General features: G+C 42.4%; 5 protein-coding genes across 11 annotated transcripts in view; 4 read left to right on the top strand and 1 right to left on the bottom strand.

Moving 5' to 3' along the window:
* sars1 (seryl-tRNA synthetase 1) overlaps window positions 1-7,652 on the top strand; it is a 10,231-nt gene extending 2,579 nt beyond the window's left edge. The window contains exons 3-11 of the mRNA XM_030733198.1: window positions 1-6; window positions 132-290; window positions 2,113-2,256; window positions 2,367-2,522; window positions 3,318-3,539; window positions 3,780-3,909; window positions 5,264-5,421; window positions 5,789-5,918; window positions 6,671-7,652. The exon at window positions 1-6 is cut by the window's left edge and continues 75 nt beyond it. Coding sequence (XP_030589058.1) covers window positions 1-6; window positions 132-290; window positions 2,113-2,256; window positions 2,367-2,522; window positions 3,318-3,539; window positions 3,780-3,909; window positions 5,264-5,421; window positions 5,789-5,918; window positions 6,671-6,837 — 1,272 coding nt within the window. The 3' untranslated portion in view covers window positions 6,838-7,652. The remainder of the gene's footprint in view (window positions 7-131; window positions 291-2,112; window positions 2,257-2,366; window positions 2,523-3,317; window positions 3,540-3,779; window positions 3,910-5,263; window positions 5,422-5,788; window positions 5,919-6,670) is intronic.
* A 23,489-nt stretch (window positions 7,653-31,141) lies between these two features.
* LOC115782523 (uncharacterized) lies at window positions 31,142-38,630 on the top strand. 2 transcript variants are annotated; one of them, XR_004020158.1, is made up of 2 exons: window positions 31,142-33,402; window positions 37,877-38,626. XR_004020158.1 is itself a non-coding variant. In XM_030732726.1 (2 exons), exons 1-2 carry the CDS (start codon window positions 33,294-33,296, stop codon window positions 38,458-38,460), a joined length of 693 nt encoding a protein of 230 aa, XP_030588586.1. In that variant the 5' UTR covers window positions 31,142-33,293; the 3' UTR covers window positions 38,461-38,630. The 2 variants fall into 2 exon arrangements, 1 of the variants encoding a protein (XP_030588586.1); XM_030732726.1 differs by having other exon boundaries at window positions 37,877-38,630.
* A 16,747-nt stretch (window positions 38,631-55,377) lies between these two features.
* LOC115783816 (PTB domain-containing engulfment adapter protein 1) lies at window positions 55,378-57,635 on the top strand. Its single transcript, XM_030734824.1, has 7 exons — window positions 55,378-55,413; window positions 55,494-55,572; window positions 55,809-55,880; window positions 56,740-56,838; window positions 56,925-57,062; window positions 57,242-57,346; window positions 57,547-57,635. Exons 2-7 carry the CDS (start codon window positions 55,528-55,530, stop codon window positions 57,610-57,612), a joined length of 525 nt encoding a protein of 174 aa, XP_030590684.1. The 5' UTR covers window positions 55,378-55,413; window positions 55,494-55,527; the 3' UTR covers window positions 57,613-57,635.
* A 587-nt stretch (window positions 57,636-58,222) lies between these two features.
* LOC115783117 (transmembrane protein 106C-like) lies at window positions 58,223-66,730 on the top strand. 4 transcript variants are annotated; one of them, XR_004020190.1, is made up of 8 exons: window positions 58,223-58,797; window positions 60,719-60,782; window positions 60,907-61,066; window positions 62,468-62,597; window positions 63,814-63,863; window positions 63,982-64,035; window positions 64,907-65,675; window positions 66,056-66,730. XR_004020190.1 is itself a non-coding variant. In XM_030733773.1 (7 exons), exons 1-7 carry the CDS (start codon window positions 58,584-58,586, stop codon window positions 65,168-65,170), a joined length of 936 nt encoding a protein of 311 aa, XP_030589633.1. In that variant the 5' UTR covers window positions 58,223-58,583; the 3' UTR covers window positions 65,171-66,730. The 4 variants fall into 4 exon arrangements, 3 of the variants coding, with proteins under 3 accessions (XP_030589633.1, XP_030589634.1, XP_030589635.1); XM_030733773.1 differs by having other exon boundaries at window positions 64,907-66,730; XM_030733774.1 differs by having other exon boundaries at window positions 62,468-62,608; window positions 64,907-66,730.
* Window positions 66,731-66,885: 155 nt separating this feature from the next.
* On the bottom strand, window positions 66,886-123,450 carry tns2a (tensin 2a). 3 transcript variants are annotated; one of them, XM_030732737.1, is made up of 28 exons: window positions 123,202-123,450; window positions 105,254-105,359; window positions 105,081-105,118; window positions 90,177-90,215; window positions 89,741-89,782; window positions 88,424-88,473; window positions 87,920-88,103; window positions 87,586-87,636; window positions 87,376-87,498; window positions 85,851-85,915; window positions 84,729-84,812; window positions 83,126-83,238; window positions 82,106-82,166; window positions 81,678-81,753; window positions 81,220-81,349; window positions 79,086-79,151; window positions 78,525-78,641; window positions 74,618-76,192; window positions 74,202-74,367; window positions 71,537-72,651; window positions 71,302-71,433; window positions 71,100-71,195; window positions 70,913-70,990; window positions 70,739-70,816; window positions 70,432-70,600; window positions 70,008-70,076; window positions 69,656-69,685; window positions 66,886-69,363 (listed from the first exon to the last, which is right to left on the bottom strand). In XM_030732737.1, the coding sequence occupies exons 1-28, from the start codon at window positions 123,325-123,327 to the stop codon at window positions 69,225-69,227; spliced, it is 5,118 nt and encodes a 1,705-aa protein (XP_030588597.1). In that variant the 5' UTR covers window positions 123,328-123,450; the 3' UTR covers window positions 66,886-69,224. The 3 variants fall into 3 exon arrangements, with proteins under 3 accessions (XP_030588597.1, XP_030588599.1, XP_030588598.1); XM_030732739.1 differs by lacking the exon at window positions 123,202-123,450 and adding an exon at window positions 115,110-115,247; XM_030732738.1 differs by lacking the exon at window positions 69,656-69,685 and having other exon boundaries at window positions 123,202-123,449.
* Window positions 123,451-127,125: the final 3,675 nt, after the last annotated feature.

The raw sequence follows: 127,125 nt of genomic DNA, 5'->3' as shown, positions 1-127,125 counted from the left end.
CTGTCGGTATGACTGACTATTTTTTTTTTTTTTTTTTTTTTTTTTTTTTTTTTTTTTTTTTTTTTAAGAAAATGGCAAACAGATCTAATGAATGACCTCTCACTTGTTTACATTTTCTTTCCCTGTGGCAGGCCCTGACAGTAACCCAGATCAAAAAGGTGCGTTTGTTGGTGGACGAAGCGATAGAGAAGACCGACAGTGAGAGGGTAAAGCTGGAGGCGGAACGTTTCGAGTACTTGAGAGAGATCGGCAACCTTTTGGACCCATCTGTACCCATCAGCAATGATGAGGTGTGTGATTTGAACTAATTCTAAACTGATTCTGAATGCTTGAAAAGAAGGTAGCTTTGTGAGACTTTGTCAGACTTCTTTGTGGCTCACAAATCAAAAAGAAGTCCAGTTGCCTTCTTTTGAAGCACCCCAGAGTACTATGACCTGGATAAGTGCAAAGGTACAATTGACCTAAGCCTAAAATTGATATCTATCAATAATAGCACATAAAGTAAGAAAATTTGTTTTTGGTCGATTTATTCCTTTTTTTTTTTTTTTTAATAACAATACTTCTTGGCAGTAAATCTTATACTGTTGGAAAGCCTGTGTATTTCCCCTTAAATGGAGCCACATGACAAACAAATCTTCTCTGTCAATGCCAAACAGCTTATTCTGCTATTGACTCTTGTTTGGTGTTGTTTATTGGACTGGATGATTGAAGTGTGAAGAAACCAGCCATACTGGCAGTTTATCAATTCATTAATTTAACATGCAGGGCCTCAGTAGCATGTGGAAGAACCTTATAGAGCCACAGCATCTCCTTGTCATGGTGGTCATGCACTCTCATAGGGTCCTCTAACGAGAATCTATGGAAGATGATGTCGGCCTTTTAGTAGGGCACCGAATCCTCGAGTAACACGAATAATTCGATTATAAAAAAATTCTCGAAGCAAATTTTTTGCTTTGTTTAAACTCTGCAGCACTCATGTATCTCTGTGTAAGTGGAGTGTTTCACCCATATTAGCAACATTTAAGGTCTCCTTCGTTGTTGTTGTTGTTGTCTTCTTTTGGTTTTACTGGTAGTTGACAAACCAGTTTAGAGCTGCATTACACCACCTACTGGACTAGAATGTGGATCAGGAGCTGTTAACTCCCAGGACGGATCGCTGTAACAACAGTTTGCTAGCGAGCATCAGCACTAGCGATTGTTCTGTACTACTCCCTGATTAGTGATTAAAAATAGACCTGCAATAGAAACATACTTAGGAGAATGCTTGCATTAAACATTACAACATTACGCTCATGCAGACCCCAGTTTATCAACAAAAACACTGATAACACGACAGCAGCATGCAGCTGTTATACGTGCAGTCTGTCGGTGCAAGCGCGTGGTGCGGAGCCGGTATAGAGACGGTGAGCTCAGGTGGAGCGGAAGTTAAACATTTTTCTAGCGTCCAAAAGACTAGTTTAGCAAAGTTGCTAGCAGGGGGAGGAAAGTGAAATTGTTTGTTCAGCTAATTGCTCAAATCCCATTTCACCAGAATCTGTTGCCAGCTGCTCCGCCTAATGAAATGAGAAGTAAAACTTGATGACACATTTTCCAGTAAATGGCACGGTTACTGACCTTTCCTGAAAATTGTAATTAACTTAAGTATAAGTAACTTAAACTGGGTGTGTTCTGTAGGTCTTGATTTAATGGATTGTGCTGTGGGGGAGCATTTGCTGGCATAATCCAGGTCCACTTGTCACCCAAGTGGGAAAGGTCACTCGCTGAGTATGAAAGTAGCCTTCCCAGTGAAACAACTCTCTCCAAAAAAAAACAAATTAAAGATGAAGATTGGTGTTACAGTATTCCAGAGGTTTGGAGAGTGAGTGCCAGTGTGCTCTGAAGCTGTTCTGGCAGCATTTACTGCACCAACACCTCACTAAAACATTCTGTAAAAGTTTAATTGAGCTTCTTGTGAAATTCTGAGAATAAGAGCACATTTCACGTTTCCCTTATTAGTAATTCCCAAACTTTAAGTATAATTAATGGCAGTTAGTTTTCTGTCCGTTGAGCTTCTTCTGAACATAATTATGAATCTTTTGAATCTTTTTGAATCTTTGAATTTGCTTCTGCCAGGATGCAGACAACAAGGTAGAGCGTACCTGGGGTGACTGCACTGTCCAGAAGAAGTACTCCCATGTAGACCTGGTGGTCATGATCGACGGTTTTGATGGAGAGAGGGGAGCCATCGTGGCTGGCAGCAGAGGTTATTTTCTGAAGGTAAGTTTGTGTATGAGAAACCCAAACAGGGAAACAAAATAACACAAGTAGCACAAGCAACTTTCCTTCTTAATCTAGGGACCATCTGTTTTTCTCTTTGTTGTGTTCAGGGTCCCCTGGTGTTCCTGGAGCAGGCTCTGATCAGTTATGCTTTAAGGATCCTCTACAGCAAGAACTACACCATGCTCTACACACCGTTCTTCATGAGGAAAGAGGTCATGCAAGAAGTCGCCCAGCTCAGCCAGTTTGATGAAGAGCTATACAAGGTATGGACAATTTCAGTGTTCCTCAGCTTTTTCTGTTAGCCCTGTTGGTGGTGGTGGTGGTGGTGGTGTTCTGTACGGTGTTGTGTATTGTAACGTCAGGCAGCGTGACAATGATTATTTTCCATGAAATAAAGTCAACCGTGTTAAAGGGATCTGATTCGAATGAGATGCTCATGTGTTGCTACTTTGAGCCACGCAGTGTAGTTGCTCCAGTGCCCTCTGGAGGCCTTAAGAGGTTCACACTGTAGATGCAGAAGTTGTATATTTGTAGATATTGTGTGGATAGTGCCCATTGTTAGAATTACAATCACCAAAGAATATGCTGTACATCACAATCTTGACATGAAGGTTGCAAAGCTGCATTGCGTGCCTGCTGCATGTAAATGAAGTCCTTTTGTTTAAGCCAAAAACAGGTTCATACAATGCTGATTAGGTCCATCAGCACCTGGTGTCTCTGCATTTTTACAATACCAGTGTTTTAAATCCAGTGACTGGGCACGGCAGTGAAAAGCTTGCACTGCTGCACTGGTGGTGATGTGTTTTAAGCAAACCAGCAATGATGTGTTTGCCCAAGAGTGAAGCAGCTACAGCGTCAGCTTCAGATAGAAGTGTGGTTGAAAAACCAAGGAAATCACCCAAGAGAAATTTCAAGTACTTATCAGCTGATTTCAGTAACTTAAAAAGCAGTTACTTCAGCGCATTTTCCATGACTGCATGTGTCACTATGTGGATTTCTGTCATCCCACCCCCTCACTGAAAACCCAACCAACCCACCCCTGTACATGTTTCTGTCAGGTGATCGGGAAGGGGAGTGAGAAGTCAGATGACAGTTCCATAGATGAGAAGTACCTCATTGCCACCTCGGAGCAGCCCATTGCTGCTTTCCTGAGGGAAGAATGGCTCAAACCTGAGGACCTGCCCATCCGCTATGCTGGCATCTCCACCTGCTTCAGACAGGAAGTGGGCTCCCATGGCCGAGACACCCGTGGGATCTTCAGAGTGCACCAGTTTGAGAAGGTCAGTTTTGTGGAAATGGTAATCATGTATAATTTTAAAAAAAAATTATTTCTTTTTATTTAATCCAAAAACTGTATGTCAGACTAACACTAATGTAGGTTCAGAAACATTAAGAGGAGTATTTTTGCTGTTGGTAATTGGTGCATGTGCTGATTTTAAAAAATGAGTTTTTTTGTTTTGCGTATTCATCATATTTTAATAAGCAAAGTCTGAAATCAATCTTGAAATGTCTCCTTATAGATTGAGCAGTTTGTCTATGCCTCCCCGCATGATGGCAAATCATGGGAGATGTTCGATGAGATGATAGGGACAGCAGAAGAGTTCTACCAGTCACTAGGAATTCCTTATCGCATTGTCAACATTGTCTCTGGTAGGTCTAACACACACGCTCCTCATACTACACCGAGCTTTGAGTTTTAGTTGCTGGACAGTCCCCAAAAACAACAGAAAGCTCTGTCTTTGAATCCTTTCCACATAATAACAGAACCTTTAACTCCAATCAGTCCTGGATTGATGTATTTTCCAGGTGTGTGAAAATTCACACTCCTCACCCACTGGGTGTGTAGTGTAATGCGAAGCCCTGGGGTCTAGGGGCTGCTGAGGCTGACTACTGACCTAACAAGCTCTTTCCCTGCCTCTTTGACACCGATTGTGTTGTCCACCTTCCAGGTCAAAAACATGTCACACCTGATAATTCGCCTACTTATCCACAGGATCCATTTTCAGTTGTCAATTAAATGTCAGATTGTCTGAGGCCACTTTTTCCAGGAGAAAGGGTACTTGTCTGAATGCACTGTGCCAAGTGTGAATTTTTAAATGAGTATGGAAAGGGAAAAAAAAAAGTGATAGATGGACTGACCTGCACCTCTTGTTAAACCAGCATCATTATGCATGTTTAACACATGCATAATGATGCTGGTTATAGGGGCTTCGACTATCTACAGAAGTCCACTTCAGTAATCACTTTGAGGGCACTGAGCAGAAAAAAAAACAAAGCAGTGTTTGTTTTGCACATTTAGGCCTACAGAATGTAGAAAAACAGATTACAAATGGGATGTGCATTTTACACTATTTTATATTTAACCCTTTAACCCTGAATGCATCATCCCTGGTACAATGTACTTCAAAAGTGCCACCGTTTGTGGACTTCTGGCAACAAATACTGTAATACCCCTATGTGGTGGTGAAGTGGAATTTCTGGTCTCACAGGAACCGTTTGAATTTTTCCGATAAGACAAACTGTCGCGGAGTTACAGTAAAAAGGCAGCTGATCAAAGGAACTTTGATCAGCCGACTCGGCAGTGATCCGCTAAGTGATGCGCAAACAGCTGATCTTAATCAGTGGTTTGCGGCTTGTAAGGGCAGGGAACCGGCACTTTAGCCGCGATCACCCAAAGTTAAAGGGTTAAGGAAACATTTCAATTCAGATTAACTCCCACGAGGGGCAATTTGCTTGAAGCTGCCTGTAAATAAACCAAAAAACAGAGTTGTAATAGTTAAACGTACACAACAGATGACCGTTCAGGACGACACAGTCAAGCTGCTTCTAGACCGTCCCCACTTACATGTATCTGATGCAACTGAAACATTAAAACCTGAATTCCTTCTTAAGATTAGCACTAATATCTAGCACTGCCAGCATTTACCTAATTGTACCCTAAAGAAGCAAAGAGGATTTTTGACTCATTTGTAACATCAGCTAACTGCCTCCTTTTGTACTGTAGGTGCGCTAAATCATGCAGCCAGTAAGAAGCTGGATCTGGAGGCCTGGTTCCCCGGCTCAGGTGCCTTCAGAGAGCTGGTCTCCTGCTCAAACTGCACTGACTACCAGGCCAGACGGCTCCGCATCCGCTACGGACAGACCAAAAAAATGATGGACAAGGTGAGCGCTCCGCTCCAACACAGCTTACAGGAGCTAATGCAGTTTCAGACACTGAAGTGAGATTTAGCTTGCATCCACTTTTATTTTTTTCCTTCAGAAGAAAAACCTGTACTTTTTAAAAAGTGATTTTGTCAACACTGTTTTAGGTAGTGAGACATAATTAATTGTGCTCTGATTGTGTCTCTTATTGCTGTTCAGCAAAGGTTTAACACCTTTATACAAAAATAAAATCTTATCTTTTCCACCATCACTTTGCTTTAAAGATTAAAGGGCTTGCCTGGCAGCATACAGCACACAGGTTTCAGTTTCTCTGTAGCTGCACACTCTGAATTCACTTTATATCTCCTTCTGTCTTTGTGTTGTGTAGGCAGAGTTTGTGCACATGTTGAACGCAACCATGTGTGCCACCACACGTGTTATGTGTGCCATCCTGGAGAATTACCAGACTGAAGAAGGAATCATTGTCCCAGAGATGCTCAGGGATTTCATGCCTCCTGGTAAGCTGTGCTGGCTTTCACGCCTACTTATTGCACTCAAATACTTTCTTAAATTAAAAAGAAAATGTTAATTTACTTATTTGCTAATGCATACTCAACTACATTAGCCTCTTTTGAAAACTCTTTAATAGAACAAATGGCAAATGCTTTGCTTTTTTTAAAAATATTTTTGGAAATGTGCTGTCTTGCTGAGAGCTACACGTGAACATTCATACCACTGTCATATTTGTAGGCATCACTGGGAAATTTTCAGGTTTTATTTTTTTTTTGTCAGTCATAGGTTATTAGCCATTGGAGACCCTGTGTTTATCCTCCTTTGTAACTCAGGAGCATCCCCCTGCTGGCCATAAAAAATAATGCAAGTTTAAGAAATTTATCACACCCAGAAGCTACATCTTTTATATATGTCTGTGTGTAGCTATTGATGTTGTTTAGTGGTGGTCAGCAAATGGCTTGTAGGCGGTGCATTATATCCTACCAGGAACTTGTAAAAACAAGGGAAAATAAATTGTTTTAAAACAAGAAATAGTCATGTAAACTAGTTTTCTATGCTCAAACTTGAGAAAATGAGAAGATATTTCCAGAGTTTAAGAAGCTTTCCTGTAAGCAGTGTCAGTATATACGTCGTCCTTCTGCTCAGTATTCTAACTACAGATGTAGGTTTTTCAGACATTTAGCAGTGTGGAGACTGTTTGCGCCTGAATTCACATGGAATACTTTAAATGGATTTTTTTTATTTTGTTCTCCTCCAGGTTTAACAGAGATCATTAAGTTTGTCAAGCCGGCTCCCATTGATCAGGAGATGTCCAAGAAAGCGAAGAAACAGCACGAGGGAGCAAAGAAGAAGCAACAGGGAGAAGGCGGTAAAGACGAGAACCTGCCCAGTGCCATGGAGAACATGTCTGTGAACAACTCATAGACCCCGGCACACAGCAGCACCACCTCACCGACCTCACAGATACACAGTAATGGAACAGAGCCTTGTCTGAATTATAATGATCTGGGATCAGTTTGTTGCTTCTCCTAAACTAAAACAGTCCATATGAGATAAAGTGAGAAATAAATGAGTTGTAATTAGCACTTAATCCCCTTAAGGGGAATGTTAACCATAATGTGAAGGCTTGGCTTTATTCCATCTTTATCTGTCTGCCTCTGTCTGCATGGGTGGCATCTATCACTTCTCCTCATTCATATAAAGGATCTTTCAGTTGGTCACCCCCAGTCCTCTTCACCCTTCACCGTATGACGTCTGCAGCAACACAGAGCCTAAAACCAAGAGATAAATACCTGATGGTGTTATTCAGAGTCAGCAGCTATGCTTACTGTCTGGCTTCTTCATCACTGTTTCTGTGATCAGTTAGATAAAAGTACATGTTAGTTTTTCTGTCTTTTGGAGATCTGTTCTAAAAGTGTGTTTTTGGGATGTTGGGTATTTCTGATAATCAGCTCAGAAATTGTCTGAAATCATTTATTGACACTGAGACTAAACCTGCAACTGTTCTGTAATTACAACATGAGAAATACACGATCAGAGATTTTAACTGTCTGTTTTAGGCTTTGCTTTGTCTTTGCCCACAATCATCATCTTCATCTGCTGCTTAATGTGATGCTCTTCTCCACCTCATCATTGAGACATAGACATTTCCTGTATGTACTTGCTAATATATAAATATATATAACTGTGCAATGATGAAGTGGGACTCACTGGCAACAATAAATACAGTTGATAATGAAGTGCTTCTAATGTGTCTGTTTAAGTCTTTTAAACTCTGCTGTGTGTATAGACTTGGGGAGCTTGAAGTGACTGATCTGGATGAGAGGGTGGAACATTATCAGCTAAAGCTAGCAAAAAAACATGGCTAACTAGCCTTATTGCATCAAACTGCACAGCAAGCTGTGCTATTTATTGGCTCCTTACTTTCAAAGTGCTCCAAAAGGCCATGATCATAAAGTGGAGAGATCAAGTTCAGTGACTCAGATCCATAGCAGACACCTGTCAGCTATAGGTACCTGTGATGAGTACTGAGCACAAGACAGAAGTGACCCCATAATGAAACAATTCTGAGCTTTTTATTTTAAACAATAAAAAGCTCAGAATTGTTTCAATAAAAAAACTGCCTCATTTCAGAAAAGTTCCCACCAGCACCAAAATTAGGTTATTAGGAAGATGGCATGCTAGCATGTATATTTTCATTCAGATTCCCTTTTTCTAACGTATACTTGAGTACATATTGTTTTTTATACAAAAATCCAAAAGCTCTGTCAGTGTCAGAGGGTTCAAGTTTTTCCTTTAATTTGTCACCTTTTTTATTTTTGTATTTTTTCCCCCTGAGTGGTTAGAGTGCGCACGAGCCAAATCCCCAGTTTCACTCCCAGCCAGCGAGGGCTGTGTTACACGTTTACATTCTCACTGTCTGTGTCACTATTCAATAAAATGCCAAAATTAAAATCTTTAAGAAATGCTCAGCTAAGCAAAGAGAAGCATCGGTCCATCTTTACTTTAAAATAGTCAGAGGTGGCAAAAGTACTGACATTCTGTACTTAAGTAGAAGTACAGAAGTACTTGTGTTAAAAAAAGTACTTTGCTAAAAGTAGAAGTACTGGGTCAACTTCTCTACTTAAGTAAAAGTAAAAAAGTACAGGCTCTGAAATGTACTCAAAGTAAGAAAGTAAAAGTAGCTCTTTGGAGGACGTTTCTACCTGATATTTTTGTGTAAAGCTAACCAAACATCATTATATATTACATGAGAATAGAAACGTTATTTCAATCTAAATTTTAATTCTAATGAATGCACTCAGCTTGAATCTGTTATGTAGGACACAAACTGTGAAAGGGAATTTAAACACAGCTCTAGTCTCTGTGTCCTCCATAGTAGAGGGTGACTGTGCCTCCACCTAAACACAAACATGAGGATACTCAGGGGTTACAGTGGGATTCAGAAGGTGGAGGAACCCTAAGATCAGCTGTAGTGGCTCTGCATGGGGAGAAGAATCACAACTTTCTATTGTGAGCTGCAGTAAATGATGTTGGTGTGCAGGCTGTGATCAGCTGACCTGCTGCTGCTGCTGCTCTGAGGTTTACTGCTCTGTGTGGATGAACTGAATTCACAAAGATGTAACCCAGTATTTCACAGCTACCTGAGCTGATCTCCATCCCCTACACTGACAGCATACAGGCTGCATAAATGTTGGACTCAGTGAATGAATCTCATTCAGACTCATCTCTGCTGCACTGATGTAACCTGTAACTCTGACCATCAACACAGCCTCTGTGCACCAACAAAGAGCTTTACTGTAAATACAGTACAACAAGCTGACCTGTTTATTACACGCTAAACTGCAGTATTTTCATACAATCTTTGAATTACACAAAGTCAGCATACTTCAGTTTATTTTCCAGTCCTTACCTTTAATTCTAACCTCTCTTCTTCCTCTCCTGTCCTCTTTCTCCATCTCTGACTGAACTTCTCCCTCTTTGCTCTCCCTGAAATACAGCAGCTCTTCTTTTGGCTAGCAGACACACTGTGTGACAAACTGCACACACTTTGTGTGTTTGCTGATATTTATTCAGCATTTAGAAACGTTGCATTTACCTGCCACACGTTACTCCCTTTATTTACTCCTCTTCAGTAGCGCTAGCTAAACTGTCTCGCGAGCGCACTGTAACCCCTGATTATAGCGCTATAAATGAGACATAAATTATATGGGTTTGCGTATTTAATCCCTTTGTAAGCCCCGGTGATGGAGGATAAGCTAGAACGATTGTCTCTTATATGTGTTATTATCCCTCCGTTTAGGCTCAGATCGTTCGATGTTTGACGGCGCACTGACCGGAAATAAAAACTTCTCTCTGAAGTGTTAAAAAGTAACGAGTCTGTTTGGAAATGTAAGAAGTAGAAAGTACAGATACTTGTGTAAAATTGTAGGGAGTAAAAGTAAAAAGTATTCAGAAAAATAAATGCTCAAGTTAAAGTACAGATACCTGAAAAATCTACTTAAGTACAGTAACGAAGTATTTGTACTTCGTTACTTCCCACCTCTGTTTGAGTCACACCTTTTGTATATGTCTGGTAGGTCTTTATTGTTTTGTTTTTATTTTCATTTTATTCCATTGGGGTAACACATGTACGCATAAGCCATTTAGGATACTAGGATGTCTAATTATAGACTGGTGCGAGCTTTAGCATGTTTTTCCTTTCCCATCAGTGCTGACTTAAAGTCTGTATCAAATATTGATTTTCGAGCATTACTTTGTTTTTATTTTTATCTGATTAGTTTGAATCAACTCTAAAGACGAATCTGCTGAAATAGATTTTTGTTACATGCAGGAGCTCCAAACACACATGCAACACACACATCATTACTGTTCTGCTTAAAGGCATAACTGGGTGCATGAAAACAGGTTCACTTTTGGTGGATTGAACCTAACTTAGTAAAACTAGTGGTATATTAAAACTGTAAGATAATTTATCAACATGATAAACAAACAAGATATTTACAATGAAAAGCCATTGAATAAATAGATCTCTGAAATATATTTGTGGGCACCTTAGTGTCCTGTTTAACTATATAGTCCTGGTTGTTTGTGTAAATGTAATTATTGACCCATAAGGCCTGCAGTTCAAGACTCAATTTGTTTAATTGATGGGGAAAAAATGGAACTTTATTTCACTGGACTTTATCCACAGGTGCCTGAGACCACACCTGAGACATTATTCTCCTTTCACAGGAAACTAACCAGGATGACGGCCATATGTGAACAGCTTTTGTCTAAAGAGGTGTAGGAATGCATCTCCAGTGATAAGTTGCTGACTACTGTGGTTTGAACATCTATGGGTTCAGTAAATATAAGCTGCACTGTCAGAACTGATGTGCTGGAGGCCGAAGGCTGCATATTTAACTGCTACCTGTGCATTGGTCCAGTTGATAATTTATTGTTATGTTTGGACCAAAAATGAGATAATAACTGGATCAGAGTCACGGTTTGCCGTGTGGGCCAATTTATATGAAGAATCTAGATTGGACCGACTGAGTTTAAAAGCTAATACACTTCACAAGAGCATCATTGACACACAGAAGACAAGATCAATTGTTGATATCAATAATCATGGGTCACTAGCTTATGGGGATGTAAAATACCTAGGTGTGTTCTGATTTATGTGTGTAATGGTGATCTTATATCTCATGCTTAAATCCACTAATGTTTGTTTTATTTTTTGGTTTTTATGCCTTAATAAATTATGCAAAGTGGGGAAATATGTTAGAAATATGACATTATTAAACCCTGTCTAAAACTTGCTGCCAAAGATTAACAACCACAATATTGTAACAGACTGAGTTATAAGTTCTTGATGTGTTAACGTTATAGTGTTCAGAATTCCTATTTAGTTAAGGCAGAGGCACTCTTACACTGCAGCAATAGGATTAACTGAGTGTCCTTAAATGTGTAATGACTTAGAGGCTGCAAAGCTTGTCAATCATTCTAGTTACCTATAATAGAGAGTCTACAAGAGAACATGCTGGTGATTGGCTGAGTGCATGGGGGGTGGGAGTGTGGGCTGGGGCCCGCGTGCGAGAGAGGGAGAGAGACGGCTGATGAGCATTGCAGTAGTTCCTAGGAACAGTTCTGTTGTTTTGGCGTTGGCTACGGCCTACAGTAGCCTGTGTTTGGTTCCAAATAAACAGCAAGTAAACTGGCACAAGCTTTCGCTGTGGTCTGTTTGAGGGACGCTACAACTGGTGTCAGAAGTAAACGGAAAGCTCGCCTTTGGATTTTTTTTTCCCTTTTCCCGCCTTTTTCTTACTGTGTGGGCTGCAGAGCTTGGTGGCTAGTAACAACAATGCTTCCAGTAGACTGCTCCAAGATTAAGCGGGAAACTGACACAGATGCACGCAGACATTCCAGCTCAGCTGGGGACTGGATGTTTGCAGAGCACAGAGAGCAGGTGAGGCAAATGACTGCCAATATGGCTAATGAAGCTGGCTTTTCATGCTCTAATCGCTCGGGTGTCCACCGTGCCGCCTGTGGGACAGCTGTTGGGAGTACTGAGAGTGACATGCATGCGCATGGGAACCCCTTCTGCGCCTCTATGAAGACCCCTAGGTATGATGGCAAGGCCGACTGGGAAGCCTTTCATGCACAGTTTGAATTGTTGGCACGGGCTGGGAGGTGGTCCACTGAAGAGAAAGCCCTCCAGTTAGCTATGTGCCTTACTGGTGATGCCCTGTCAAGCCTGTTGCTGTTGAGCCCAGAGGATAGGAGTGATTACGAGGCTCTGGTCGGGGCTTTGAAGAGGCGGTTTGGTTCGTGCTCCACTCCAAGCTTGCTCCGCTCTGAACTGTGCAGCCGGCGACGGCGGCCAGGAGAGCAAATTCGAGACCTGGCTAATGATATCGAGGGACTGGTTCACCGGACCTATGCCCATATGCCCCCTGCCATTCAGTGCGAACTAGCCCGGGACCACTTCCTCCAAGCTCTGCAGCCGGACCACCTGCGAACCCAGACACTGTTGGCTCATCCCAGGTCTCTCCAAGAGGCCCTGGAACTAGCCATGGAGAGGGAGCTGTTGTGTGCTGGGAGCAATAATTCCCTAACCGAACTGGGAAGACCATCACCTGCGGGAACCACGAGCGGGATGGGGCCAGGCACTGCTAAACCTGCGTGGGCAGAGGAACTGACCCAGCTGGTGAGGGCTGTCACACTACAGAAAGAACAACGGTCGAGGAGGCGGCCTGGGGTCTGCTGGGGATGCGGACAGCCGGGCCACCTAGCCCGAGACTGCCCCCGCACCCCCAGGGACCAGGGAAATGGGGAAGGGTCCGCATAACCGGGACAATGCGGGACCCTGGAGCTGTGTCCCGGTCCTCCGTGCATGGAGGAACAGCTCAGTATGTGGACTACGGGCGACAATCCGCTGGGGCTAGCGATGGGCTGTCAGAGCAGCTTGTTTCATTAGGCCGGACTTGGGTTGGGAACTGCTGGTATGCCCCAGTTGAGGTTGATGGACTATGCTGCTCAGCCCTAGTGGACACAGGGTCTTCAGCGACCCTGGTGAGACCTGATGTTGTCAGAAATGGAACAACTGTCCTTCCTACTACAGTGAAGCTCCAGACAGTAACAGGGGAGCGGGCCCCCATGTTGGGGGAGGCATTGTTAACCCTGGGTGTTGGGAGGAAGTCAGTCCGCTGCTTGGTGTGGGTAGCAAACCTTGAGGACTGTATTCTGGGACTGGACATTCTTGGGGCACTGGACTGTGTTATTGATACCAATAGAGGAACGCTCTCCTTCCCGGACGGACACATTATCCAGATGTCACGGCGGCCACCTCAACCAGACTGCCCAGCAGCCCATACCATTACTGTGCTGACAGCCAAATCATCACCGGACGCGACCCCCAGCCTTGCCTTCCCCAGTGATCCAGCTGCTCCGACTTCACCTGTAGCCGACATTAATCTCTGCTCATTTTTCCCCCCTGCTAAACAACCTGATCAGGAAGTGAGAGTTTCAGTTGTGAGGGAGGTGTGGAGGAAGAACTGTGATGGACTGACTGCCAGTGAACAGGGCGCTCTATGGCAGCTTTCACCTCACTGCAGAAAGCTCTGGTTGAGGCCCCGGTGCTTTCTCCCCCTGACCCCACACTGCCTTTTGTCCTCGATACTGATGCCAGCAGTGTTGGATTAGGTGCTGTGCTGGCCCAGGTGACACCAGATGGAGAGAGAGTGGTTGCCTACCACAGCAGGATTTTCAGTAAGGCTGAACGCCGCTACTGCGTCACCAGGAGGGAGTTGCTTGCAGTTGTCTGCGTCATACGGCACTTTAAGTACTACCTCGGGGGCCTCAATTTCACCATCAGGACCGACCATGCTGCCTTGCAGTGGCTTATGTCTTTTAAAGAGCCAGAAGGACAGCTAGCACGCTGGATCGAGGAACTGCAGGCTTATGATTTCGAGGTGGTACACAGACCTGGGGGCCGCCACGGAAATGCAGATGCACTATCCCGCAGACCCTGTGACCCAGATGGATGCCACTACTGTGAGAGAAAGGAGGTTCAGGAGAGGGACCAATCGCAGCCTGACGTAAGGTGTGCAGTGGCAGGTTTGGGGGAACAGTCTTACAGTTGGGGGCTGGTTGCTGTGGATGCAGAAGAGTGGAAGCGCCAACAGGAGGAGGATGCTGACATCAGCCCGGTACTCCAGTGGGTTGAGGAGCAGAAAAAACCCCAGTGGGAGAAGATTGCCATGTTATCACGGGCCACAAAAGGACTCTGGTCCATGTTTGATGCTTTACGGCGGAACGATGGGATGCTGCAAAGGGGCTGGATAGAGCCGGCCACAGGAGAAACGAGGTGGCAATTGGTAGTGCCACGAACACTGCGGGGGACAGTGCTTCAGGCGATGCATGGGGCCCCAGGGTCTGGCCACTTTGGGGTCACCAAGACGCTTCGCCGCCTCCAGCAGGGTTTCTATTGGGGCCAGCATAGGCGTGATGTGGAGGACTACTGCCGCCGCTGCGACAGCTGTACAGCACGAAAAGGCCCAGTGGCCAGGTCTCATGCCCAACTCCAGCAGTTTCCGGCGGGATACCCCATGGAGAGGGTGGGAATTGATGTCCTGGGTCCTTTTCCCCGTACAGAGAGTGGAAACCGCTATGTCCTCACAGCCATGGACTACTTCACAAAGTGGCCAGAGGCATACAGCCTGCCTGACCAGGAAGCTGAGACCATTGTGGATGCACTGGTGGAGGGGATGTTTAGCAGGTTCGGGGCACCAGAAGCAATCCATACGGACCAGGGCAGGAACTTTGAGTCCCGTGTGTTTGCGGCCATGTGTGAGAAATTGGGCTCTCATAAGACCCGTACAACACCCCTCCATCCACAGAGTGATGGACTCGTTGAAAGATTTAACCGCACACTGGCTGAGCAGCTAGCGATAGTAACGGCTAAACACCAGCGAGACTGGGATGCTCACATTCCCCTGGTCCTCATGGCTTATCGCTCAGCAGCCCAAGACTCCACTTCTTGTTCCCCTGCCCTACTGATGTTGGGCAGGGAGATTCGGACTCCTGCAGATATGATGATGGGCAGACCCCCTGACACTGCTGGGGTCCCACCAGGACCCGAGTATGCAAGGAAGCTTCAGGATCGCATGGAGTCTGCACATGACTTTGCAAGGGGGAAACTGTTGAGTGCAGGGGCAAGGCAAAAGAGGAACTATGACATACACGCCAGGGGCCGACATTTCAATGTTAGAGAATTGGTCTGGGTGTATAGTCCCCAGAGGAAGAAGGGTAGGTGCCCCAAACTGGACAGTGATTGGATTGGGCCCTGTAAGATTCTGGAGCGCTTAGGGGAGGTGGTGTACAGGGTCCAATTACCCCCAAGGGGACGGAAGGTTGCCCTACACCGTGACAGACTGGCTCCCTATCAGGGCACAGCTACTTTCCTGGGGCAACTTAGTGGATCACAGGCAGACCCGGAGTCTACAGGTCCTCCCACCAACAATGTGGCCTCGCCTGATTCCCCTGTTTCAAACCCACATTCCGTGAGCCCTGTGTCTCCTGGGCCAGTGGCCCCCTCTGATGCAGCCCTGTTGCCTCGTTGCCTGGGCCCTTCTCCATCCCTGCCTGCTCCTTCCTCTGGATGCTCTCGCCCTAGGAGACTTCACAGGCTGCCTGGTCATCTGAGAGACTTTATCTGCCCCTCGTGGGCGAGGGACTTTGAGGGGCCGGGGTAGTGTAACAGACTGAGTTATAAGTTCTTGATGTGTTAACGTTATAGTGTTCAGAATTCCTATTTAGTTAAGGCAGAGGCACTCTTACACTGCAGCAATAGGATTAACTGAGTGTCCTTAAATGTGTAATGACTTAGAGGCTGCAAAGCTTGTCAATCATTCTAGTTACCTATAATAGAGAGTCTACAAGAGAACATGCTGGTGATTGGCTGAGTGCATGGGGGGTGGGAGTGTGGGCTGGGGCCCGCGTGCGAGAGAGGGAGAGAGACGGCTGATGAGCATTGCAGTAGTTCCTAGGAACAGTTCTGTTGTTTTGGCGTTGGCTACGGCCTACAGTAGCCTGTGTTTGGTTCCAAATAAACAGCAAGTAAACTGGCACAAGCTTTCGCTGTGGTCTGTTTGAGGGACGCTACAATATAATAAGACCAGTGTACGCAAATGGGCCTCTCCTGGCTCTTAACAATGATGTAGTCCTGGCTGAGCACCTCAGATCAGGCCGGTGAAGTTGACCTCAGAGATGTCTGAGGTCAAAAGGGGGATTGAAGGAAGGAGTTTAAATAAGCTGAACAGTAGACATAAGTATAACAATTTAAATAGAAATATAGCATCAAGTAGCATATCACAGCGTTAATCTTCACAACAAGGTGAAGGTGATGAAATAACACTGCACAGCAGACAGAAATAAGACTGCATAGCAGAGAGGCAGGAAAATCATGCTGGATGAGTTACTGGAAAAGAATGTGTGTTTTGGTCTGATGTTTTGTGCCCACAGGACCCAGATGAGGCTGTTAACAGGTGACAGTGAAGGGCACAGAAGAAGGAACTGATAAGCATGCTACACGTACAAGGCAACATCTTACATATTTCAATAACAGTGTAACTGTGTCTAAGTCTGTGTATAAAAGTTGGACTGAGATAGAGAGCGGTGTCAGACTTGTGTGAAGCTGCACCGACTGATTGTATTAGGCAGCTTCGACAATTCTGAACCAGTGTCCTCTGTAACCTGTGTGTGATGTGGCTTAAGTAAAAGTGCTAATTGAACTTCTATCCCATGCGTTGTGTGCAGTCCTTTCCGATAAACAAACAAGCGGTGTTATGTCCATTCAGCTCAAAGGGGGGCACATTTTCAGTGCCTTTTGTCTGTCTGTTTGCAAGATGGGCATTACTGCATAACTTACACACATGCAAGGTAGATAACTGCTGCACAGATTCAATTTCTTAGGCTAACATCCAATAACTGCTGCTGTTTGAAGATGGTTAATAATATTTCAGCCACGTGCAGGAGCTGAATAAGAGTCCAGCCTGTGTTCTTATACTATAATGATCATGATAAAAGTAGAGCAAAGATAACTTAGACAGGGACTGGGCAGGCTGGATGACTTTTCTATGTTTCTCATAGAAACACTTTCAGTAGATTGTTTAATCTGTTGCACATCTGAAACCTCCTTCTGTCGGTAATGTTTTACTTTGACCTCTATCCCATCTGCCAGCATGTGCAGAGCGGGGCTTATGAGCTATACTCCAGCCAGACACAAGGGGGTGACAGAGAGTGCAGACAGTGACACAAACTTGAGTCGTATTATCATCATTTAATGGTGGTCTTTCACTCAGACTGGGTAACAGGCACCATCCAGCTGTTGATCTCAGTAAATAAAAAAATACAGACATTCTGTACTCAAGTAGAAGTACAGATACTTGTGTTGGAAAATACTCTAGAAGAAGTTGAAGTATTGATTGAACTTCTTTACTCAAGTAAAAGTGAAAAAGTACAGGCTCTGAAATGTACTCAAAGTAAGAAAGTAAAAGTAGCTCTTTGGAGGACGTGTCTACCTGCTATTTCTGTGCAAAGCTAACTGAACCTCGTGCTATTTTAATGTAATAATAAAACATTATTACACGTGAGTACAAACTTTATTTCAATCTAAATTTGAGTTCTAATGAATGCGCTCAGCTTGAACACTGTCATGTAGAACATGAACAGAGAAAAAGAAACTTCACATCATAAACAGATCCAAGATCTGATTTGAAAAATGAAAGCTTTAAATTTCCAGTTCATCAGATGTCACTGAGCAGTCCTTACCTTTAAATATAACCTCTCCTCCTCACTTTCTCCCATCTGTCTCCATCTCTGAGTGAACTTCTCTCTCTTTCTTTTCTCTCCCTGGAAATACAGCAGCTCTTCTTTTAGCTACCAAACAAACTGTGTTACAAACTGCAGACACTTTACGTATTTGCTCATATTTTTTGAGCATTTAGAAAAGTTGCATTTAAAATGACCTGCAACAACACCTCCCTTTATTTTTGCTCGTCTTCAGTAGCGCTAACCGCTGAGTACAGCGCTATAAATGATACATAAATGATGTGGTTTTAACTCTTTCATATCTTTCTATGCGATAAACCCCGGGGATGGATACGCCAGTACGATCGTCCCTTAATGTGTTATTGTTCCTTCATTTAGGCTCAGATCGGTTTGATGTTCGCACTATGGAAACTAATCACTTCCATGTCCCAGTTCTGTTCATTATTAAGCAGCCTTCAAAGGTATTTGCCAACTGTTTCAAGCAGCAGCATCACCTCACATACATAGATGGACCTTTTCATTAGTTTCTGATGCACACAATGTAATCACGATCTGCATTCTTTAATTAAAATGTCTCATCCTCCCAAAACGTACTTAACTATTTAACACTAGAACTACCAGACTCCTGCCAAATGGCAGTTATACCTTTAAATCCCAAGGTGCTGCCAAATGGCAGCTGTGAATTGTGTCATGCAAATGAGGCCAGCACAACTAGACACTAGACGACCCCCTTTCATTTGTAAATGCAGCCATTACCTGCCAGATCTGGAGGTTCAAGCACAGACCTTAGGGGGAGGGGTATGCTTGAGCAGAGCCTAGAAGTCTGAAATGCCTGAGACATCTCTCCTGAGTAGGGACTAGAAGGGGCTTTCAAAATGCACTGTATTGTTTCACTCATCACATTTACTGTATCATATAACCTTTTGACCATTTCATACATTTTTACATGCCCTTTATTCAGCATCGGTCAACAAGACAAAGTAGGCTTCCTATTGCCATGTACTGTAAGGAAATTCTAACTGTAAATATCTGTAAAACTATTATAAATCATTTGTGTTCCGTAGCCCATACACAAATGCCCTTGTGTAAAGCTGCCATTAACTTTAGAGTGTAAGTTTTTATTTGATAGTGTTTTGGCTTATTTTCAAATAATATTATTTTTTTATTTTGAAGTGTTGAACTGCCATACTTAGAACTCCATATATGTATATATAAGTTCTATGTGATTGTTGTTATGTTATGTTTTTTAGGAATACTTTATCTCAGTATTGATGGACAGTTGTATACGACTATAAAAGGACTGAAGACGACCAAAATATTTATCCAGCACATTTTTATTGGTATATTTGTTACAGATTGTCTGAACACATCTGGCACTGCCACAACATCTCCTTTCTGCATTGTCCACATGTCAACTTGTTGCAATAAACACAACGCTTAGTGGCATGGTTATTCTTGCAGCAACACTTCACCTGGCACAATGCCCTTTTCCCTGTGTCAGGTGAGAGTGGTTGCTGCTGAAGGTTTTCCTTATGCACCTCCTTGGCTGCCATATGAGACTGTGCAAGCTCTCTTGCAAGCTTCACCAAGAAGTCCGTCCGTCTCTCTTTGACCCCAGTGCATGCTTGGTAAAGCACATGTGCATTCAGTGCTGCAATGTCAATAAAGTTGTAAAACACAGCGACTTGAACGCACAGTGTACTTTCGCACCATCTGGTCCATGACATCCACACCACATTTCAGGCTGTTGTAGTCGGTGACTGTGTTTGTTTTTTTTTTCCGGGTATCCCCAGTCTCCACCACACTGTGCATGCTACTGAGGATGCAGACAGTCTTTCTCCGTTTGGGCGCGTAAATGGTCAGTGTGGCACCAGAGGTTGAAAACACCTGTGTGCTGAATTCCTCACGGTCCAAAGTCTTTTTGGCGGAGTCTGGAAGCTCACGGCGAACCTTGTTTACTGTGCCAAGGAGTGTGGTCTTCCGGCTGAGCAGTCGTTGTGCTAGTGACAATGATGTAAAAAAATTGTCTGTGGTAACGGTTCTTCCTTTGTCCATAAATGGTTCCATAAGCTTCATCACCACATTTTCTGATAGTTTTTCCCCCGTGGGACGACTGGGGTCTTTGCCAAGATATGGGATGATGTTGCATACATACTTGGATTTCAGGTCACATGCCACCCAGAACTTTATGCCAAACTTGTCAGGTTTTGTAGCAATGTACTGCAGGAAACAGCAACGGGTTTTAGTTGGAAAAAGTTGCTCATCTATGGTGATGTGCCTTCCTGGGTTGTAAGAGGTAATGCAGTTGGTAACAAAAGACCCCCAAATGTCAGAGACTGCAGCAAACCGATCATTTGCAACTCGTTCATTGCGTGTGTCCTTGTCATCGAAGCCTAGGTGCCGCATGATGTCCTGGAAGCGGTTTCGGGCCATAATCTTGCTGATTGCGGGCACTCCCAGTGTTGCTGACCATACATCATGCACCGCTGGAAGGCGGACAATCCCTCGCAGGATGAGCATTGCAATGAACGCCTTTAGTTCAGGGAGGGCCATGAACCAGTTTCCCTGCTGTGTCTGGCGTGCATGCTGGACAGTCCACTCCTGAATGGTCCGAAGCATTTCCAGAGTGATGAAACAGAGGAAACTCTGTAAGCGACTCGACACCTTTCTTCTGGCCAAAGCAGTTGGCTCTCCATCTGTGGCATAATCAATTGGGCTGTGATGCAGAGGCCTTCTGATCTGTTCCTCACGCCACACTGTGCCGTCTTTTGCCGTCTCTGTCAGCCACTCATGTGTCTCCATGCGACCTCTCTTTTCTGGAGGTGGCGAAGTTTCCTCATCTACAGGGTGACCATGTTTGAGATTTGATTAGTGAAATGTTGAAATAATGTGCAATCGCAAAGATATTCGTCTCTTCCTAAAACGCAACAAACGGCAAACGAAAATAGGAAATTTAGGAAATCTTACCAGAAGAATTTTCAGAGTCGGAATTTAGCACAAGGGTTATTTAATCTCCATCGGAGTCACAGGGGTTGACATGGTTGAGGATCATGTCCAAAGCTTGCTGTGTGCCGTAAACCTTTGGCATCTTTGCTTCTCAGTCAACAGAGAAGGTGAAATATGTGTTGTGACCTGGCTTTTTATACACCTGGCGACCCTGAGTCATCATTGGTAATCATTGGTAACCCATCCCCACCCCCACACCCATCCCACACACATTCCAATCTACTGGCCCTGTGTACATAACAAAAGGTGGCCTAATGAGATGTAAAACTGCCATTTGGCAGCGCTTGGTAGAAAAAGGAGTAGAGGGAAAATGCTGGTAGTTCTAGTGTTAAAAGCCTATAAAGCTGAGACATTCGTTATAACATGTTTGCCTTTATTGGTAAAACTTGACATTCATTACAGACTTGGATGCTCTGAATGTTTTCAGCTAAATATGAAACTGACTGACCTCTGACCTTTAACAGTAACTCAGTGAAACATCTCTGCTGTGGCTGTCAGGGCGCTGCCATCTATTAGTGAAGCTGATCTTAGATCAGATTAAAAATAGTTAAACTGGAAACATTAAAGAAGTTTTTCTCTAAACATTTTTCAGTTTTATCCAGTTATGGCAGAAATAATGAAATTCTCCATTAAAAAACAAAACAAAACAAAAATGAATAATGTGAGGTTGCTATTCCATCAATAGAGTCCATTTTTTTATATAATTATTTGAGCAAATAAACTGAACTGTCATAAACTGCAGCAGAAACAGTTTTTATTAAGTAACAAACTGGCCTGAGGTTGTCATGGTCCTGGGCCGGTGGCCCAGTGTTTTGGTTTCTATTTGTGAAGTTCTGTTCTATTTCTAGTTTTGGTTATAGTTTAGTATTTGAATCTTAGTTTCTTTGTTTTCTGTTTTTCATGTTCTGGTTTTCCCTATACTCCCGTGTGTGTGTAAGTCATGACCCTCTTGTATTTAGGTTCCCTTTGGTTTAGTTCTGTTTCTTAGTGTCTCTCCTTTGTCTCAGGTCTGGTTTAGTTGGTCATGTTCTCACTCCCTTTGTCAGTCTGTTAAGTCAGCATGTTTTTGGTTAGGTCAGTTCCTGTTTTATTTTGACAGTCTTGTGTTCCTTGTGCTTTGTGTTTAGTTTTGCTTCCCCTTTGTCATTAGTCTCATTTGGTTCACCTGTCATCCCCTGTTGTTTCCACTTGCCCTAATTCCCTTGTGTGTATTTAAGCCCTGAGTCTTCCTTTGTTCATTGTTGCGTCGTCGTCATTGTTTTCCCCAGTGTTCCCTTCCTAGCTGTGTGTTTTGGTTTTTGGTTTCTCCCAGGCTTCTAGTTTGTTCCTGCCCTGGTGGAGATTTAGAGTTTTGTAATTTTTGTATTTTTGAAATAAAGTCGTTTTTAGTTTACATCTGCGTCAGTCCTGCACTTGGGTCCTCTCCCTCCGCACACAGCCCCTCATCGTGACAGAGGTCAGCTCCCCCGGGGTCTGCTGCGGTCTCAGTCACTAACACACAGGTCGCTCAGTAAAGTCAGTCTGAGCTGTTTCTCCACATTCTTCTCTTCTCTTTCTGTCTCTGCAGTTTGTCCGTCAGGCTGCAGCTGAAGAATTAGATTTGATAAATCAAATGTAAAATTAGGATTCAGCTTCATCTGATGGAGATTCAAGTTGTGTAAATGATGACAGCAGACATGATAATAGGAATTATATATTTGATAACAAACTTTTATTCTGTTTATGATGATATCAGAGTGGGTCAGGCTGATTAAAGTGACTCGTCATGCTCCACACTGACACGTGCGATCCTCCATCCATCGGAATAAAATGGAGGCTCTGCTCTTTATTTGAACCCCAAACCATCTCTATCTGCTGCATGCAAACAGGAGTCGTGCAAGCCATGACTCTCACCAACAGTCCAGTTCAAAATGAACACTTATTAGACTTATTAGACAAGAGAAAGCAACAAATGCTCTCATTTGACTGGAATGAAACAAAACATGATTGCCATATTTTTTATCTACAAATGCACTTACACAGACATCGAGTCACATGACTTTAAAGATGTCACATGACATCTTTAAAGTCATGTGAGAGCCTAATTTGGATATGGAATGTTGACCTCATGAAGAACTGTTAGATTAGATTATGACATCACATAATCTCCTGTTGAGTTTGAGGTGTTGCACAGAATAGAAACAGAATTCAGTTTGTTCGCAGCACTCTCGAGTTCAGCACCTGCTAAGAAAGATTTTGGAAAGATTTAAATCTATAGGTGTCAACCAAGAGCATCAACATGTCTCAGGAGTCAAGAGAGAGCAACGCCGACCTCTTTGACTGGGGTGATCAGTCAGCAATCCCCCTGGATTGGGGTGATGTGCCAGAGATCCGCCTTGACCCTCAAACTGACAGCCACTACTGGGGTTTTTGGCAAAATGGATCAGTTGACACTGACGCCGACGCCCTTGGCTGTAAGGATCCGCCTGACTCCTTCAGAACTGCATCTGAACACCGTGTGCAGGAGAAGATACGTCAGGACGAATCTAGATTCAGCGACATGTCCAGCAAGCTCCAAGCCGCAGAGACAAGAATCCTCGAGCTGCAAACACTGTTGAAGGAAGCAAGAGATTCAGTGAAAGAGAAGGATGCGAAATGCGCAGACCTGGAAGGCAAGCTCCAAGACATGGAGAAGGAAAATGACGGCTTGGAACAAAAGTTTAAGGAAGTGCTGAAGAAAAACACACAGCTGCTATTAGTTCAGGAACAACAGGGCGGAAAATGCGCAAAGTTAGAATCCAAGCTCCAAGAGATGGAGGGCAATAATGAAAGCCTGCAACAAAAGCTGGATCTAGCCTTGGGGAAGAAAGAAACAATACTGCAAGAGAAGAGAGCCCTGAAGATTAAACACTCAGAAGTCAAATCAAAACTTGAAGACACCGAAAAGAGGCACAGGGTGGTGCAGGTCAAAATGGAGGATATGAGGAATCAAAATAAAACCTTATATGGATTGCTTCACCAAGCCCAACAAAGCAATGCAGATGGGCTTAAACAAATGGAAGCCAAGCATGGAGAAATTCTTCAAAATATGAAAGAAAAGCAGACAAAAATGCAGTGCAAGCTCAAAGAAAGTGAAGAAAAACATGCTCAAGAGCTGAAGGAGAAAGAAGAACTCTCCAAAGCACAGAAACAGCTGCAAGATGGTCTCCAGGACTCTGAAAAGAGAAACAGAGATCTTACGGAGAAAAACAAAAAACTGCAAGAAAAAACTGAAGAACTGAATATAAGGTACAAGAAACTTGAAGAGCAGAAGGCAGAATGTGTCAGTGATCTGCATAATATCATCCTGCAGCACAAAGATCTGCATGAGCGCTCCTTGAAAAAGAAGAAACGCTTCAAGTTTTTCCGGAGGAATTCTGCTGCTTCTTGACCTTAAACAAAGCTCACCTCGTCTGCCTCCACCTTGAATCCACCTCCTTGACTTTGACCTCTCCTCTGTGCCTTTCTTTCTTTCTTTCTTCTCTCTCCCTCCTTTTGGGGAGGAATTTAATTGGACACTCTAAATTTAAGGCCGTGCAAAATCCTACCACCACCTCCTCGCGGTGCCGACTGGTAACAGTGGTCTCAATCCCTGGCTAACAGTGGAGGTCATACCTGTCAAGTTTTGTATTTAAAAATACGGGAACTTTTCCACCGCTGCACAGCAAATTTAGAAGTGTTAATTCAACTCTTAGGGAGACACAGACACCAGTAGTTATAATAATGCGGCCCTTTCACACCTAGGTGTGATTTTTACACCTAGGTGATAAAAAAGCCTTGCGCGTGCATGTGAGGTGCGTGTGCGTGTGTCCGTGCGTGTTTGCGCATGCGTGTTTGCGCTGACGTGTGATAATGACGTATACGGTATCCGTTCAAATCAGCTGATCTCATTGTCTCTCTTTACAAGGGGGCTTTTTCCCAGACGGACATCAAAGATGTTCAAACTCACAAGACAGTGGTTAATTAAAAATACAAAGGTAAATAATCTAATATCCGAACTCACCTGTGGTGCATGATACAGACAGTACTTAATTAAAATACTATGACGTAATAATAGCCCTATATCCTCCTCAACAGTAGGGCTGTTCATTTACATACAGAACGGAGGATGACCCAGTCCTGATTACACATTTATCAGATTAGTAGATTCATACCTGAAACCCAAGGCATTTATTTAGACACACACACACACACAAATAATTACACAAACGGTCTTACTAAAAAGTCTATGCGATGATAAAATAAAATAAATAATATACTGACATCCACTACATTTCCCATTAATCAAACTCAGCAACATGTGGCATTTACAAAGCTGCAATCCGCCGACATCAGCTGATTGTAGTGTTTAGCGTTTTCACATTTCAGCCATAGCTTCTTACATCGCTTTGTAGTTTATTTTTAATCTGATTTCCCCATCGGAGACTTTTTTTTTTCTCAGGAAATAACTCACGTTAGGTGGGATCCGTATGCACTCCGAAAATCGCGGAGCTTTCTCTCTTTTTTACCAGGCAGTCACACAGGCTTGTGTGAGATCGTTTAGTGATCAAACAAATTTGCTGTAAAAAAAAAAAAAAACAAAGAAATCCCGATCATATTGAAAAAAAAAATGTCAGACTATAATCAAAAACAATCGAGCTCATTGACTCATTCTCATGCCTCTCCTTATCCCTCAGACAGACATCAAACTCACAAGACAGTAGTTAATTAAAATACGGTTGTGAAATAAAACGGTAAGGGCCGAGTTCACGTGCTCGGGCTGTTCATTTACATACAGTAGGTCTGAGGATCCCAGTCTACAGATCAAAGGGTTATGGTGTGTTACCAGACTCTGACTGAAGCCTATGTTTTTATTTACAGTGCTTCAATCCAGCGACAATTCACACGTGTTGGAGTGTCCCAATCATCCGTGGTAGACAACGGGTTCGTGAAATAACGAGCGGAGGGGGCGATTTCAAAATAGTGGTTCGTTCACCCATACAAAAGGCTTGTGCTTTTATAAAACAGGGAACAGGAGAGAAGGCCGTCTCAAACTCTCGCTTGCCAAGAGGTTTCGCTTGATTTCTTTTTTCCCCGAGTTTTTTTTTCTTTTTAAACGGACTCCGGAGCATCGCTACACTCGGACTTTTAAATGGATTCAGGTAAGCGTGTTATTTTACACAAAATTATGTGAAAACAAATTGTATTCTGTATAGTATCTCATTTCTTTTTTAAAAACACACAGTTTGATTTTAGACAACAGTGGTCAGAATAGAGACTTCAGGAGAAGTGTGCGTGATGTAAGAGGTGAGTGATTTCACTGATATATATATATATATATATATATAATCACTTTTTTCTTAAAAATAAAAAAATCTATCTAATGTTCCTTTGTATACCAGATTATTTCATCCATCCAAACAAGAATGCACGTGGCCAGATAATACGAAGACCTTTGGGGGAGTTAAGGATCGTTACAAACCGTAAGTCTTTTTTTTTTTTTTAACAAGCTGTGTCTGAATTAAATCCAACACAACTTTTCTCAAACCCCTGCTTTTTTTTTCCCATAGCATTAGCTGAATCGTCAAGAAGGGAATCTGAAAATCGTGGGTGAGTAAAAGTTGTTTGATATTTTTTTTGGATTTATATTTGATTTTTATTATGCAATATTCATTCAGCCTTTCATACCACAGTAGATCGTTTCATCACGCTGGAGCAGGAAGGCGTCAATCATTAATTCACTGGCACGCGAGTGAAATCTATCGCTCTGCGCACAGGAGTGTGTGTGAGGACATTACGTCGTCTACGAGAGACACAGCGATCGCAGGACCATCTTCACATCACGAAGCAACCTCACATCCTACACCACATCAATCTTGTGCAAAAAAAAAGGATGGCCTCGCTCTTTTGAATGATAGGCTGAACTGTTACTGACAGAATTTATTCAATGCTCTTCTTTGTATGTCTGTAACAAATATTTGTAATGTTCCTTTAAGTAATGCGTTTGGTCCAGAACTCAGTGGAGCGGAAGTAACATTCAGTGCGGACTTTTTAGAGTGTGACACAAGCAACAAGGACTATGGGGGCGTGGGTTTCTGCATCTCCTCGCCATCTTCATACAGGACTTAAGTATATAAAGGACTCATGTCAGTTGTTATGGTGAAGTTATGTGTCAAGTCCAATTTTTGATCCGCTCATTGAGAAGAGTGAAGTGCAACTCCGAAGTTGATCGTATTTCTCCCGTTTGGTTACAGCAGGCAATGAGGTGCGTTCAAGGTGTCTGTTAATTTGAGTTTCCATGTAAATGTGATGAAACAGGCATTTTATGTCTGTAAACCTAACATGTACTGGGTTTATATTGGTCATAGTGTTATTATAAGGCATGTTACATGATGTCTAAATGATTGAAGTTTGCTGAATGTGTAAGAAAGGAATTAATGGTTACTGTTTAGGAATTGTGAGGTTTCTAAATACAATTTTTATTTTATTAGTTCTCACGATGGCAACGCTGAGTGATCCTGTTGGTGAGCTTGGAATAAACCATCTGTATATAAAGAACTTGTCCTCGTGGTGACTGACGGGAGTAACAGTGAGAACTCATCTGCTCCTTGAGAGTGGACGAGAAGGAAGTGAACACAACCCAAGTCGCCTACAAGAGATGTCCTTGCACAAGACTCCACCAGATGCCACCAGCCAAGAACGGGTTTGAATGTCCTAACAATACTAAGGAAAGACACAGTGAAGGGTTCAAGTGTGCTGCAGAAATTTAAGCTGAAGATCACCTACAAGTTTGGATGCTTTAAAGTGCAAGCAAATAGGTCCTAAGGTGTTTTCATTATATCTGCATCAAGAACATTCAAGTTTACCATAATTTAAAGTGTTGAGCTATTTATGCTTTCATATTATTGTTGGTAATTTCAGACCCATGCTACTGAAACTTTAAGTTTCACAAGTCTTGGACTTTAAGTTTGTAAGAATAGATTACTCAAAGTGTTCGCTGATATTCTGCAAGTTCATCTTCTGTGATTAATCCAACTTAACCACGTTTATATAATCAGTCTCTAAGAGGTGCTAATTTAAGTAATGTGAAATTGAGTGTGCATTGTTCATTTTTGTGGTTTTACTAAATCAACCCAAGTGCATCCATTCACCCCAACTGAATCCAACATGTCAGTCACAAATGCATCTAAAGATTATGATAAACATGAGGAAAGGAATAATACCAAACCCCAGGAATATCCTCCACTGTGCAGTTCTCCTCCACAGAACATAGATGGTCTGCAAGAAACCCAAGGAACATTAGAGGTTCAGACATCAACGAGTAAGTGTCCACAAACTACACAGGATGTACAACAAGCACCTCGCAAAAGCCATCGGTCACGAACATTAACTGAGAAGGGAAGAGAAATGTTGAAACCCAGGATTAAAGAGTTGGAACAAAGCTTCAAGATTAAGTATGAAAAGTGGAAGGTTCTAGCAAAGGATGCACATCATTCACTTTCTGGCAGCTGTTCAGATGAAGAGCTACAAACCATAATAAACAACATCTCCTGTGCATCCAGAGAACTAAATACAGCATATGAAAATTGGCGTAAGGTGGACAATCCTGATAATAATGCAAGACGCAGAATTGACAGCAGTGAAGAGATAACGAAAAATGTTATTGAGACTGCAAAATGTTATTTGAGAGGAAAGAAACCAGTTGACACACAGTTTATTGGACATGAATCTTTCTTAATGTCTGAGAAGTCATATCACACCAGCAAGCACTCACAGAGCTCTAGTGTGTGCAAAGACTCACAAAGATCATCAAGGGTCACCTCTAAGTGTTCCAGTGCAACATCCATGAGCAGACAAGAAGCTGCAGCTAAAATTGCTGCAGCTGAAGCAACTCTGGAAATTATACATGAACAGCAGTGTCAACAAGCAGAGCTTCTAAGACTGGAAGCTGAAGATAAAAGACAGATTGCAGAGCAAACAGCTGAAGCTTGTAGACGACGTTTAAGGATGGAGGAAGAAGAAGCCCTGCTAAAGGCAAAACTGGAGGTGGAAAATGCTGCCAGGCGGAAAATTTTGGAAGACAAGCGAAGGGAACTGGAACGGTTGGAAGCAATCAAACAGCTAAGTGCTGCGAAGGCATCAATGCAAGTATATGAGCAAGATGAAAATTCAGAAGAAGAAATTAGGCAGTTGCTACATGATTGCAGATTGGAAAGGGAGAAGGAAAGTGACAGAATTGACTACAAGGGTCGAAATGTTAACGCACCAGAGCTTCCTTCTCCACAACATACCGTTACACAGCCACTGCATGATGGCAGTATAGCAGCACTTGCTAGGGTGTTGGCAGATTCTATCAGTGCCAGTCGTCTTCCTATACCAGAGCCAACTGTATTCAGTGGTGACCCTCTGAAGTATAAGAATTGGAAAGCTGCCTTTCAAACTTTGATAGACAGAAAAAATATACTGGCATCTGAAAAAATCTACTATTTAGGCAAGTACGTTGGTGGACCAGCTAAGAAGGCCATTGAAAATTATTTCCTGCTAGGCACAGAGGCTGCTTACATTACAGCATGGGAGGTTTTAGAGGAAAGATTTGGAAACTCTTTCCTTATTGCAAAGGCCTTCAGAGACAAACTAAATGCATGGCCCAAGATTGGCTCCAAGGACAGCTTAGAGCTTCAGGAGTTTGTAGACTTCCTGCGTAGCTGTGAAACTGCGGTAACCCAGATTAATGGATTAGAGATTCTTAATGATTGCAACGAAAATCAAAAAATCCTCTCCAAGCTTCCTGACTGGCTGACTTCAAGGTGGAATCGAAAGGTCTTAATAATAGAAGAAGAAACTGGAAGATTTCCAAGCTTTAGCCAGTTTGTACAGTTTCTTATTAAGGAAGCAAAGATTGCATGCAATCCTGTTACCTCACTCCATGCTTTGAAACAATGTGATGGGGAAAGGGCCAAACCACAAGGAAAGCGGGGTCATGCAGCTAAGGTTCTATCAACAAACAGTGATGAGAAGAGTGACACCTTAACTTGTGTATTTTGTGAAAGATCAGGTCACAGTTTGTACAAGTGTAGAAGATTTCTGGAAAAACCAACAGTAGAACGACACAAGTTTGTTCAAGAAAGTAAACTGTGCTTTGGCTGTCTCAAACCTGGACATCATTCGAGAGACTGTAAGAATAGAAATACTTGCAGTACATGCCAGAAAAGGCATCCGACTTGCTTACATGAGGATCGGAAGGAAGAACAGAAGTCAGGAAAGTTTGAAAGAACAAAGGAAGGCGATAGCTGCAGGAAAAGAAACGAACAAGTAGAAGAAACCAGAGCAAGACAAATAAGTGAGGTGACATCTAACAGAGTTCAGCATGACAACACCAGCACTCAGACATCCACAATTATTCCTGTGTGGGTTTCAGCAGTGAAAGAGCCTAACAAAGAAACACTTGTTTATGCACTCCTTGATACACAGAGTGACACAACTTTCATTCTTGAAGAGACAGCACGTTCTCTAAAGGCAAAGGGTGAACAGGTCAAACTCAAGTTATCTACCATGGCCTCTAAGACTACTGTTGTATCATGCCAAAGGCTCTCTGGTTTGCAAGTCAGAGGATTCAATTCAGAGAAGAAAATAACTCTTCCTACAGCTTACACAAGGAAATTCATTCCTGCAAATAGAGATCATATCCCTACACCAGAGACAGCTAGGGCATGGGCTCATCTTGAGCACATCGCTGATAAGTTAGCTCTTCCTCAAAGTTGTGAAGTTGGCTTACTAATTGGCTACAACTGTTCACAAGCTCTTCTTCCTAGAGAAGTGGTGTCTGGTGAAGAAAATCAACCATTTGCACAGAGAACAGACTTAGGATGGAGCATTATTGGATATGCCAGCCCATACATGGATGGTGGAGACGCTATTGGAGTGAGCCATCAAGTTATCACAAGGCAAGTGACACCATCACTCCAGCTTCCATCCAGTCGCAACCATGAAGTTCACTATGTGTGCAGGACACAGATCAAAGAAGTAATCTCATCTGACCAATGGAACTATGTTGCCTCAGAGGACAACCCTGCTGACCACTCTTCTAGGGGACTGACAGCTGTACAGCTAAAGACATCGAACTGGTTTAGAGGCCCAGATTTTCTGTGGCAACTACAGCTCCCAAGTAGGTTGATCATGGTGGGAGAGATTTCAGAAAATGACCCAGAACTACGAAAGGCTCATGCCCACAACCTTCAATCAAGGGAAGAGCGGTCGCTGCTTGATCGTCTTGAAAGGTTTTCAGATTGGACAAGAGCAGTACGGGCAGTAGCCACACTGAAACGTAGAGCGAAGGGCCAGAAACTAAGGTCCAATGAACCCACAACCTTGGAAGAACGAAAAGAAGCAGAAGTTTTTCTTATAAGACTGGTTCAAGCCATGCACTTCCCTAAGAACACAATGAGTCGTAAGCAAAATGGACAAATCAAAGCAACTGACAAGACAAACAAATTGCACAAATTAAACCCATTCCTTGATGAGCAGGGTGTGCTCAGGGTAGGAGGGCGTTTAACCCACTCCAGTCTTCACCCTCACGTGAAACACCCAGCTATCCTTCCCAAGGAAAACCATTTGTCAACACTCCTTATCAAGCATTATCATGAAAGGGTGCAACACCAGGGACGGGGTATGACTGTTAATGAACTGCGAGCCAATGGTGTTTGGATTCTTGGATGCAGTAAGGCAGTCTCGTCACATATTTACAACTGCACAAGGTGTAGGAAGTATAGACGCAGCACTGAAGAACAACGGATGGCTGACCTCCCACAAGAGCGTGCAGAGTTGACTCCACCCTTTACATACTGTGGGATGGACTGCTTTGGACCCATCTATATTAAAGAGGGAAGAAAGGAGTTAAAACGTTACGGACTTTTACTGACATGCATGTGCTCCAGAGCCATACATATCGAGATGCTCAATGACTTAACAACGGATGCATTGATCAATGCTCTGCGCTCATTTATTGCATTGCGTGGAAGTGTCAGACAACTTCGCTGTGATCAAGGCAGCAACTTTATGGGTGCAAGGCGTGAGTTTGCTGAAGCTATGAAGGAGATGGATGGAGAGAAACTCAAAAAATTTGGATGTGAGTTCATTATGAATACTCCATCTGCGAGTCATCAAGGTGGCCTTTGGGAACGGCAAATACGAACGGTACGTAATGTCCTTTCATCCATCCTTGACCAGTCGGATAAAAGACTTGACAGCAGTTCTTTAAGAACTTTCCTCTACGAGGTTATGGCAATTGTAAACAGCAGGCCATTAACAACAGAACATTTGCACAATCCATCTGGTCCAGAACCTTTGACGCCTAATCACATCTTGACTATGAAGTCCAGCGTTATTGCTCCCCCTCCTGGAAGGTTTATCAAGGAAGATCTGTACCTTCAAAAACGATGGCGCAGAGTACAGTTCCTAGCCAACAGCTTTTGGGCACGGTGGAAGAAGGAATATTTGTTAAATCTTCAGAACCGGCAAAAATGGAGCAAGGTGAGAAGAAATGCAAAGGTCAACGATATTGTGCTACTTAAGGATGATTCTGCACCACGTAACCAGTGGAAAATGGCAAGGATCACGGATGTGTATCCAGGGAAGGACGGACAAGTGAGAAGCATCAGGCTGTTGATCAGCGATTCAACTTTAGATAATAAGGGAAGGCGGACCACAAAACCCACCTATCTTGAGAGGCCCATTCAGAAGATAGTAACTTTACTAGAAGCTGATGGATGAATCATTTTCACACCTTTCACACTTGACACCTTTCGTACTTTTCACGCTAGTTGTTCTTTAATCTCAAATGTGATTTGTTATGATTCACAATGGTTCAATTTAACGCAAAATCACAGGTGATTTGGTGGGAGTGTTACTGACAGAATTTATTCAATGCTCTTCTTTGTATGTCTGTAACAAATATTTGTAATGTTCCTTTAAGTAATGCGTTTGGTCCAGAACTCAGTGGAGCGGAAGTAACATTCAGTGCGGACTTTTTAGAGTGTGACACAAGCAACAAGGACTATGGGGGCGTGGGTTTCTGCATCTCCTCGCCATCTTCATACAGGACTTAAGTATATAAAGGACTCATGTCAGTTGTTATGGTGAAGTTATGTGTCAAGTCCAATTTTTGATCCGCTCATTGAGAAGAGTGAAGTGCAACTCCGAAGTTGATCGTATTTCTCCCGTTTGGTTACAGCAGGCAATGAGGTGCGTTCAAGGTGTCTGTTAATTTGAGTTTCCATGTAAATGTGATGAAACAGGCATTTTATGTCTGTAAACCTAACATGTACTGGGTTTATATTGGTCATAGTGTTATTATAAGGCATGTTACATGATGTCTAAATGATTGAAGTTTGCTGAATGTGTAAGAAAGGAATTAATGGTTACTGTTTAGGAATTGTGAGGTTTCTAAATACAATTTTTATTTTATTAGTTCTCACGATGGCAACGCTGAGTGATCCTGTTGGTGAGCTTGGAATAAACCATCTGTATATAAAGAACTTGTCCTCGTGGTGACTGACGGGAGTAACATGAACAACGGTGAACTTTTCAGCGAAGACGAGGTGGTCGAGCAGATTCCATCAGGACAACAAACCAACTCCTCTGAACCAGGACAACAAACCATCTCATCTGAATCAGGTGACAACAGTCCCTCTTTTTGCGGTACTACAACTCCCCAGTGTATGAGAGTTAGGGGTCCCGATAATAATGTGCATGACATAACTGATCAGGATTTGATTGAAGCTTACAACGCATGGGTAGCGTCAACCCCGGCTCCTGAAATCGCCAGTCATAATAATCTTTGTAATCCCGAAGTGTTATCATCTGTTTTAAACTCTATCAAAACCAGGCATTGTACCAGAGAAACAAACCTTACTGAATTAAAAGAAACAAGACAATTCATTGTAGAAATTTTAAACACACAACTAGCCGTTGTAGATATTTTAAAAACTATTTTAGAGACCGTAAGTATAAGATTACTGCAAGGTCAGGAGGCACAAGAAGCTTCATCCGCTCCTTGATCTCAGATTATCAATGGAACCCACGAAGAAAAAATTTAAATCCTCTGGCAGTTTGAATATCGATAATTACAAACTTCGTACACAACTCCACATTTTAAATATATTGAGTAATCACATGGTTAAAACATGTGATGGTTTAAAAAGAAGTGTAATGAACTCATCCTCTTTATCAGACAGTGTTGAACCAGTGGCAGAACCATGCAATACACAAGCTGTAACTGTTAACACAGACAGCAATAATCATTCTTCACACACCCACACATTTTACATACCAGATGCTACTGCTGTTGGTAATGTCTGCACAACCATCAGCGCTAATGCTACTGCTACATCCCAATGCGATGCGGGTCTGCCGTGTGCTAGTGCTGATGCTACTGTTTGTGCTGCTAATGTTAGCAATCCTGCTACTGCAGTTGTCACACTCCCTAGCGGTGGGGGCGTACACTGCGATCGGCCACACACGTCTTGTGATCCTGCAGGCCCGTCTGGTTTATCTGTTGCTGTTGCTGCTAGCGAGTCCAATGCTCTGTGCGTGTCAAACATCTCATCTCATAGCTATGATGTGGGTGACATACTAGTAGCCCCATACATGATTGATTTTTGCGATGACGATTGGTTGTTTCAATCGCCGTCTCTGATGAGCAATAGCATGTCTAATGTTGGTTGTGCTGATAATGCATACATACAGGCTGGTGATGGTGATCATCTCGTGATACCGTCGTCCTCCAGTCATAGACCGTGTATAGATGTTACCAGTGTGCGGAGTGATGTTACCACAGCCTGTGTGGATTCCATTCATTCTGATGTGAGTGGTACTTTGCAAAGCGGTGGAATGGCTAGGGACATACCTGTTTTTAATGGGCGTGAATTCAGACAGCCCATAGATTTCAGAAACATAAGATTAGATAATCCCAGCCAAGCACCTGCAATACTGCGAGAATGTCTAGGTAATGTTATCGATCGTGCGGTGGACGGGGCTCCCCCATCTAGTGTTTTGAATGTTGTTTTAAGAGGGCCTAGCTTATCTAGCGATGTACAAGCTGTGTTAAATTCAGATAACGATTATAACCCCGATGTTTTTCTTGATGAGATAGCCGCAGTTATGCAAAGTAAAGGGCTCGACACACGGGGAGCGACGTCGCTCGCTCTCCATTCATTTCCTATGGAGCTTGTGCGACGAGGCGACAATCGCTTGCCCTCCTCCAGCTAAGCGACCGGCGACATTCGTGCATGTGAAATTTCGAGCTCGTACACGTAGACGTGCACACGCGACCAGGCGACGCGACACAACAAAGTTGAAAAATGTTCTACTTCTGTCGCTGTCGCGTGGCACTAAACCAATCAGCGAAGGTTTCATTGACTGACCAATGAGCGGAGAGTATGCTACACGCTGCAGTCTGCAACAACGTTAAAGATGGAGGAAAGTATAATTTTAGCCGTGTCCGACTTTCCAATATTGTATGACACTTCACGCAATGATTATAGAGATATGCATAAAAAGGCAGCTGCATGGGAACTTGTTGGCGACAGGGTGAAGTTGTCCGGTAAGTTTTCTCCACTTTAAGATTAGTCTCATTTTAGCATATCCTACCATATATAACATCAATATTTACTGTCACTACTAATATTCATAATACTTTTACAGTGAAAAATAACATGTATAAAAGTATAATGTAAAAATGTGTTTATTTCATTTATACTTCGTAAAAGGTACCGTATTTTTCGGACTATACGTCGCTCCGGAGTATAGGTCGCACCAGCCAAAAAATGCATAATAAAGAAGAAAAAAACATATATAGGTCGCACTGGACTATAAGTCGCACTTTTTTTGGGGGGGGGGGGGGTTGAGGGTTGATAGAATCCGAGACCCAGAGCACAAATTCCATCTTGAACGGCAATTTAAAATAATAATGGATTAAAGAACAGGACGAACACGGTTACACCTACGTTATGCTAACGTAGCACATTCAGCTACATGACGCACAACGAACACGTGTTCGGTATTGTAACGTTGTAAACACACTTCCAAAGTCGGCGATATTCACAACAAAGGTCGTCTTTATTAACAGAAAAACGGCTGCTGTAGGCCACAGCCACGCCAACCACAACTACAACAGCGGAACAGCAACACACACACAGGCAAGCTCTCGGTCTTTTTCTCTCTCTCCATGCTGCCTTCACGAACCTCCCGAACAGTCCGAAATCCCACAACATCAACACGCTCTCTAACTAAGAGAATCGCTACAGTATGTTAACGTAACATTAAGTTATTCCGATAACCATAGCATAAAGAACATACTTCCGATAACCATAGCATAAAGAACATACTAACAAGTTAACCAAACCATCAATCCATTGAATTCTTCATCCTCGGTGTCACTTCTAAACAACTCCGTACACTCCGTAGACGAAGCGCCGCTTCCTCTTCTGTGTCGCGTTAGTCAGACTCGTCGTCAGCTGCAGTTCCAATTATTCCAGCCTTTCTGAATCCCAACAGGATGGTTTGTCACTGAAGCCCATGTTTTCTTGATCCATCCAATGACTTCCAGGAAAGTTGGGTGGCGCATTCTCCCAGTTGCCGTTAAGCTGTGCTCTCCATCCATCATCCACTGCGCCCACAGGTTATGCAAGACTGCCTTAAAGCTGCAGTTCACGGAGATGTCAAGTGGCTGGAGTATTTTGGTTCACGTGTTATAACTGTCACATATACGTCGCTCCGGAGTATAGGTCGCACCCCCAGCCAAACTATGAAAAAAAGTGCGACTTATACTCCGGAAAATACGGTAAACAAACAAAAAAAACTCTACATACATTGGTAAGGTACATTATACAACAATAGCCAGTGAGACATATTAAACTTGTGTGACCATATAACAAGGACAACTATGAACCAATAATGTGGAGTCACTTTTCTGAACTAATTTTCAGTGAATTCACGTACAACATAGCAATTTAAAATGGTGAAAAGTCCTCAACACCATACAGTACAAGGGAACAGAAAAAAAAAAGGTGCCTGTAACCCAACTATACCATTTCATGTTGCCATGGCACCTCACCAGCTGGTGAGTTGAAATAATCACAGTATTTTTTTCTGATTGAAGCTGCCTCTTTGCTTGAGTTGTTTGAGCCAGTCTGGGTGATGGCCTCCAAACCGGCTTCTCTCATGATGTCAGTGGTTGGCAACTGTGAAATCTCTCTCTGCATTTCTCCATTTTGCCGCATGTAATTCTGAAGAATGCACGTTGCCTTTACGACTGAATCAGCTTTTCTTGGGCAGATACCCAGAACACGGCGATACATTCACCACTGGGTAGAAAGGATGCCAAAGGCATTCTCAACTATTCTCCTGGCGCGAGACAAGCGGTAGTTGAAGCACCTCTCCTTTCTTTGTAACTGTCTACCTGGATATGGCCTCATGATGTGCCGTTGGAGGGGGAAAGCTTCATCTGCCACAAGTACATGTGGCATTGGCCCTAGGTCCTCTGCACCTTGTAGTGTGGTGTCTTCAGGTATGCCCAGTGTGCCTGCCCTCAAACGTTTCCCCAGAGGAGACTCTGACAGAATGCCCCCATCACTGTTCCTCCCATATCCTCCTACATCAATGACCCTAAATATGTAGTCAGCATCAACTACAGCTAAGAGGACAATAGAATGGGAGCCTTTGTAGTTGAAATATTTGGAGCCTGAGGATGGAGGAGCTTGCAGCACAACATGTTTCCCATCTAGCGCACCAATGCAGTTTGGAAAATTCCATCTTGTTTTAAAACCCTCTGCAATGGCCTTCCAGTCATCTGTTGTTGGCTCTGGCATGTACTCAGGTTGTAGCACATCCCAAATGGCTTGTGAGACTTCATCCACAATTTTTCCAGTTGTTGAGTTTCCCAGACGGTAGTTGAATCCAATAGTGGCAAAAGAATCTCCTGTTGCAAGGAATCTGAAGGAAATGCATAAAAAATATGACAAAAATGCCATTAATAGCAGTAATATAGTAACAAAAATATTTATTGACTTAAATCTAAATGACCTTTTTCAAAGTTCATAATGTGTTTATGTAAGTATGGTATTGATTAATTTTGACTTCATTTGCACAGGTGAAGAAGTGAAAAAGCGCTGGAAAAACCTCAGAGATACTTTCATGAGGACCCGTAAAGCACTCAAAAATAAGAAAAGTGGCTCAGCAGCTGGTGATCAGAGGATATGGAAGTACTTCCACGTTATGTCCTTCCTAGAGCCTTATATAAAGGAGCGTGATACTAGTGGAAACCTGAAAGCAGATGACCCAGAGGGGGAGGAGGGGGAGGTGGTAACGTTGACCGTGGTGCCTGTGACCGAGGATGAAGATGATGGGGCTGCTGATCTATTGCACACAACAGCCAGTGATACCACTAGTGATTCCAGCAGCTTTGACCTGTCATATCAGCAAATGCCACAAGCATCTTCTGAAAAGACCAACCCAGGGAAACGAAGAAGGCCTGACCAAACCAGCTTTGAGGAGTCCATCCTCAGCAGGGTGGATAATATTCGAGCCTACATCCAACATACGGCTGAAGATGAAGATGAGCTCTACTTACAAAGCCTTTTGCCCATTCTCAGACGACTTAGGGGAGCCCAAAAATCTGAGGCCAAGATGGAATTAATCAGAGTGCTCCATAAATTTGAGTTTGGAGAAGAATAATTATCTTGATGATAGTGATTAACTGTTTATTATGTTCATAAAAAGTTCATATAAATATTTCATAGTGAAATTCCCCATTTTTGCACACTAAGTTTACAGCCTGTAATTGTTCTATATTGCAGACAAAAGAAAAAATGTTACTTGTTAATTTATTTTTGTTAAAAAAAAATACATGGTGCACTGTTCTTTTGATTGAATTTTAAATTATGTTGCCTTCTTGGTTCAAGTGCAGTATGTAAAGTACAATAAAACAATTACATTTGTCATATGTGGTGGTCATTATTCACAGAACAAATATAGATAGAGCTAAAATGTAACTGATAGTACTCTGCATAAATGATTATGGGCTTAAACATAATAAATAATGACATACCTCAGACAGATAGCAAGCCGTTCTTCAGGACTGATGGGTTCCCTCATGTTTGTGTGAATCTTCTCTATTTTTGGGGTTACCATGGTGAGTAGTTTGGCAAAAAGTTCAGGGCTTAGGCGAAATTAGGCTCTGAATTTATCTGGATCAGCCTTGAGGTCCGCCATCAAATGATGATATTCACCATGCTGTTTCCTTGTCCGTAATATTGGATGAATCCAAGGTTTTTTTGGTTGTTTTTTTTTTGTAGAGGAGACTTAACAGCAAGATTTCTGTCAGTTCCAGTAAAATCTTGTGACACTTCATCTTTATTATCTGACACAGACTGCTTTGAAAATGTCAAAATCCCTCCAATTTAATAGCCAATCAAATTTCTTGGAGACAAGCGATGCGAGTGATGCAAGAGCGCGATTCGCATCGCTATCGCGTCCCGTGTGTTCGGTTTCACCCCAGTGGCGATGCGACCCATTCGTCGCTGTCGTTTGTCGCTCCCCGTGTGTCGAGCCCATAACGCTGACACACTTGGCGATGATGAGCTTGAGCTCATTGTCAGTATTGCACTGAACAGAGGCGGTGGTCGTGGTAAACGTTTAAAACTAAAGAACATGTTTTACGATGAAATTCTGGCTAAAAAAGGACAGCATCTATACAACCCGGACAATGACGACAACCTGTGTTTCAGCAGGTGTCTCACACACAAAATCCATCCTAAAAAAAAAGAGCCAGAAAAAGACGTCATAGCTAGACAGACACACATAAAAGCAGGCCTAGACATAACACAGCAGGTGATGCTCTCAGATGTCTGTAAATTTGAATCGAGCTTAAACATAAAAATTGTAGTATTCCACCACTCTTCTGCAGGGCGTAAACGTGTGCAGCCTTTCCACACAGACACAAAAGCAAGACCCGACACAATTTTCCTGTATCTCCATGATAACCATTACTATTTGATCAAAAACCTCACAGGATTTTTCGGCTGCTCGTATTTCTGTAACCTTTGTTACAAAACATACGAAGGTCCGCTCATGCATAAATGTGATGTGACATGCAATGTGTGTTATACAGCAACATGTAAACAACAGCAACAACGACAACAACAATCCGAATCAACCATCAGATATAAAGACTGTAAACGCATTTGTAAGTCTTCCATCTGTTATCAATACCACAAAACACCTGATCCGAAACACAATAAGATACCATGTGCTTACATGAAATACTGCGACAAGTGTGGTAGCGTGTATAGATACTGTAAGAATTCAGCACACGTCTGTACGCCTGCGAAGTGTCCACACTGCCACGAAGCGAAAACTCAGGATGAAACACAGCACCTGTGTTTCATTCAACCTGTCGACAAACAAAAGCCTAATGATAAATACATATTTTATGATTTCGAGACCAGATTTGAAAATGGTAAACATGAAGCAAACTTCGTCTGTGCCATGGATTTTCAGGGAAACAAGTTCTGCTACAACACGTCAAAGTGTGTGGGCGCATTCATCAGGCATTACAGATGTGAAAAATATCGTGGATACACATTTATAGCACATAACGCGTCTGGTTTTGACAGTTACTTAATTTTAGAACACTATGTCAGACAGAGAATTGTTCCTTCCGTCACAATGAGAGGTAGCAGGGTAATAATAATGCATGATGACTGTTATGATCAACGCTGGATTGATTCATTCAGTTTCCTCCCCATGAGCCTTGCCAAGACACCAGCAGCACTAGGGTTCGAGGATTTGGAAAAGGGATATTTCCCTCACAAATTTAATACTAAGGCCAACGAGTTTTATATTGGCCCGTATCCTGATCCATCCTTTTATGGGTATGACAACATGACCACAGATGCTAAAGCTAAATTCATGGAGTGGTACCAGCCCGTGCACACAAGCCTCTTCGACTTCCAGCATGAAATACGCAAATACTGTGTTAACGATGTGGAAGTCCTGCGAAAGGCATGTCTGATTTACCGCGAGACTCTGCAGGAGTGTGCGGGGCTCGATCCGTTCAGACATGTGACCATAGCGTCGTATCTGATGGGTGTCTATAAAACAAACTTTCTCAACAAAAACCCACTCGCTCTCACCCACGACACCGCTTACATTTACCAACATAAGACGTACTCTAACGTCTCTATTGAATGGTTGGAGTATTTGGCCCGCAGGCACAATATTGTGATCAAGCATGCCCTTCGGGGAGGAGAGCAGGCTGTCGGACCGTATTATGTGGACGGTTTTCACACAGACACAAACACATGCTTTGAATTTGCAGGTTGTGTGTTTCACGGATTCCCCAAATGTTGTGCGGAGAGTGAGATTAATCCTGTGTGTAAACTGTCGTATGGCAAACAGTACCACACCTTCTGTCAGAAGGTTGAAGCGTTGAGTCAACGGCATGGCTTAAACGTGGTGGTGATGTGGGAGTGTGATTGGCAGAAGCTGAAACAGACAGATCCCTCTGTGATGGCGTTCATGCGCAGCTATAGAATGCCTGAGAGACTGAATCCTAGGGAAGCGTTGTTTGGAGGGCGTACTAATGCGATGAAGCTGTACCACAAAGTTAGTGATGGTGAAAAAATTCATTATTATGACTTTACAAGCCTCTACCCAACTGTGCAGTCTAAAAAAACGTATCCCCTGGGCCATCCTGTCATCATCTACAAAGATTTTGACACGGTGGATAAATATTTTGGGTTTGTGAAATGCTCTGTATTGCCCCCTAGAGGTCTCTACCATCCCATCCTCCCATTCAGATGCCACAACAAGCTCATGTTCCCGCTGTGTGCAGCGTGCGCTGTAGAGGAGAATCAGGAGACTGTGTGTGGCCACTCTGACGCTGAACGTCAGTTGGATGGTGTCTGGGTGTCGTTTGAACTCGAAAAAGCTGTTGAAAAGGGATATAAAATCATTTCCATCTGCGAAGTCTGGCATTTCCCTAACAGGTCTGCTTCACTTTTTAAAGATTACATTAAAACATTCCTAAAATGTAAGCAGGAAGCATCTGGATACCCTGAGAATGTCAAAACTCCTGATGAGCAGGAGGCTTACATTCAACAGTATTGTGAGCACGAAGGCATCATGTGAGACCCTTCAAAGATTCGTGTGAACAAGGCGGTCAGAAGCTGCAACAAGCTCCTCTTGAACTCGCTCTGGGGTCGTTTCAGCATGAGGGCAAACATGCCAACGTGTGAGCTAATCACTGATCCATCTCGTTTCACACAACTCATGTTCAGTGATCAATATGATGTGCGGCAATTCTGCTTCATCTCTGATGAGGTTGCCATGGTGCAGTGGACGCACGCTGACGCTAGAACAGCTCGAATGAGAGATGTGAACGTGTTTGTCGGTGCCATGACAACGGCACACGCCAGGCTTATGCTGTACGACTTATTGGACAGTCTGCAGCATAGGGTGCTCTACTGTGACACTGATTCTGTCATTTTCACATCAAGAGAGGGTGAATGGAATCCCCCGCTGGGGCCATTTCTCGGCGACCTCACAAGTGAACTCTCCACCGGTAAGCATGGTGATGACGAATACATCGTCGAGTTTGTTTCTGGGGGTCCAAAATGTTATGGCTATCGCACTAATCAAGGCAAAACTGTGGTAAAGTGCAAAGGTGTAACACTGAACGCCGTAAACTCTAAAATCGTAACGCATGATGCATTGAAAGGCTTAGTCAGTTCATTTGTGGCAAACCAGAATACAGACGCACACGTGACGGCTGTCTCTGACACCATCAAAAGAGACAAAAAGGGCTTCCATCTGAAGAATGATGTCACTGTTAAAAAGGTGCGTGTGGTGTATAATAAGCGGAGAGTTCTTAGCGACTACACCACATTACCGTATGGATATTAAACCTGATTTATGCTTTGATACCCGCTTACAACATCCATTTAGCATGGTAATTAGCGGGCCGAGCTGTTGTGGTAAAACACATACGGTCAAGACCATTATTGAAAACGCATCAGCAATCATATCCCATAATATTGATAATATTGTGTACATTTACTCATGCTGGCAACCCATATATGATCAACTTCTTCAGATCAGAAGTATTCATTTTGTGAATGGTCTCCCTGATTCATTGTGTGACGACACTCTGCTACCTCCTGACAAGAACAACTTACTTATTATAGATGATTTAATGAATGACGCTGCCAATAACTTGGAAGTACAAAACGTGTTCACCAAGTATGTCCATCACAGGAATTTGAGCTGCATCTATTTAGTTCAGAACTTGTTTATTCAGGGAAAATCAAGCAGAACTATTTCTCTGAACACAAATTATTTAATTTTGTTCAACAATCCTAGGGATAAATGTCAGATCTCAGTTTTAGGTAGACAAATGTTTCCCGGTAACATCAAATATTTTTTAGAAGCTTTTAACGACGCCACCGCCACGCCTTTTGGGGTCATGCTCATTGATTACAAAGGCAAGACCCCTGACCATTTAAGACTCAGAAGTGGTTTGCTACCTGACCGCACAGCTGTTTATATTCCTAAAAAGAGGTTGAAGAAGTGAAAAAATGTCGAGTCGCATACGTAGAAATTTATCTCTGTTGGAATTGTTGCACAAATCCCCTCCGGCTGTACAGCGTGTAATTATTAAGAATGCTAGCTTAGATTTTATCAACGCTTTGTGTGAAATAGCTCTTAATGTAATGAAAGGTAACATACCTCTCAGTGATCGTCAGTACAAACAACTAAAAAAGAAAAAGACTATAATCAGACTAATTGCTGACAAGAAAGTCAAAATAAATAGTAAGAAAAGAAGCATCAACCAATCTGGAGGATTTCTCCTCCCTTTATTAGGGGCTGCAATACCATTCATTACCAGTCTCATAGCTAATAGATGATATGGAGCACGCTCAGAAAATGTATCTGGTTCCCCAGCACCAGATGGAGTTTTTAAAGCAGCAGCAGCAACAGCAAAATACTTCTTCCATCAGGCAATCTGTGCAAAATGAGTTGGACAAAGCTATGTCTGAAGTCTTGCAAATACCTGATATGAATGAATATGAAAAAGCTAAAAAGTATTCTGTTGTTCTTCAAAGATATTCATCGCTTGTGAAACAAGGCCAGAATGAAAAGAATGTGTTGACACTGTCTTTCCCTGACGAATCACCTTTACACATGCATCAGCAGCAGGAACAGCATCAGCAGATGAGTGACGATGTAATTGCTAATGATGTTTTGACATACATGCCCAAAAAGAGCAGGAGAAATGCAGAGCTTATCCTATCTGCTCTGATGCGTACAGCAGATGTATCATGGAACGAACGTGGGGAAATTATTCTTGATAATCAAACTGTCAGAGGATCACACCTTTACGACTTAATTAAAAGTGTCACAGCTGTACATAATGTTTCTGATGACTCAAGACCATCCGGATGGATTGTATTTTTAAAAACACTCGCAGGGTTAAACGTACCGTCTTCTGTCTTTCCTAACACACACGTGCGCAGGAGTATTGGCTTTTTTAAACATGATCCGCAGATTGGTAGAAAACGGGCGCAGAGTGATCATACACCCATTAGTACGGTTAAAAAGATGAGAAGGTCTGTTGGTAGCTGGGAAGGATTTTGATTTTTTTCTCATTAATTTGATTTTTTTCTCTTTTATTTGATTTTTTCTCTTTTATTGTTAATGTTTTTTTAATTAATATTCTACATGCCTGTATATATATTGTCTGATAAAACTGTTTTTAATATTCTACATGTCTGTATATTTTGCTTGATAAAGCTGTTTTTATATTTTTTCTGAAAATAAATGAAATGAATCAATCTGTGGTTTTCATCGTCTTTATTGTCTCGTTTTACATAACATTAATGTTGTACACAATCAAAGCTATATCCTAAACACTTAGAAACAGGCTGTATTTTGTTAACAAAGCGACATACCATAGCATCATTACAGACAAGGTTAGAAGTATACATATTAATCAACTGATTATAGGCTACACCTTTTTGCATGTGATACAAGAAAAACACACAATGATGGCCACAAGTTGTGGTAAAGAAGCTCTGAACTTGTCTTCCAGAATATATAATATTATCACAGTTTTTCATTAGAAAGTCTATTATCTCATGTGGGAATTTGTCTGGCGAGTTACCAAAACTGTCAAAAAATAAACCTCGTCTGTCTTTTGTGATATAATAAGCCAGCCAGTGATGTCCGGGTAAGGACGACGGATCTGTGTTTACAATTCCCATGCAGAGAATTGTCGATATTGTCTTTTTAGGTAACTGATCGCATGCAAATACTCCTAGAAAATAGGTCCCATTAATAATTATTCTTTTAACGACTGAGGTTAATTCCACAGTATTCATGTTTACTTTAGTAGTAGTCCAAAAGTACTTGTCTCATGTTTGATATCTCAATAATTGAGTCGAAAACAGCATAACAAATAAGGTTCATAGTACGCGGCAGAGGATTTCTGAATCTGGTTTCCAGGCGCACATTGCCTATTTTAATCAGGGATACATTCCCAGAATGGCCTTCGTCAACTTCCAAGTTGAAACAAAACAGTGTGTATCCGGATCCAAAATCCTCTCTTGATATAGCCAGAGGTCTGTCCTTTAGATGACGACCGGTGGTTTGAATTAATTGATAATACTCTCTGAGGTACTGACCTCTCTGAAAGTGGGGCTAAAATGGTTTGGCTGGGTATGAATGTCCTTCAGCATACAGACACATAAACTCTATAGCACAGTTTTCAAAATTAAATGGGTTCCGTGCATAACTGCCTGTGTATGCCTCATTATCAATAAATCCTACAATGCTAAACTGCGGTATGGCTCCTAGGAATAGATTGTCCTGTGTGTTGAGACGTGTTCCTGCCGGAATGGAGAATGTTTTTAACGTAACCCTATCTATAGGGTATTTAGCGTTTGCATGCAGCAGCGCTTTGCTCTGTGCCAACCTGATCGTGGGGGAAACTGTTACTTTTTTGACAAACAAACTTGCTGAGATAATCTTAACTTTGTACTGTGCATTCTGACCCGTCATGAGGCAAAATTCATCTTTAGACCTGGTAAACTTTAGAGACAGATCAACACCGTTCAACAAGAGTTTATCTTGAAAAAACATGTCCGCGTGAATTGGTGCTATTAATTCCACAATTCTGCTGTTTCCAGTGTGTCTCCCTCTAGCGACCAGACCTTGATTATCACCTTCTATGGACGTCACATTCATATGTGATGCTGTATCCTTACAGAACAATCCAGTACTAAACTGCGTGTCCAATGTATCCTTGCTGTAATTAATTAAACACTCAATTATCCCTCTATACGGATAGGTGTTTGACGACTGTGTTATTAGACGATCTCCCAACGTTATATCTAGTTGAGAGAAGAGCGTGCATCCTGGGTAATTTATAAATCCTACATCTGCTGCATTATCCAACTGCGTGCCGTCAGCATTTGTTATTTTGACTCTTATAAATATATAAGAATCATTCAAATCCAGATAATCTTCACCGCTTGATGAAATAAAAAACTCAAGAGGCCCACTGTCTGTCACTGCCGACAGGAGAGGAATTTCAATAAATGTGCATTTTTCAATTGACGTTTGTGTAAACGGTACTGTAAAAATGTCCAGCTCAGACTTCAAGCAATCAGCTGATTGTGTATGGATGAGAGACATGATTATCTAATCTTAGAATATGTCTTTCACCGGTCCTCTCCCTTTAAATGCAGAGAATGAATTTCACTGCATGTAAATGTATGTGACAAATAAAGCTCTTTCTTCTTCTTCTTCTTCTTCTAATGGCGCTTCTCTCTCATCAAGAGTCAATCATCGACAGTCGCCATTACTCACTAAGTCACCTTACCAAATTACATTACTGGTTTCGGTATTAAACCACCAAAACTGTTCTTTAACTAAACATCATGACCAGAAGAATAACATATGACTGTTCATAGAGTGCACATGAGTAAAAGTTCACATGTGAGTCCAGCAGTTTCTCATTTAGTTTTGGTTAGCTTCCCCACTCTACTCCACATTAGCCAAGTCCGCTAGCATTAGCATCGCTTAGCATACATCAATAAGCCACAATTTACACACCAATCGCTTCACAAACGGCTTCTTTTGCCGGCCTGTACAAGTCTCTCATAACAACCTTCTCTACACATATGGTCTGTATTGCACAGTCATTGTAAGGTGTTTTTACTGACCTGTGGTAGAGAATAGCAAAAGGCACACACGTTGAGCTATCGTAGCTTCATAACAGGAAGTTTTATTCTTCCTCTGTGCCCCAAAGCTACTCCATACCCCGAGCGCGATACGCGCCCTCTAGCGTCCTGCTGTGGGATGGCACCATAATACATGAAACTGCACAGGACTCACAACAGTGCTTAAATGACAGTCAAATTTACAAATGTAACAAAACAAAAAAACTTTAGGGGTGACTGTTTTTATCTTTATCACCGTTTGATACTTAATCTCAGAAGTGAGATCATTTCAACCCTCTACAGGTACATGGGAGTTGCCTACCAGCTGGTAATCTACAATATCGCTGTATATAAAAATATTATATCTTCCTCCGTGAATGTCAGCAGGATGAGGGGCGGATTTGGATGTCTTAGAGAGTGTAAAAGCTTCTCCAGGATTAAAACCCAGTATTTCGGCTAGCCGACCTTTAAACGTTAAAGTAACTCCTTCCTGTGCTACTGCATGTATTCTATTTGTAATCAGGTTGTGATAAATGCTGAAGTCCGTGGATTGTGTCAGCTTAAGGTATTCAGAATAAAACTCTTTTATTATTTGCGCTATTGAATCATAATATCCCACGGGAAGGTGCACATAGACATTTGATTTTCTTTAATGGACAAACACGAGTACCATCGCATCAGATTTTGAAAAGGTGTTCCAGATTCTAGGGTATTGAAATTCGATAATACCAACTTCATACGGCTCATTCAGAATGATAGGTTTAGCCAGTTTAGTTCTGAAACTCCATATCTTATTATTTGGATAAACGTGCTGTGACGCATTTGATGGTAGTGTAACATAAAACCCATTCTTTTTCTCCATCATTCATCTTCACAATCTTAAAAAAGAGTGCTGTGTTGTAGTCTGTGCTGCGTGTTTTTATTTCACATTTAATATGCTTTTTTCAGGTATCCAGGAATTAAAATGATACGGCCAACCTAACCATTTCACCAGAGCCATCTTCTTCCTACCCACTTTTTTTCTAGCTAGTATTTTTTCAATTTTAAAGATTTTATTCTTATCGATAATAACATGTTGTATTTCCTGTTCATAAAATGTTCCCTCGATCTCTTGCCCACTAAGATCATTTAATATATAGACATGTGGTGATCTTCTCCCCAGTCGCTGTTTTATGGTAAACAACTCGTCCGTATAAGTCTGTTCATAGCCTTTTCTAAATTTACCTCTCAGTTTTGAAATTCTTACCTTGTCCCCCACATTAAATTTAAAACCATACACCTCATCAGGCTTTGATTTGTACAATGTTTTAAACACTAATTCCTCATTGTCTGCGTTCACTTCTTTTGGTGCCATTTTAATAGATCTATGATATGAACCGTGATATGCTTGTACAAAATCCTGTATGACGTTTATATATCTTCTAGAGTTTGCAGAGGTCAAATATTTCCACATTCGTGTTTTCAGACTTCTGTTAAAACGTTCGACGACACCGGCCTTGATTTCAGTATGTGTTGAGAAGTGTGTAATATTATATTTGTCTAACACTTTTTGAAAATGTGCGTTATAGAATTCAGTTCCTTTGTCTGTTTGAATTTTAAGAGGGATGCGACCTTCAGCCAAAATATCCTCAAAAGCAGCAGCTACGGCACGTCCGGACTTTGTTTTAACACACCTAACCCACGCATACTTTGAAAATACATCTATACAGGTTAGCAAATAATTCACATCGTCGTTATCACATGCATATTCACGCATGTCAACCAAGTCAGCCTGAAATTGCTTGTCTATGCCGTTCACCAATACTCTGTTTCTGCGAAAGTTTACCCTGGCAGGTTTATGGAGAGTATATGTATCATCTGTCATTAAATATTGTTTCACCTCAGTGTATGTTGGTGGTTTATCAAGCAACTCAACCCCACCATTGTATAATTTATTCACACTAGCCAACCCCGCAGGGTGAGCGTGGTTATGATATATTTTGCGCAGAGCGTTTTCCATGATGAATGCAAAGGTAAAATGAACAGTCTGTATGGAATAACACACGTTTTTATTTCAAACATATGGGTGACAACAACAAATATGCACTGATTATGTTACAACATATGTCTTCCAGACCAATAGTGTTCTATCATTCCTAGATGGGCGTATTTAACAGATGCATCCCCATCTTCACTCATCAGAGGTAAGAATACGTCATTCATAGCCTGCTCAATGTTTGCTGAAGGCAACAATTCAGTTAGAATGATATTTACGGCTGTTGTTAGCTCGTTGCGTGACTCCCACAGGCTGCTGGTGGCACAGAGAAAGAGCCTGACCACCGGGATGAATCTTGGGGTCCACAATATCTTTACAATCTCATCATAATGTGTAGCGAAATAGAAATCTGGGGTTTCCCATATGCATTCATGCTGCATTTGGCTCGGGTGGTTAACGATACATCCGTAACACACCTCTTCTCTATACTTTCGTATAGCACACGTCAGTAGACGAATTGTGGCGATTTTGACGTTTTTCAAACTCTCGTCTGACAGCTCCACTACCCACGGGTGGGGTGGGGATGATGGTGCCCAAGGTGGTGAATCAGGAGGAGGAATGGTCAACATCTGTGTTGGATGTGAAGGTGTAACAGATGAGGCTGTTTTAACGTCTGGAAAAACAAAAAAATCATCATTAGTTATGTATACACCATTAATGTAATGTAATATATATATATATATACAAATCACTAAAAACGTACCATTATTTATTTATTTTTTTATCCCTAGTAGTCTGACAGTCTGATGATTTTCGGCCTACACAAGGCAGAAGGCTCAGCAGTCTTCGTAGTAAGGGTGAAATCATCAAAAACAAGGCGTTTTCTAACGTTCTCATAACCCTTGTTGAGCTTGTCTCTCTTGATAAACGCATCGACTTCCTTAAACATTCGCTGCACAGCTCTCCAATCTGCCCACTGGATAAAAAACAAGTCCTTAAACCAACTCATGTGCTCAGCTTTTGTGGTAGGATACGGGTTTAATCTCCAGCTCTCGACTCCTCTGGATGCAATAACCCTCTCCCTGTCTTCACAAACACTCAAAAAAATAAACTCCTCGGTGGGTCAGTTGTAACGATCAGCCTCCACTCTGTACAACTCAGGCCCTGTTGGTGAATACCACTAGGATGCATACAGCATGTCGGGGAAGCCTGTCTGGTCCAGGTCAGGCCCCACCACGGTGCGAAAAAGTCTCCAGTTTTTAATAGACATATGGTGTGAACCACCAACGCCCCAAATCTCCTCATCCCCACAATTCACACACAGCAGCACCTTACCGTCCCTATATTTAGCTGAATACACGTACCCGTTCACACCCTGGTAATCTGTTTTAAATTCAACCTCTTCATCATGCTTCTTTTTGCGAGGACGCCCATCAATCTGCGCATCTGATGACGTACCTCCGAAGTCGGTCCTGATTCCAAAAGGGTCAGACGGGTTCACTCCGGCAAGTGGGTTGAAGGACGTCATGGCTGTTTAGATGGGTGGTTGGTTGATCGCTATCTGCCGCAAATTCTCTCCGAAGCTGTATATGCCGATGTCCAATTGAAGAAGTGAGGTACATACGATCTTATATACACACCCTATAACTTAAGACACACCCCGCTAGGTGGAGACACACACCATAACCCTTTGATCTGTAGACTGGGATCCTCAGACCTACTGTATGTAAATGAACAGCCCTACTGTTGAGGAGGATATAGGGCTATTATTACATCATAGTATTTTAATTAAGTACTGTCTGTATCATGCACCACAGGTGAGTTTGGATATTAGATTATTTACCTTTGTATTTTTAATTAACCACTGTCTTGTGAGTTTGAACATCTTTGATGTCCGTCTGGGAAAAAGCCCCCTTGTAAGGGGAGACAATGAGATCAGCTGATTTGAACGGATACCGTATACGTCATTATCACACGTCAGCGCAAACAATGCGCAAACACGCACGGACACACGCACGCGCACACGCACCTCACATGCACGCGCAAGGCTTTTTTATCACCTAGGTGTGAAAATCACACCTAGATGTGAAAGGGCCGCATTATTATAACTACTGCCACCCTCTCTATTTTTAAGATTAGGCTTAAAACTTTCCTTTTTGATCCTGCTTATAGTTAGAGCTGGATCAGGGGACCCTGAGCCCTCACTTAGTTATGCTGTTATAGCCCTAGGCTGCTGGACGGTTCCCATAATGCACTGTTTTTTTTCATTCACCTTATTTACATTGTTTATACTTCACTCTGTATTTAATCATTAATTGTTATTAATCTCTGTCTCTCTTCCACAGTGTGTCTTTTGTTCTGTCTCTCTCCCCTCAGCCCAGCCGGTCACAGCAGATGACCCCCCCTCCCTGAGCCTGGTTCTGCTGGAGGTTTCTTCCTGTTAAAGGGAGTTTTTCCTTCCCACTGTCTCCAAGTGCTGCTCATAGGGGGTCGTTTTGACTGTTGGGTTTTCTCTGTATTATTGTAGGGTGTTTACCCACAATACGAAGCGCCTTGAGGCGACTGTTGTGATTTGGTGCTATATAAATAAAATTGAATTGAATTTACCTAACACTAGTGTGTAGTGTCAAAAGTTAACACCATCTATGTGTTAATTTAACAGTGAATAAGGTTCAAAATATATTAACTCAGTGGAAAGTGTTAAATATAGCTGAGCATAGAAATCTGAATTTTTAAAATACTACTGGTAGTCAATGAATAATCCCATTAATAATCCCCAAATTCACTTCCAAAAACAAAAGATGCCACTTGAATTTACAATGAAAACCACACAAGTTGCAGTTTGAATCCACCTGTATTCCAAACAAGCACACCACATAAAACAACCCTGGCTTTGCAATAGCTGCAACAGAAGTCACACAATATGGCAATGTGGCACAATGTATGTTTTTTCACACATTTCATTAGAAAAGTGCTTGTCATAGGGTCTGTAATAAACCAAGGCCTTAACTAGAAAAACAGAAAATGAATCTGCTCTCTCATTGATACAGTATGCATTGAAATGTCTGTGTAGATTCTCAGTCATCCAGGTCATAGTAGTCTCTGGAGCTTGAAAAAGGCGACTGGACTTCTTTTTGTTTCTTGAAGACGTTTCACCTCTCATCCGAAAGGCTTCTTCAGTTCTCAACCAAATGGTGGAGAGACCCAGGTATTTAAACCCCTGTGGGCGTAGTCCCCTGGAGGTGGTTATGACCCTCTATTGATCATGTGCTTGAACACATGTGCCCAGGTGTGAAGGGGGCGTGGGTCATATTTAATCAGTGGTTTCAGTTGAAACCAATTTAGGACTCCGCTCCATTGTTTCCTGTGGCCTATTGAGGTCACTGGAACAAAGGTGTGAATGGGGGTTGAGACGTCTGGGAAGGGAGCTCAGGACAGCACTGTAAGCGGGGGAAAGTTGGTGACGTAATCCACCTCCTCTGTTCAATGATGGTTGTTCACAGTGGACATAGATGGCTTCTTTCACTCCTCTTTCAAACCTCTCTCCACCATTTGGTTGAGAACTGAAGAAGCCTTTCGGATGAGAGGTGAAACGTCTTCAAGAAACAAAAAGAAGTCCAGTCGCCTTTTTCAAGCTCCAGAGAGTATGCATTGAAATGATCATCGAAATAAATAGTGTCCACTCTGCAAGTCAAAATTAAAGCTTACTCATCATGTACGATGATGTTGGTGACTGTTCTGAAAACAGGAATTTCTGTTTTTGTTCCTGTACAAACAAACATGCCAATCTGATATTCGGTTCCATAGTTTTTCACCCAATTAGTGGTTGGCACAGTATGTGCTTACATTAAAAGCAGAACTTAAAACCTCACCTCCGTCCAAGCTCTTAATAATTTCTGTCTTCACTGGACCACACTCAAACCTCTGAAAATTAAATTAAAGTTAAGCATCATAACTGGATAGTTTTATTCAACATTAATGTCTCACTTGTTATAGTTAGAAATTAATCATTAGCTCAGCTGTATTCCTTGATGTTGAAATGTGTTATGCTTGTTTTAACAGCTTATTTTGAATAAAGATTTAAAACTAAACCACAAAAGGAGAAAAAGTTCGTTCTCCGTTTAACAGCTGCTTTTACACAGCTGTGCTTCACACTCACGGTTGCTAGGCGACATGAGCTACGCAGAGGCGACGGCAGCTGATATGAAGGCTAGCTGCTCACTTCCGGCCTTTGTGGTGTTCGTGGGCTGCGAAAGACGTGGGCCGGGTCCTTCGCAGGATGCGGCCCCTAATTTGGACATTGTGCGTCGATATAATCTGTATGCCGGGAACTCGCGCACTGAGAAACGTTCCACGGTGCAAAGTGCGATTAAAATGCGTTAAAATTTTTAACGCGTTAATTTCCCCATAATTAATTAATCGAAAATTAACGCGTTAAAGTCCCACCCCTAATTTAAAGGTAAGGACTGCAAAACAAACTGAGGTACACTAACTTTGTGTAATTCAAAGATTGTGTGAAAATACTGCAGTTTAGTGTGTAATAAACAGGTCAGCTTGTTGTACTGTATTTACAGTAAAGCTCTCTGTTGGTGCACAGAGGCTGTGTTCATGGTCAGAGTTACAGGTTAAATCAGTGCAGCAGAGATGAGTTTGAATCAAAGCTGCTGATGCTGAGATTCATTCACTGAATCCAACATTTCTACAGCCTGTATGCTGTCAGTGTAGGGGATGGAGATCAGCTCAGAGAGCTGTGAAATACTGGTGCCAGGAGAACCACCTCCTGCTCAACGTCAGCAAAACGAAGGAACTGATCGTGGACTTCAGCAGGAAGCAGCAGAGGGACTACCATCCACTTGTCATCAGTGGTGCTGAGGTGGAAAGAGTGGACACTTTCAAATACCTGGGAGTGACCATCTCACAGGACCTGTCCTGGACTCATCACATAAACATCACTGTGAAGAAGGCCAGACAGCGTCTCTACCTCCTCAGGCGGCTGAGAGACTTCAAGCTCCCACTCAAGGTGCTCAGGAACTTTTACACCTGCACCATCGAGAGCATCATGCGTGGGAGCATCACCACCTGGATGGGAAACTGCACCAAGCAGGACTTCATGGCCCTAAAAAGGGTGGTTCGTTCAGCTGAACGGACCATCAGAACCACCCTCCCCAACCTGCAGGACATTTACACCAAGCAGTGCAGGCTGAGGGCCATGAAGATCCTAAAACAGCCCAGCCACCCCGGACACTCTCTCTTCTCCCTGCTCCCATCAGGCCGGCGTTACCACTGCCTGAGGGCTAAGACTGAAAGGTTGAAGAAGAGTTTTTACCCACAAGCCATCCGTCTGCTCAACTCTGAGCCCTAACTGGACCATTATTGCACAATGTAAATATTATAATTTATAATCTATAATTTATAATCTATAATTCCACGTAAAAGTGTGCATAGTGTATAGTATATAGAGTATAGTGTATAGTGTGAATTACTTTTTTTATTTTTATTCTTCTTCTTATTTATATGTGTGTGTATATATGGTTGCAGGTACAAAATACATTTCACTGTGCATTGTACTGTGTATAACTGTGCATGTGACAAATAAACACTATCTTAATCTTAATCTATCTTAATCTTAAAAATACTGGGTTACATCTTTGTGAATTCAGTTCATCCACACAGAGCAGTAAACCTCAGAGCAGCAGCAGCAGCAGGTCAGCTGATCACAGCCTGCACACCAACATCATTTACTGGAGCTCACAATAGAAAGTTGTGATTCTTCTCCCCATGCAGAGCCACTACAGCTGATCTTAGGGTTCCTCCACCTTCTGAATCCCACTGTAACCCCTGAGTATCCTCATGTTTGTGTTTAGGTGGAGGCACAGTCACCCTCTACTATGGAGGACACAGAGAACAGAGCTGTGTTTAAATTCCCTTTCACAGTTTGTGTCCTACAGAACAGATTCAAGCTGAGTACATTTATTAGGACTAAAATTTTGATTGAAATAACCTTTATTATTATTTTATATTATTACAATAATATATAATGAGGTTCAGTTAGCTTTACAGAAAAATATCAGGTAGAAACGTCCTCCAAAGAGTTACTTTTACTTTCTTATTTTGAGTAAATTTCAGAGCCTGTACTTTTTTGCTTTTACTTGAGTAAAGAAGTTGAACCAGTACTTCAACTTTTACCAAAGTATTTTTTAACACAAGTACTTGTACTTCTACTTAAGTACAGAATGTCAGTACTTTTGCCACCTCTGCTGATCTTCACGTTACAAAATACCTTTTAAGCATCATGAAATATGCTCAGCTGTCAGGCTACCTGATAATAAGCAGTAAAGAAGACTTCATCAGTTATTCATTAACCTTAATAGACTTTACACTCACCTGAAACAGGAAGCCAGCTCACTCCGCTTCTGGTACATTTACACACAGGTAAGACGAAATCCAGTATTTCTTTCACTTACAGAGTCGATTAAATCCTTTGTATGATTCTTTATTTCTGCCTGTCACAGACTCCTGAGCTTCAGTTTGGTGGAAAGCGTTAAGATGAGCGACACAGAAGATGACGTAGAGATCTCCTTCCCAGTAAAGGTGACTGCTCGTTTTTGACTGTTCAAATTTTATGACCAACAGTCGAAACTGTTCTAAACCCCAAGCTGAGTTATTCTTTTATTGACCTTTATTTGTATACCTGACAGATGGCAACCTCACATATTCAGATCAAACATACTATGTAAAGTGCTAAAGGAAAGTTCTCATTTTGTAGTAAAAAGTTTTATTTTTGCTATTTAAACAATAAAAACACACACTTTCCATTTGTTTCTTAGTTTCTTGGTCGCGTGGAGGTCGTCCGCCCTGATGGATTACAGATCCTGGAAGAAGCAGCTCAGAACCTGAAGGTGACGCACCAACATATTTAATACACTTAAATGTTACTTTTAGTCATGCTGGTGGCGTTCTCCTTCATTCAAGCAGTCCTCCACCCTCTGTTCCACAATGAAATCATGAGAACTGAGTAGCCTCTGCCTCGCCATGAGTCTGGGTGCGAGGGCCCTCTAATCGCTGATTACAGCTTTAATTGTAATTGTTTTTTTGCCACTTTCAAAGTGTTTTGTACCTCTTTGTACTTGTTTTAAGTCTTCGTAGTTGTTTTTCTCCACGTTGTAGTTTTTCGTGCCACGCTGTAGTTGTTTAAATATCTCTGTAGTTGCTTTGACAGTTTTGTTTGTTGTCATTTCATTCGTTTTTGTGCTACTCTGTAGTTGTTTTGTATCTCTGTAATTATTTTGTGTGTAGTTGTTTTGTACCACTTTGCAGATGCTTTGTTTGCGTTTGTGATTGTTTTGTGTGTTGTTTTGTGCTCCTATGTTGTTATTTTATGTCTCTTTGTGGTTATATTAAGTCTCATAAACCTTTAAGATTTCTATTGCTCATATTCATGGGTGTCCAGAGCTCCTGACCAAATATCTCCAAAGCTACTGTAATGGCTTCCACCAGCCAACCTAACTGTGCTGCTGATAAGTGCTAATTTGTAAACAGTTGTGAACATATTAGTATATTGATGCTAGGGTTAAGCTAATAAAGCCGCCTTGCTGAGCTTTAGCAGCCTGTAGCATGGCTGCAGACAGTCAGACTTGTTTACATTGAGTCCCTTTAAAAATAGTCTTCTATTCCAGCAGGGAATAGCATCTGATTTTTGAATCACGGAACGATTTTTTTTTTAAATAAATGAAACAAATCTATTTTTCTCATTCCTAGACTTCAGATCAACACTCCTCTGAAAAGGCAGCAAAGAAGAGCAAAGTCCATCTCTTTCTGACCCTGAGTGGGATAGACATTTTGGAAAACAAAACCAAGGTGTGTCCTAATTACGGAATAGGTCGTTCTTACAATGGATTAAATTTCCAATATGCTTTAAAAATATTACTTCTCCTTTTTCTCAGTTCCTCTTGTACTCGTGCGACCTCTCCACCATCTCCTTCTGTGCTGTCCTTCAGTCTTCACCCAAAGTATTTGGCTTTGTGGCCAGGCACCCTGCAGCAGACACGTACCACTGTTATCTCTTCCAGAGCACGAAGTTTGTGAGTATTCCCAAGGCAGAGACTAAAGAACTACTTGGACTGGAGATGTTAGGACAGTAGTCCAGAAGACTGATAATGAACAGTGTGGCTACAAATCAATGGCTAAATGACACATTCAGGCTTCTAGCGTCCCACATGTGTGTGTGTGTGTGTGTTTTTTTCTCTGAATCACTTTTCAGGCTCACGTGCTGGTCTCTGTTATTGGGGATGCCTTTCGGGTTTCCAAGAAGGAGGAGACAGCCAGAGGAGGACGAGACATGATAGTTGAGGCACTCCGACATAAGGTCAGTCCTGAGTTGTCTTTTCCATTTCTATTGTGGGTGGGGTACTTTATTTTTCTGTTTCTGTTGCTGCAAAGTGGTTCCCTGTTGACCTTCATGGTGGAATTGTTAGAAGCAGTGTTTCTGAATTTAAATGTTTGCAGTGTTCAGCAGTTCTTTTAAAAAGCTTTAGCCTTTCTCAAATTCTTTTCATATTTTTTCAGAATAAAATGCTGCAAAGAGAGAATGATGAGTTGAAGAGGAGGCTTGCAGAGCTTGATCACTTGTGATTGTATACAATACTGTTGTTGTACACACATATATGTACACATTTATTGTGACAGACTGTTTCTTATTACATTCTACAGAACACTGAAACAAAGATGATGTGTGTAATTGTCTTTTTTTTTTTTTTGACGGATTTAACGTTGAATCCATTGTAGCTGCTTTACCCAAAGTGTGCCAGTAGAGGGCAGCAGCGAGTATCATTCTCACTCAAGCGTGTAGACGCATTCAAATGTTGTTAAAAACATCAGAAATATTGAACTTAATTGTTTCTCTTACACGAAAAAAAAACATGAAACGCTTTGACGTCACGCAAAACACTTTGACATGGGGAATTTGTATAGGTTTAAAGAGCTGTCTTGTAAGAAATACGAGTGGATTTGATTTCAACGGCCAATTGTAGCATATATGTTCATAACTGTACACCGTGTCAATAATGGGTTAAATTAAATAAAAATATCAAGCTAAATGTTGTGATACTTGATTTGTAAAACATGACAAATTTGAATGAAGATTTGCAATCCACTTCAATGCACAATCAATCGCATTTGTTACGTGTTTGCTGTGCATTTGACTGGGGGCGACGGTCACGTGAAGGCAACACAATGTAAACTTTGTTGTGACAGCGAGACAGGGAGTCCCCGGGAGTTTGGTTGGAAAATGTGACTGTGATGCTACCGTCGGCTAGTTTTGTCTAAAAAGTTATTAAACTTTGCCCAGTTATGCTTGCTAAAGTTACGGACGTCTTCCATAGCTCACCACAGAAGCTATCATAGAGCTTGTGTTAGCAGGTTATCCGGCTGGGGGTCGTCGCTCGGAGCTCCGCGGCGTGTTTGACGGTTGCTGCGTGCTAGTCGCGAGCACAGTTATCTGCAAGTTATTTTCTTTACTTTTTGAGGCTCCTTCTCATCCGTCTGCAAACGAGTGGTAGTCAGTGAAACTCTGGCTTTGCCGTCTTAACGCGCAAACACCCGCCATGGGAACGCGGTGGTCTCGCAGCGGCAGCCGCCTGTCGCTCCTCCCCGAGGGGCCAAGCGGGCTGCGGTACACCGAGCGCAGACACTCGGATAACGACTCTTTGGACGGGCTCGTCCGGCGGGAGGACATAGCTCAGTTCCCGTACGTCGAGTTCACCGGCAGAGACAGCATAACTTGTCCGACATGTCAAGGCACTGGACGAATACCTTCAGGTGAGTGGAAGCAGTTGGCAAATGAGCCTTTCTACCTGAGTGTGTTATTATCCAGTGTCTGTGTCTGACACCCGAGCACACTGGAATCTCATTTAACCTGAGAGAGTAAGAGGGAAAAATCCAAAAAGAGATCCTCTGCCACAAAATGTGTTTTTATGTGTAACATCTGGAAGGCCTGGGTTAGAATACCATCTGGAAGGCCTGGGTTCGATTCCACCTTGGCCCAGGCCTCTCCCTCTCTCTGTGTGGAGTTTGCATGTTCTCCCCGTGCTTGCGTGGGTTTCCTCCGGGTACTCCGGTTTCCTCCCACATTCCAAAGACATGCACTTACTGGGGTTAGGTTAATTGGCTAATCTAAATTGCCCATAGGTGTGACTGAGCGCGTGAATGTGAGTGTGAAAGGTTGTCTGTAACTCTGTGTTGGCCCTGCAACAGGCTGGCGACCTGTTCAGGGTGTACCCTGCCTCTCGCCCTATGACAGCTGGGATAGGCTCCAGCCCCCCCGCGACCCTGAACAGGATATGCGGAAGCGAATGGATGGATGGATGGATATTTGCTTTACAGTTTAAATACCAGAAATCACTTTTTGGGACAACACCCATATTTGCCACTGTTGGCCTCTAATCTGTGAAAAACATCTCAAACATATCTCTTTATCAGTCATTTTGAGCCAGGAACAACATTCCTGTCGCAAGGCAGAAGCTGCAAAGTGACTTTTATGTATCCTTAATTCAGGTAAAAACTCTCACTGGCATTAAAAATGAGTTTTTAAGAAAGATCCGGCCAAGAGGGAAGCAGAAACTGGATTAAATATAACATCACAGCTCTATAAAGATATTTTAAGTGGCCAAAGATTACCAGATTGTAATGCAGTCATAAAGATACTTGCAAAACAGGTCATTTCCTTGTTTTATATATAACTCCTTCATAATTCACATTGACTGCAGTCTGCTTACCAACATATGTAAACATCTTACACAACACTGGCCCCAGTGCTGGGCCCAGTTATCAGTTTGGTCCTCCTTTTGTTTAGGGGAATTAAACATTTCAGTCCTTTCAGTTTCGATATGATACAACAGATAAATATGACCATTTTTTTTGCTGATATATCAGTCAACATGGTCAGTAATGGCTTACACTGATATTTTGCTAAAATTGTGTTGGTAATTCTAAATGAGACCAAAAACTCTCTCAGCTAATTATTCAAAGATATTTCCTTTTGCTTTGCAACGGTTTCTGTAGTTTGGTGATGTCAGTGAAAAATGGAAAATGGTGCAATAACCAGATTTTCCGGTGCATTTTTGCACTAATATAAGACTTAAAGTAAGTTTTTCACTGGAGTTTATAACCCTCTGTGAATAACACAGTATATGGACATGAGAAGTATGGGTGCAAACACTAGTTTAGACTCTGAAGATGCTGAAATTGTAAATCAGTAGAAATATGGAGGGCCGCAGCCTTACGGTTATGAGGCTGTTAGGCATCAGAGAGACCAGGAATGGGATAAAGATCAGCAGAAACAACGACCATCACTGATCCTCGCTGCTTCCCGCGCCCGTATGAAAAGCTGCTCCCAAGGGTGAAAGTGAAGCAGCTGCATGTACAGACAGAATCACACCAGCTCGCAGTGCCACACACTCCTGGCTTCTAAATCCCAAATCGGGAATTCAATCATATTCTCAGAAACGTAGTAGGAAGTCCCACTGCTTCACCTGTGCACAACTCACCCAAAAGAGGTCTTAAATACACTGAGCAGGATGAAAATGTTCAGTCTCATAATTGTGTCAGTAATTAGATTCCTGTAGAGCTGCACCAGTGACTCTGTTAGAACAGATGTGCTCTGTTTACAGGCTTTGGTGCGTTTCGAAAAACATCATTTTAAGATGAAATGCTAAACAGCACGTTTGCTCTTGCTCTGCAGAACAAGTGAATGAACTGGTTGCTCTGATTCCATACAGCGACCAAAGGCTGCAGCCCCAAAGAACGTGAGTAACCACAGCTTACTGATACGTTCCTGTGCCTGTTCCCGTTTGTTTCATTCACTCAGTCTGAGTTGCTCTAGGAGGTGAGTACAAGCTCTGGAGAGAACCTTCCCTCTCTGTGTCATAGGAAGCTCTACGTGGGCCTGTCGGTTGTGCTCTGCCTGCTGGTCTCTTCGCTTGTCGTCTTCTTCCTTTTTCCCCGCCTAGTGGTGGTGGTGGACGATGGGATACGCTCGGTGATTGTGCGTTTTGACCGCAACAACACGAAGGTCCTGATGAATATGACGGTAGGTTTCATATTGCAGGTACCAATCTACCCACACAGTTATGGTAAATCATAAGCTCCATATAAAAGTTGGACGTAGCCCCTGCAGGCTCAAGTCTACAGGACAGCAGGTCATGAGAAAAAGACAAAGTTGAGTTTTTCCATCTAGATGTGTCTGAATTGATTGAGTTGAAGGACAATTTTGACATTTCTAAATTGAATCTCTTATTAGAAAATCAGTTTTAGTTGGCTTACGAGTTATAAGTCCAAGCGTTTTCAGGTTCAGCCAAGTAAGCAACACAATGTTCATAACTTTGTCCTCTGTAAACGACCACCATTGATTTGAAATACTCAATATGTCAACATGTGACTGAAATGCTGAGTCGTGGCTTTAATTTGACTGACTAGAATGATGCGTGAACTGTCTGTTTCTGTCACAGTCCCTCGATTCCCTCCAGCAGTTTCATGTCCAGAAGAGGCCCATTTCCATGACAGATTAAGGTGATCAGAGGTCAGGAGATGAACCCGAGTGTTGAATTAGCATTTGTTTGCTGTTCAGAGCCTGACATCTGTCAGTCAGAAGTCCAGGGAGGTGTGGAGTACAAGAGAGGAAATTATGAGGCTGGAAATAGAAACCAGACTTTATCAGGGAGGTAGCAGACTCCAAATCAGCAGTTTGGTGCATTCTATAAACAAACAAACAAACAAAAAAGAATTCACTGGTGAGCTCAACAACATAAAAATGTTGCCTGATTACCTTTGACTCTGTAAATGGAGGGACTGTCTAAAAATGCCTGTAATTCCTGAACCAGATTCTTATTTAACCTCTTGAATTAAAGCTGAAAGACCGCATGTTGATTGCATCCTCTCAAGTACGCTGTGGTGCTGTACAGTTTGATTTCATCTGCTAAATACACACTTGCTTTTTTTTTGGACAGAGCAGCTAAGCTGCACTCTTGATCACATGCAGAAGATGTTACAATGCAATAAATTTAATAGGGTGACTCCAGAGTCTCACGTTACTGTGTGATGATGATGATGATGATGATGTAAAAGTCCAGCCTGTGACTGCTAAAATGTCGTGCCCTTCATCATGATGGCAGTTCTAAACTGTTTGAGGATGTGAAAATGAAGGTGAGCTCATTTCTGCTGTGCGTTGGGTGAGAGCTGTCGGCCTAGTTCAGATGTGTGCACTGAAGCGCTGTGCAGGGGCGCGCTTCCTTTGTGAAACCACTGGCTGGTAACAACGCTGACATTTTTAGGATTTAGTTCAGAAAACACTTTGGTGCTCCTGCTTTTACGACACTCCCTGTCTGACATCCCCAGTCTCTTTAGAAGAAGTGCAGCTGACAGTTACAAAAGCAGGCTGTGTTATTAGGTGTTCTCTTTTTATTCCTCTGCCTTTTTGTTCTTATTTACTCAGAGCACGCTCAACTTCAGCAACCCAAACTTCTTCTCGGTGCACGTGCAGAGCATCACCTCCCAGGTCCTCTACATGCAGACGGTGATCGGGACTCAGCAGCTCTACAACGTCACCACCCTGCTGCCGCTCAGTGAGTGTCAGGTACAGGAACACAAGATTTCATAGTACAAACTCTCAATATGCTTGTGGGGGTGGGGGGTAAATACATTATATAAGCAGGACTGTTTGTCTGTGTGTGTGTGTGTTCCATTATCACTAGATCAAAGTACACCAGCCACACCGCAGCTTTGGTCTCCTTACTGTATGTTGCTGTGTGTCGGCCTGAGAGGAGCGCCTGCAGCTACACTGAAGTTCTCACGAATCCTGACACGTGCAGCTTTGTTGTTATTAAAGAACGTTCTTCATGTTGCACAAATACTGATAGCAGTACTGTTAAGTGCTTATCACTTCTTTAGTAGTACAAGTACAAGTTTAATACTGGTCTTTGGTATCTGTCCTTAGCTGTCCCTGCAAAGTATGCTGTAGGTGTTCCTCCAGCAGGATATGTAGTATCTGTTTGATGGACGGAAAGCCAGCCAGTGGGGCCAAATTGTACCCTTCAACGGGCCAGTTTTGTCCCTCGGGCTGCATGTTTCCCACCCCTGGTTTAAATGGTGCATGTGCACAAACAGCGTTACACTCTTACTGATAAAGCGACGTCATACAAGTTTAAGGCTGGCGATGGTGTTGTTGTTAAGGGCAACAAATCCTTAAAAACACCAAAACAAACAATGAATTGAGCCTATGAACAAGTGTAGTGTTTGTGTCTATGTCTTATAGCTCTATTGAAGACACACCAGTGAGCTGCAGTATTGATCTGAACCACATGGCATGTTTCTTCATTACAGTGACCACACACAGCACATGAAGCAACAGATCTGCGGCTAAAAGTAGATGACAGATTAAAAACATTTCCTCCTTTTTGAATAATGTTTGCTGTTATCTGCCCAGAATTCAGGGGAAATGACTGAGTGCTTCTGGCCTTTTTTTCTCTTGCTTTAAGAGACTTGTGCCTCCAGACGTAAGAGTGGGTCCATGTTGCAGACCTGGAAATTCAGAAGGTGTTGGGAGACAGATTAAGATTAAGATTGTGCTGGTTTTGGTGTTTTAATTGGATTTGTTTACACAGAATTAAAAATAAAAACTATAACTTCAGTTGTTCTAAAGCTGAAACAGTGTAAACAGACCTCAAAGAGCTGCTGTGGTTGCTTCGTTCTGTCGTTTCACTGCTGATATCGGCCTGAATTAACTTCCTGCCCTGCTCTAGGAATCCTTTGAACTGTATTGTTATGCATCATCTCCTGCAGGTGAACTACAGCGTCAGCATGGAGATCGGCAGCAACGCACCATTCGTCTAGTAAGTGTCTGCGTGCCTGAACTTTGACCAAACAGCTTCTAGTGGAAAAAACGTTCCTGTGAATCCCACACGTGAATACCAGTTCAATAATCTGAGCCTTTATGCCTTGTTTTTCCAGCACCTTGTGCACCATGCCCAGCATCAAGGTCCACAACATTCTTGTAGTCATGCAGTAAGTCTGACTTTGTTCCTTTTTCTTGTTACTTCTGTCTCCCATCAACACTTGCAGCGTAAATAATGTACTCCTAATGTATAACATAATAAAATACTACACAGTCACTATGTAAAATGGCACAAACAAAAGACAAAAAAACCCAAACGGTGTGAAAAATAAAGAAACCGGTCAGCAGTTGGTCGAGTAGGAATTGAAACATCTGTTTAAATAAAGCCTTCGTGTAAAAGTTTAGAGGACTGGGTCACTTTACAGAAAATATCTGATTTTCTTTTGTAATAAGCTTAAATAATTATTAAAATTAATAAAAGTTTAAATCAATTCAATATCTAACAGGTAGCCAGCTTAATGTAGCGAGGATGGAAGCAGTGCAGCCTCGTCTCTTTGAATTTGTTAAAGTGAACGAGCTGGTGGCACGAGGTGGACTTCTGTCTGAGGGAATTCCAGTAGTTCAGTCATGATGTGATGAAAGCACAGAGGATTACTAATTTTGCTTAAGAGAAAATATTTCTGGTAGAGAAAGCATGGCTGTACGACTTTGGTGCATCTCATAACAAAGCTCAGTGTCACAGGTCACACCCGGACTACACTTGAGGTTTTCAGTACATTATTTTTCCCGAGTTCAAGCTCAGGTTTGGGGAGCGGAATAAAGAAATCACTGAGCTGAAAGAAGTTGTAGCATTTAACATCAGAGGGACTGAAGAACCTGCAGCTGTCTGCATTAAAGGGCAAATTTACATCATCAATTCTTGGAAATTAGGACCAAGAACTGACTCGTGCTTATCGTCTGTCAGCAGTTAACTGATTGAGATGTGGAAGTGATGTGGTGATGTTTTTTTTTTCACATCTCTGTTCTCTCACCTGTTTCCAGAACCTCAGTGAAAACCTCGTACATGGTGCGAACGTCCCAGAACAGCCTGGAGGCCTATCGCTACATCGACTGCGGTTCCAACAGCACATACCAGCATATGGACCCTCAGGCCTTCTCTGCTGTGAGGGACACAGACCATGGACCACACGGACTATGTTAGTGTACACTTCAGGGTGGACTAACAGCTCTGCTGCAAACAGCAGCAGCAGCAGGGAAATGCCTAATACTGTATTTTTTTTTTTTACACTTGCAAAGAAGAGCTAACATTGACCTGCTGTTATCTTGTGCTAATGCTGGCTCTGGCTCTTTCTTGGAAAACAAGGGGCGTGCCAAGGGAATGTTGTAATAGCCAGTTTGTTAACCGCACAGCGGCAGATACTGTAAGTGGTTATAATGCAGTTGTGAAAACGTATTATGGCCCGTAATTTCAATATTGGCTTTGCTTTAATACCTGACGTTCCTGGACTCAGACACTTTGGTTTTTGTCTTGCCTGACTCCGAGTCCAAGTCCCAAAAGCAGAAGGAATCGGAGTGGAAACGTGACTGAGTCACCAGCAGTGAGTACTCCATGTATCATAAGCAGGACAAAGGTCACAGACAGCGCTTTCTTTAAGGGGAAGTGACCGACGTTCTCAGCGAGGAGGCTTTAATTAACGCTGCAGAGCTCCCTCTGTGTCTGCTGCTGCTGTGATGTTATTAGACATTCCTCAGGATGACTTTAATGACTGTTACACTGTGTTGGCTGAGGACTACTGACTTTTTGTTTTTGGTAGATTTTTCTTTTTTTTAATGGTTTGATAAGTTACTGACTGCTGTCTCCCATCTCTCCACAGCTCAAGCTTTAGCCTTAAGGATTTTCTGTCATTGAAACCTAATGTGTTGTTACTCAGTTCTACTCTCAAAGCTCTTAATGCATTTCCAGTTATGCTACAAAAGTAGTCCCATCCCCACACCCCCATGTAAGTGCAATTAAAAACCAAAAACAATACCTTTAGATAGCTAGAGCTGTTTATTTGAAGTGAGACATTATTTCCATCTTAATATCAAATATATGAAGAGATTTCAGGCTTTTTCAGGGGACGCTGGTTTTTGAGTTGGACATCGTGATGCAGTGGTGCAGCTTAGATGATGGTCATGCCACATACGCAGTAGTGAACAGCGGAAGAATACAGTCTTACAGGAGTGTTCTGAGGTGCCTGAAGGATATTAACTGTCGTGCACACCTTTTAGAGTCTCTTAGCAGGATAACGAGAAGGCTGGAGTCATTTGACTCTCAGCAACTTTGTCCTCGTCCCCAAAATGAAAACGATGTTGGGGTTAGGGTCGCCGTCTGAGGCAGTGGAGGAGCTTCATACGTGCAAGTGATCAGAATGTGACGGTACAGTGTTCCCAGTGAGGCAACCTTAATTAAAGGGGGAAAAAAGTAAAGTTTTTTTTTTTTTTTTTGGAATAAGCCACTAAACTCTGTAGTGTGAAATGAGTGTTTTCTGCCAAATTAGCTGTAACAATTTAGAATTGCTGCAGTGTTTACAGTGCATTTGTCAGACTGATCATGACAGCGTTACACTCAGGTTTCCTTTTACCTGCTTTGTGGCTTTTCGAACTCTCTGCAAAGCAGTGCGGTGCATTATCGCAGAGCCTGGAGGCCTTTAGGCTTCAGAATGGAAACAGTGAGTGAAAGCAGTATGACGGGAATTATGATTTCTTCTTTTAAAGGGACAGATGTTGCAAATTTCTGAAACATTTTTACCATTTTGTTTTAATGCAGCATTTAACTTTAAGTTCCCAAAGATTGACAGTAAAGGGATTTGTGAATAAATAAAATGAATGAACATAAATGCTTGTTTTATTTTTGAACACCATTCACAGTGTAAACCAAATGATTAATGGATGGAGTACACAACAGACCTGAGCTACACGGCCATAATCTGAGTGTAGCAGTGACGACTGAAATAATCCAAAATAACCACTGACACGAGTTTAGGTACCACATCACTTCAGTTTAATTCTATTCTTCATTTTCTTCCATACAAAAACCTTTTCAAACAAACACGTTTCCTTTTTATGTCTCATATGCTGTCCTATAGCTGCATGTGAAAATATATTACTACATAATACAGAGATCAACAGATCACAATATATTATCGCTGTAATACAAGTAGTGTTTTTTTTTTTCCTACCAAACAAGGCGACACACTAAATGAATGCATAGTAAAAATAAAAGAAGTAATAAGTACAAAAATATAACTGGATAAAAAGCTTATTAATACAAGAGTGCTTCGTCTTTGGTTAAGTACATCTCTCTTTAGGCCACTGGCTTACGTGTGTGTGTGTTTGTATTTCTTTGTTAATATATATATGTGAATAACTTTCATACTGCCTGTGGTCATAACATGAAGCAGTGGGGGAAAAAAACATCAGAAACTTCACGGCAGCAGCGTGCTTTGATTCTATACGTCCTCCCACAGCTAGCTTTTTCCCCATTTCACATACAAGTCTTTAAAAGTGGACGTAACAATACCTTTAGCCCGCATATTTACCTGAACACCCTCAACACACACACACACACACACACACACCCCTCTCTAACACATACACTTGTTAAAGGCTTAAAGCCTCACATTTCTGTTTCCTTTCATTAGTTATTCCTCTCGCTTGCTCTGACTAGAAGTGTATGAGTGAGAAAAACAAACCAAAAAAAAAAAAAACATGATTGTCGACTCAGCAAGGTGTTACACTGGTTACAGGTGCTATTGAAGGCACGACTGTATATGGTGCTGTATATACATCTGAACATCTCGAGATACAGAAAGTAAATTACATCATCAGGGCTTTGGCCACTTTGTAACAAAGAAAGATGCAGATTTTGTATCAGTTCAAAATATTAACACCATTCATTTTTAAAGGAAATCGTTACGTTTGGTGAACTTCATTAGGCTTTGACAGCCCATAATAGTGCAAGCACGCATCCTCGTAACTGCTGTCATAAAGCTGCTTTCGTTTTACTGGACACTGGCAGGGCGGAGGTCATAAAACGGCTACTTAATCATTAAAACAGGGACCTCGATCACCAAGTAAGTTCTGATGGGCTTCAGCGAGCCTGTCAGTGATGAGTCTGGGTATCATGAAGCTTATCATCAGCTAACTCTGGGCTTCTCACCCAAAAGAAAGAGGAGAAACTCTAAATTATAAGCCTTTTACAATATCATCCAAACTATGACTTCAGTTCATGTTGTGTAATAACATGTATCTAATAATCAAGGCTACATGGCAAAAAGCAATATTTAGATGCTCCTGCAACATTTGATGGAGGCCTTTAAGACAATATAAGAGGAAACAGTGACACCCCCACTAACATAAAAATAATAATTTTGTTAGAACAATGGAATAAGATGCTGTTATAAAAGCCCTGATAATCTATTAATGCTCCATCATGAAACTGAGGTACCACAGACTGTACAAAAGAGAAGGGAGGGGCTTTAAACCTGCATTCTCTGTCATGGCCAGTAGGGGGCAACGAAGTCTTAGAGAAACTCACCCTACCTCTCACTTGATTTATGAGCTTGGTAAATATTTCCCTAATGGGTTTGTGATCTCAATTGGTAGTTTGTGTTCTTCTGCAACACAGCATGATGTTCATTTTGTAAATGATGGTGCCATTTAGAGTGAAACAGGTGACAAAGCAGGAATTTCTTATGACTGAGAAGTCGTTAGCTGATGGGCGTGGAGCATCCTCTGGTTTTCCTTGAGTTCTCCCCTCTTCTCCAATTAATGTCTATATGAGGCTTCAAAACAGTGGTCCTCAAACCTAAGGGTGAAGTCCATAGAGGGTATATGGAAGACAAACACCACCAGTGGTTTTGGACTCTGCACTGTGAAGCCTTGTTTGGCTGCTGCTGTTTTGTTGTGTTTTTAATCCAAAAGTGACATATTTGAGAAAGAAAAAGGTAAAAGTGAGCCAGCTTTGTGACAGTGCAAACCTAAAGCTGAGTAAAGCGAGGAATCTTACTTCATGACAGCAGCCCTTGATAGATGCTTGCTTGTTTTGTTGGAAAGCCATTTCCTCTGAAGCCTCCTCAAACGTGGAGTTGTAACACTGTACATCATGGCTTGTAAAAGAAACAAATATAAACAACCAGAAGGGATCTCAGACTGATTTTAAGTTGCCTTCAGACACCTAAAAAATTCCTCGTCACGAAGCCTCAGACTCAGAAAGCAAAGGCACCGGTCCAATAATGAACAATAATGGTCCTGGCGGTATGACTGCATATGCCGCCTGTGACTCTCCCTCGATGCTCTTTCCTCTCTTTGTCTCCCTCTATCGGCGCTGAGCCAGCATGACCTTGTTGATGAAGTTGACGATGGCAGAAGCGGGTTGGTCGGGGTCCAACTCAGCAAATAAGTGGCAGACGTTCTCCGCCGTGCAGCCGGGCTTCTTGGCTACAAAACCAAACACCCTGAGATGGGAAGGGCGGGGAATAAAAGAGAGAGGATGTGAAAAAGGGACGGGACAACAAAGAGAAGCAAACGCAGTTACACAATAATTCAGAGTTTGTCACCTTGGTAACAGCCTACAGGGTACACTACTATGTAGTAATCTAGGACAGCTCATAAATTCACAATTAAATCATAAGTTCAGAGGTTTGCTGGATGATTTTTGCCAAGGCTCACACGCAGTCGGATGCCATGCAGAGGCATACACACATCTATGCTTTCTCTCAGCCTTTAAAACACAAACGGAGCACTTACTTAACAGTTGTGTTGTCTGAGTTAGTCCACCTACAGCCAAGAGACAGAGACAGAGAGAGAGAGAGGACTCAGGCATACGCGCACACACAGGCAAAGCTGCCAGTCAAACTGATGCAGCCGCAGCCTCGGCCACAGCCAGCATGTTCATGTCTCTCGTGCACGCTCACACACACACACACACACATATTCATGGGCAATAATAGATGCACTCCTACTGATACAGACATTCATGCGAGGGCTCAAGGCAACAGATGCAAGGAATGATCACGGTGCAGTGAGTTCCTACAGACTGTACGTCAGCTGTGGTTCTAATTAAGGCTACAAGACCAATTATGTCTTGTGGGTTTCCCACCTCCGGTCCTTTGGGTCCATGCTGCTGAAGGTCACGCTGTTCACTGGGTAATGTCTCCTGAAGAAAACTCTGGAAGAAGAAAGACACAGACAGTTAAAGAAATGCTGAAATTAGTGTAAAGTATCCATCCATCCATCCATTTTCTGCCACTTATCCAGGGCTGGGTTGTGGAGGCAGCAGCCTAAGCAGAGAAGACCAGACCTCTCTCAACATCAGCCATCTCCGCCACCTCATCCAGGGGGACACTGAGGCATTCCCAGGCCAGCCGAGAGATACAATCTCCCCAGCGTTTCCTGGGTCTGCCCCAGGACCTCCTCCCAGTACAACATGCCTGGAACACCTCACCCAAGAGGCGGCCAGGAGGGCACCCTAGTCAGTGTAAAGTGGTTTTATAAAAAATATAAACCCACAGTTAATCTCTTACCTGCGTTGGTTGTCGGTCAGCGTGATACCCTGCGATGTCACCTTGAACTGGACGACTGTGGCGGCAGGACGCGGGTTACGACCTAGTGTGGCATCTGTTGCCTTGGCAATGGCCTGGGGGCCCGTCAGGGACTCTGTTTCCACAGAGTTCAGATAGAGGACGTTACAGGCTGAGGGAAGAAGGACAGACAGAGGTGAGCTTATTGATCATACACTGTATAAAAAAGTGTCTCCCTCTGCACGGTACTGTTCATACATAATGTGATTTAACACAGTGTGTTTTAGGAAGAGGGAAAGAGAGGAGTCACCTGCTCCTTGTTTCAGCAGGTCAGCAGCTGTGCTGATGTTACTGACTGGTTGAACCTCCTGCACCTCTCCGATGAGATCTGACAACATGGAGAGAAACTGAATAAGACTGCAAAATACTCAGTCACTTATTAATTCGAATAAGTATGAGCCTCTAAAAACTAAGGAGAGCCAACCTTTTTCAGGGATTTTAAGAGCGCAGGGCAAAGAGATGGGTGTGATAGAGTGCTGGTAGACTAGTGCAGACAGACTCCCTGTGGAAAACAGAATAAATCATTAGTAGATCCAAGATAACAAGGCGCACAATAATGCCCATTTCTAACACATGAATACTGTCCTTGAAATGGACATTATGAAACTCACCAAAGTAGGGTTCATTCTGACAGCCTTTAATCTTGACTCCTCGGGGGCTAGTTTCAATTAGAAAGTGTCTCACTAGCTGCTCCAGAGGGTCGCTCACTGTAAAAGCAGATTTATGAAAAGTTAAAAGGAACAAAGAAACTAAGCAGAGGGGAAAAATTGATTGAAATGAGACATCTACATGATGCACACAGTCATTTTTTACCTTTGTTGCTGTGGTTGCTCACATTGTGAGGAGGTGTAGCCACCTTCAGGGCCAGGCCATAGGCCCCCTGGAACGAGTTACTGTCCCTGATTAGGAATGTTCCTGGCTCCCTCTCCTTCAGAGCTGCGATTGCTATGTCCAAGCACAATGATATGTTAGGAATTTTACATCTGCAGGCATTCAAAGAATAATTTTTTTCTCAAGTTAGGCAAAAGAAAGGAACTAAAGCGCTTACCTTGCTCTCTAGAGATGCCAGGCTTATACCAAAACTTGGAACTGTCCTGCACAAACTTCACACTGACCCGATTCGCAGTCTCGGCCTCTACTCCGTCATTTTGACCAGCAGGGGGAGCTATTTCTCCCACCGTGGGAGAAAATGTGACGTGGTGCTGATGCTGCGTGGCAGTAGAGGGAGGAACATGGCCCACAGCTGGCTTCACCCCATCGCTGGGGGAACCGGACTGTCCGGGCGGATGGCGCTTCTCTGGCAAGGGTGGCTGGGGGTGAGGAAGGGGGATGGAGATGGTGGTGTAGTTAGAGTAGGAGGCTGGGTGGAGTTGTGACGTATGAGCAGAGTTGCAGTGCCTCTTGTTAATGTCCACAGCTGCACTGTGCTCCACGCTGGCTTGGTAGTGGTGATGCAGGGGTCCATGTTGCTGTGTGTGGTTTATGTGGTGGGGGTCCGACCCACTCAGCATCAACCTTCTACCCAGGGTGGCGAATCCGGGAACTGGTGGATCAGACACGGGGGAACCCTCCATGCTGCTGGGCCCAGGCTGTGGGGATGATGGTGCAGGAGAAGTTGTGGGGCTGGCAGTGCTGGTGTGTTTGGGGACCTCTGGGTGAGACTCCCTGGTCGGAGAGGATCCATTTACCTGTGCTACAGATGGTCCTGCACAGCTGGGAGCTTGGATTTGGCTCTGAGGCTGTGACACTTCCTGTGCCATGGCAGACGGTGGAACACCGGCTTCTGGAGGAGTGTGCGTCTGGAGCGTCAGAGGGCCAGGATGAGGGTGTGCATCTGGTATAGGTGGAGAATGAACAGGAGAAGAGGGAGTCTGGCAGTGTGTTTGCTTTGATGTAGGTGGTGTCAGAGAGTCACAAGCTGAGGGCAGATCGGAGCTACAATGCTGCTGCTGATTGGTGGATTCTGTTTGTTTGGGTGTGGCTGTGTGTGACTGCGTGTCTTTGGTGAGCGGCTCCAGGGGCTCTGTGCTGCTTCTCTGGCTTTCCGGAGATTCCTGGACGATATTGTTAGTACAGCAGTGCCCATCCTGAGGCTGGGGAGCCTCGTAGTCATTGATGATGTCTGTGGTCCGAATGTTGTACTCCCTCCTTCCCGGACTGGGGCTTAAATGGATACATGTGAGTATTACTATCAGAGACCAGCAGTTTCTTCACTGTGAGTTAATATCAGAGTGAAATCTAGATAAAAACCTGAAGGTTTATACAGTACGTGTAAATGAATCAACAAATGCAAACCCAATTCCAAAAAAGTTGGGGAGTATGTACAACATGTAAATAAAAACAGAATGCAATGATTTGTAGATCTCCTAAACCTATATTTTAATCACAACAGAACATAGGAAACATATCAAATATTTAAACTGAGGAAATGGAACATTTTAGGAAATATCATTTTGAATTTGATCAGCATGTCTCAAAATAGTTGTATTTACCACTGTGTAGCATCCCCTCTTCTTTTAACAACAGTCCTTAAACACCTGGGAACTGATGAGAGCAGCTGCTGGATGTCTGGGAGAGGAATGTTGAAGAACAAGAAGGAATGCTGCTTTAAAACCTGTATATACCTTTCAGCATTGATGGCGCCGTTCCAGATGTGCAAGCTACAACAAATGCACCCCAGTGATGATAACAAACAAGCCGGATGATCCCTCTTCTCTTTAGTCCAGAGGAAGTGGCGTCCATGTTTTCCAAAAAGAAGTTCCCATTTTAATTTGTCTGACCTCAGAACAGTTTTCTACTTTGCCTCAGTCCATCTTAAACAAGCTCTCGTTCACATCACGGCTTCTTCTTTGCACGATGAAGCTTTAGCCTGCATCTGAGGATGGCATGGTGGACTGTGTTCACACACAGTGATTTCTGGAAAGTGTTCCTGAGCCCATGCAGTGATTTCCAGGACAGAAACACACCTGTTTTTAATGTAGTGCAGCCTGAGAGCCTGAAGATCAGCATCCGATATGGAGTTCTGGCCTTGTCCCCTGTGCACACAGATTTCTCCAGATTCTTGGAATCTTTTGATGATATTTTGTACAGGAAATTGGTGAGATATTCAAAGTCTTCACAATTTTGCATTGAGGAACATTCTTCTGAACACAGTTTCTTTTTTTTTTTTTGCAGATTAGTGAACGTCTGCCCATCTTTACCTCTCCTCAGTTCCCAGATGGACTGCTGTTAAATGAAGAGGGGATACTACAGAGTGATAAACATGGTCTGTCCCAACTTCCAATCAGTTTATGAGCCTTGTAAATCACTGTATTCTGTTTTTATTTATATTTTACACAGCATCGCAGTTTGTTCGGAATTGGGGTTGTATAATCAGACATCTACTTGGTGGTCTGGCTTGTGCTGTGATCAGAATTCAATTAAATTCTATTACATTTCCATTAATTTTTAAACTATATAGTATCAGTTCATCTCAGGCACTTTAGATTTCAAGGTAAATACACTGTGATATTAGACAAGCTGCAAGTTACTCTGCAACCCCACCCACCCCACCTCTTTATAAATATAAATTAGAACAGGCAGAAATAATTTTTTGACTACAGTGTACTAATAACTTTATTTATGATTCACTGTCACAGTTACATGTTTATTTCCACCCTGGTTGTGAGAAAAAGTCCAACCAACACTACCACGGTTGGGTAAGAGTGGGATACCTTTCCTGTGTGTGTACAGGACTGCTGGTGTGGACAGGAGTGGGTGATCCAGACATGTCAGAGGGCGTGGAGCACGCGGCATGGCCGTCTCTGTGGACTCTCTTAAAGGAACCATGGGTAATGTGATCCCTCCAGCCCACACTTTCACCAGAACTACGGAGACCATCTGACAGAGGAGGGGAACAATGAAGCATTTTACAGGAAGTTACCTCAGTAAACAGTATCAGCTGTTACATAGTTAATATGTCCCCAGCTGATTCTTATGTAAGCACCCTGTAAAAAACTCAAGAAGCAGCTTGAGAATAATGTTAAAGGCATGTGTCGAGTCAAAAACAAATTTTCAGTGCATGCTGTTGCTCATTAGAGATAATTTATTTTCACATTACTGAGTGCGTGTGTGTTTTAACGTGACTCACCAGTGTGTGAGTCAGAGCTGCATGACTGCTGTGAGTCTGGATGGTGATGATGGTGGTTGTGGTTGTGCTCTGCTGGTCCACTGCTGTGGCTGCAGTGCCCCATCATAGAGGAAGCAGGAGGCAGCGGTGACGTGGACTCTGACTGGTAGCCTGAGGCGTAGCCCCTGCTTTCAGATGGCGAGGGTTGGTAAGGTGAGCAGGGGCACAGCTGACGTGGTGTCTGATAACCACTGCTGCTGCTGCTGTACTTCATGTCCAGGTGGGAATGAGCGTGGGACCTTGATGCCTCTGGGTAAGCTGGGTGACCTGATGGCAAGGGGTCAAAGGTGAAGGCTGGAAGATCGTGGCCCTGTGGACCGTAGGAGGCTACGGTGGCTCTCCTGTGCCAGTATTCCGCCTCTCTGTCCCTCTCCCACTGCAGCTCCACCTCCCTGTCTCGCTCCCACTGAAGGGACAGCTCTCTGCCTCGTCTCAGCCCCGGATCCCTCTCCCAGTGGAGCTCTGACCCCCTGGGTAATTCTGTCTCCCTAGCTCTCCTAAGCCCCACCTCCCTTTGATGAAGCTCCGCCTCTCTGTCCCAATGGAAGCTGTCGCCACGGTCCAACCTCAGGCTGTGATAGGCCGCTGAGTCCTCTCTCCTGATGCTGCAGTCCCTGCAAGGGCAGCCAGGAGGTGGCAGACCATCCATTAGCATTATATCATGATAAGTAGGGCTGGTGGAGGGTTTCTGGTGTGGGTGGGGATGGTGGTGGCTGTGAGGTGGAGGAGGGTGGTGGTAGGGTGTGTACTCATCTTCCCGACAGCAGAGGCGACCTGGGGCAGACATAGGGTGGTGATGGGGGTGGCTGTGAGAATGAGGGGTAAGGTCTGCTGATGGGTAAGGACAGATATGATGTGATGACGGAGCCTCTGAGCAGGAGCGGTGCAGGTAGTGTGGTGGGCCACTCTGACGGTCCCACACTAGATCTGGAGGTGGGAGGGACTGGTGGGAGTGGGGGCTATAGTGTTGGCACAGATCCATGTGTGATGGTGGAGCAGCTGGGTTGGGGCTTGCTGAAGGAGGAGCCCCGTGATGGCCGTTGGTCCCGGGAGCCCGATCGAGGCAATAGCCATTAGGCATGAGGAGGGTGCGGTCACATCCTGGCTCAGCACAGCGCTGTGACCGGTAACCATCCCGGCAGGAACATGACCTGCTGAGCCTCAGCGTCCCAGTTCTCTCGGATTGAATAGAATCTCCATCATCCAAAATAGCAGTCTCTCTCTCTCCATCTCGGTTTCCTTCGATGCCTCCAAGAAGGCGCTCGAGCTCCTCCCTTTCCTGTCTGGTGGGAGGTGGTGGACGAATGGGCTCCTCCTGGTGGTCTGGATGGACAGAAGACTGGTTCAAATGGAAAGAATGCGCTGAGAGGGCGGAGTCAGAACCTTGGGTGATATGGTGATCAGGCCTATCTTCTGCAACAACCCCCCCTGCGATGCTGCCATTGGTTGAGGTGAGAGAACCAGAGCCAGGACCTCGCCGCTTCTTTATCTGAGCGTAGAGGCTACCATCTAGAGGACCTCTTGTGTGGGCAATATCTACGACACAAGGACAGATAGATAAATTCAGTTTTTAATCGCTATAAAAAGGCCTCTGTAAAGCTAGGGCATCTTATTATTCATCCCTGATTGAAGAAAATAAGAACAACCCCAGGTTTTGTTTGAGCACTGTAGCCAGGCTGACAGTCAGAGCTCCGTTGAGCCTACTATTCCTTTAACTTTGACTAGTAATGACTGATTTTTTTTCACAAATAACATTTTAACAATTAGACAAAAAATTATTCATAACATCTTCATGTACAGCTACTTTCAATAGTACTGTTATTTGTTTAGACTCTCTCTCTCCAATTGATCTTTCGGAGTTAACTTCAATAGTTGCTTCCTCCAAACCATCAACGTGTCAACTAAATCCCATTAATGCTTTGATCTTAAATATGATTAATCTACTGTTGCTACTTGGCTATGTACCACAGACCTTCAAGGTGGCTGTAATTAAACCTCTACTTAAAAAGCCATCACTTGACCCAGCTGTCTTAGCTAATTATAGGCCAATCTCCAACCTTCCTTTTCTCTCAAAGATTCTTGAAAGAGTAGTTGTAAAACAGCTAACTGATCATCTGCAGAGGAACGGTTTATTTGAAGAGTTTCAGTCAGGTTTCAGAATTCATCACAGTACAGAAACAGCATTAGTGAAGGTTACAAATGATCTTCTTAGAGCCTCTGACAGTGGACTCATCTCTGTTCTTGTCCTGTTGGACCTCAGTGCAGCTTTTGTCGACCATAACATTTTATTACAGAGATTAGAGCTTGCTACAGGTATTAAAGGTACTGCACTGCAGTGGTTTGAATCATATTTATCTCATAGACTCCAATTTGTTCATGTAAATGGGGAGTCTTCTTCACACACTAAGGTTAATTATGGAGTTCCACAGGGTTCTGTGCTAGGACCAATTTTATTTACACTATACATGCTTCCCTTAGGCAGTATTATTAGAAGGCATAACAGCAATGGACATGATACCCATCTTTATCTATCCATGAAGCCAGATGACACACATCAATTAGTTAAACTGCAGGAATGTCTTAAAGACATAAAGGCCTGGATGACCTCTAATTTCCTACTTCTAAATTGAGATAAAACTAAAGTTACTGTACTCAGCTCCAAAAATCTTAGAAACATGGTGTCTAACCAGATTCTTACTCTGGATGGCATTACTTTGGCCTCGAGTAACACTGTGAGAAATCTTGGACTCATTTTTGATCCGGATATGTCCTTCAATGCACATAATAAAAAAACATGCCGGACTGCTATCTTGCATTTGCGCAATATTTCTAAAATCAGAAACATCCTGTCTCAGAGTGATGCTGAAAAGCTAATTCATTCATTTATTATTTCTAGGCTGGAATATTGTCATTTATTATTATCAGGTTGTCCTAAAAGCTCCCTGAAAATCTTCCAGCTGATCCAAAATGCTGCAGCTAGAGTACTGACAGGGACTAGAAAGAGAGAGCAGATTTCTCCCATATTGGTTTCATTGGCTCTGTCAAATCCACAATCAAATTTAAAATCCTTCTTCTTACATATAAGGTCATGAATAATCAGGCCCCATCTTATCTTAAAGACCTCATAGAACCATATTGCCTTAATAGAGCACTTTTTTAAGTAGAATGGGAAGCAGAGCTTTCAGCTTTCAAGCCCTCTTTTGGATTTGGGAGACAGACGCCCTCTCTACTTTTAAGATTAGGCTTAAAACTCTCCTTTTTTGATCAAGCTTATAGTTAGGACTGGATCAGGTGACCCTGAACCCTCCCTTAGCTAAGCTACAATAGGCCTAGGCTGCTGGGGGTTCCCACAATGCACTGTGTTTCTTTTTCACTGACCTCTTTTCACTCTCCATATGTTTATACAGAATCATTAGTCATTATTAATCTCTGGCTCTGTTTTACAGAGTTTCTTTTGTCCTGTCTCTCCCCTCAGCCCCAGCCAGTTGCGGTAGATGACCCCCCCCTCCCTGAGCCTGGTTCTGCTGGAAGCTTCTTCCTGTTAAAAGGGAGTTTTTCCTTCCCACTGTCACCAAGTGCTTGCTCATAGAGGGTCATCTGATTGTTGGGGTTTTCTCTGTACTATTGTACTATTTAGGGTCTTTACCTTACAACATAAAGTGCCTTGAGACAGCTGTTTTTTGAGGGTATTTTTGGTGCTATATAAATAAAATTGAACTGAATTGAATTAATCTCACAGTAAACATCCCTTTGGAATTTTAGCAGACTTGTGTCTATTTGAACTCTATACCATCTTAATGGCCAGCGCCATGAGGGCTGGTGTTTAAGGCTTTTATTTCTCCACCATGGTGACTATGAAGACAGTTACCTTCCAGGCTATCCTGGTATCGCTGGTTAAAATTCTCATAGGAATCCCAGCGAACCACAGGGTCAGCGGTGTTGTAGTCGACTGTGACAGCCGGGTCGTTCTTGTGGTACTCACGGCCTGAGAAGACAAATATTACCATGTATTTCTGCTCCAAAGTGATTTTAATAAATAACTATTTATGAATTACTAGTTAATGAATGAATTAACATAATCATTAACAATAACTTAAAATATATATATATATATATATATATATATATATATATATATATATATATATATATATATATATATATATATATATATATATATATATATATATATAAACACACATACATACACACACACAAAATATCAATACAAATTAACTTCTGGTTAATGGAGAAAGTGATTACCAGTTAAAAATGTCCCTTGAATACACATTCAGAATTTGTTTGGAGAATATTTAATCCTGTTCATTTGATTAATTTTGTATGTTTTCTGGATGTTTTCTTCCCTTTAGACTACTTGCCAGGAATGTTGTGCATTGCTCCCCTCACAGAACAAACACACTGAACTAACCTTTGATCCGCTCTGGTCCGGAGGAGAAGACAAACTCCACTGTGGCATCAGATGGAAAACGCTCATCTGGGGAGAAGAAAAATGAAACATGCTCAACAAAACTGAGAGATATTCCCCGAGATCAGGATAAATATTTTAGCTTCTTGCATAAAAATATACCCACGAAGGGTCTGAATTCTCTACGCTACAGTCTACAGATATCAATGTAATCTCCACATGAAATCCACATTCATGAAAGCATACTGGTGCTTTTGAGCCTCTGAGGAAACAAACTATTGCGCCAGGATATAAAATACACTAATATGTTCCACAGATGTGTTTGGAGTTGTATGAACCCACAATCATGCATTTATGTGTGCTTAGTGTGCTTCTTACTTTAAGAACATGCTTCTACACATTTCAGGGAACTAGATGAGGAAATGAAGTAATGAGCATATTCACTATGGACTTAAGCAGCAGATAAGCACTTATTAGATATCATTTACTCTCTCTGTGGGATATTTAAACACATTTACTGCACAGCACAGCTCATGCTCACTACCCTCTCCTCCAGGGAGCTGCTATTATGTCCTCGATGGGGATTAAGCTACAACTATTGCGGGATTTATTTAACCATGATATTAAGAGGCCAAACCGCTGTGAATATATTCCCACAACTCCAATTCAAAGAGCTGCTATTATGTCACTTAGTTGTAAGTGGTGATTATCCAACCACCATTAACAAATAATGCCAGAATTTAAAAGTATCCAGAAGCAGAGAGGCAAAATCGAGCATTTAAGGAGCAATATTATTTGTTCTTGTACAGTTAAAGTGAGACTATTTTTTTACAACTCCAATTCTAAAAAAGGTGGGATACTGTGCAATGATTTGCAAATCTCATAAAGCCCACATTTTATTCACAACAGAACACAGAAAATATGCTTAAAAACTGAGAAAATGTGATATTTTAAGAGAAATATTAGCTCATTTTTGACGCTTATAGCAGCGACACATCTCAAAAAGGGGGAACAAGGACAACAAAAGGCTGGAAAAATAAGTGGTACTAAAAAGAAACAGCTGGAAGGAACATTTTACAGCAAATTAGGTTAATGGTTAATGGAACATTTTTAGAATAATGTTTCTCAACATAAAATTGTAAATTCTTTGGATATCTCATCATCTACAGTACGTGATATCAAAAGATTGTGATTCTGCATCAGCACCTGTGGAACTGGCAGCCTGTACATATAGAAAGGCAGCATCAGTGCTGAAAGGTATATACAGATTTTAGAGCAACACACCTTCTTATTTAGATGTTTTTCAGGAAAGGCCTTGCATATTTCAGCAAGACAAAGCTAAACCGCACACTCAATCCATTACAACAGCATGGCTTCATAGTACAAGAGTCTGGATGTTGTTGAACTGTCCTGCCTCCAGTCCAGATGTTTCACCAGTTCAAAGAAATTTGGCACATTATGGAAAAAAACACAAGTCCCAGGACTGCTGAGCAGCTAGAATCCTGTATCAGACAAGATACAGGAAGTCCAGCAGCTGCTCTCCTCAATCCTCAGTGCTTACAGATTTTTTAAGACGTGTTCCTGCCAGCCAATTAAAATGAACTTTTTTTTTCTTAAAATGGTACATTTTTATATTTAAACAAATTTGCAAATCATTGCATTCAGTTTTTATTTATTGGGGTTGTAAAATATGACAAAATCAAGAATGTTTGTTTGATTCAATATTTGGTATCTGTCTGGTTCTTGTGTAGCAGGACTCCTTTAATTTTTATCAAATGAATGCAAAACCAACAAGCACCACAAAATAACACACAAAATGTAAATTTATATACACAAATATGAATACTGTGTAGAAGATCAAAAAATGTTTTCCTCCATCACACTACCAGTACTGCCAAATCATCACCTCTTTCCCCATCGATTACCTAAACTCGTGTTAAAATCAAGGCTTGCAGGCCAAATCTAGCCCAGTGCAAATGTTAACCCAGTCCATATGTGGTTGTGGTCCGCACATCAATGCATCCCATGCACATGCCAAACTAAACACATGGGCACCTGCATGCTGACAAGCTACCAAACACAAAATGCAACAAAAATCTGCAGCTGAGGGCCTACAGTGAAGCTCAGTGTGACGCACCAGTACACGCTTCATCCAGCTCCCCTTTGCCAAACCACAGCTGGGATCCGTGGATGGTGCAGGTGTGGAACTGCAGTCTGAACACGGTGTCTCTGTCAGCACTTTGGGCTCTCCTGTGGTAGCATTTGACCTGCAGAGGGCAGCAGAGAGCGAGGGAAAGAGATACTGAATGAATAGTGGGATAATGACAGCTCGGTGCAGTAAATGAAGGGGTTTGTGTTCCCAGATGAGTGACACCTACAACTTTGGAAATGGCTGAGTGCACAAAACAAATTATGATTCCTTGTTAACAAAGTGACAAGAAAACCTTTCCAGACCAAAATGCATATTTCAGGGATGAGACACAATAACACGGTCGTTCAGTGTTTGTTGAGGATAAATGAAGTCATCAAGTCATGATTCTACCCCCACTCATATCTGGGGTCTTCTGCTTGGCATTTCCTTCCAATATGACTCACCATGATGTCACCCTTCAGCAACAGTGCTGGTTCGATAGTCACACACAGCCTTCTGCCTCCAGTGCCTTGAAGGTCGCTGCAGACAGCAAAGGGTACACAAACAAGCCTGTTACACAGCTACAGAAAGCATGGGATGTAAGGAATGTGAAAGACTGATTGTGGTAGCATAAATAAACAACAAGACCATGTTTTCCCTCAACACTTTTAAACCTGGAAAGCCCTGAGGTAAAAAAATGAAAACACGAGATAGGAGCTGGACTAAAGAAGAAGAAAAGCATCCTTTGTGCAGACTCCTTCAGTCCTGTCTCTTTAATTATTCTGTGACGACGCTGAAACCTCAGCTCATGAAAGAAAACACCCCAGAGCCAACAAATTCATCCCCCTTATCTGGGCTATCAGTTGGCCTTGTGACAGAAAGGTAGACTCACTATATGCCTGAAGTGTAGACCAACTGCATGGACTGGTAGATTTTCAAGAAGGGGTAGTAACCTAGAAGAAACAGAGAGAACTTTAGATTTGAGAAGCACCATCAACACAAAGACAAGAATGTGCTGACTGACTCCTTGTGGACTTGATGATCAGATTAACGTGTGTGGGTAGAGGGTGAATGTGACCATGCATGTCATCTGCATTCAATAACACTGTCACAGCATCCAGCCAAGTAAAACACTGAACCACATGCACATTTTATCTATATAAGGAGGCAGAGTGAGAATGGACTGGAGATGATCAGACAGCAGATTAGATAACAGAGGGTACATCTCAAGTCTGTTCACCACTTGCACTGAAAGTGCTGACAAGACAGGCTGCATCCTCGCAGGGTGAAAAATGAAGCCAATCCTGAACTGCAGTTCCTCTAATGGCCACTTGAGGCTGTCTCAAAAAGCGACTTGATCCCCATAGACTTCCATGTTAAAATGCCTAAAATGCCCAACTTTGGCCATAAAATTAATATAATTAAAGCAACAATTTTTGTCTTGTCAGCTCATTTCATAACAAATATACATGGCATAGTTTATAATAATCCATCTGGATTTTGTTTAGGCTTCAACTCTGCTTGTTGAAGTCACTGAACCGGACCTCTCGGCCATGTTTGTTCTGTTGGTGCCTTTTGAAGCACTTTAATGGATTTATCTGATAAATAACATGTTTTTGTGTGTGGTACAGTCCATCCAAGAAGTTTGCAGTTCAGTTTTGGTGACTGATTTGTCTCTGACTTAGCAATAAATATCAGGTAACCTGCCAGAGTTAGCTGATAACTTAGGACTCTGTCTTCTTGTCCAAATAAAAAAATTTATAGTGGTGGCTAAAATGTTAAAACTGAAGCTTCAAAATGCAGAGTCTAAAACCCCACATTTAGAGTGAAAGAGAGATTTGGGAGACACTTCTGTGCAAGGTTAAAAACAGGCAGATTTGTGGTGATTTGGCCAAAAAGTCAACAAACACACCTCCTTCACCCTGGAAGTTGGGGAGTGATGGGATGAGTACTTGGTGGAGGAAGAGAGGGCTGCTGTTCATCTTGATCGCCCCAGACAGAAGGCCCCCAAAGTAATAGATATACCTGAAAGATGAAGAGGAAGTTTGAAGGATTTTTATGGAAAAATAACATTTTCTGAAGGCAAATGATAAATGTAAACAGCCCCTGAGCAATGAGAGCCAGGTAAGAAGGAAGCAACAAATATCTAATACCGAGACTATGAACTCCTTTTCCATTTACCATCTATCTTCTTGTCCCTAAACACAGATGGAAGTGATTCAGTGTTCCTGAATTAGTTGTCATTTTCTGGAGCTATTGTTTGTCCTTTAATCGTAGTATGATGCGGTTTTTAACAGTCTGTAAGTGTGAAACTGCACACAGAGGAGCCCAAGAGTTTAACTCAGTGGTTCTCCAAATACGTGAGTGGGCAACCAGGTGAAAAATATGAAGGGAAACTCATCTGATTAGATATAATTTTGTAGGGAAAATAAGCAAGAGTTAGCTAATGCTATTGTGTTAACCTTTATTTAATCAAATTGAAGTTGAACCCTTTTGTACTGTTAAAAATACAAATGTTAGGGAGTGTTTTTTTTTTTTTCATCTTCTGAAGGAAGGCATGCCACTTGATTTAACCACCTTAAATCAAGTTATAGCCTGTGTCTGGACAGTTTGGTGATTATAAGCATGATAGAACTAGGCTGCCTGTTTCCTCGTGTTCAGGCCTTCCTGTCACGGAGCTGTGCACCCTAACCAACCTCTGGCTCTAGATTCCCTTTTTTTGTTAATTACATATAAACACTGGTTAGAAAATGCATCACCTTTTTATTAAATGCTCACTTCCAAATGTCTAATTTTGGTAGGGTAGCTCTGAATGAGTCAGACTTTAAAAAATGTCTTATTTTTCTTATACTGAACGGCCCTTCATGCAGCCCCTGAATTCTTCCTGTGTCAAACAAGGCCTTTAAGTGCCCATATCTTTAAAACCTCCCTCCCTACAATCCCACTTTCTTCTAAATGGCCATATGGTCTCCTGAAGGGCTGCACCCAGTGCCTGTGAGCTACACTGCCTGTATTGTGGGTGGGTGTGCTGTGCCTGCTGCAGATGACTCAGTATTTAGAGCAATCTTTGTGCACAGGGATTCATTTTACACAGAATTACCTCAATATTTTGGCGTGTGAATATTATAAACATCCAACATTTTAAAATTAGATATTTGGCAGAAAAAGAGGAAAAGCAAATTAACATTCTAACTTTTCCTTGTCAAAGAGAAAGATAATGGAAAGAACTACTTTTTAAAATACTTCTCATACTAGAAAAAGCACATTATTAACAATATCTCTGCTGTTCAATTGAAATGCCCAAAATCTGACAGGGAGCCAGAAGCTGGGGCAGTTAAATAGTTTCAAGCCCAGATTCATTTTATTATCATTTTATATGTTTCTTTTCCCTGGAGGATGCAAGGAAGATGCATTTAATAGCCTTAGTATGACGTGGGAAACCCACAGCCACACCCCCCACACCCCCGCCCTGCAGCTCCTTTCATTTTCCGCTCAGATCACCCCGTCGCCTCTACCTGTTTTGGGACGGCTGGAGGGAAGAGGACACCTTATCTTCACAGAACTTCCTCATGGCAAGAGTACTGAGAGCCTGGTCCGCCCTGTACATAAATACACACACACACACTTGCTTTCAGCCAACAATTTCCATCATGGGACTTGCACCAGACTCTCTAGATGCCAGAAAGTACATGGAGAGGATACAGCTGGCACTGGCCACAGGATAAACCAGCTTCCACTGTTCCTGTGCAGAATCCGCAGGGCTTCATTTATCAAATCACATATCAACAAAGTCTGAATGGAAATCTTTGTCCTTCACATACATGAACCTGCACAAATCAGCCACTAGACACGCTGCTGCAGTAGGTTTGCGAGCATCATTGGTTATGCATGTTTGAGTGAGTAGCTGAATTTAAGTGGAACATGTTTTTGCTTGTGGCTTCAATCTGCTTGTTAAGTGATGATGCATCAACGCTCCAATATTATTATTTTTGGGTCCAAGCCGAGTCTATTATAGCTGAGGCTGCTCACTTCAGATTTTCATTAGCCTAACTTGACCAACATTCAAAACTCTTGCGGTATTAAGCTTCTCAGTCTTTGCTATGTATGTTCTTTTAAGAAATGCTAGAACCTGCCCTCATTTTTTTGACGTCAACTAGCTAGCTAACATGCTGATAATTTGGAACTCCGCTTAATGCTGTAAAACACTCATGTTAAGGGCGAGATGGAGAGGACCAATTCTGGTCCTTGGACCATCTCATTCTGGCCCCCAGCTTCCTAAAGGAAAACAAAACAACCAAAGCAAAGCAAAGTGTTTCATGCAGTGGTGTATATCATTCGTATGGCCCCTTCTTCCCCTCAGAAGCCTGGACAGCACTCCTGATTGTAACATCTGGGAGAACAACTTCACCGATCACTTTATTGAAGTGACAGAATCTGGACTGTTTTAACTCTCACTGGTTGTTAAGTGTTTGTTTGCTTTTGGTAACCGAGGGAGCATTTGGACCCAGCAAAATGTAATTACCCCAGACTTAACAAGCAGATATCCTTTAATGCATTAAATGTGCAGATACTCTTATGAACAGGAATGTGTCAGTTGTGGCTCTGGTTGTCTCCAACATAAGCAAACACATACTCACCCAGCTGAGATCTTGCTGTAGTGCATGTAGGCTGCAATAATCACGCCTGTTTTACCTTTGTTACCCTGTAAGAGGGAGAGGGAACAACAAAGAAATGAAAATGACGTGCTGATTTCATCCCCAGGCACAGAGGACAGCTGATTTTCATGGTTTCCGAGACCAGATGGTTTTAACTGAGCGGCTGATTTTTCACAGAGAAAACAAGCAGAAAAGGAGAGAGAGCTGGAAACAAGGGAGAGCCATGGAGAGATGTGGAAAAGCTGTTTGACTTCAAATTAAAAAGCTCCCTGTGGTGTCTTTTTTTTCACACTGGTTGCTCCTTACTTCCTGACACATTCCAAAGACATTCCAGCACTGAATTCCTGAAGTGACCCCTCCAGATCCCAGTAGGAAGGCTGCACCTCCACGCGCTGAGCACAAATTAAAGCTTGTTTTGCACAGTGCGTCTCTCAGTGGAGGATTTTTCATTGACAACAACTTGTTTATTCTCGTCCCTGGCGTGATCTGCAGCTGGCAAAGAACTGCCTGTAGCTGGAATGTTCTGGAAAGTTGGCAGACCACAGAAGTAGTCTGGTTTTAGGATTTCAATTCTCCTGACCAAATCCAATAAATAAAACATCCAGACGAGCTCGGGCAGCTCAGACACCCTCAGCATTAGCTGGTTACTGTTTGGTAGCAGTCAGAGTGTTCAGATCACCACCACGTTTCTGATAGGATGATGCAATAATATTTCTACACACTATTCCACAGCCTTGTTTCAGGTGTCTGGCAGTTTTGAAGTCCAATAAATTTACTGCTAAGTATAATTTGGATCCGCTTCTCTTGACTATTTCAACATTATGCTACTTTACACTTTTAGATTTCAGTAATTGTAACTGATTCATAAAGATGGTATCCTGTCACAGACCGAACAGCAGGGAAGCTCTGATGTTTGATGTCTCTGGGCTGATGTTGCTCTTATTATGTTTTTGTTGTCATTTATTCATCTTCTGTGATAGGGAGACAAAGATGTTTTTATTATAAACATAACCATTTTAATGTCTTTCAGCTCTCCATTTTGTTTATTTTGACTATATTTAGATTTATTTTGAATATATCTATGAGTGACTGATGCCGTGTTATCGTAAAGGCAGATACTGACCGATATCTGGCATAACACATTGGTGTATCCCTCCGAAATTAGTCAAGATGCAACGTAGTCAGCGGTAAAGCTGAGTAGAAGCTGTATGATTTTATATGACAACAATCAAAATATTTGCTACAATTCACTTTGATCCTTTTTCGCCATCCAGCTAAACTGGGTTCCTTTATTTAACTGCCCATTACCACCACGACCAGCACCAAGAATATGAAATCTGTCCTTATAAAACTACCAACCAGCAGTGATTCCTGATATTTTGCAACCTTGTTAGGAAGCATCAGTCATTACAGACATCTGCCTACAGCACATCTGCCCGTTTTAGAGCCTGGGAAACTGTGTGATGTCCATCTGAGAAACCCCCCCGGTGGGCCCCTGAAGTCTGACCTTGCAGTGCAAGACCACCACGTGCTGGGGGTCAGAGTTCAGCCAGTTCTCCATGGCCTTGCATATGGCACAGATCTTATCCAGTGGTGGGGCGTGGAGGTCGGGCCAGCCAAAGTCGTGGACCTGGTGGTGGATGGAGACAGAAGAAAAAAGATTAGATGAAAGGTTGTGAAGTGAATTCCCAACATCAAGAATTGCAGGAAGTTCTACCTTTGGGTTCAGCCGGGTGATGTCATGGCGTCTTTCAGAGAGATTCAGCAGCTGAAAACAGAAAGATTTTTTTTATCTCCACTTCACTGCATCACCGCAGCAAGTTGTCATCACTATTATTTTATTATAGGCGTGACAGAAAAAAAAAAAACCAGACTGCTTATTTGTGGGTTTCTATTTTGCAGCTTCCTGTGGCTGTATGCCAAACTGTACTGTGTAACAATGCTTCAGATGTATTTAGCTGAATACTCCAAGAGTAAACACTGTCTTGTGAAGACTTCAGTACCCACTGTACGTCTCAGCTGATGAGTGTATTGCATTTCTCTCCACTCACCAGAAATTTTTCCTGGTGTTTGGACTTGAGCATGGCAGCCACCTCCTTCAGGTTCAGCCGGTATCGCTGCTCTTCCAGCTTCGGAGGGAAGAAGACGGAGATGATCCTCTCGGTGATGTAGGTCAAGTCGAAGTCGTAGTTTCGTTCCATCACTCGCTCCATCACGCGGTCCACGCTGAAGCTCCTGCAGGAACCGAGAAGCGAGAGCAGGGGTCAGTGGGTTGTTTGCGGTAGCTCAACACAAACCCTCAGATACACTCTGATGGATGGAGGGAAAATATCAAGCCAGGAAAGAGAAACTGGATATTGTATGTAACATGCAGGTCAGACACTAAAAACAAAGAGGATAAGCACATTTGTCTGAGAAACAAGTGTAAGACAGCACAGGCTTCAAAGCAAGCACAGCGCAGTGCCAGTGTGGAGACATTATTTGCATTTGTATTAAATGATTTCTGTAGAAACATCCCCAACATGTATTATGAGAAATTAATGAGTTGGCTTTACCTTGGCAGGGTGTTTCTCTGTTTGGTGTAGGTTAAAGATTTGGTGGATCCCTGCAGAAAAAAAATAAAAATATAATAAGACACAGCAGATCACCACTTTAATAACAATGTATTTTTTGGGCCTTTTGCAATAATGATGACAAATGAGCAACTTGCATGTCACCCAACTGTCCACACCTGGCTTTAGACTACCCTCAGGTCTTATGTCCCAAACTCCATTCTTCAGGCCTCCTTTGGAAGATTTCTTTCAAAGCTCACAGTAAAATGGACACTCTGTAGATTATTTTGTAGAGTGTAGTAAATTAAGCTGTTGAATCCTGTTACTGTCACTGTCACTGCATTGCACTGCACATTGTTTGTGTTCCACTGCACGAATATTGGAGAGATGATTGCACCCTGGAATAAAATGTCAGAATGCAAAAATGACGCACTGCACCCCCAAGCTGTGGAACCATTACCCCCATCCAAGATTTCAGCCACATTTCCAAAGAATTATAGCTAGCTTTCCAATAAAAATGGTCCACACAGAATGAATCATAGACTGTATATAAAAACAGACATAGCCACAGTGATTTTAGCCTTTGGTCAGTGAGAAGATTGTTGGTGCGAACCCTAAATTTGAGTATTTTTGCCATTTTGGTGCTTCATAAATGCATCTGACAAGTGAGGGTTGGATCTGAATTAATTCTGACCAATAATTTACAAAATAACATCATGTTTTATACATTATAACTTAAAAGCAGCTAACGAGACCAGACCATAAACCCATCGGTGAGGTGTGTGAGGTGAAGTCACATATTAAGTGAAAAGAGGGGCAATTTTCCTCACAGACTTCTTGAAACCAGAGCCCTCTGATAACTATGCCCTTTTTATACCTTTTACAGTTTATGGGAAGAAATCTAAAAAAAAAAAAGTCAAATTAGTTAAAATCGAGCCTGCAGGTTGTTCTTTTTCTGATCATTTGCACATTTATGCAGCTAAAAAAAAAAACAATCAAGATGAAGACGTAGGTTAAACTTACTGAACACACTAGTTCCTGAAGGAATAAATCACTTTGAGTTGAATTATACTTCATGCCCTTTAGTATATGCTGCAGCCTTTAGGAGCTATTGCCTTTCAAACTGGCCATTCCTCTCTCTTTGGTTTGTTTAGTATGTGATAAATCAAGTTGAGTGAAGCCACAAACTTTTTATTCCTTGACAGATTTGGACATTCCCCAGACAAACTTGACTTGGACAAAAAAGGGGAAGATATAGAAAAAAAGCATGAAGGTTCAGAGGAGGACAAGGAGAGAGCGTGGAGGTCACAGTATGCTCACCAGGTGTTGGATGTGTCGAGAAGGAGCGGTCCCTCTACGCTGCTGGATGTGAGGAAGGAGCGGTGAGAGGATGAAGGAGAGTGAAGGATGGGAAGAAGAAGTAGGGGAAAGGGAGGAGGTTGAAAGGAGGTGAAAGTGGGGAGAAAGGGGAAAAAAGAGGAGGCAACACAGAGGAAGGAAAGGAGAATTAATTAAACAAACAAACTCCCTAATGGGTAAACATTACTACTTCCTACATCAACTCTTTTTTTCCCTGCTGGACTGAAATCCCACAGAGCTCCTGGAATGAACTGGGCTGAGGGCTCGGCTTCCCAACAGGAATTCAGCAAGAGGAAACCATACAGTGGTTTTGGGGAGCCATACCTCCTAACTATGGACAGACAGGGTGGGAAAGTTTCTTTTCAGGAAAAGGAACGAGTAAATGGAGGGGACTTACCAAATCATTGGAGGTAGCTGGGATGCATGCAGAGGTCACCTGGAACACACAAATACAGTCACATCTGAATACACAACTGATACACACACACAGGGAGAAAAAAAAAAAAAAAGCAACAAAAACATCCTTTTTGCTTCAGGACAGAGTGATGAGGTCAGATATGGGAAGCAATGGCTTCCTAACATAAGACGATGAGAAGAAAAATCCAAATAAATCAGAGAAGTGATTAAGTACTAACCGGAAGGTTTGGGAAAATACATGAATGATTTACAGTATACTCATTGGATGATGCAGTCCACTCATATACACGATGCATTTAATGTGAAGATGTAGCTGGGACATGGTTGGCCCGATGACAGCAAGGCTACGCTGTCATTTTTACACTTTAGTTTTTGCAAAGATAAAATGAAGAAATATGGTTTTGAGAGAAGTAACTGCACCCCACTGGAGAAGCAAACATTTGAACCTCTTTAAAGCAACGACAAAAAGTAGACAACCCACTACATTTATCACACTTAAGGGAATAATAATACATACGAACATATGTCTAATAAATTTTAGCTTGTTAAATAATTCCAAACTCAACTTTTTCTGCATGCACTCTATCAAAGGCTATCAAATTATTGCTTTTCCAAAAATGACCACTAATTGTCATGGGAAATACTTACATTTTCCACATGACTGCATGTTAACCGGTGAGCAAGCAGTTCCCTACATAATTTAATGCCTAAACTTAACCAAACAAACCAAAATGTGGATTCACAAACAAAAAGTATGCTAAAGAGGTTTCCCTGTGACTCAAAGGTTACATCATGATGAAAACGGGTTTCTGGAAGTAAAATCGTTTCGTAATCTTAGAAAAGGTGGAATGTCAACAAGAATTTGGATCATCAATTAAGAACCGATCATCTTGGTATTCTTGTGCAAGAACTGCCAAAAAAAGCCATGACATTTTAACCTTGTATTTTAATTTGTCAACCTTTACTGGGAGAACTGCCCATCCTCTTTAAAGATCACTGCTGTCGCACAGGTCTGCAGTGCATCTTGTTAAGGTCAGACAGTGGGGAGGACGCACAGACAAAACCATTACATGATGATGAATAGAGCACAGTCTAAGACCAAAATGCACTTAAGTATAAAGTATTTACAAGTATTTACAAGTTCGACTCATTTTCGAGAGCATGTTTACAAAATGTGAAGTGCGCGCAAATGTGAAGCCAGATATCGTGGCTACACAGCTGGAGGAGCGCTGAGACAGAAACACACACATTCAGAACGACACATCCGATTCCCATGTCTGTTATGGGCCTACAGGTCAATGAACTGTAACCAAAGGAAGCAGGAGCTGAACAGCAGCCCTAATGAAGGGGGCTGAGGTCCACAGCCATGCTTGCGTAACATATGACAACACGTGTGCACGCACACACATACGCAAAAGGCAATGTTCCACCGAAAGAGCCCTTTTTGGACTGTTTATTTGGATACAGGAAAAGGGCAAGGGCTTGTGTATATCTCATTGTGCACAAAGGGGAAGTTACACAGGCCCTGAACCTGGGGTGTGTGTCACCACAGTATCTATGTGTTGTACAGTCTGAGTTAAGCTTTCCTTAGTGTAAAGTGCAGTCGCTTAGTGTTGTTTGTATGTAATACAGCAGGAAGGCAGATGAGCAGATAATAGGCTAAATTGAGGAATGACGTTTGATACGTTGCAGGAAACCGGTTCAGGTTGAACATCGGCTATCAAATGACTTACTGGACAATGTTACTGCATGACTCACTTTGAGAATTAATGTTTCTTTTCCATCTCTGTAGGGAACTGAATCTCAAATCTTTTCCTGTGTATGTTTTAAGCAAAGCCTAAACCTACTGCATCAAAGGACAGAGTTTGGGCTGGGCCAGGATCTAATTTCTCTTAATTCCCTCTGGCTGCTGAAGGTCAGTTTCATTTTAAAAGAGTCTTTTTTTTCTTTTTCTTTTTTTTCCCCAACCAGAGCAAGTGAAGCAGTGCATTTTTTTTTTTAACTGTACACGTTTCATTCTACTATATTTAATTAACATGAAGTTATCCTCTTCCAGCCCCAGTCAAAGTTGTCTTTGGCTCTCAGGACAGGTGACTCTTCATATTTTACTGTCTTCTCCATTTTTCTGAAACCCCAGAAAAGGAACAAAGGATTTAGCCATAGGGCAGGAGGCAGCATACACCCTGGGCAGGACGCCAGTCTGTCACAGCTAACACAGAGACACAGACAACCATTCACACCGACGGGCAATCCAGAATCACCCCACTAAATGCATGTCTTTGGAAATTCAGTCACAGTCTTTATGATTAAATACTGGTAGTTTTGTTCAAAACAAACTTTATTTATTGTGGGTAAAAACTGGAATAACCTCAAGAGTAGCAGTTCCTTAATCACAGACAAAGACTTCATGTGCCACATGAAGTTTGCCAATCAACATCTAAATGAGGCTTGGGAGAAAGTCCTGTGGTCAGAAGAAACCAAAATCACGCTCTTTGTATCAACTTAACCTGCAGTGTGTGGAGGAAGTGAAATGCCGTGTATGACCCAAAGAACACCACCCCCACAGTCAAACACGGAGTTGGAAATATTATGCTTTGGGCTGTTTTTCTGTTGCTTCACTGCATTTAGGGGGCCATGTGCCATGTACCGTATAATCTTGGACGAGAACTTCCTTCCTTAAGCCAAAAGACTGAAGATACGAATACGAATACCTTTATTAGTCCCACAATGGGGAAATTACATTTAACAGATGGGTCGTGGATGGGTCTTCCAGCATGACAGTGACCCAAAACATACCGCCCAAGGCAACAAAGGAGCGACTAAAAAAGAAGCATGTTAAGGTCATGGTGGAGTCTCCAGACCTCGGTCCTATAGAAAACCTGTGGAGGGAGCTGAAGCTTGGAGCTGCCAAGCAGCAGCCAAGAAACCTAAAGGATTTAGAGTTTCTGTAAAGAGGAGAGGGCTAAAATCCCTCCTGAGATGTGTGCAAACCTGGTGACCATCTAACAGCTACTGCTGTGCTTGCTAACAAAGGTTTCACCACCAAGTACTAAGTCGCGCTTCGCTCGGGGATCAAATACTTATTTCACTCAGTGACATACAAATCAATTTATAATTTTAATCTGTTTTTTCTAGATTTTTGATTGACATTCTGTCTCTCTGCATTAAAATGAAACTACCATAAAATTAGAGAGCGTTCATTCCTTTGTGAGTGAGCAAACTTACAAATTCAGCAGAGAATCAAATAATTATTTCCCTCACTGTACACAGTACAAAAAGTTGTGCATCTACTGTTATGTAAGTAACAAAATGCAGTAAAGTAGTTACAGCTGATCATTACTACATATAATCACTCTTGAACATGAGGTCCAACTAGTAACACCCCAGGATGTAAAAGTGCTGGATGTTACCCAGGTCAGCAAATGCCTCGGTTTTGCTTTTTTGGGGTTTGACGTGTGCAATGTTCAATGAAAGACATGCCTTAAAGCTCGTCATGAAATTTGGTCCTGTTAATGGAAAAAAAAAAAAGTAGCAATTCAATAATCTCTTAAGAAGAAAATCAAAGCCTTATGGGGCTCACCCAACGGTTCCAGTTCCCAGTCCTGGGAGTAATCCTCACTGTTTCAGATTTCCATTTGTTATGACTACAGTTACTCGATTTTCACCCTGCACCATTTAGTGACTTTATTTCTCAAAGCAGGCTGTACCTCGGTTGACGGTTGCGCGCTGGTTATCAACTTATTTTTTTCATAACCATTTTCTCCTTTTTATTCCTCTACATCCCTCTCCCCCAGTGCCCAGTGAAGGGGCCTGCTGAGGGTGGCCGCTAAGCCAGAACAAACACACCACACCGCACCAGATTCCATCTCCCCAGGCCAACACTTACGCACAAACTTCCTGCTAAAAGACCTCCACCCATCACTCCACTTCTCTTTTCATCCTCCTTGCCTCGCTTTTCTCTTACCTTGTCACCCTCTTATCCATTAATTGACCTCCTCTCCCTCCTTCTCCTTTCTTAGTTTGTTCCCTTTATTTTCCACTCTTATCCACTTCGCTCTTTAGGGTTTTGTTTTTCCCTTTTCTTTTTGTCCACATCTTTCTTGTTCTCCCCCTTTTTTTAACTTCTTCCTTTCTCTTTTCTCTGTTCTACTCAATCAAATTTCTCCTAATCGCAAACTTTCTTCCCTTGGATATCCCCTCTCAATCCCAGTGTTTCCTTCCTTTTCTTCTCTAATCTGTTTCTAACAAAACCTTTCCTGTTTGTCTTCCTCTCACTTCTCCAACTTCCCTACCTCCTACTACTTTTCTTGAAATCTTTTCATTCCCTGCCCCCTGCTTCTGAACTTCTGATGCTCTCACATCTTCACAGGCCTTGTCTTTGAGTGTCTTTTTACTGGAAGGTCACAGGTCAGAAACCTGCTTCAAAAACGCATCTCTGAGCAAAGGAGTAGCATAACTAGTGACAAATATTATTACAATTGCAAAAATCAATATGCATTATATTACTTCTGTATTATACTATAATACACTGTAATATACTGTGTCAGTATACTCAGTGAAATGCTGCCGATTGTGTTCCCCTGCTGCCTCTTTTCAGGTGTGTTCAGCTGAAACCGCTGACCTCCATAACCCTCTCCACCATCTCCTTCTGCTAGCTCTCTATCCTCTGCTTGCCTGTAGTGGCCCTGGCTCCTAAAGCTCCTAACTTACCCTTTGATCCATCAAAGCCAGAAGACGCATAGCAAATGGATAATGCACAGGTCTCACCTCTCAGTGCATGGCTTAAGAGCTGTGGGCTCTGACAGCGATAACTCTGGGGTGAGCTGTTGGCCTTTGTATGTTATTACAAAGGCCAACAGCTCATGGCTAAAGATTCAAGCATAGCCTGTGTGTGGATACCTACAAGCTAAGGAACATTTTTTTATTCCTTGTAATAGTCCCTTGTATATAAAGCAGCTAAGCAGTACTGCCTTTAAGACACAGTAACAGGGCCATACAGCAGAAGTCAAATGTTTTCACACATCTACTCATTCTGACATAAAAAACAGCTTCATGCTCATCATTCCCTTAGCCAGCTACAGGGGGCAGTCACATGGAGCTTTTCTTAGAGTGTTTAAGCAGTTCGTGAATACTTTTCTCTTTTTTCTCTAACCCATCCAAACCAAAACAGCGGTCTCTTAGTATCCTCCCAGCAATCGATGCTGTCAATCTGAGGCGTTGATAATCGTTAATTTCTGAGCTGACGATTCTTGGGCTTTCTTTCCTCGGGCTATCCTCATGAACATTTGATGGTTTTTGTGACCGTACTTGGCCCTTCCAGATCACAGTAGATCTGACAGAAGGGGGACTATCGCTGCCAGCTGCAGTCAAAGGTGGGGGAGCTGGAGCATGTCCCACCATAAAACATGATGGGGAGGCAGCTTAGTTACATCAGAACACCACCACCAACAACAACAATGATAACCTTGCCATCAAGCTAAATGGTAAGAAGGGCAAGGTTAGCAGTAACTGAACTTTCAAAATAAGAGCAAGTCCACTAGTCCAATCAATTGCCAGTGGGGTCATTCTTTGAAGCAGAAAAAAAAATGCTGAAATGAGCTGCCAAATATACTTGGGCAGCTGTTTATGTACTTTGGTGCCCCCTCAAATAATGCTGAACAGAAAAACATTAAACCAGTGGAGCAACGCAAGTAAGCATTTTGAGCTTGATACCCTTTTGGGCATAGATGAGGAAACTGTGGACAAAGGTCCCTAAAATTATAATCCCAACTGCCCCACAGTAACATTAAATTTTCACTCAAGGGAAGCAGTGGAGACACTGCTGCTAAGGTATATACCAACTACATTCTTTGCCTGTTTGGTGTTTGCAACAGCCATCCAATAATAGATGTAAACTGATGTGAAATGGTCAGTGTGTGTTGTACTTTATGACTTGAAAAACACCCGTGCAGTAACAATTCAATTAGCTGCTCTGAGAGCAAGTACTGACACATGCTAACAACTGTATCCGTGAGCCAAGCAAACAGTTGCAACCAATCCAGATCCCGATCAAACATGTCTTAGTTACATATGAACAGTGCTCTCATGCACCATTTCCTTTGATGGTCAGCCTTAAGCCTGACAGTCTGCTCATTCCTTCAGCTCCCTCAGGAGAGCCAATCAGAGGGCACTGATGAAAGCTGTAAGGATTCAGATGTCGAAGCCAATGGTGGCCGTGGCCATGTGTGCTTTCATGATCACCATCATCAGTGAGCGAGCATGAGAAGAATGCAGGGGACCTTGAAGTGAACAGAACAAAGTAATGTAGTTAATTCATAAGATCCCAGAGAGAAACCTGCTGTCAGGCTAGAAGAACAGTGGTGATGAAACACCGTAGCACCTACAGAAACAAGGAAGCAGGATGGAGACAGCAGAAAGAAAAAGCAAGTTCACTCTCTGTGCTAGTTTGTTCAGTTTGACAACCTGTAATAATAAGTTATTTCCATTTTTTTCCCAAACAAACAGTTTCAAACATACCGGCAGAAAAGTGCAAAACTAATGCTTCAGACTGTTTTTTTTCTTTTGCTACATGTGTGGCACTCAGAAATACAGATGGTCGTTCTTTTGCACAACCCTGCAGGACTTATTTTATGGCAGTTTTGAGATTTATCTGGCTTAGCTGTATAACTGTCCTTTAAATGCACCCCACATGTTCAGTGCCTCTTAATCATGACAAGGTGCTCTTCATGAGAAAAACAGAAACCAGCCTGACTCAAGGGGTCTTCAAGGCCATAGCTAAGCAAAAACAACACCTATGGGTGAAACACTTACATCCAGTAGGCTTAGGAGTCCATATACATCTGTATACAAGGCCATCTAAAAAAGCATTTGTGTTTTATTTCTCTCTTTTTTCCTTTTCTCCCTCTCTGTCTCTTGTTCCCACACTTTTCCTTTGACCACAAATGGAAAGAAAGAAAGAGGTCTCTGTCTATCACTGTTTCAGTTTTGTGCCAAGCAGCTGAGAGGGCGGCTGAAGATATCATAGGTCACATGGGGTCCCTGTGGTCGAGCTTTTATGGCCAAGCGGGATGCAATTCCCTGTTATGGATTTTGAGGTTCTGACTACACAGACTAAAGTTATGCAGATGGAAAACACAAACAGGAATGTTGCTTGTACAGAGGGTTGCTAGGTACATGCTCCGGGCTAAAAGCAGATACAAACAGGGTTCTCATCCAGCCATCTTTATCTTCCACCCAAGCCAAACAAGCGCAGAAAGTTTGAAGCTGGACAAAAATAAACACGAGTAAATAAACAACGCAGGAAGACCCGGTTCACGATGAGATTGGGAGGGATCAACAACGGAAAAATGTGAACCAACTGATGAGGGGCATTATTACAGATCTTCAGTCCATGTCTGCCCTCTGTGGTTGAGCTCTGTCTGTCATTCATCTTGTTGATAAGCAGGCACTCACACAATTCTCAAAAGCACCCTGTCCCCTCCTCTTTCTATATTTGCAGCACCCCTCAGCCTAAACAGTGTTTACTGTATGCGCAAAAATGCGTGTGCATTCTTCAGACGGGCATTGCCGACCGCTGTTTAGGCCCATCTCCTCCTGCAGTACACCACAACTCACAAAGTAGACGCCACTGTGGTTACGGTCTTTATTGTCTTCCTGTGAATTTTACTTGTTTTTTTTTTTTCCCCATCTCATTGAGGTCTGCGGAGGTGAACTGACAGGGCACAAAAACCAAAAGAGGCTAAAAGACACAAAGACAGGAAAACCCAATTACACACAGGCACAAATATGACAGCGCCCACGGGAACGAAAGCTTGGTGCAGTAGATCAGTATCAGTAATCAGGGAGACTGTCAATCAACTGGCACAAAGTTTATGATTTAAGCACCATTTCCTTCAAGCATTTCTTTACATTTCTTCCAACTGGTTTACCCATTTATAACAAATGTGCAGGGGGTGAAGTTTGTTTTTTTTCCTCTGGCCTGAACCTCTTAAAATTAGCAAATACAGGCAGCTGTCACCAGTAGCTGTGTACTCAGCCTCACCTGTGCTAATTCATAACTGGACCTCTCAATCTTGGCTTTGCACTGATTAATATTTGCAAAGTATGCCTTCTCATTTCTAGCTTTAAAAAAAAAAAACACACAAAAAAACAATACAGCAGTAGCAAAAAAGCAAAACTGAGGCTTTAAAATGTGGAGTCACAAATTCAACGGAGGATCTCATCTTACGTACAGTTATGTACAGTTTATAGTTACTCTTTATAATATTCTTGGGTCTTGCCCGCAGGTCTTGACGGTTCCCTGAACGACTTAAATTATAAAAGAAAAGGAATTGAAGTGAGTGAGTTGCCAATGTTTAAGGTCCCCAATAGCAGAGAGATCCAAATGTTCTGAGACCAAACCCACTGACCAATTAGTGCAGCTTATGTCCTGGCTGGCTGAAACACACACACACACACACACACACACACACACACACACACACACACACACACACACACACAGGCCTGGCTTAGTCACAACTTGGCTAAGTAAGCTGTCATGCTTATGGTTTTAACTCTCATCAACAATGCTCACTCACTTGTTCCTTCTTTCTCTTAGTCTGTGCTTGCAACACACACACACACCCACACACACACACACACACACACACACGCACACACACACACACACACACCACGACTTGAACTCAAAACATGCCAACCTATCTCAGCAATTACCAAAGCTGTCTGTGATAAAGTTGCGACTCGTTTAGTCAAAAGAGGCAGTCATGGTCGCGGTGATGTTAAAACGATACAGTTGGATCCTGTTATCCTCAATGACTCACGCTGACTACACGAGTATTTAGTGAAATACTGGAACTGCAGGGGGGAAACCAGAGGCCTGGGCTCAAGGCCACAGAAATGACTCGTTGCTGATGTCACTGAAGCCCCCCAGAAACAACCTACTGAAACAATTAAAAAGGCTGCCTACAGAAAACTGCTGGAATGGATATTTCTTATTTTAAGCCTTACAGCCCTGTAACAGGGGGCTGCTTAAAAGTATGCCTTAGCTGGCATGTTCTCATAACAACGAGTGACATATTCCTATAGCGACTTGACCAAGTGGTTTCAGTTTGAGGGGAAGTCTGTGGAGGAACAGGGATGTTGGGGTCAGCTGTCATGTTGAGCTGCATGTTGGGAAAACAGGGACTACAGTGTGCTTTTTTCCTGCCGTCTCTCTTCATCACTTCCGGTATTCTACATCTGCTCTACAGTATGTTTTCCATTGTGTCACACCAGTTAATGCAAAGTCAAAAAGGAAATTTGGAATAAAGTCATTTGAAGCCTTCAGGAGAACTGTCGCCGTAGAGGAAGTGCATGGAAGATACTTCAAAGGATTCTTTTCTCTAAAGCATTTCTATGCTTTGAATTTCCTTATTAGAAAAAAGAGAGCCCCGAGGAGCACAACAGTAACCACAACTGTCTTGATGAAAGGCTTAGAGACACATCAGGCGGGTTATGTTGCTCTTCTCCCCATCGCTGCATCCTCCCCCACTTCCACTCTATCTGTACTTGATTGTACATCCTCTTCTTGTGAAGAGAGGAGCAGGCAATGCAAACAGTGCACAGCTTAGTCTCATGTAAAATGTGTTTTGACATTTTCAGCAGATAAGAGGACTGACAAGGACGAGAGAGAAGAAGGGGGGGGGGGGGGGGGGGGGGGGGATTGTAATTATTGTGATATGCAGCTCCACTTTACCAACATACACCATGTGTAGGATGGATTACCACTCGGCCATTTTTCCAGTCAGAAATCTCTTTGTTTACTCACTGAACTGCAGTCACATAGCAACAGCAGTGAAGTAATACTTGCATTTGCAATCTCTTTAAACAGGGAAAGTAAATAACACTTATTGTGCTCTGCTGGAAAATCATGCTTCATGTGAATGACGAGCATAACAGACCTGTACCTGTACAGGAACACTTGTTAAGTCAGCGTCGTTTTGTCTAACACAACACATCTGACAGCCGACCATACATTTCATTGATCCAGCCCGACTGATCACTGGTGGGGTGACTCAGTCTGGGAGCTGAGCGGCTAGTCAGCAGCCAGTTGTTTGACCAACGGAAATGCCTCTTCTTGCCTAATTAGACAGACGGGCCCAGTCGAGTCGTCACGGGCTGCATTTCGCTAATTTTAATCCTTCCTACTCCCACTGTTCCTCTTGCTCTTCTCTCCCCTCCATCTCTTTCCCCACCACCCCCTACCAATTCCCTTTGGGCTAAATTTTCCTCTTGGGATCAGAGATAAGGGAGACTACTCGCTGAGAGAAAACATGCTGAAGTAAAACTGTTTATGGCCTTCTGTTCGTCTCTGTGAGAGTCTCTGTGTGCTTTTTAATAGAACAGAGATGAGCCAGCCGGAGGCTGTTGACCTCATGGGCAAAGAGCAGAGAGCAGAATGACTGAAATTAAAAACATGCAATGCACACTGACTATCATCACCACCAATCATTCTTCCTGAGAAGGAAGTTTACGATTTTTTTTCCAACCTCACAGAACTGAAGCAGATCTGATGACATACTGAACAGTGCAGCAATGAGATGATTCATCACAAAACTTCCAGCAACACCAGCTAAGTGGAGATGTAAAAAGTCTGGTGATGGCTTACAGATGACAGACCTCCAGAAGTGTTTAGGTCTGTGTTTGTGTGTATACTACACACACAAACACAGATATACACATAGCAAAGAGTAGAGCTGGATGATTCACAATCAACGTGAATCAGTGTGTTCAGTGTAACAGCTAATAAATCCCACATGTGAATGGCATGCAAGGAAAATGAAACCAGGTAACAATAGCTGTTTACCACGAACCAGGTGACACACATTAGCTTAAACTAATTAGCTGGACAGCTAAGTTTTATTCAGTTTAGCGTGCCTCTGTCTTTCCTTCGTTAAGTTCACATATTTGAATTCACACTAGGAAGGACCAATGTCATTCCTTCATCCCTCCCCAAGTCTCCCCGTTATATATAAGGTTAGATAACAGCTAATATAGACAGAGCAGCCAGTCCTCCACATCCTCCCTTATCCGACCTCTCCCTTCCTGGGCAGCAGCGATGGATATCACAGTTTAGCTCCCAGTCAACAACCAAGCATCAGATAGTTACTGTAAGGCTGTCAAACAACATCCTGCTCTTTTTTTTTTTGGTAATTAATCTTAACAATTTCTGTAGAATAATATACTTTTTCTTAATAAACTGGGAAACACTGGATCAATCCTCAGATTGCCATTTGAAACATCTACTGCTAAATAAGGAACATAAATGTCTATACTGCTGTCCACCCTTTTTGAACACTGATGCTGCCTTTTTGTGCTTAACAATACAAATACTTGTTCTCTCAAGTCTTTATTTACACTTTTCCCTAAAAGAATTTTTGTCTCCAAAGCGTAGAGTAAGGCCAGGTTCAGGGCTAGGGGTTGTGATTAACAAAATCATATGACAAGATAAAGGAGAACACTGATGCTGCCCTTTATGGCTGTACAGCTTACAGTAGCTTAGTTATAAAGAAATGAAATGGCTAACCTGGCTATTTATAAAGGTAAAGTTCTTAATTAACCAATTAACACATTGTACTATATTTTTTTGTTTTGTTTTATATCAATAAAAAAGAAATATTAAAATGACATTTGAGTCACTGAGTGTTAGTGAACTTATCTAACTAGCCAGCTGTGAGGGCAACGTGCCCTAAACCGCCTTTAACGCCCATCTTTTGCATTACCATAATTACACGACAATTTGTCTCCTTGGAAAAATCCAAATGGTTTCTGAAAGCTGAGAAGTTGCGCTCCACAGCCATCATAGGGTTATTACGATAATTTCACTCGTGCTGTTGCAGGAAGCCTGCGAATGGTGGCACTTTTGAAGTTCACAGGCCCGCCGGCATCCTATGCCACTGCCATAGGTTGGTGTGCTGGACTTGCAACAGTATTTAGGTGGATGATTCAAGTCAAAGGTGCCCAAGGTTTCCCAGCAGAGCATTACACTGTGAACCCTTACTTCACCTGTCACTGGTTTTAATGTTGTGTCCACTCTAATGTTATAACCATACACACCAAGTTATAACCAACTTGCAACCAATACCACAAGCTGTCCTGAAAAGCCTGATTTTGCTTGTTTATTGCATGTGCTGTTTCAAAGCCATCGTTTCATCTCTGAATTCATCCTCAAGGCTCAAGAAGGGATGCTAGAGGAATGAGGCCTGTCTCTGCCACATGCCTTCACCCTTAGCTTTATCTCCCTTAGCTGCTGCCTGCCAAGGCTCTCTGCCTCTGCCCCTTTCTTCTTCACTCTGGCCATGGTTGGCATTCTCCCCCTCTGCATCCCTCTGTCTATTCATTATACCATACTTCCATCAACAACCCTTTCACAGAGCCAACAGTGTGGTGTTCGGGGATAGCTTGCAGCTCACTTTGAGGAATGCAAATGAACAGGCTTCTTTTTAGAAGAGATCCTAAGATATCTGCTTTCATAGAGCTACTGTCATGTGTCTTTTCACACTTCACATAACTAATAACAATCTAGCAAATAACCCTGATGAATCTTTATAAATTTTTCCTGAAGTATGTTGCTTTGGCATTATTAATACAGCATAAAACCAGTATCCCCCAGGACCTTGTAAGGCTTTGGTCTGAACCCTGAATTTGTGAGAAAGGGTTGTGTCAAGGAATGACCTAACATTTACCCTGTCCAGAGCTGGTTAAGTTCCCACTGATGTCTATATATAGCTGGTAGTATTCTGCAACTTTTAAAATGCTTTCATAGCCTTGTGGCAAGACAATTTTGTTTCAGTGACAACGATCACTGAAACCAGCTGATCTATATTTGAGGTAAAAGTTGTTACCTATACAATAAAAAGGAAACAGGTAAGTCGTTGTACGTGGTGTTCAAGACTTTGCAGGCAAAAAAGCTGATACGTACCTCATGGAAGCACGCATGGTTACACGTATAATGTTCTTTTTGCAAAATATGCGGTGCAAATTGCAATAAAGTTTTATTTTGAAGGGAGAAATTTTTAACATCGATCCCGTTAATGCGTTGGCAATTGTCCGGCATGGGGAATCTCACATCGTTGTAATGACTGCGCGCAATCTGGAGTAGCCGTTAAATTCTCCGAGTTGGTTGTGAAGACAAGTGGAGAAGGTCTGTCATCACTTTGAGATGCCCACTAATAATACAGCTGAAACACTCTGCTAACATACTTACCGTCTTTTGCGATGGATATCAGCAGAAATAAAACGTTGCTTTTTGTGGGGATGACTGATGAAGGCTGACTGCCACGGATGTGACCACGCCGCGCATGGAATTCACATGTATCAGTTGCGTACGGGGTAGTTCCAAATTTTCCAAAATTTGGTAAGGGTTTTGGCGAGTTTAACACATGAAAATAAACATTGCCAGCGGAAGTGTTGCTGTTGTGTAGCTCAAGGAACCACACTAAAGCAGGCAAATTTTTAAAGTAGGCTAAACGGTGTGTAAATACAATCGTAAACTTTGTCTAAAACTTGGTCATTTGAAGAGCTATTTGTCAGGTCAGGCACTCTATGGTACACTGAGTAGCTGTGCATGAAGGGCCTTGCACACAGTTTCCTGTATCCAGTCTGTCCTGTCTTGTGTAATTTACCGAGAACCGTGTGCATTCGGCAGTCACTGTGACCCATGTGCATGAAAAATTTAAATGTGTACAAAATCAAACTTTAGAAATTTGAGAAAAGATGATGGAAACAGTTTGACTTAGCAAATCCAAGCAACTTGATCTCTACTCACCAGAGAGGAAAACAAAGAATATTGTTTACAGAGAAGTCTTCTAAAGGTAAAACATATCCCTCCTCAATACAACTAATATGCTCAATAGAAACAAGGTATACTGTGCAGAAGTGAGCAACCACACCGAAAAAGCCCAACCCACATTCAATTCAGTGCTTTCTAAAACCCACAATCTCTGGACTTAGGATGCTCAGCTTAAAGGTAGCTTTGAGTCATGAGATAATAAAATTTTAATTTTTTTCATAATTTCTAAGGTGGCCCAATTCAGGTCTACACGTGTCACCAGCTGATCATTTATGTTTCTGCCCAGAAACTATCACTCCATTACTAACATCAACTGACAACCATCCACAGGGCGGGTACTATGCTAGTCTTTCATTAAAAAAAAAAAAAGTTTCCTTCCTGTTATTGTCACTTCCACAATCCACTTCAGCTCAAAATTTGGCAGCATTATGTTTGGATAACCCAAAGTGTTTCCTTCATGCCATTTATCATCTCAGTACCTTGACCTTGTTTCAGCCCTTGGGAACTGGCTTGATGAATACATGGTCAGGAGTCAGGTTTACATCTGAATGCTTCTATCCAAATGTCACCCCAATATTCATAAACTCAGCAATTAATGCCTATTGCTATCTACTCCTGTTTACCCTCCGAGGTCTAAAGGTCTGAAAAGCTGCTGACCAGATTAATCAGTCATCAACCCACTGATGTTTAAGTCTGTTTAAGTTTTTCTTCAAAACATAAGGTTAGGATGAGGGTTAGCGATGAGGACTTAGACCTCAAGGTTACAAAAAATGGGGCTTTCTGAAAAAAACAGTTGTTAGCACTAATTCTCCAGCTGGATGCCACGAAACTCATCTAACAAGCTAATACTGGGAAAAGGGAAAACCATGAAGAGAAAAATCATAGAAAAATGGCACTTATGCTTGTTCCATAATACAAGCATAAATGTGAAACATTAATGTCAAAATTTCCCATGTATTTGTGTTTGTCATTTTTATGTTTAGCAATACATGATTCCCCCCCCCATCTGATCCAAGCCTGGAACTTTTTATTTTGGTCGCTGTTCCTTACCTTGGCCTCACACTTCCTGTGGGTGGCTGTTTTGCATACTGAGAGAAGCATGAGTCAGGTAGGAGGGAGGAAAGAAAACAAGGATAGAATTAGTGATCTCACAGCTGCAGTGTCCACTTAATTATAACAACAGCCAAACTGGTTGTAAAAAGTCACCACGGCGACGCTCTCACCTCTGCAGAAGGAGCCCACGGTGTCGACGTTCTGCCGACACACGCTGCACTGCCGCTTCTTCTTGAAAGTCTTCTCCTTGAAGACGTGGGGCTCTCCTTTCCCTGCCTGTTTACACACACACATGCGCACAAGAAAGGTTTACACGCCTGATACTGGACTGGACATCCTACACGTCGAAACACTTAAAGAATCCTTGTTTGACCATCATGAAAGAGTTTTGACTCTGCAAATGATAAATCTACAGACTAACTCCAAAGCCACTGCCTGCAGCTACTAAGGTAAATAAATAAACGACAGATTAAAAAATGAAGGTGCACAGCCACGGGTGCATCTATTCGTTTACTCCCTTTGGTTCTTGAACTTCTGTTCTGGTTGTGTAACTGTCTTCCAGTAATAATCCATGAGGTTCCCGCCCATACCCCCACTCTAATCCTTAGTGTGTGTAAAGATGTGAGAAAGGGAAAAAAAAAAGAGCAAACATACTGAACTGTTTTTAAAGTGAGCTAGACAAGGTGAAAGTACGAGAAAAAACACACCTTCTCTTTCTTGCGTCCTGTATATGACACCTGTGTACATTGTACGCATGTACGCTTTAATGCATGTGTGCTAGTGTGGGTTTCTCAATATGAGTCCACGTCTAAGTGCATGCATACATACAAAATAGGACTTATCTGACATCAAATGTGAGTGCCCCCCCCCCCCCCACACACACACACACACACACATACACACACCCACACACCAGTGCTGTCGTCACCATGAGAAAACAGCTATATTTAGGAAAGCAACTGTGCTGCTAATGCGTCCATAGCTTCAGATAATTAAAGTGATACATAGACAAAAAGGGTTTTGTTGCCTCTGCTTGTGCTTGTACTCCCTGGTAACAAAGAAAGGGAGCTGTTTGCACACTTCTTCCATTACCCTGCTTCTCTGGCTCTGTTCTAGGGACTGGACAGTGTTTGGACAGCTGCCTCGCCTGGCATCACCAGGCGCTTGCTGTGTTCAGCGGCTGCTGGCCCGCTGCAGTACAAGTGTACTGTGACCGCAGCACCTTGGATGGTGGAGGAGGATAGGGTGGGTGGCTCAGGGGCTGGTGTCAGTTATGTAATATGGCACGGATGGAAAAGCTCGATTCACCGTTACTTAGTGGGACGTCTCATTTTTATCCTGGGACTTTGTTTTATTTGACTCACACGGCCTGTTCTTGTTGGTTCTTTTATCACGTTAGCAGACCAAAATCCACACAAATTTCATTACAGTTTAACATTATCTTATCTCAGCCCTGTTTTGCCGTATCTCTGATTTGGCACTCCTGCCTCACTCCAGGTCCTGAGCCCCAAATGCAGCAAACACTCCTTTGCCTTTCCTCATGACCAGTCTTACTACCTTATGTAATACACGCTCTATTGCTCCGCACTGACATTCAAGCCCACTCACAAAGCATGTTAGTTAAGGAGCCAGGCCATACACAAAAGAACACAAAACAGTTCTTTAAATTTCTTCCTGTGCAGTTTTGGAGATTTAGTCTATAGCACGCAGCCGCTCCCATCTATGAAAGTGTTCACTAACTGTGAAGTATACATTATCATACATAAGGGGTTTTAAAACAGCAACAAGTTACTGTCAGCTGAACCACAGCGGTGATGTGGGCTGAGAAATAAACATACAGAGGAGAGGGTGGCAGCATTCTTCCTGTTTCAGACACAATCAAGACCACTATATAATCCCACCAGAGGCAATCATGGTCAGGCAGTGATGCAGGGCTCTGCTACTGAATGCCTTGTAAGGTGTTTAAAAAGGCTCTCCATGCTGGCACATGTGAGAGGAGCTGAAGTTAAAAGCAAGAAAACTAAGAAAATGTGTCAAAGATAACATGATATATTAGCCAAGGCCTTAGAATCACATCTGTGTACATAATACTGTATATAAAATGAATGGAAATAAGGATATGGGCAATGCATAAATGTAAAATGTTTAAAGCATTGCATTTGTTTGGTTTAAAACTGTTAATTAACTCCCAGAAACTTGCTGTTGACCAAACAGTCTCATCCCAACAGTTATTTAGTAAAACAAACACATGCTTTAAGCCAACGTGGACGTGCTATGTAAAACATGACCATCTGCAAACTCTTATTACCCATGTGATCAAAAGCCTCAGCCGCATGCTACTAAGTTGACTCGAGGTAAGGTAGGTTTATAAGCTTCAATTATTATTAATCGTTTGCTGTTAAGAGCGGCATATAACTGCTGTTAAATTAGAGCCTACAATATGTAGTACCATGTGCAGCCAGTTGGTGAGACAAAGACAATAAAGAGTAATAAAAGGTGCAATATGTCCAAATCTTACTCTAAAAGTATTTGATGTTCTTTTACAGTTGCACACGGAGGCTGCTACCTTTGTTTATTAGACAACTTTCTTTATATCCACACCACAAGGATGTCAGATCAACTCATGTGGTGTCTACCAAACCACCAAAAGCCCTTCTATTATAATCTGAGGGAGAAGTTGCTCAATCTCTGTTCACTATGGCAATCAAGTCCAGTAATCGAGTGCCCTGATGGCAGTGGCCAGGGGGGTCGTGATGGGAAGTCAGGAAAGATACATGTGGCAAGAAGTGCTAGATTTAAAACAAACCCAAGCTCTCCCGTTAATCCTCCCCTCCATCGGCTGCATGAAAAAAAAGCTTCAGCAGTTTCTGTTTCTTATGTTTATGACCCGCCCTAAATTATTCACAAGAGGTCAAAGAGTGCATAAAAGAGTCCTACACCTTTTTCCTCTCGTGGCTCAACATACACCGGAAGCTGTACCCTGACTCACGATTACATCTTCAGATACAAAGTGGTATGAGGGTCCGGTGATGCTAGCTGATCTTTCCACAGGTCAACATTTTATTGATGATTTTTGGCAATTTATAATGTTTTAATCAGTTTGCAAACTAATATTCAAATATCACAAATAGCTCTTTCAAACTGTATATGCCCATTTAACATTTGTGCATGTATATATTCATCATCTCTTTCTCATTATGTCTTTCTCCTCCTCCACCACTGCTCTTTCTCATCCCTCATTTCTACCTCATCCTCTTCCTCCTCACCTCAAGCCTCATCTCCTGAACTGAATTCAGGCCTCTAACATATGAAAATGTACATAAACATGCTTATTTATTCACTTACTGTCAGCAGATTAGACAAGTGACCCTCCCGCCGCACAGCTAACAACATTATGCCCGCTAATGTTAGGAGTGTCCTAAAAATCACACTTTCCCTCTGATAAACAGTGTGATTACATTCTCACGTTGTAATCTCACTTTTAAGTGTCCGAGTCCAGCAGCGTTAGATTCACATAAAAGAAACAGCGGCTAACAGCAGCTAACAGCGGCAAAAAGAACTGTACTTATGGAGAGTTGAGGATATTTCTCAACTCACCTCACTGGACAAAGGTGAGTTTCACTGACTCATTGAGTCTTATCAGACTCCATTCACAAAGTTTTACAGCCTCGTACAGAGTAATTAGTCATGAACACTTCTCACTGGGCATATTAGCAATTGAGGTAAACAGCACATTCACAGCCTACATTCACTACAGAAAAATGGCAGCTAGAATTTTTGAGGCGACTTGAAGGTAAAAAGGTAAAATACCACAATACATTCCATTTTTATTTCTGATTTATTGCTAAGTGTTGATATTATTTAATGTTTAAATCTGTGTGTACAAAAATGTTTCTATACACAAACAGTAGTAGCAACATACCTGCCGGCTGCGGCCGTTATTTGTCTTAGTCTTAATGTTTTGATCTCTCTTGGCTGACAAACACGTTTGTCCCCCAGCGATTATCGTAGCTAGGATTGTGCGCTTGAATTGGAAACTGCAATCTGCAATCTGCTGACATCTAGTGGTGAGATTTTGCACACTGTAACTAAGACGTTAATAAACTGTGCTACGTAGCTAGCTCAGCTTAGCCCCTTTGTCTTTCCTTCCTAAAACATATACATATGTAAATTATACATGCAATAATATAGGTGTACACAACACTATTTTTCCAAGAAACATTTGAAAAAGAAGAAAGTAAAAGATCAAATATAATTTTTTTTAATGCTTTGCTCAGAGTATTCATGGATTTGTCAGGTTTCCAATATGTGTCCCCCCAATAGTAAACTCATTCCTATGCCCCTGGTCACAGTTACATTTTTTTTAAATTAAAATAGTTGCTTTGAAATAGCTTTTTAAAAAACTTGCGTAACTTATCTAAATAACTCTATGTTGACAATAGCAATCTAACACAATATCACAAATTAAATGTTAGCAAAAAACTGATGTGCAATATGTGATTTTGCCCTTTTGTCCATCATGCTTTTACCTACAGTACCAGTCAAAAGTTTGGACACATTTGACTGGTAACGTATATGATAAACAATTTTTGTGAGTTTTGGACTTGTTTTAACTCGAGATTGCTTTTCCTAGTTGTGAACTCACATATCCCATCATTTAACAACAGATGAACGCATTGTCAGAAAGAGCCAAAAAAATGCACTGACCTCTTGCTGGAGTTGTTAACCTTTTTTTTTTTCATGCATTTGTAAGACTGACACTGCACTGCAGGAAAACTGTGTGCAAACTGAGTTTAAAATCAAATCTACTGAAAGATTCCATTCAGCTCAACTTGGGAGTCCAGCAGAGGAAACCACAGTGAAGGAGGTTTACAACTTTGTGGAGGATTACAAGAGAAAACAGCTGGTAGAGTCTGAGTGCACTAGTACTAAAAACAACCTGTGATGCAGAGTCTGGTCCCCAAGATAGCAATTACTGTCACTACTGCACTGGATAAAAAAACATCTTCCTATAGTAAAGTGTTTGGTACTCAGAGCGCCTAAAGAAGCCATTAAAGTGTGAGCGAAAGAAGCTGCAAAACTGGATAAAATAATACTGATATCACCACCAGATCGACTGATTCATTCTCACTGTAGATGCACATTTTCACAATCACACAGTTTAATCATCACAATCACTGATGGACATAAGAATACAGTACATTTGGCCATTCAAGCTCCACAGTCTTAACCAGCTGAGGCCTGCCCACATTTCCAAAGAAATGACACAAGTTGTAAACAGCTACCTGAGACCTCAAGAGGAACAACTTTTCATACACACACACACACACTCACTCACGTGCAGACGTGTATCCCTGCAGACAGCCGGAGAAAACGGACATATGTCCGCTCTCCTCTTCCCGTCCCCGTGTGCTCCAGGAAAGACCCCACCTCCCCCTCTGCAACATCTGCTACGCACAAGAGGGTCCATTTTCTGGTATTTTTAGCCATTTGGCAGGAAAAAGAACGAGAGTTTAATGGTGTCAAAGAGATGCATTCTAACCAGGGTCCCCTCCCCTTCCTCGCTGCACCTCCTGCCTACCACCACAGAACAGTAGCTGGATTGAAGGAGGGAGGGTCGAACACGCAAACAAGAGATGTACACAGGCCTACAAATGTAAAAACAAATGCACACACACACACACACACACACACACACACACACACACACACACACACACACACACACACACACACACACACACACACACACACACATCCCTTGGAAAGTCTCTTGGCCCTACCCTCTTGTTTCTTACTAAAAATAGTCTTGATATTTGGACAATGATAGGCATTGTGTGGGAGTGGTTCATTCCTGACAGCAAGACTGGTAACTGCGACCTCAGCATCAGCTGCAGATGGCCTCCATAAGGGCACAGATTGAACATGCCCCAGAGGGCAAAGCCTACCTAGTGCTTTTAGAAGAAATGGGATTTTGTCTTTAGATCATTATCATCAGGCCACTTTGCTTTGTTTGAGGTCTGCAGGACCTAAAGTGGCAGGTGTTTCAGAGTATATTCTGGAAAGCACCAGCAGATACGCGACCCCACAAAAGAGGTCTCGCTCTCCAGTCAAAGGAAAATTGTGTGCGTTTGGCCTGTGTACGTCTGGTTTGTGTGTTCAACCCCTCCCTCATTCAATCCAGCTACTGTTCTGTGGTGGTTGGCAGGAGGTGCAGCATCAATAATTTGACCCGACAGAATCTGATTGGTTCTTGAACTATATTCACTAAGCCCTTTTATTGATTTAACCACTGTTTTTCTTGTTAGATCAAAGCCTCCTACTCATTCTTAATGAGCTGCAAAAATTAATGGTCATTGATTTTGCAGCACTTGCAAACCAATTAATAACTGGGACTGTATATAAAGGACAGTCATAGCCAGTATGACATCGCCAGATGGTTTGGTGTTGTCACAGTGGCTTAGAGTGTCTTTTAATATTTAACATTGTCATTCAAGGTGAAGTGGGCACTATGGATAAGTTTACAATTTAAATGGGTGGCTTACACCAAGTCCACTGCAATTAAGGGGTCTTTAACAAGGAATTTACAGACTGAAGCTCCATACCAATAAAAATGTTCCCACCATCTATCTCTGTTTATGGTCTGTCAGAGCTGGCTTTACCACACAAAACAACCCAAAGTTGTTCATTTGCGAGAATTTAGTAATTACAGCATGTTGGTTTTATGCACTGCATCACATGGTTCAATGGTGGGTTTGTGACCAATTGTACTTACTTAATTCCCACCCTCCATTGATAATATCTCACTGGTATCTGGGTTCCTGCTTAATTTATTGGCATCAAGGCCTGCATGTGTATAATAAATGCGTGTGTGCACGCATGTGTCCGAAGGGTGGGACAGGCAATGGAGGGAACAGAGACTGCCTGTTCCCGAGGTGAGGTCAGCATGCTGCCATGACACACTTCCGGTCCCTTGCAGGACTCCTGCTGCAAGTGCACACACATACACAAAGCCACCAACACTCTTTGCTGCATTTGTTCATGTTCGCTGGCAAAATGGTACCCGTGTACTGTGATCTGGCCTCAGTTAGTGCATGACATTAAGTGATAGAAGTGTGCTGCAGCAGTTCCAGATCTGATCTGGTTGCAGCCTCAGACACATGCTTGTTGCAGCATCTGCTGGAGTAAAAGGGAGTCATTTGCATCCACCCTGTGTTCATGCTGAAGAATTTTCCAGGTACAAGTGAATAGCTGTTACTGTGGCTTTATACCGAAGGGAATGTGAACCAGCTTCTGGTTCCGCCTCTCTGGCAGTGACCAGGAGGTGTCACAAGCAAACAGAATGTGTCATTCCTGGACCTTCAAGCTTCTCAGTTACACCCAATAATTATAAATATAGTTTACCAACTATACACCAAAGACAACTATAGTACTGTGCCGCTGGTCACTGAACATCTCCATCTCCTGCTGGCGTACAGGCCCATCTAAACAGTTATTTGAATACGCTACTTGAGTTTTTCCAGAACATCAGAACGTTTTCCATCGCCAGCTTCCTTTCAAATCTGATCAAAATGCAGCCTGACTTCAACTTTTCACTGAATACGGTTCACAGAGGAGAAAAACGAGCAAAAGGAAAGGTTGGACAATGTTATCTTGTTATGCTTGCATGTTGCAAAGCAAGATAGGAACTATGACAAGCAGAAATTATGATGCAGAGCCAACACTAATTGTATGAACAGCCATTAATCACCAGCCCACATGCATACCACACCACGCATTTGAGTGTGCATGACGAAGCCTGTGGGACAGATTTTTGTTCACAGCATCCTTGCAAACACACATGCATAGACTCAGCACTGGCTTATTATCACAAGACTGAAAGCAGCAAAGTGTAATCACTTGAGTAATTTAAGCCTACTCCATTGTGAATACAAGGAACTAGGTTTTATTAAATTAAAGGCAGTATATTCCACTGGACAGAAATCCTTGTATCCGTTTTGTGAGTCACAAGTGAAGAAAAACAAGCTAAAGGAAAGTCAGACAGAAGGTCCCAGTTGCATTTCCAGCTGTTGTCCTTGGCCAATTTATGTTGACACAGCTGGGAATACACTGAGAATAATTTTTTAAAAAATCTATGTGCTATCCCTGACTTATTTAACTGGTTCATGTTCAGCAAGCAAACATCCATAACTTCATTTAACTTCAAAACTTGTTGGAGCAGAAGGCTGAAGGGGACAAGCTCAGCTCCAGCTGTAAAACCACATAATCAAAATTGCATGTGCACACTGGTGTGACATGGCATGGGTTAAGCATAGGAAAAGCACAGGTTGAAGAAAACAGCGTAAGCTGAAGCCAGTTTTTATCATAAAGACATAAAAATTGCCACCGCTAGTATTGCTTAAACCAAATGTTTTGATTTGTGTTGTTTCAAGTTTGTCCTGTTTACCCAAAGACAGTGCAGGTGAACGGGTAAGCATTAAAGGCTTTGCAAATGGACTAGTTAGTGCTTTTTTCCTCTAGCTGAGCACTCAGAGCACTTTATACAACACATTTGCATTTACCCATTCAAACACACATTCATACAAGCACTGTTTTCTATTTCATAGTGCTTTCTAACATTCGTCCTCCAGTGGTTGCATCGGAGAGCTGGAGCAGCCAGGAATCAAACCACTAACCTTCAGGTTAGTACATGACTCGCTCTACCTCTTGAGCCACAGCACCCCAAATTAGATCATATTAACATCGCTTTAAAGAAGCATCATGCACGCTGTAGATCGGTGAGTGCAGACTCCTCGTTAAACACAAAAAATGTTCATGGACCAGATGAATTCTGTGGGTTAGATATTATTGCTAACCCTAAACCCATGTGCCTGGAGCTGGGCCACTTCTTTAGAGCTAATGTAGTCCTCGTTCACATGGCACACATGACACATCAGAGGTGGATAGTTTCAGAACACTTGGCTTGCCCGGTGAGGATGGCAGTCTTACTGTAACAGTACCCAGCCACTCGCACCGTGAAGGGAGTTGTTGTGAAAGTGAGGAAAGACAGATAAGACTGAATGTGGAGGTAATTTGTAACCATCAGGAAGAAAGCTCTGAGAAAGGAGCATTACGTCTTAATTACCATTTAACGTATACGTGAAATTATATAAAAGTGCAGTACAAGTATAAAATAAATTGCGCAATTTAAGCGTTTACCTCAGCCTAAATAAATAAATAAAATAAGCCGCCGCAATCACGCAGTTTAAGCTTACACACCTCTGTGGAAAATAACTTCCATTTTACTTCATACAGAAAGGTAATATTTCAGTATCACAGAATATTAAAACATAAAAATGTGAATAAAAGCCTGTCATCTCAGTCATCTAAACTACCGTCAAAACGTGGCACGCGCACACGCGCTCGTGAGAAACTCTTTTTTTTTCTTCTGCGACATTAATAATTCCTGACTGGCGCTGACGCAGGAACAGTGGGGCTGTAGGGGGGCTACTAAATGCATCATATGACCCTATTCAAGACCATTTTCTGTCAGTTTAATGAAGTGCGACACATCAGGAAACTTCTCCGAGAACAGCGCGAAGTCCCTGAAATCACTGGAACTTCAACGGTGAGTCAAAAGTAGCTAAAAAAAAAAACATGAACAAACTGTCAGAGACGCGCGCAGACACCGCGGATGTGCCAAAGCCGCATTAATACACTTAATGACGCGCATAAACAGTTACTCATACTCTCTACGAATCTGCCATTGTGTAAGAGTTAATCAGACAGCCTACAGTACAAACAAAACGTAACAATTTTAAAGTTATGGCTTCCAAACACAAGACAGTCAAATTCTCAAAGTGCGCAACTGCACAGCCAACACATGTGCGTTCAAACGCAGCATCACACATCCATCCAAAGCCCTCCACCCACAATTCCGCTGCAAATACTGACTATTAAATCATTAGGAGATCGATGAGCCAAGGCAGATCAAGTCAAACCCTCGAAACCTTCTTCCCGGGGGTTTCATTGACTTACTCATCTTACCTTGTTCATTTTCCCGCTGATCATATCCGCAGGCTCAAAGGCTGCCCCTCATTCTCAGGAAGGCCATCAATAACACGGCCTGGGACTATGAGATAACTTGTTTTCTTTACTCCGGTCCACCCTCCTCAGAGCTGGGACTGCGGGGTGGAGCTATGCGCAGGAAAAAGCATGTGTGGAGTACTATTACTGGAATTTGAACCCCCGCTGATTGGTCGCTTTCTGGAGGGGAGCGTAAAGATACCCACTCGCGATTGGCTGAACTGAGCATATTAATATTTCCAGAATAAGCTCTACTGAGATGGAGGTGATTAATCCAGAGCCGACTTTACCATTCAATTGACTTTTTTGTTTAAATAGTATACCTTTATATTGCTTCTTAAAGTATTTCTGATATGTCTGAGCTGTCTAATACTATATTCACTTCACAAGTCCTCCAGATATGAAAGGAAAACAATCTATTTTGGTAGGTCATTTATTTCATATAGTTTTTGTGCAAATTACAGGGTTACAACAGAGTGAAAATTGCAGGGTGCAAATATTTTTTCATTTCAGTAAGTTACCTATTTGACCGTGGCTGTCTTTGGGAGGAAAAATCCATTCATAATGATCGGTACATTGAATTATCAAATGTACTAATGGTACATTTTTAAGAAGAATGTTTCATCTAATGCACCCTAGGTCAACCAGGTCAGCTCTGAGGTGTGTGATGAGGTCATGATCTACATATGTAACAGGCATGTTTTTTATCAACAAGCAGAATATGAATGCGAGCAAAAATGAATGTCAGCTGCACATAATACACACCTCTCCTGTTTTAAATGTGTGCACTTGAACGGGTTTAAACTTTATTCAGTGTTTTTGACATATAAGTGAGAGTTAGAGCAGTATTTTTGCAAGGCCTGTCCCTTTGGAAAAGTATTTTTAGCTACTCAGCTCACTTGCTGGCTAGTTTTCATGCACTTTTAATGGCAATACTTGGACAACCTTTTCATACCCCGAGGGTTATTTTAATAACAAATATACTAAAGATCAGCAGCTCCCAAGTTTGACCTTTCTTTGTGTGGATATGTAAAATGATATTATCTGCAGTTTTTCTTTCTAAAACAAATCTTCCCTTATCATGAGATGGGTGTGATGTGTGGCCCCCATGAAATACCCAGCACACACACACACACACACATTAATGCCTGCTACTGAACAGTAACTCATGTGTTAGCAGCAGCACCTAGTGGCAAAACAAAAGTGATGCAGCAGGTGAGCCAGCTTCTTTTCCAGGTATCACTTTGTTCTGCTTTCTGAGCAGAACTTCTCTGCAGCTACGAAAACGCAGGGATTTTTTTTGCAGTGTTTGAACTTCTCTTTCAAGCTTTCCTCCTTTGTGTGTGTGTGTGTGTGTGTGTGTGTGTGTTTGGGTTTGTTTTAAACCACAAAAGCAGACCACGGTGTGGTTGTGTGGGGTTCTAATTCTATTTAAAACAAGTAAAAAACAAAACAAACAACTTTATGGATTACACTCCATACATGCCCATATGCGCTTATATCCGGATTCCTTTGTCTTAAACTATAGCCCATAATATTCCCGTGCCTCGGACTGCAAATGCAAACAACATTATTTCTGTCTGCTGCCCCAGTCCTTTAGTCGCTTCCATATGTGTTAGACTGACATGCAGGTATTAAGGCTGTGCAGTATATCCTTACCAATCAGTGCAGAATGTGACTGTGAGTCATGGCAGATGCTGCGACCCCCACCCACCCACCTGCCTATCTACCCACCCACCAAACAGCACGTGTTGTAGTGCATCCAATTCTGTTAGCTCATATTTTAAGAATTTCATAATAGAAAACAAAGAAAACAAATTGGGTGGAGGTTTCTTGCAGAGCTTAAGTACTTGATGGATTTTCAGCTCCCTCTCTTTAGAGGTGGTGGTGGTGGGGGGTTTAAGAGGTGAGGAACAAAGTAGTGAGGTGAAAAAGGTAGACTAACAAATTGCTGAGGGACCATGAGAGACAGGAAGCTGGTGCTTGGGATTGGAATGAGGGGTTGAGTAAAGTGGGGGGAGGGTCATGTTGGGGGGGAAGATGGAGAGGAGGAAAGAGGGGGGATGAAACAAGAAAAGATGAATTCCAACACTTGGTTAATACACTGTGCACACAAATGGCTGAGCCATTAATGCAAGTTGCTTCACATGTTTGTCTGATCAAAATTTAGACACTTGGAGGTAAACGAGAAAGAGGTGGACAGAGGCGGGGGGGGCAGGCCAAGAGGAAATGAAGGGAGGAGGAGGAGGCTAGAAAAAGGGGGCTGTGTGGCTCGACGATGGATTGTGTAAGACAGCGCTAAGCCAAAGGCTGATAAGGTGCAGCTGTTGAAGGAGCGAAAGAGCGAGACGCAGAGATACTGAAGGCTCAAATGAGCACGTGTTTGCGTTTATTGCGCCGATGAATTCAATAAAATCCTCCCCGTCAGCCAGAGCTGCTTAGACATTTGCAGAGCTTCGCAGAGAGTCGGGCTCGACATTTTTGTGTGGAAGCAAAGAAAATATTTTGCACATACTTTGCTGGGAGGTGTTTCTTTAAAGGGTGGTGTTGGGATTTGTTGGGGACTTACTGAGGGAGGAAATGGTTTATGTCTTTCCCCGTTTTCTCTTGATCAGCTTTCATCTGCATGACCACTACACAACACACACACACACACACACACACACACACACACACAAACACACACACACACACACACACACACAAACACACAAAGGCATTCCTCAAAGCCTGCGCAGAGTTTGGGACAGATCATTGTTTTCAAGCCACAGGAATCTAGTCTACGACAGCCACCCCCTGAGCCCGGACTTCACACAGGAATTTACCTTTTTCCTTAAAGGCAGGAGTGTGACAATTCTATTTCTTCTCTATTCTTTTCCATTCTATTCTGGATATTGGGGGGGGGGGGGGGGTCTATATTTAACACTAACTAGTCATTGTTCCTTCCCCTGTTGGGTGTGTGTTTGTAGTGAATGCCTGTGGCTCAGAGCCTCTGTATTGGTCATGGCCAATCTAAACTTTGTTGCTCATGAGAAATTATAGGGAAGCTAGACAAATACATATAAAAGTGTTGTTGCAAAGCCAGGTTTTTATATACAGTATTTCAACAACCAGCAGCACACACAAAAATAACTTAGAAATAGTGTGATTGCATTTTTTTTTCATCCACAGCTGTGAAAAAAATAAAAATAAAAAAAGAGCTGGCTGGAAAAAAATAAATGAAATTAAACTTTTAGCTCACTCTCAACTGGCAGAAAGATTGGCAGCAACCTGGTTGCTCTTAGAATTAGAAACAAAGTAACATTATACTACAGAAACACAACTTTACAAGACGTGAGTACTGCTATACCCCACCAGAACTGGCAAATCATCAAAAGCCTTAAAAATCTCTCACCCTTGCACTTTCCCTGCAACATTAGGGTTGCATTTCACTGTTTGTGCAATCTTCCAAAAAGGGCAATTTCACCACTGCGGGTTATGACCTTCTTTTTTAAGCTTTCTTGCTTCATTTCATGCTGTTATTTTTGTTTATGACTGAGTCCTGGCTTTTAGGGGTGAGTTGTGCCTTCTGGAAACGCTGCCTTTTCTTACATGTCAGATGAAGTATTTTTGTCAAGTATTATTCAGAAGACGACCCAAATGCATACAGAGAAACTCAATGAAAAGAGGTGAGGTTTATTCATTACAAAAGCTGAAACCAAGATAATGTAACAACACAAATGAAAGACACAATAGCACAAACAGACAGTCCAACAAAGACAGCGGTAAAGACAAAAGTAGACACAGGACCTGAAAAGAGGGCTGACTGGGAAACAAGTTACAGGTGAGAAAAAGGGGGGAACAATTAAGACGACAGAAAGGTGGGAAAGGGAACAAAGGCAGGAAGTTAAAAGTCACTAGAGGAGCCATGAAGAAAAATAGGAAGTATTTAAACCACCTCAAACATGAAGACAGAGACCAGAAGGAAATGGGGAAACTAGAAGCATAAAGGACTACAACAAAACCAGTAAATATACAAGAACCATAATAACTACTTTTTCTTTTATGTTCTGACCCATGCAGAGCCTAAAACATAAAGTCTCTACCATGATAAACATCTCAGCTTCATGCATCAACCAAAGCAAACTACTAGGCTGAAAAATGAAGCCAATACAGAAGTGGCAAAAATTACAGCTCCTGCAGTGGCCTCCTGGTGCTGTCTCCAAAAGAGTATCAGTACCCATAGACTCCTTAGCTTTCCCCTTTGAGAACAACTGTACAGTGGGTGATTTGGTTTCCAATTCACACATTTGGATGTGGTTAAAGCTTAAAGTTGGGGTGTAGCCACTATGATTGACAGGTGTGCTGACAAAGGCAGCTGTAGCCGATCGCTGTCTGCTGAGCCTCACCTCAGCTTATTAGGGATGCAACAGTTTCTGGTGTTGGCGTCTTTTGTTGTATTTTCACTGTTCTTATCTAACAAATATTGCATAAAAATTGCTAATAGCTTCAGCACGGTGGCTTGGTGGTTAGTGCTGCTGCCTCACAGCAAGAAGGTCCTAGGTTCAAATCCACCATTTGACCCCTCTGTGTGGAGTTGGCATGTTCTCCGTGTGTCTACGTGGGTTCTCGCCAGATACTCTGGCTTCTTTAACCCCATTAACAAGCAGCTAATGGGGTTTGATTAGTTGGTGGTTCTAAATTGCCCATAGGTGTGAATGGTTTCCTGTCTCTCTGTGTTAGCCCTGTGACAGACTGGCGACCTGCCCAAGCAGCTGGGATAGGCTCCAGCCCCCCGCGACCCTGAATTGAAAAACTGGATGGATGGACATCGCCAAGTGTTTGCTCATTGGGGGGGGGGTTATTGTAGGGTCTTTATTTTACAATATAAAGCATCTTGAAGTGACTGTTGTTGTGATTTGGAGCTATATAAATAAAATTGAATTGAATGGTTTTATATGAAAAGTCATTCCTACTTTCTCAGGCTCCTGATTTATATGTCATATAAGGGGAACATCAAGAACACAACCTCAGTTTTGTGTTTACCTAATATGAAATTGTTTGTATTAAAATGAGAGTTTAGGATTAACTCAAGCGCAGTAGAGGGGTTACTGTGTATTAACTAAATACTGAACTGAGGGACACAGGACCCCGTGAGCACAGATGCGTCACCGTCAGTTCCTTCCTGAGTATTGTGTTCACTCGGTTTCACACAAAACCTAAAATGATATTTGACAGGATGAGTGGGAAACCTGACCTGCTGGTGTTGCCAGAGGAATCAACCTGTAGGCACCATTAATTTTGATAAAGAGATTCACATTAATCCCACCAATATGTATTGAAATGAAGGGTAGGAATCACAGAGTAACTGATGATGCAGTACTACGATGGTATGTTGCCCTCGATGACACTAGTATCACAATACAACAGTTCTGCGATGAATCACATTATCTGTGTAACTGAAGAAGAAAAAATACTACTAAATTGCCAAAAAGCAGCAGTTATGCTGATGTTAGGTCTGATGCCTGTGTATCCGCTACTGTATCACAAGGGGGAGGGATATGATATATTACCATATGATGTGCTTTTCGACCCCTAACTGAAATATTTTACTCCTGACCAAGGTAGCTGACAGCCTGGTGGTAACCTCCACAGTCATGCTGCTAACGTGGCTGAAGGAAACCCTGCCTTTCCCGTCCTTTGGCAAAGGAAGCTGACACAGAGTACGTGTCATATTAGATTGTACTGCCAACTGATTTCATTAATGACTCTCAGACTTTGTCCCTTGGCTGTACGTGTGGGTAAATGAAACACATCTTTATCAAGACACCTGCCAAGATAATAAGACATTTAACTGTCAGCACCAGTAATGCTGCAGTTTGTAATCACAACATGAACTCATGTTACCCAGGATCCTCATCGAGCCACAAAACAGTGCTTGTTGCTTCATTTTTTTTTTTTTTTTTAAAAGAAGAACCATATGAACCACTGACTCCTGCTGCCAGCATCTGTTTATTTCAAGAAATCATCTTTAGAATGTTGTTTATTGATGCTCAGATACTCTCAAGATCTACAACTGTGCAATAATCACGGGACAAAGAGGCCAATTCGGCACCGTCAAGTATGTTTCGAGCGTTCTGAGCATGAGTGAATGAGAATATGAGAACTACATGTGGACCATAATATTTTTTGTTGCTAAGTGTTTCCAGTAAGTACTTGGCATGAGTTTGCTTAGGAATGTATATGCGTGGTTCTTGCCAGAGTATAAAGGCATTAAAACCTCATTCATATTTGTCAGGCTCTCACACATAGTTGCATCTGGACTGCGGTACTCGTCACATGGATGCTAGTTCAAATCTGCGAGTCTCCAAGACGTGAAAAACAAGTTCATAAAAAATGACCATAAATAGATAAGACAACTACATCCTCCTCCTCGCTGGATAATTGGGATCTAACTTGTTCCCACACCCATGCAGTAGGGTCAGTCACTGCAGGATGACGTAGTCCAGAGGGCTCCACATTCCCACGCTGCTCAGCATGTGATATGGAGCCGCTGGGACCAAGCATGTACACACAGACACACAAAACAAGGGGGATGGATGACTGCATGCAAACCAAGCATACTTACACAATATACACAACTGGATGAAAAAAATCCTCGTGCTTGAGTCTGCATGAAGCCAACATGATATAAACTAGTGATTAGAGGTCAAGGTTCTCAGTGTTCTCTTAGTGGCCCCCCCCATCCAGTTAGCCTGTCTCTGTTTACATGATAGTAACTCCACAGCAGCTGAGGCTGTCACAACAGTGCTGTTGTAGCTGCACAGACTGAAGATGTCAGTGTCATCCACATCATCTTTTAAGACAAGCCAAACACACAGACACACACACACGCACGCACGCATGCACGCACGCATGCACGCATGCACGCATGCACGCACACACAGTCCTTTTAAGAAACCAATAGCCACTTTTTTCTATCTTTAGATCAGCACATGCCTATGAGTCACTCACAGCTCCAAAAAACTTCACTGTGGTACAACACACTGATATTGATCACTTCACACTGACCTTTGACCCCGTTGCTTGCCAATAGGTATCAAAAGTATAACAAGTGCATCTGATCTTGCACTTGTATACAGTACTATGCTTGCTATAAGAGGGAACTGCTTGCAGTATGTTGCTAAAATAATGTAGATTTTATGCTGTACTTCTCCTGTTTTATTGTAGATTATGTGATCAGCAAAGGTGTAATGTTCACCTGTCACTATTAGCTCCCTAATATTTGCTCATTAGTACAAATTCACCTCACATAGCTCAGATATTAGCTACAGGAAGGAGGGTTTTGATCATCAACCAAAGACCAAACAGCACCGTATTGAAAAATAAGGGGCTAACCAACATTATTTCAGCCCCATATTTAAGTTAGTTTAACCAGCAAGTGAAACCTGGACACTATGATCCCAATGATGGTGCTAGAGGAAAGGTCCTGTCATTTCCGGAGATGTTAGGATTCATCCTGAGGGGATCATGGAAACTGTATCTTTGATCTTCTGTAAATATTGAAAGAAGAATACTGAAGAATATTGAAAGCAGATATTGTCTGGACCAATATCTGCCAAATTTCAATCAGCCCAACATTTGATATTTGATATATTTTAGTCTGGACCAAAGTGGGGACCAGTAAATAGCCAAAATTTGTTGAGATGCTTTAGGGGATAAATAAAAACTTGTCACTGTAATATCGCTACCAAATGACACATTAAAAACAAGAATATAAACCTAATGGTAGTGCCAGAGGAAAGATTCTGTCATTTCCAAGGACGTCAGGATTCATCCTCAGAGGATTGTGGATATCTGCATCCGTTAAATACTGAAAGAATAAGATATTTTAGTCTGGACCAGGGTGGGGGGAATAATAAACATGAGCCATATTGCCGTGGTTGGGAATTGTGAAACAGTGCTATCCTGGTATCCTGTGACACCTGATGTCCTGTGCCTGACCTAGGAAGTGCATACCAGAGGAATGCCCACTGAGAATTATGTACAGTTTCATGAACATCACCACACTCACCTTTGTAAGCCTCATCCTGCCACTCTCACTCCTCTCCAGGCTCCTCTTCAGAGACGAGTTTCTGACCACCGGCACTGGTTGCACCTCTTCCTCCCCGCACCAGTCCGAACTCAGGACGCAACCCATATATGTGGACAGGATCCTGGACTTGGGATCTTTTTTCTCCTCCTCCTGCTCTCTTTCTTCTCTCCTTCTGTCCTCCCTCCTCCTCCTCCACTCTCCCTCTGTGTCCTCTTCCCCTCGTCCTCTAAGCAGGCTCCAGGCTCCCTGGGTTCCTGGGCAGCTGTTGTTGTCAGCTGGAGAGGAGGAGACGGAGGCCCTTCCCCTTTTCCTGGCTCTTGATCAGCCCTGCTCTGGGGACAGAGGGAAGGATACACTCTGCCCCTCTCTGCTCACTTTAAAAACACCTCTCTCTCCAACTCGGTCCTGCTGCAGTCACATGTGGACTCCCCATTTTTCCTGCCTCCGCCCCCTCTCACTGCTCCTCTTTGTTTCCCACACACAGTTGCAACCACCCAACTTTCTTAAGCACACCTAGGCCCCCTACTTTCCCTTCTCTTTTTCTTTGTGTTTTTTTTTTTTCACAACTGCTTGCCTCTTCCCATCCCTCTGCTCTGTGCTCTCACACTTAACTCCTATTCCAATATCAGCACTTCAGGATTCATCTTCCTGTCCTGCGACACTGCTCCGTTCCTTCCTTCTGCCTTTTCTTTCTTCTTGCTTTTTTCTTCTTGTTGTTGAGCAGTCTTCCCATCCCAAGAACATGTCTCTCCCTTCCTTCTTACTCCCATTCCTCCTTCTTCTACCCCTTCTGCCTGGGTTGTCTCACTCTTACATATACAATTACCTCTCTGTTCTTACCCCCACCCATCTCTCCTCCTTAGCTCGCCTCTGTTTCCTGCTCCTAGATACAGGCACTCTCTCCTTAGCCCGTGCAACACATTGTTGGCATTGTCCAGAAAACAAACAAGAAAAAAAACACAACAGTGAGGGCAGCTGTTGGGATGCTGCTGTGCAATGCAGTGATTCAGAGTGCTCTTAGTGCTCGTTAGACTGAGCCTTCCCTTGTTTATAATGCGACACCCTGTCTGTTGAAACTGTGAGACAAAGTTGCTTTCACCGCAGAATCTAAACCTGTATAACTAACAATATTGTATGAAAGGATGTCCAGTACATTATGCCATCATCTTATTAACACTACTATACTAATATAGAAAAATCTCTGCATGTTTGCCCATTTTTCTTCACCTATTTTTATTTATAATGATTCATCTGATCTGCTGGGGATATAGTGTTGAGCTTGACATCATTCAGATCATCAGTTCTTATCCTGTGGTGAGAGGTTGCTCTGCCTGCTCCTCTCTGTGTGTAAGGGGAGGGGCATCCCTACCAGTTTTAACCCTCAAACAAACCTTTTTTTTTGGGGGGGGGGGGGGGTGAAGCGCTATGAGCTGGATGGAAAGTTTGAACTTTACAGAATTTATCCACTCTGATTGTCTAAACTTCAAATTGGTGGATGTGCTTTTTTGTTGCATTGTATCATCTTTGCCTTTGGTTTCCTGTAACAAATCACTCACTCGTGTTGTTTGGTTGAGCAGTTTCTCAAGAAAGCTGCAGCTCACGGTCTTCCCGTTGTGATCACCCATGTTTCGAACATGCGCACACACACACACACACACACACACACACACACACGCATTGTTGCGTCTGTCCTCTTTTCAAAACAGTGACAAGTTTTGGGGACATCTGGCAATTCTAGCTACAAAAACATGAGTTACACTCTCCCCAAACGGGCCCTGCATTAGTTGTGGATAAAGAAGGAAATTCCAAGCGTAATGTGCTCCTGCGCATTTTTAAATGCAGCTAGTGTGTGAAAGATCTTAGTTAGACTTCCTCATGTTTCTTTTCCTCGCAGTCTCTTTGCTGTTGTTTATTTCTTCTCCCTTTTTGGCTGCTACGCGAGGCTTGGAAGAGTGAGACAGTACCCCTTAAAAGGCAAATTCTTGATGCTACTCCAAAAGCCCCCTTCGCTCCTCCCAACTCTGTAATGACTCTTTTACACTCCCCCCATTCCTCTCATTTTGTTTTCTTCTTTCTCTCTTACCTTTTTCTTCTCTCTTCAGACTGAAAGCACTGGTGAGGCATTTTTTGTTTTTTTGTTGGAGGCGCTTTGGCTGAGACAAACCTGCCAGGTGTCCTTCCTTTCCTCCCTCCCTATGTCCTACAATCAATCCATCCCTCCTCCATTTCTACCTCTTCCCAGCCTCGTGCATTAGGCCCCCCTCCAGTTGACCCCAACCCTTTCTTTTTCTTCCCCTCCTCTTTATGTATGTCTTTTGGGCAAGGTTTCAGACATGAGCTCAGGCTGTAGACAGTGTTTACAACAAGCCCCCCTCCTGGTTTTACATGCCGTGAAATTAACTCCTTCTAATCAACTTGGGTCCGGCTAGTTTTGCTCCTGCAAATATAGCAGATTACAGAGTAAGCCATTATTTATGGCTAATTTAAAAGCCCCCCCACCCCCCCAAAAATAATAATCTGATTAGAAAATACGGTTCTAAGAGAAGCTGAAAACACATTTATGAGCCCCAACACCCAGGCTTTCTGGCAAAAACCTGTTCCTCATGCACTGCAGAATACTTGGCACTTGTAAGTATACTTGGCAGAAATCACTTGCAGTCTGGATCAGTGATTAAGATAAATGAGAGATTTGTGGATGGAGGCTTTTTTCATGGAGGGACTGAGAGAGTGAAATGATAACTGAACTCTACTGTCTTAGAGAAGAGTCGAGAAAGCCGTGACAAACCAAGTCCAAATATGGAGAACCAGTAAGAAAGAGAAGGGATTGTAATGTGAGGAAACAAAAGCTGAAGAAACAAAAGAGTACAGAAATAGACACAGTTGTGATGATGTCAGGGATGATGCTACCCAAAGGCTTCTTAGACATCACAGCTCTTATTGAAACTTTCAAGTCGACGGCTTTCATCATCTCCAGTAGCTTTTCTGGAAGTTGTGAACTAGAAGGATGTTCACATTAACATTCTCTTGCCCTCTCCTTGGCCCCTTCAAGAATCTGTTATTGTGGGTCAGTCTTGGATTAGTCCACAGCTACGCTGTGTGTGTATGTTAAGTGTGTGCAGCAATAACATGTTAGTCAGGCCACAGGCTAACCAAGGACATCAGAGCCAAGGGTGTGTGCACTGGTTAAGCTTTCAGATCTCATCAAACATGCACACCACAGGATTGAAATCAAAGGAAAACTATTGCAACACCACTTACAGGCACTTGAGCCCAATTCAGACCCCCCCCCCCCCTTACAGGCCGTATTAATCTTTTTTTGTACTTCTAGATAGCATCAAGTGTTTGGCCTAAATGTAGTCCACATTTCTAGTTTTCTTTGGTCTGCATCTGGCCTGGACTGGTTTGCTGAGGGTTACTGGTCAGGGTCACCTCAGCCACAGGTCCATCTTATATCGGGAACTCTCAAGTGTGTTGTGGCAGTTGGGCCACATCTAGCCCACAAAAATTTGCCATTACCCATAGCTCAGCCCACGTTATGTGGCAGGGTGGAAAATGAACGGTTTTGACCAGTTTCTCGCACTGATACACTGACCCCAAAAAAAAGAAAAAAAAAAAAAGATTTTTTTTCATAACCACTTAGCAAAAATAACTTTAATAACTCTGATTATAACCCAGAATAGTGATACCATTTGGTGCAGATCCAGAATTTCCAGATAGGATAGAATTTAGTCTCCAAGCATCCTTTTAATTTTCCTGTTGTCATCAAACCCGTGACAAGAACAAAACCAGCCATAAAGCTACTTTTTAAATCAATTATGTGTGTATCCAAAGTTTGATTGGTAATATGTTTGCTGTTATGGTCAATCAATAAATTGGCTGTAGGTGTGAACAGCTGTCTCTCTC

The sequence above is a fragment of the Archocentrus centrarchus genome, chromosome 7 (assembly GCF_007364275.1).
Source record: "Archocentrus centrarchus isolate MPI-CPG fArcCen1 chromosome 7, fArcCen1, whole genome shotgun sequence".
NCBI lineage: Eukaryota > Metazoa > Chordata > Actinopteri > Cichliformes > Cichlidae > Archocentrus > Archocentrus centrarchus.
This window is presented reverse-complemented; position numbering and strand designations above follow the sequence as displayed.

Bases quoted from the DNA above. Each gene is read 5' to 3' on its own strand.
- LOC115782523 (XM_030732726.1), top strand. From the start codon at position 33,294: ATGAACAACGGTGAACTTTTCAGCGAAGACGAGGTGGTCGAGCAGATT. The intron at 33,403-37,876 runs GTGACAACAGTC...TCATTTGCACAG, and splicing joins AACCATCTCATCTGAATCAG to GTGAAGAAGTGAAAAAGCGC.
- LOC115783816 (XM_030734824.1), top strand. From the start codon at position 55,528: ATGAGCGACACAGAAGATGACGTAGAGATCTCCTTCCCAGTAAAG. The intron at 55,573-55,808 runs GTGACTGCTCGT...TTTGTTTCTTAG, and splicing joins AGATCTCCTTCCCAGTAAAG to TTTCTTGGTCGCGTGGAGGT. The intron at 55,881-56,739 runs GTGACGCACCAA...TCTCATTCCTAG, and splicing joins AAGCAGCTCAGAACCTGAAG to ACTTCAGATCAACACTCCTC.
- LOC115783117 (XM_030733773.1), top strand. From the start codon at position 58,584: ATGGGAACGCGGTGGTCTCGCAGCGGCAGCCGCCTGTCGCTCCTCCCC. The intron at 60,783-60,906 runs GTGAGTAACCAC...TCTGTGTCATAG, and splicing joins AGGCTGCAGCCCCAAAGAAC to GAAGCTCTACGTGGGCCTGT. The intron at 63,864-63,981 runs GTAAGTGTCTGC...TTGTTTTTCCAG, and splicing joins AGCAACGCACCATTCGTCTA to CACCTTGTGCACCATGCCCA.
- tns2a (XM_030732737.1), bottom strand. From the start codon at position 123,327: ATGGGTTGCGTCCTGAGTTCGGACTGGTGCGGGGAGGAAGAGGTGCAA. The intron at 89,783-90,176 runs GTAAGTCCCCTC...CCTCACATCCAG, and splicing joins CAGCTACCTCCAATGATTTG to CAGCGTAGAGGGACCGCTCC. The intron at 70,817-70,912 runs GTTGGCTCTCCT...CCATGTTGTCAG, and splicing joins TCTTAAAATCCCTGAAAAAG to ATCTCATCGGAGAGGTGCAG.